Raw genomic sequence first — 144,179 nt, forward strand, 5'->3', positions numbered from 1 at the left:
TTTTTAAAAGGTTCATGCAGTAGAATATATGATTGAATAATATAAGAAAAGTTTTGCATAAACAGGTTTCTTGCTGCCCTATTTCATTAGGCCAGCCAGTAAATGTGAATTTAAAGCCATCATTTATCAGTTTTGTTTTGTTTTATGTTCATTATAAATGTAGCTGTTTTAGAATAATTTGAAATCTGCACCCCATTAAGCACGGTGGTGGTTTTCACGTGTCATACTGTCCTTCACATTTCAGTGCTCTGCTAAGAAGTCATTAATACATTCCCTCCATATGGTTTAATTGCTAATATTCCATTACAGCAGACTGTCACTGCTGAAGGAGAAACACAGCAGACTGTAAACTTCAGGGAAATTACATTACTGAATCTATTTCTTCAACATGAAGGTTGTGAAGATGGCAAATTATAATGAGTCAATTTATGTCAAACCATGTCAGTGTTGTAAAAGTCTAAAGACATGAAACTATTACAGGCTGTCTTCAGCCAGAATCATGCACTCAGAAAGTTACTTAAAGAAGAAAAACTCTGAAGCACTTCGTTTTAAATGAATGAATGTTAAAACACTGGCTCATTTCATAGCAGTAAACATGTTAAAGAATATTATGAGAACATCTATAAAATCACAGCTTCATTGAGATTTATTACAACAGCGAAGTATTTTTTCCAGGCTCTGTAATCTACTGTCTTTAATTTTGAATATTATACCAGTGTTCTAAAGGCTTTGTATGATTATTGTAATATATCATATTGAAAACACTCTCTAAACAGGAAGTTGCTACTTAGAAGTAATAGATACATAATCAGATTTAGTTAATGTAAACTTAGGGAACTCTTTTTTATGTCTAAATTGTTCATTCATTATGTGCCATGTTCTACCATAGAAGACATAGAAAATAGGTGCAGGAGTAGGCCATTCGGCTCTTCGAGCCTGCACCGCCATTCAGTATGATCATGGCTGATCATCCAACTCAGAACCCTGTACCTGCTTTCTCTCCATACCCCCCGATCCCTTTAGCCACAAGGGCCATATCTAACCTCCCCTTAAATATAGCCAATGAACCGGCCTCAACTGTTTCCTGTGGCAGAGAATTCCACAGATTCACCACTCTCTGTGTGAAGAAGTTTTTCCTCATTTCAGTCCTAAAAGGCTTCCCCTTTATCCTTAAACTGTGACCCCTTGTTCTGGACTTCCCCAACATCGAAAACAATCTTCCTGCTTCTATCCTGTCCAATTCCTTTAGAATTTTATACAATTCACTAAGATCCCCCCTCAAACTTCTAAATGATCCCCCCCCTCAATCTTCTAAATAGGCAATCTTCTACCACATAGGCAATCGTGGTATTACCATGACTATTACTGTTCCTGGCAAATTTTTCTGCAGTAGTGGTTTGCCATTGCCTTTACAAGATAGGCAATCCCAACTGTTATCAATACTCTTCAGAGATTGTCTGCCTGGCATCAGTGGTCACATAACCAGAAATTGTGATATGCACCATCTGCACATATGACCATCCACCACCTGTTCCCACAGCTTCACCTGACCCTGACCGAGAGGGGCTAAGCTGGTGCTACACCTTGTCCAAGGGTGACCTGCGGGCTAGTGGGGGGAAGGAGCCACCTGAAATGTCTGAATAATGAAAGCTGTTTTTTCCTTCACTGGTATTTGAAAAAGTACTGTCTAAACTGCAATGCATTTAAATCGCTCAGATTCCATAAATAATTCCATCTGGGCTATTAGTCACAGACACAGGTGCAACCAGAAACAGATGACAGTCCCATATGAATGATCAAAGAGCAAAATAGTGAATAAGTGAAATTTAAATGGATGGAGATAATTAAAGTGCAAAGAGAAAATCTTCTTTGCTGGTGATTATGCAGTTAATACAAGCTCAGAAGCCGATGTGCAGAAATGTTTGGGCAAACATGTCAATACCTCATAGTGTTAACCTCACATTAGCACAATTAAACAGAAGCCATGCATCACCCTTCTTCCCTTCCACCATCGGATTTCTGAACGACTCATAAACCATGAACACTACCTTGCTATTCCTATTCTTTTGCACTAAAGAGTTATTTTGTAGCTTACACTAACATTATACTTCTGTAACGTGCAGGTGGTGCAAAGCAACAAATTTCAGTCGGTGATAATAAACGTGCTTCTGATTCTGAACCTGCGTCAAACATATCATGCACAGAACTCTACATTGGTGTGAATGATCAGAGGCTTTCAGAGGTGGACAAGTTCACGTACCTTGCTCCAGATCAGCCAACACTGATAATGGTCAATAACAGGATGCTTTTGGGAGACTGAGAAATAAAGTGTGGGAACAAAGAGGAATCTAGCTAATGACCAAGTTAAAGATGTATTGTACCGTTGCCATACCCAATGTACATTGGGCCTGTGACATATGGACAGTAGACATGCCAGACCGTTTAACCAATGGCTGCACAGAATACTTTGCATCAGCCAGGAAGTCAAGATTTCAAATGCACAGATTACATCCCTAACAAATTTGCCCAGCATTTATACATTGTTGAAACGTCATAGATCAGGTGCGCAGCTCATATCAGAAGAATAGCAGAAAACCAGAAAACCAAAACAGCTACTTTTTGGAGAGATGACTAACAGCAAAAAAAAACACACATGGTAGAAAAAGAGATTCAAAGATCCTCTTAGAATATCCCTGAAGAGTTTCAACAACGGCGTACTCCCCTAGGTAAAACAAGCATTGGATCATCCTGTTTGCAAACCCACATGAATTAGCGGGAAGCTTTTAAAATCCAACAGAAAGCATTGAAAAAATCATGAGAGAAAAGACAAAACATGAAGGTAGCTAGCCACAAATATTAGAGAGTATACCAAATGTTTTTTTTCTGATATGTTGTATAAACAGTAAAAGAGAGTGGAGCAAAGATATAATAATGCTAGAAAGTGACACTGGAGAGGTAGTAATGGTGGACAAAGAAATGGCAGATAAACATAATAAGCATTTAGGTCAGCCTTCACTGTGGATGACACTAGCAGTATGCCAGAAATTTGAGAGCATCAGGGGGCAGATGTGACTGTAGTTGTGATTACTAAGGAGAAGGTGCTTGGGAAGTTGAAAGGTCTGAAGGTAGGTAAGTCACCTGAACCAAATGGACTACACACACAAGGGTTATGAAAAAGGTAGCTGAAGAGATTGTGAAGGCATTAGTAATGATCTTTCAAGAATCATTAGCTTCTGGCAGGACTGGTTCTGGAGGACTAGAAAATTGCAAGTATCACTTCACTCTTTAGGAAGACAGGGAGGCAGAAGAAAGGAAATTATAGGCCAGTTAGCCTGACCTCTGTGGTTAGGAAGAGTCCATTATTAAAGATGAGGTTTTGGAGCACTTAGAGGCACATGATAGAATATTCCTTAAAAAGAAATCTTGCCTGACAAATCTGCTGGAATTCTTTGAGGTAATAACAGGCAGGATAGACTAAAGAGAGTCAGTGGATATTGTTAACTCGAATTTTCCAAATAGCCTTTGGCAAGATGCTGCACATGAGGGGCTGTTTAACAAAACAAGAGCCCATGATATTACATGAAATATGTTAGCACAGATAGAAGACTGGCTGATTGGTTCATAGGCAGTAGACAGTGACTGGAAATAAAGGAGGCCTTTGATAGTTATTGCTGGTGACAAATGCTGTTTCGCCAGGGTCATTCATGTTGTATGTCAATTACTTAGATGAAGGAATTGATGGTATTGTGGCCAAGTTTACAGATGATACAAAGATACATGGAAGGGTAGGTAGTGTTTAGAAAACAGAGAGTCTGCAGAAGGACTTCAACAGATTAGGAGAATAGACAAAGGTATGACATCTGTTATGTAGTGTCAGGAAGTAAATGGTCATGCACTTTGGTAGAAAGAATAAAGACATAGACCATTTTCTAAGCGGGGAGAAAATTCAAGAATCAGACTTGCAAAGAGACTTGGGCATGCACGTGCAGGCCTCCCTTAAGGGTAACTTGCAGGTGGAGTCAGTGGCAAGGAGGGCAAGTGCAATATTAGCATTCACTTCAGAAGGACTACAATGTAAGAGCTAAAATGTCAGTTAGAGACTTTATAAGGCACTGGTCAGGGCTCACTTGGAGTATTGTGAGCAGTTTTGGGTCTCTTATCTAAGAAAAGATATGTTGGCATTGAAGAGGATCCAGAGGAGGTTCACAAGGATTATTTCAGAAATGAGGAGTGTTTGATGGCCGTGGGCCTGTGCTTGCTGGAGTTTAGAAGAATGAGGGGGAATCTCATTGAAACCTATCGAATAATTGAAAGGTCTAAATAGAGCGAACATAGAGAGATTGTTTCCTACCAAGGGTACAGCCTCTTAATAGAGGAACATCCATTTAGAATAGAGATAGGAGGAATTTATTTAGCCAGAGGGTGGTGAATTCTTGGAATTCATTACCACAGACTGCTATGGAGACCAAGTGAGTATGTTTAAAGCAGAGGTTGATAGGTTACAGGAAGAAGGCAGGAGAATGGGGTTCAGAGAGATAATAAATCAGCCATGATGGAATGGCGGGGCAAACTCAATGGGCCAAGTGGCCTAATTCTGCTTCTATATCTTATGGTCTTATTGACTTTTCAAATGCAATGCTCACTTATAGGGGAAACTAGAATGTTGGAAGCAAAGAGAAAAAGAGCATCTCTAATGTCAATAATTGCAAATGTTGGAAATCTGAAAGAAAAGTTCAAGCATGCTGGAAACACTCAGAGGCTCGGGCAGCATCCGTGGAGAGGAAAACAACTAAGACTTCTGGTCTGCAATCCTTTGTCAGAAACAATTCCTGGATCGGAAATGAGAACTGTTTCTGTTACTGCAGAAGCTGCCTGACCTGCTGAGTGCTTCAAGCAAATTCTGGCTTGTCCATCTCTCTAAGCACAGTGAAGAACACTGTTAATGTCTCAGGCAGAAGGTATTATAGCATTGACCATCAATAAATCCTCCTCATGATTGATAATCAACCAAGCGCTGAGAGAACGGAAACACATTTTGTTGATAGAAATGTCCAGATTATTAATGAATGCCCTTGAGGGCACACAAGAGAATTAATAACTGCTTGCACTGATGGATAGCTAGCAGTGCTAGGACATGCCAATACCCATCAATGAAACTGAAGAGGGCCTGGGTGTAGAGATCCTCAGTGACCTCTCTAATGCTCCAGTGAACAGAAATTTAAGAGGAAAGTTACGGCCAGGAAACTGATAGTCACTGTCTCTTTGATCTCTACTGCAAGAGCAGTGCAGGCCTGAGAGCCTGTCTAAATGAGTTATTGCAGAATATCACATGGAGTACCTGTACCTGAAAGTACATTGCTTGATTATGAGCTCAGAATAGGACGATGTGATGTTTCTGAGTACTGTGTGAGTCGTATCTTCACTCCCAGGGTCCCTTTCTTTAATCACTCCTTTTCTTAAAGTTCTAGCATAGAAATGCCATTTCATTGTCCTGCAGCTGAACGCAAAGTAAAAACTTACCAGTATTCGTGCCATACCCTGCAGTCATCGGAAGTTGTCTAAGCACCTGCAGTCTTTTCTGACGCTACCTGGTCAGGTCTTCTGAGGTCAGTAGAGTTGTCTGATATTGAGAAGAAACTTAGAAAATTATCTCAATAGAGCTTCTGGGACTTCTTGTGATGGGCTCCAAGCTCATAGTCTTCTACTGCTGTAGCCCACACATTACAAGTTTCAACGTGTTATGCACTCCAAGATGCTTCTCTGAACACCACTGTCAACTATGTCGCCTTCCTTTTCTTTCTTTCTTTTTCAATCTTTTTATTAAATTTCATATATAAAAAAAAAACAACACATAATAATGAATAGATTACAAATTCAATAAACTTGAGATTACATTAGTAATAGGATAATAATATCCTATTAAAACATCCATCAACAAAAGGTACATAAATCAATCAAGTCTATATAAATATATATGAAAAAAAAAACAAAAATAATCATCGAAAAAAGAAAAAAAAAATTGAAATTATATATGAGAAAAAATATATATTGAAAAAAAATACTAAACTAAACTAACATGGGCAATAATAGCACTTTATAAATATATGAAGGTGTCAAGAAAAGAACTCCGGAACTCCATACCTGAACAAGGATAAGTAGAGAAAAGGATCTGAAATAGGCCAAATTAATTCATATGAAAGTGTCGAATAAATGGTCCCCAGGTTTCTTCAAATTTAATTGAAGAATCAAAGATAGTGCTTCTGATTTTTTCCAAACTCAAATAAGAAATAGTTTGGGAGAACCACTGAAATGTAGTAGGAGGATTTACTTCTTTCCAGTTTTGTAATATAGACCTTCTGGCAATTAATGTTACAAAGGCAATCATTCGTCTGATTGAAGGGGAAAGCTGATTGCCATCTTCATTTGGTATACCGAAAATTGCAGTAATAAAATGGGGTTGTAAATCGATATTCCATACTGAGGAAATGACATCAAAAATGTCCTTCCAATAGTTATGTAAAGTGGGACATGTCCAAAACATGTGAGTCAATGAAGCCACTTCTAAGTGACATCTGTCACATTGAGGATTAATATGCGAGTAAAATCGGGCAAGCTTATCTTTAGACATATAAGCTCTATGTACAATTTTAAATTGTATTAAAGCAAGTTTAGCACAAATAGAGAAGGAATTAACCATTTGTAAAATTTTTTCCCATTTATCTGTTGATATATTACATCGAAGTTCTTTTTCCCATTCTTGTCTAATTCTATCCGATATTTCTGGCTGTATCTTCATAATCATGTTATAAATAAAAGCTACTAATCCCTTCTGACAAGGATTAAAAGTAAAAATCAAATCTGAAAAATCCGATGGAGTTGAATTAGGAAAAGATGGAAGAATTTTATGTAAGAAATTTCTAATTTGTAAGTATCTAAAAAAATTAGATTTAGGTAATTCAAATTTGTTGGATAGTTGATCAAAAGACATCAAAGTACCTTCAAAAAAAAGATCACGAAAACATTTTATACCTTTCCTTTTCCATATACTAAAAGCTTGATCTGTCAATGAAGGTTTGAAAAAAAAATTACATAAAATAGGGCTGTCCAGAGCAAAGTTTTTCAGATTAAAGAATTTGCGAAATTGAAACCAAATTCGTAGTGTATGTTTATCAACAGGGTTAGATATCTGTTTATTGAATTTGGCTAAATCAATAGGAAGAAAAGAACCAAGAACGGAAAATATAGAATATCCCTTAACCACACTACATTCCAAATTTACCCACTGTGGGCACACAGGTGAATCCAAATCTAGTTTCCAGTACATTAGGTTACGAATATTATTTACCCAATAATAAAATCTAAAGTTAGGTAAAGCTAGACCACCATCTTTTTTAGACTTTTGTAATTGCCTTTTGCTTAACCTAGGATTTTTATTTTGCCACACAAATGAGGAAATTTTTGAATCAATATTATCAAAAAAAGATTTAGGAATAAAAATTGGTAAAGCTTGGAATAAATATAAAAATTTCGGTAAAATCATCATTTTAATAGCATTAATCCGACCAACTAATGATAAAAATAAGGGAGACCATCTTGTAGTAAGTTGCTGAATTTGATGAAGCATAGGTAAAAAATTCAGTCCAAATAAATCTTTATATTTCTTGGTGATTTTTATACCTAAATAGATAAAGTTATCAGTAACAACTTTAAATGGCATCCTATCACTCAATAAGGTTTGCGCGTTTAAAGGGAATAACTCACTCTTATCTAAGTTTAACTTATAACCAGAAAAGCTACCAAATTGAGCCAACAAGGATAAAATAGCAGGAATAGACCTACTAGGATTAGAAATATATAACAACAAATCATCAGCATAAAGCGATAATTTGTATAACTTCTCATTACGGGTAATACCAAAAATATTAGGAGACTCACGAATAGCAATAGCTAAAGGTTCTAATGCAATATTAAATAATAAAGGACTTAAAGGACAACCTTGTCTCGTACCACGAGATAATTGAAAAAAAGAGGATCTATAATTATTTGTAAGAACAGAAGCAACAGGTTTATAATATATTAATTTAATCCATGATATAAAATTAGGACTAAAATTAAAGTTTCTCAATGCATTAAATAAATATATCCATTCAACTCTATCAAAGGCTTTTTCAGCATCTAATGAGATAACACATTCTGGGGTTGTAGGTGATGAAGTATAAATTATGTTAATCAATTTTCTAATATTAAAAAAGGAATACCGATTCCTAATAAAACCAGTTTGATCTTCTGAAATAATCTGTGGTAATACCTTTTCTAATCTAATGGCTAAAATTTTTGTAAGAATCTTAGAGTCTACATTTAATAATGATATAGGGCGATAAGATGCACATAAAGTAGGATCTTTATCTTTTTTAAGAATTAGAGAGATAGTAGCTTCATAAAACGATTGAGGTAGTCTCTTCTTAACAAACGCATCATTAAAGATTTCACATAGCCAAGGAGAAAGCAATAAAGAAAAAGTTTTAAAAAATTCTACAATAAAACCATCAGGACCAGGAGCTTTCCCTGAATTCATTGATGAGATAGCCTCTCTTATTTCATCCATAGAAATAGGAGCATCAAGCAAGCTACAATTTTCATCTATCAGTTTAGGAATATTCAAGTTATTAAAAAAATTATCCATCGTAAACCGGTCACCGTCAAATTCTGATTGATATAAAGATTTATAAAAATCTTGAAAAGTGTTATTGATTTCTTTATAATCAGTAGTTAAATTACCGTCTTGTTTACGAATTTTAATAATTTGTCGCTTAGTCGAAATAGCTTTTAATTGATTAGCTAACAATTTACCAGTTCGATCACTATGAATATAAAATTGAGCCCTAGTCTTAATTAATTGATTCTCAATTGAAGAAGATAATAATAAACTATGTTCCATTTGAAGCTCAACTCTCTTCTTATAAAGTTCTTTGGTAGGAGTAACGGAATAAATCTTATCAATTTCTTTAATTTTATCCACCAATAAAGCTATATCTGAATATCTTTGTTTTCTTTTACCAGCGGAATATGAAATAATTTGTCCACGAATAAAAGCCTTGAAAGAGTCCCAAAGTATTCCTTTATCAATCTCTTCATTATAGTTTGTTGAAAAAAATAAGTCAATTTGTTGTTTTATGAAGGTAATAAATTCTGGATCTTGAAGCAAAGTAGCATTAAGTCTCCAAGATCTAGTATTGATAGAAGAGTCCGGAATCTTGATAGATAACTTCAAAGGCGCATGATCCGAAATAGCAATAGAATCGTATTTACAATCAATAACATCTGTTAATAAACGATGATCAATAAGGAAATAATCAATTCTAGAATAACTATGATATACATGTGAAAAAAATGAAAATTCTTTATCTTTAGGGTTCAAAAACCGCCATATTTCAGTAATTCCAGAATCAACCATAAAAGAATTAATAAGTAAAGCTGATCTATTCGGAAGAGTTCGAATAGGTTTAGATCTATCCATCGAAGGATTCAAACAACAATTAAAGTCTCCACCCATAATCAACATATATTCATTCAAATTAGGAAGAGAAGTAAATAAACGTTTAAAAAATTCAGGACAATCAAAGTTTGGAGCATAAATATTAACTAAAACAACTTTCCGATTAAAAAGTGAACCAGTTATCAACAAAAATCTACCCTGTGGATCAGAAATAATTTCATAATGTGTAAACGAAATTGAGGCGTCTATAAAAATAGACACACCCCTAATTTTAGCGGTACAATTTGAGTGAAATTGTTGTCCTTTCCAGAACCTAAAAAAACGTTGATTATCCTCCCTCCTAATATGGGTCTCCTGTGCAAAAATAATATTAGCGTTCAATCTATGGAATACTTTAAATATTTTTTTACGTTTAATCGGATGATTTAAACCATTAGTATTCCACGAGATAAAGTTAATAGATTTATCCATCATACCAATATTAATTGTGTGTATCATAAAAGGTTAAAAAGACACATAACCCACAATTTAGGAAGAAGGAAAATTGATTCAGGAGCAACCGGAGATCCTGACACCTCAACAATATTAACAATTTAAAGTCAGCCCATAAACTAAAAGCAAAAAAATAAAAAGCAAAAGCGTGAAAAAAGATCCCTCCCCCCTCCCCCCACCCTTTGAAAGAAAGCCAAGCGGCAGGCGCATAAACTAATACTAATATTACCCCCATTTCAAGATGGCAGCTCCATAAGAAAATTTTTTTAAGAAAAAAACTATATAACACCCTAATTAAAATATAGAGTTGCAAAAAAAAAATATATATATATATATATACCTACATATATATATATATATATATATATATATATATACCTACATATATATATATATATATATATATATATATACATACACATACACACACACACATCAGTCAAGTCAAAAAAAAACTAAAATAGTAAAACCAGAAAAATCATTAATAAAAAAAATGAACATTGAAGTTTAAAAATGTAATACACCTTTAAAAAAGAAATTCCATATTCAGATACAAAGATGACGTTTCACAAGCCAAGACTTATGGGAAGAAGAAACGACATTTTGAGAAAGCCATATTACAAAATATGAATATAAATTCAGCAATCTAATAAGAAAATTTAGTAAAAAAAATTATCAAAATAGAATTTTTTTTTTAAAAAAGAAAAGATTTAATAGACACTACAACATATATAAAAAAAAGACTAAAAAAAAGAATTCAAAACCTTTGTTCCATTTCTAAATACAGGCAAGCAAATAAACGCTTATAAAAAGTAAAGACTTATGGGAAGAAGAAACGACATTTTGAAAAAATAATTCATTATTACAAAATACAAACGTGTATAAAAAAGGATATTATAAAAATTAAAACAGCATCTATAAGCAATAATAATAGTAGTAAAAAAAAACCCAGACCCATAGTTCAAAATAAAAAGTTATAACCCAACTTCCAGGGTTAAAACTTAAAATGAAATGGCATCCTCTCTCCAAAAAAAAAAATCTTCAATGTAACTCATAGTTCAAGTTGCACTAGAGGATCGATATTCTTCAACAAATTTCTTCGCTTCTTCCGGAGTGTTAAAAAAGTGTAGACTGTTGTCGTGCGGCACAATTCTAAGCTTCGCTGGATACATTAAAGCTTGTTTAAATCCAATCGAATGAATCTCTGCCATCACTGGTTTAAAAGCGATCCTGGCTTTCATTACTTCATACGAATAATCCTCAACAATTTGAAATGAGTAATTTTTGTAGGAGATCATACCTTTTTTACGAGCTAATCGAATTAGAAGCTCTTTCTCACGAGGATAATGAAGGCGAACAATCACCGCTCGTGGTTTATCAGACACAGACGAAAACCTCGCAACTCTATGAGCGCGGTCGATAACAGGTTCATTTTTCAAACCTTCACCACCGAAAATTTCCCACAGTAATTTAGAGAAAAATTCAGTTAAATCACCGGACTCAACTTTTTCGGGAATTCCGATGATGCGCAAATTCTGTCTGCGAGAACGATTTTCAAGATCAGTAATTTTAAACTTATACTGATCTAAAGTTTTAGCAGTCGACTCTATCTTCTTCTCTAACACTTCAATTGTACGTGCTTTTTCACAAATTGATTGTTCAAGAGTCGTGATCTTATTTCCATGCTGTTGAACCTCTAACGCCTGCGACTGAAACTTAGTTTCAAGCGATTTAACAACTCCTTCAAGATCGGATATTTTCGTAGTAATCCTCCTTTCCAAACTTAACAGTTTACTGTCCAATTTACCTTCTAGTCTGCCTTCCAGACCCGCAAATTTAGCATCCAGTTTACTGTCCAATTTACCTTCCATACCCGCAAATTTAACATCCAGTTTAATGTCCAAAAGACCAGAAATTGCGTCGATGGATACAGGATCCTTAGCCGATTTCTTACTTGTAGCCATTTTAGGTTTGACAAGATTAGATCAACTATTATTTTAGGAAAAAAGGGTCAATCAAAGGTAGCAACTCATATGATTAAGTTCGAAAAGATCTAATTAAAGGGTGATTATAGTTGAAAAAATAAAGAGCGCCTAAAAGGCAGATGCTTACGTCGCCATCTTGAAACTCCACCCCATGTCGCCTTCCTGTCAGCTTGAACCAGTCTGTGCATTCTCCTCTGACCTCTCCCATTAACAAGGCACTTTTACCCACAAGACTGATGCTCACTAGATGTGTTTTTTTAATTGTTGTTTCACACTATTCTCTATAAACGCTAGAGACCGATATGTTAGAAAGTCCCAGAAGATTAGCACTTTCTGAGATATTCAAACCACTCGGTCTGGCACAAACAATCACTCCACAATCACTTCTTCTGCATTCAATGTCTGGTCTGAGCAACAACAGAACATCTTGACCATGGCTGCATATTTTTGTGCATTCACTTGCTGCCACATGACTGGCTGATTAGATATTTGCATTAACAAGCAGGTGCACAGGTGTACCTAATAAAGTGACTACTGAGTATGTATTCTAAGGAACTTTTTCATGGGTTAGTTCACATTTGAATACATGTAAACAACAGAAAACATTGAAATAGATACTATATATAGAAGTTGGTAATGTTATTCTACAAAGTATTTTCAAAGTTCATGCTAAATATAAGTAATCATTGTAGCCATGAATAAGATGTGGTTTGGGTGAAAATTCTCCAGCTTCCACCTCATTACTGTTCACTGGAAGACGAAGTCTAAGTTAGAAAGTGTCATTAGAACATAAGCTGGTTTTGCAATTGCAAGTTTCTGGCCTAGATACTAACTTTGTCATTATCTGCAAATCCCCAGGGACAAACAAACTCCAACTACATCTCCCAGGAGGCCAGAATTATTCAGTGAGCAAAAATAATATGGTCAATTCTGTTAAAGTGATGAATATGTAATTGGAATGCATTTCAGTGAAGCACATATCAACAAAGTAGTTCTAAATAAGCCCTTTTAAACTCTACTGGTTTTTACACAAACGAATGTAACATGTTGCACCTCAATAGGACAGCGCACAGTTAAGGGCAAGACCCTTGCAGCAATGATGAGCAGAGGGATCATGGGGTCCAAGTTCATAGCTGCATGAAAGTGGCTACACAAGTTGATAGGGTGGTTAAGAAGGCATATTGTATTTATTAGCCTCAATGCCTTTATCAGTCAAGGCATTGAGTTCAAAAGTTAGGAAATTATGTTGCAGCCTTATAGAACTCTATTTAGGGTGCATCTGGAATATTGCATACAGTTCTGGTCACTCCATTATATGAAGGATGCTGAGGCTCCGGACTGGATGCAGAGATGGTTTACCAGGGTGTGCTGGATTAGAGGGCACGTGCTACAACGAGAGGTTCGACAAACCCGGTTCGAATTCCCTGGAGCGACAGAGGCTATCTGATGGAGGTTTATAAGATTGTGAGTAGACAGATGGTATCTTTTTTCCCAGGCTTGAAACGTCTAATACCAAAGGGCATGCATTTGAGGTAAGAGTGGGTATTTTTAACGGAGATGTGAGGGACAATTTTTTACACAGAGAGTGCTGGGTGCCTGGAATGTACATATATATACATATATAGTGGCAGATACATATTAAGGACTTTTAAGAGACAGGCACATGAATATGAGAAAAGTGGAAGGATATGGACATTGTGTAAGCAGAAGAGATTAATTTAGTTGGTCATTGATTGCTAATTTAACTAGTTTGGCAAAGCATTGTTGACTGAAGGGGTCATGCTATACAGATTTATGTTCTATAAGAATCTGGAAAGTCTATTAACCAAATAAACATATAAAAAAGAATTCAAACCAGTACTTCAAGTGTTAGCTAAATATCAAAAGAAAACACAATACATTTCATCTATAAGAAAATACTCTGAAAATTACAAGGTGGAAATTCCTTAAAATTTATTTATTTATTCAGTTATAGCACAAAGTAGATCATTCCAGCCCTTTGTGCCACACTGCCCAGCAGTCATCCAGTTTAATCCTAGCCCAATTACAGGACAATTTACAATGACCAATGAATCTACCAATCAGTACGTCTCTGGACTGTGGGAGGAAACCAGTGTACCTGGAGAAAACCCATGCAGTCAGGGGGGAAATGTACAAACACTTTCCATGCAGTGGTGGGAAATAAACCTGAGTCACCTGTAAGAACACCTAAGTGTGGAGAGAGATTCCTTTTTCTCCCAGTGCTAAGCTAGAAATCGCTTTCCAAATCTTGATAATGTGTGCATCTATTTCCAAATTATCAAATGACAGTTTAAGGTAACAAAGTAAAAAGAAGCAATAAAGTAAAAGCTGGAAAGTGGAAGCAACTAACAAGAGTCTAAATTACAGTATTGAATGTGCTGGACATTTTATATTAGTAATTAGTTATTTTAAGAAATGTAAGTCTATATTGGTCAGAACTTTATGTTCAGCAGTAAAATGTTGGCACTCATATCTGACCTTGAAGAAAGTTGCCATCAATCTTGCAACACTCTCTGTGGCAGTGATTTCCACGTATAGTGGAATCAGCTGCTCTTCATTTGAAGATATTTTTGCAATGGATTGTGCAGTGATAAAAGCTGAAGCTCTTGTCGACCCGGTGATTTTAAAAAGAGTTCCATCGGCGAGACACGCACAGGAGTGAAGAGTCACTAGGAACAGATTTTAGACATTAGTATACGCGCATGCACAGAAATTTGTAGCTACTCTCACTTTCACACTAATGATGCAGACACCGGCAGACTCACCATCATCAGGACTGAAAAACAAAACTGGACTATCATCTACAGATCCACTTTCAATTGCTAGGAAATTACAACTGCAAAGCTAATGTCACATTCCAATTAGCTATTTCTTGGAACAACATTGCAAGATGTAATTCCAGAATATAAATCTGCAGGAAAATTTTGTGAAGTAAATTGTTTTCCAATTTTTGATAGGGTTTATTTGCCTGAAATTAAATAAGATACCAGATGAAATTGAATGACAAAATGTTTCTTCTTTGTACAAATTGGTTACGCAGACTGAAATACTAAATTCCAATTCAGGAACTTTTCCTGCTTTTTTTTAAAAACATGGAACAAAGAACAACATTAACCATGCCAGCTTTGTCATCAAATGTGGACAAAGTTTTTTTAATGGGAACAAAGTACAGGAAATGCTAGTTTAGGTATAATATATTATTATAAAGCTCGAAGCTGGCGTAAATTCAATGGGCCAAATTGCAGCTTTCTATCTTAGAAGGAAATATGAAAAGACACCTCATCATACAGTTATGGTCATACACTTTGGTAGAAGAAACAAAGCATAGAATATTTTCTAAATGGTGATAAAATTCAAAAATCTATGTGCAAATGAACTTGGGAGTCATGCAGGATTCCCTTAAGGTTAATTTGCAGGTTGAATCACCAGTGAGGAAGGCAGACGCAGTGTTTGCCTTTATTTTGGGAAGGCTAGAATGTAAAAGCAAGGATGTAATATTGAGGCTTTATAAGACATTGGTAAGTCCTCACTTGGAGTGTTGTGAGCAGTTTTGGGCTCCTTATCAACAAAACGATGTATTGACATTGGAGAGGTTTCAAAGGAGGATCAGGTGGTAAACTATCTGGACACGCCCCTCTGCTGACTGCTCCTGTGGCTCCTCCCACAGACCCCTGTGGACACGCCCCTCTGCTGACTGCTCCTGTGGCTCCTCCCACAGACCCCTGTGGACACGCCCCTCTGCTGACTGCTCCTGTGGCTCCTCCCACAGACCCCTGTGGACACGCCCCTCTGCTGACTGCTCCTGTGGCTCCTCCCACAGACCCCTGTGGACACGCCCCTCTGCTGACTGCTCCTGTGGCTCCTCCCACAGACCCCTGTGGACACGCCCCTCTGCTGACTGTTTCTGTGGCTCCTCCCACAGACCCCTGTGGACACGCCCCTCTGCTGACTGCTTCTGTGGCTCCTCCCACAGACCCCTGTGGACACGCCCCTCTGCTGACTGCTCCTGTGGCTCCTCCCACAGACCCCTGTGGACACGCCCCTCTGCTGACTGCTTCTGTGGCTCCTCCCACAGACCCCTGTGGACACGCCCCTCTGCTGACTGCTTCTGTGGCTCCTCCCACAGACCCCTGTGGACACGCCCCTCTGCTGACTGCTTCTGTGGCTCCTCCCACAGACCCCTGTGGACACGCCCCTCTGCTGACTGCTTCTGTGGCTCCTCCCACAGACCCCTGTGGACACGCCCCTCTGCTGACTGCTCCTGTGGCTCCTCCCACAGACCCCTGTGGACACGCCCCTCTGCTGACTGCTCCTGTGGCTCCTCCCACAGACCCCTGTGGACACGCCCCTCTGCTGACTGCTCCTGTGGCTCCTCCCACAGACCCCTGTGGACACGCCCCTCTGCTGACTGCTCCTGTGGCTCCTCCCACAGACCCCTGTGGACACGCCCCTCTGCTGACTGTTTCTGTGGCTCCTCCCACAGACCCCTGTGGACACGCCCCTCTGCTGACTGCTTCTGTGGCTCCTCCCACAGACCCCTGTGGACACGCCCCTCTGCTGACTGCTCCTGTGGCTCCTCCCACAGACCCCTGTGGACACGCCCCTCTGCTGACTGCTTCTGTGGCTCCTCCCACAGACCCCTGTGGACACGCCCCTCTGCTGACTGCTTCTGTGGCTCCTCCCACAGACCCCTGTGGACACGCCCCTCTGCTGACTGCTTCTGTGGCTCCTCCCACAGACCCCTGTGGACACGCCCCTCTGCTGACTGCTTCTGTGGCTCCTCCCACAGACCCCTGTGGACACGCCCCTCTGCTGACTGCTCCTGTGGCTCCTCCCACAGACCCCTGTGGACACGCCCCTCTGCTGACTGCTTCTGTGGCTCCTCCCACAGACCCCTGTGGACTCGCCCCTCTGCTGACTGCTTCTGTGGCTCCTCCCACAGACCCCTGTGGACACGCCCCTCTGCTGACTGCTTCTGTGGCTCCTCCCACAGACCCCTGTGGACACGCCCCTCTGCTGACTGCTTCTGTGGCTCCTCCCACAGACCCCTGTGGACACGCCCCTCTGCTGACTGCTCCTGTGGCTCCTCCCACAGACCCCTGTGGACACGCCCCTCTGCTGACTGCTTCTGTGCCTCCTCCCACAGACCCCTGTGGACACGCCCCTCTGCTGACTGCTCCTGTGGCTCCTCCCACAGACCCCTGTGGACACGCCCCTCTGCTGACTGCTCCTGTGGCTCCTCCCACAGACCCCTGTGGACACGCCCCTCTGCTGACTGCTCCTGTGGCTCCTCCCACAGACCCCTGTGGACACGCCCCTCTGCTGACTGCTTCTGTGGCTCCTCCCACAGACCCCTGTGGACACGCCCCTCTGCTGACTGCTTCTGTGGCTCCTCCCACAGACCCCTGTATAAAGGCGTTTGGAGGCATTGCTCCTCCCTCAGTCTCCAGGATGTTGTGGTCTCGTTTGCTGCTAATCGTTCACCTCCCTTCTCCCAGAGTTCTTGATGGTGCAGCAATTTTAAAACATGGAGAGCATCTTACGACCCGACAGATTGGATCTTGACCCCCAATCCCAGGGAGCCGGCGACATCTTCGAACTCTGGCTAGCATGCTTCGAATCGTACCTGGAGGAGATTCATGTGACCGACCCTGCCACGATGCGCAGGGTTCTCCTCTCCAGAGTCAGTGCAAAGGTCTACTCAATGATCAAAGAACAAACGGACTACCAGGGTGCAATGGATGCCCTCAAAAGACAATACCGGCGGCCAGTGAACACCGTCTACGCAAGACATTGCTTAGCGACACGGCAGCAGCGGGCCGGAGAGTCGAGCGCTGAGTTTGTCCGGGCCCTACAGACACTCGTGCGGGCCTGCGACTGCAGGGGACTGACGGTGGAGCAGCATGCGGAGCCCCTGGTACGAGACGCCTTCGTTACGGGGATCAGGTCAGTTTACGTGCACCAGCAGCTGCTGGATCACGCCGATCTTACCTTACGTTCAGCGATTGAGCTGGCTGACATGGTGGAGGCTGCGCTGCACAACACTGACACTTTTCAGGCGCATTATCTCCCACCGGCCCTGTGGACACCGCAGACCCCGCAACCCGCCGACGAGTCAACCACGGCTGCTGCCAGTCACAAGTCCGTGCAATGTTACTTCTGTGGACTCGGAAAGCACCCCCGAAAATGCTGCCCGGCCCGAGAAGCTACCTGCTCCAGCTGCAGAAAGAAGGGCCATTTCGCCAAAGCCTGTATGTCCAAACCAAGAGCGGGGTCGAGCGGGGTGCAAGGCATGTGGGTCGCCATCTTGGTCGCCACAATCTTGCCTGCCCGCCTCATGTGAGGAATGGGGGCGGCCATCTTTGTCAGCGCCACCTCGCCCCGCCTCCAACCCATGGGTGCTTACCGGACACAAAGACGGTGGTTCAATTCTGGCCTCCGTGACCCTCGACCAAAGCGCCCCACACCAGCTTGCCAGGTCAATGATGGACATCCTGGTGAAGGGGCAGAGGGCTAGCTGCCTGTTTGACACGGGCAGCACTGAGAGTTTTATTCACCCGGACACAGTGCAGTGCTGCGGACTCGTGACACAGCCGGTAAGCCAGAGGGTCACCATGGCTTCTGGATCGCATTCCACAGACATCTGGAGGGGTTGTGTAGCCAAGCTGCCAAAGGTCTTAACTTTACCTATAATAGGGACAAGTGTGTGTTCGGAACCACCCGACTTGCTATCCTTGGATATGTCATGGAGAATAGAGTCATTGGCCCTGACCCCGACCGTATGCGCCCCCTGTTAGAACTCCCTCTTCCCACCACCCTCAGAGCCCTCAAACGGTAACTGGGCTTCTTTTCCTATTACATCCAATGGGTCCCTCACTACGCGGACAAGGCCCGCCCCCTGGTCAAGTCCACCGCATTTCCCCTCTCAGCTGAGACCCACGCAGCCTTCAGCCGCATTAAAGAGAACATTACCAAAGCAACGATGTATGCGGTGCACGAGACCATTCCCTTCCAAGTAGAGAGTGGCGCCTCCGACTTCGTGCTGGCTGCTACCCTCAATCAGGCAGGAAAGCTGGTAGCATTCTTCTCTCGTACCCTTCAAGGCCCTGAAATTCGGCACTCCGCGGTGGAGAAAGAAGCCCAGGCCATAGTGGAAGCTATTAGGCACTGGAGGCACTATCTCGCCGGCAAAAGGTTCACCATGTTGACCGACCAGCGCTCAGTTGAGTTATGTTTAGCAACCAACAGTGGGGCAAAATCAAAAATGATAAAATTTTGAGGTGGAGAATAGAACTCTCCACCTACAACTATGATATCCTGTACCAGCCTGGAAGGCTCAATGAGCCCCCTGATGCCCTATCCCGGGGAGCGTGTGCCAGCACGCAGCTCGACCAGCTATGCGCCCTCCATCAGCCCTTTGCCACCCGGGGGTCACCCGGCTTTACCATTTTGTGAAGGCCAGGAACCTGCCTTACTCCCTTGAGGACATCAGGATGATGACCAGGGACTGCCAAGTCTGCGCTGAGTGCAAACCGCACTTCTACCATCCTGAAAAGGCACAACTTATCAAGGCCACCTGTCCCTTTGAACAACTGACTGTCGACTTTAAGGGCCCCCTTCCCTCCACTGACCGCAATGTCTACTTTCTCAACGTCATCAATGAGTACTCGCGGTTTCCCTTTGCCATCCCCTGTCCCGATACCACTGCCATGTCCGTCATAAAAGCCCTGCACCAGTTCTTCACTCTGTTTGGATATTCCTGCTATATCCACAGTGATAGAGGGTCCTCGTTTATGAGTGACGAGCTGCGCCAGTACCTGCTGGCTAGGGGTATTGCTACTAGTAGGACTACCAGCTATAATCCCCGGGGGAATGGACAGGTGGGGAGGGAGAATGCCACCGTGTGGAAGGCCACACTCTTAGCTCTTAGGTCAAAGGGGTTGCCGGTCTCTCGCTGGCAGGAGGTCCTCCCCGAGGCACTCCACTCCAACCGCTCCCTGTTATGCACGTCCACCAATGCCATCTCTCATGAGCGACTCTTCTCTTTCCCCAGGAAGTCTGCCACTGGAACCACCCTACCAGTTTGGCTGACATCCCCAGGGCCAGTGCTGCTCCGGAAACGTGCGAGGAGCAATAAATACTCCCCGCTGGTCGAGAGGGTTCACCTACTTCATGCGAACCCCCAGTATGCTTACGTGGTCTTACCTGATGGGCGGGAGGACATAGTCTCCGTCCGCGACCTGGCGCCCGCAGGAGCACCAGACCCCCACCCCGAACACTCCACGGTGACTATGAACCCTGTACCCACCGATGTATATACCCACAAGACACCGTGCACACCAAGCACTACACAGCCTCCTCACGACAGTCCCATACCGGCTGCCTCGCACATGCATGAGGGATTACTGACGCCTAATGGGCTGACACCTCAAGTCAGGCCGGAGCCAGCACAACCACCAGCACTGGTGCAAGCACCACCAGTGCTACATAGATCGCAGCGACAGACTCGACCGCTGATAGACTTGACCTGTAAATATACTTGTCAGAAACTTCGCCCCTGTGGGGACTCTCTTTTAAAACAAAGTGGGGGTGAATGTGGTAAACTATGTATACCTGTCTGGACACGCCCCTCTGCTGACTGCTCCTGTGGCTTCTCCCACAGACCCCTGTATAAAGGCGATTGGAGGCACTGCTCCTCCCTCAGTCTCCAGGATGCTGTGGTCTCGTTTGCTGCTAATAAAAGCCTATCGTTCACCTCCTGTCTCCGAGAGTTATTGATGGTGCATCAGTTCACAAAAATGTTTATGAGATTGAAAGGCTCATCTTATGGCTCTGGGCCCTTACTCACCGGAATTCAGAAGAAAGAGAGAGGGACCTCATTAAAACCTCTCAAATGTTGAAGGACCTCGATAGAGTGGATGTAGAGAGGTTGTTTCTAAGACCCGTGGGCATAGCCTCAGAGTAGAGGAACATCCATTTAGAATGGAGATGAGGAGGAATTTCTTCAGCCACAGCGTGGTAAATCTGTGGAATTCATTGCCACAGACAGCTGTGAAGACCAAGCTATTGGGTATATTGAAGGCAGAGGTTGATAGATTCTTGATTAGTCGGGACATGAAGGGATACAGGGAGCAGGCAGGAGAATGGCACTAAGAGGGAAATGAATCAACCATGATGAAATGGCAGAGCAGACTCGATGGGCCAAATAGCCTAATTCTCCTCCTATATCTTACTGTCTTATGGACTTACGTAAGTGTGCTGCACAAACAAGGGATACTGTATGTAAAAAGATTACCTGTACCCAGGCTTCTCAGAGAATAAGAGATTTACAACATAGAAAGAGGCCTTTCAGTCTATTGTGGCTATGCCATGTGGACTAGAAGAAGTCCATCCAGAAGAATCAGGAAGTAGTCCATGCAAAACAAGTTTAAAGATTAAATAAAGCCAACCATTGATGTGAGGTTCCATATCACCCTGGAACAGGATGTAAAATTCAGGAGAGAATCAGACAAACAGAATGGAGAAAGACAGAAGTGGTGACAGAGAGAACACTTGGGACATTAAACTGATATCATGCCCATGAGTTAGTCAGCTGGCAAAGTTGTCAATGCACTATGAATATTCAACACCATTAATGCTGGAATAATTCATTAAAACATATCAACAATATGTAACGCTTAGGGCTATTGGCTTGTGCTTGTCTAGGGGAAAATCCATCCACCCGCCAAATCGAGTCTCCTGCTTGCATAGATGTTGTGTAATGCACACTGGTACAAACTCGCACATACAATATCAGACAACACACAATGTACGTTTTACAGATTACACTTTATAAATCTTACCGGTGATTAATAGCGATACAATATAAAAAGAAAGAAAAGGGCTCCAAAACTTATCAGAGTTCAATCAGTTCATGCACAACCATTGGAGCTCTAGTATCGAAACCTTCTGTCTGCCATTCGATCTTCTCCGACCTCCTCAACCCGCCGCCTGGGACCGACCTCGGTGGTCGACCAGAGCGTGTCCAGCACGTCCTTCCTCTTCGGTTCTCCTCCTAAAAAACCTGCGCACTCACTCCAGGTTCCCACACGTACAGAGAGAACAACATTGCTTCCTCCGTTATCAATAATTATAACCCAAACATATCAACTAAACAGAGCATTACCTCATCAGTTACTTTCAAAGAAGCCATTTCATTATAACGCTACAGAGGAGCCATTTTATATATGCAGTTAACAGTTAACATGACAGTGAATAATCTGAGAACCCTGCAATGTCAAAATGGAACAAAGCTAAAATACATTAAAACACACAAAACACTGAAATAAATTAATGAACTTAAATATTCTGAAATTCCAACAACTTGTTGGCAATGAAGTCTAGAGGAAAAGAACTCAGATTATTGCATTGTAGAAATCACAGTCAGGCAAGGATAGCCTGGGGCAGTTGTAATCAAGCAAGGCCTTTGAAGTGAGACTGCTGGAGGCACCTCGGCTGACTACAGATGAGATAATATGTTCTCAAGCCAAATAAGTGAGGCCTCTTCAGTGAGACTTTTCCAGAATGGTTTTCCTAAACCATAGCTTCCCTTCACACAATAGGAGGTGCCAGAGACAGACGGGATAACACTAGGATGTGAAACACAGCCAACAATGAATGCTTTTATTAATTCTAAAATATCATTGCTGTCTGCTTGAAGTTTTGATTGACTTTAGTATCTCTTGTGAATGCCATTTGATCTTGTGAGTAAGGTATCAAAGCATATACAATTTATATTAATCTATATCCAATTATACAGATTAAACCAAATCTGTATAAAAATAGCAATTTTTTATTCAGGCTTTGGAACCGTGTGGGTGATATATGAGCCATGCACAAGTAAAATAAAAGGAATGCTTGAGCCTTAAGAATGTGTGTGTTTTGCACCCAGTTATTTTAATGATTTGACTTTATCTTATTATTGGCAATGACAGTTACTTGGACAGTACCTACACTGGAGCCTGTGAATGGCTGGCTCCTAGCATGTACAGAAATCCCAAAACTGAAGAGAATTACAGAGAAAGAGCAGCATACACACAAGGAACAACTCTCATTTCCCTACTGACTACAGTGGATACAGAGAAGACTAATTGGGATGGAATACCTCAATTTTGATGAGCCACGTGATGGCTTGGAGCAGAGTGGCGGGGGGCGGGGGGGGGAGCTTGATACACAAAATTATAAGCAAAATGGAGAGTGCTCCCAAAGCAGAGGTGTCTTTAACCAGAAGCAATAGGTTTACGGTGAGGAGTAAGAGGAACAGAGTGGAATCTCAGGAGGAATTCTCCAGGAGGTTGGTTGCAATCAGTAACACACTCCTGAAAAGATCATGGAGGAAGGTGCTTGCACAGTATTTAAGGAGAATGCAGTATGGATGAACACTTGAACTGCCAGAGCGGGCAAAGTCCTGATAAATAGGATTGGTTTGAATAGGTCTTTGATGATGCTTGGACAGACTAAGCTAAAGTATTGTTTTTCAGGCTCTTCCCAGTCTCCATCCAGCTAATCGGAGTCACCTGTCACTCAGTTCCAACTCATCACCTGTAGCCTATTTGAAACCAGCTCTTATCCACAATCCTTGTTCAGACAGTGTCTTGTGGGTGGTGTGAGGGTGTCTGGGCATCTACAGTATTTTTCCTTTTTTGCCTATCTTTACAGAAATGTTTCTAAAGACCCAGTTAGAAATTGGGTGAGCTCTGAGATATTTATCTCTTGGTTTAACATTGAGGTGGGGAAAAGGCTGACAGATAGGTTGTCTGTCTATACAACCAAATTATCATTATCATTATCGTTTATCAAACTGTTATCATTAGTTTGCAATGGGTTGAACACGTTAAGCCAAATAGAGTAGTGATCTGCTCAGATTCTGCCTCAGTATTGCAGAGTTTGGAATCAACGCATTAAAGGAGACCTGAACTGTGTATTATAATCTTTATGTTCTGGAGAGTGTGGGAATAGTAGTACAGTTTTTTTTTTGGGTACCCACACATGTGAGTGTATTGGGAAATGAAAGGGCAGATGCTAAAACAGGTACTTACTAAGTTAGATGTAGATACTATAGCCAATAGGGGGAAGTATGAAGCCAAATCTTGTATTTGTTGGCTGGGATTAGAAAATGGCAGATTTGTGGGATAGGACTGAGACAAGGAGGCAGTATTACAATTTTTTTCCGTCAGTTCAGCTGGGAGGCGCCTTTTGGGAAGGAATAGGAGGGAAGATGTGAGGTTGGCGAGATGGATGCTAGGGCACATGGGTTTACACTCTACTTTGGCACTTGTTGGTAAACATGGGAATGGGAGGTGTGACTTTTGTAAGGTACCAGAGACAGTGGAACATGGTGTGCCACAGATATTTGTTGGAAAGTAGGAAGCTGTTTAGGCAATTATTGGGTAGATCTGCGGTGTCCAGGCTACAGGATATTCTGGCGCCTGAAGCAGAGATGATTAAGTCATGGAGGGTCCTAGTGAACTTTTTAATTAAAACCAGTTGGAGAGGCAGGATTTGATTCCTGCCATCTTTCCTGTCCTACTCCATTGCAGCAGGTGGCAGTAAAGCATCTCCCTGATAGGTGCAAGTCCCCATTAGCACAAAAGAAAACAGTCCTTGTTTACCTGTCGATCCAGCCACTCTCAACCAATTGCTCCTTGTCTTCAGTATGTTTCCTCTTGTTTGGTGGCCCCAACATGACTAGTTATTTTGCAGTTTTTTATTCAAGTTATCGCTCACTGCTAAATCGTGTCTACTTCTTTGCTTTTGGGTCAAGCTTCCCCTGCATTTCCTGACAGAGTGCTCTTGCCTTTTTACTGGCCTGGAGTAGCAGAGCACTTTTGAGGCCTGGCGGTTTCTGATGTCCTGTAAGGTGGAGTTGATCCAGCCAAGGACAGAGTCTTAGCATGTGTCGCCACAAGGTATTTCCTAGTTTGGGTCTCCTGTATTATGACTCTGTAAAGGCAGAAAAATATTATTTTGATATTTGTTCATCTCATTTTATTTTTTAATTCCTGTTCATTCCCCATTCATTACTGTTCTCTCTTAATGTAGTCAGTTCTGTGCACTCTTTCTTGTTTTATGTATAACCTATTTCATTTTCTACTTCTAACCTAAATCTATTCTCTCACTCGTTTAAAATCTTCGTCTCTCAATTAATGCTTTCAATAACACTGGCCTCATTCAATTGGAGTCTTTTCCACTGGGACTGTTCGTTACTGTCCCAAGTCTGCTTGTGGTGTCCCACATAAAAGATCTTATCATTCTTAAACTAACCTGAAGTCATGTACTAAACTCTCGTAATCCGCCTGCCTTTATGTCAAGTTTCACACAGTCTCGATAATAATGCAGTCAATTGCCCTTGTAGGCTCAATTCTTGACTTGCTAACTCTAAATACTTTTCTGAGCTATTTTGTTTAATTTAACTCAGTTGACAAAAATTGAAACTAACTCCTCATTTTCTAAATGTCTCCTTCCATTTAAAGATATTTCTCATTCAAAGCAGAATAATGATTTTTTCAGAAAGCTCTGGAGAAGCAAGATGAGGACTTGCCTAATCAAAGCTGTAGGAAAACAGTCCCCATACTACTATGTTACCCCACATGGGACAATTTTAGATCCAAGGTATAAAGTCCTAACCAAAGTTATAGATGTAGTTATGCTTTAGAGTTAAGCTGTTATCTGTATTATTTATTTATTAATTACTTGCACAGTTTGGTTTATTTTGGATGTTAGTTGCTTGTCAGTCTTTGTGTGTAGTGTTTCATCAGCTCTATCGTATATCTGTCCTAATATGAATGCCTGAAAGATAATGAATCTCAAGGTAATATATGGTGATACATACGCACTCTGATGATAAATTTACTTTGCACTTTATTTCGAACATTAATTTAATTAATCTCTCATTTTCCAAACTTTTATCTAAATACCACATGGTCATCATTAAAATGTTTTACAAATAAAATCATGCATATCCTGTGTGTTTATGAAAACCTAAACTAAGTTCCCAAGATTGCAGCTGTCAAATTCAGACTTCAGGGCGAAAATTAATTGCATGAAATGATTCATCGGATTTCTTTTATTGAAAGTTGAAACGAAAATACAACTGCTTGAAATCTGGAAACATTTATCAAGTTGGACAGCATATGTGGAAAGAGAATCAGTCAACATTTCAGGTCCAGGAACTTGACCAGATCTGAGAAAGCGAGAAAGTCAAATAGTTTACAATAGAAGAAGGCGGTGGGAGATGTGCAGAATAAAGGAAATATCTTAACTAGATAAAACAAAATGGGGCATTAGAAGAGTAATCAGAAGCATATTATGTTGAAAACATGAATGTGTTCCTAATTGTTTCACAAGTAGACATTCTATTGCATTTAACCTCTTATGTAGTTCGAAGGGTTGAGGATGATATGCTTTTACACCAGTTTTGTGGCTTCTAAAGTGGCTACTAAGGACAATATATGACCCAAAGACTCAAGTTGGACTGAGATTTTTGACAATTGGTTTTTGAGGTAGTGCATTTCTTCTACTGCTTTAACAGTAGTGTAGCGGTTAGCATAACTCTTTACTGTACCAGCGACTTGTGTTCAATTCCCACTGCACTCTGTAAGGAGTTTGAACGTTCTCCCTGTAAATGTGTGGGATTCCTCCTGATATTCCAGCTTCCTCCCACAGTCCAAAGATGAGGGGGTCAGTAGGTTAATTGGTCATTGTAAGTTGTCCGATGATTAAATCGGGAGTTGCAGGGTGGTACGGCTCAAAAGGCCAGAAGGACCTATTCTGTGCTGTATCTCATAAAATAAGTTATACAGAGCAGCACAAGGGACAAAATGTCTTAATAATGCTTCTGTTTCTTATTTTCTTACTCTCAGCTTGCATAAAGGAAGATAGTTAAAAGAGTTGGACATGAATCACCAAGACTGCAGGAGTTCCTCAAGGCAATATCCCAGGCCCTATCATCCCCGGCTGTTTCATTAATGATCTTCGTTCTATCATAAGATCATAGATGAAGATGTTCACTGTTGCGTGTGTAATGTTTAATTCCATTTGTAATGTCTCAGAAAATGAAATAACCCACACCTACATGAGCAACATTCAAGCTCAGGCTGATAAGTGACAATAAAATTCCTGCTACTATAGTGCAGACAATGTGCTTCATCACAAGAAAGGGTTTAACCACCTGTATTGGACATTCAGTGGCATTACCAGTGCTAAATACTCAGGTATCAGCATTCACTAGAAACTCACCTGGACTAACAACCTACTCTGCCTACAAATGCCGTCAGAGGCTTGGTATTTCGTGGAAATGAACTCACTTCATCACTGCTCTAAGCCTTTCTATGAAGGCCAAGGTGCAAGTCAGGAATGTGAGAGAATCCTCTACATGTTCCTGGATGAATGCAGTTCCAACTGTTCACAAAATTGGATACCATCTTGGGCCAGTCAGCACACCCAGTCCTCTCAACATTCACTCCGTCACTGGTGAATAGCCGGCTGGTGTACGTGCCATCTACAAAGATGTGCCGCAGTTTCACCGACAGCGTTTCTGAACCTGCAGCCTCCACCAGCACAGAGCAGAATGGCAACAGGTGTATAACACACTACAACTTCTCCTTCGCTATCCCATTCTGGCTTTTGTTGTACAGAATATACATAAAATTCCCTAACTCCCTGGATCATCATCAAAGATGGCCATGACCTTAATGATGCCCAAGGTAATGAAAAGTACCTTCCCCTGTCTGTCCCCTCTCTGTTTTAAGTGATCATATGCCAGGGCTTCTAATCAATCAGTACAAAGATTCAAGATCCAAGTACATTTATTATCAAAGAGTGCATAAATTATACAACCTTGAGATTTGCTTGCTCACAGGTAGCCACAGAGCAAAGAACATGAAAGAATCCTACTAAAGAAAAAAAAGAACAAAAATAAAAGACCAACACTTGATGCATAAGAGAAGGAAAAGAATACAAATCATGCAAACAATTGAAGCAGATACAGCATTCAAACCAAAAATGAGTCCTCAGATCTGATCTCCAGAGCAGCCCAGAATAGGCCCAAGGCCTCACTTATCAGTTCCTCATAATACCTCTTTTTCAGGAATTCCTTGAGAAAGACCTTGAAACACAGGCTGCCCTTTTGGAAGTCTCTTGTGGTGATAGAGCATGAAGTAGAGTATTCATTTGTTGAGTCTGTTGCAGATACACAGATACTGTGTCCTGCTCAACAGTTATCTGTCTGATCTACATAACCGGAGCCTCAATGCTGAGAGTACTGGCTGGAAAAGAGGGTGACACTGATCCTCTTTTCTGACCAATTGGAAAATTGGTAATAATGAATGACACTGTGATACTTCTTCAGTGTATTGAGTTGCCTATTGCATTTAAGTCCACAAGAAAATTGAATCTCGTGCAAAGTAGTGCACGCCAGAATTAAAAAGAATTTCTAGAAGTCTTGGCATTTTACACTTTTTCCTAATGCACACAAATGTCTATTCACTCAGAGAATAAAGATTGAAAGTTCCCTTTGTTTGTCACATGTTAATTGAAACAGGCAGTGAAATAGGTCATTTGCATCAAATCAAATCAGCGAGGATTGCCAAGTGCTTCCAGCACCAACATAGCATTCCCAGAACGTACAAACCCTAGTCTTACATTTCAGGGATGTGGGAGGAAATTGAACCCCAATCTTCCAGCTGAGCTGACGCTGTAAAACAATGTGTTAACCATTATGCATATTCTTACAGCTTATACTTTTAGATCCAGGATGAAGCCGGATCTCACAAACCTTGGACCAGGCTTTATCCGTCACCACCTTATACCATGGTAAGTTTCTTATGGCTGTATGTCTCCTAATGCATTGTGGGCATCGCTACCCCAGCTGTCCACAAGTAGTAGTTGTTCCTTTTCCATACCTTGTGCTGCATCGGGCAGCAATCTTGCCATTTCTTCAGCATGTTGTCTGTTTTTCACAAGGCCAAGTTGCTTGCTCAGTGATCAACCCAGTAGGAAGGGAAGCGTGAAAGGAGCCGGCTGGATTCAACACTGGGACCACTCGCCTCAAAGACCCATGCGGAAGCCGCCACACCACTGGCTGGCAGGAGGCACAAACAGCAGCAATGTTCCAGCTTGTGAAATCGAAGGATTACCCACATATTGCCTTGATACTGTGCTGCAAATTTCATCTGTTGAAAGGTCATCGATGTTAAACGCGAACTTTGTTTCTCGCCCCATGGGTACTGCCTGACCTGCTAAGTACCATCAGCATTTTCTGTTTTTGATTGAGATTTAAGTTGCTGCTTTCATATGTGATTTGCTCTCCTTAATACTGACATCCTGTTTTCAGTGAGCTAGAAATATTGGATGATTAAACTGTTGATTCCATTTTTTAAACGGAGATGCATATTTAAGAGGTATTTTCTATCTTTCCATTAAAATGAGAAGAATAAATAACTGTTGCTCTCTGTAGCTATGCTTCTAGAAGTCAAACAAGTTTAAGTTATTCTTTGTTTTAAGTCAAATTAGAATTAAAAATAAGGATCAGGAAGGTGAAACAAATATTAGCAGAAATTGATGGGAAGGAATTGTCAATAAAATAAACTGATCAATACACTGACATCAAATGTTAGCAGCTTTGAGATTTTGTTACAATTAATAATTCCTAATCATGTCAATCACGGGGCTAAAAATCTGAGGAGGAACAGTAATAAAACTATGCATATCTACAAAAACTCTAGAGTAGCATTTCCAAAAAGAATTTGTGCAGCCATTTGTGCAAAGAACTGTAAAATTGTGAGTGTTGAAAGATTCTTGCTGATTAAGTACATGTTAAGCATATTGATAAGGTGCATATAATTGATAATTTTTCACATTAATCAGTCATAAATCAAGATAATTACAATGCAACTCAGTGATAATTCAGTTCTTATTCCATATTAGTTCATCTGCATCTGTGCATTTGCTTGTAACGTTCTTTTGTTCCCCTATTCCTCTCACATAAAACAATTAGCTTGTTAGTCAGTCTCTACTGCTTGCCAGAACACATCTCCCATTCCATTAATGGACTATTACCTGGTGGAATACAGCATCTGAATAATTATATTGGTGAGACATGTTTGCCTTCCCAGTGTAGTGAATTTAAATAGGCAAGTGCCAGTGTGGATTCAGCCCTCATTAATCAAACCAGGAGTAAGGAATATTTCACTTTGTTTCTGTAGACTTTATAGTTTAAAGGCTTCATAAAGCACAATGTATGCTGTTCCTCATTCATTTTAATTAAATGTGATTTATAGATTCATTATGGATCCTATTTACAATACAATATTTATTTCAAATTCAGCTCAGACAACAGTTGGTATACAGAGTCTATATGGAGCAGAATCTCAATGTGTAGGTTTCAAATTGCAAATGTGATACTGAGTCAAAATTCAATTATAACAGGGTTTGCAAGAAAATGTTTATAAACAAGATTTACTAATTTGGATGGAATGAAAGAAATGCAAATTAAAATTCAAGATGAAATTAAAATATGGTGAGGAATGTGTTATAAAGTCAAGTCACATAATAAGGAATCAAACCTGCTATATATAGACCTCAAAGTTTTTGAATCTTTAAATAATTAATTCTTATTTTATGTTCATTCAATGCTAGTAAGTCAACAATTTTGGCATTACCTCAGGAAATCTATAAACATTACTCTCTAAACATACTCTATTCTACAGAGTATTCACTTTTTTCCTTGCCACACCATATCAGTTTATCTGTCCTGGATTTGTCTCACCATTCATGCATATAACAAAAGCTCTCCTGAAACAATGATCATCATCATTTCAGGACAGCTCAGCCTACTTACAGATGTGCTACCACATAGCAATAAGGATTAATTAACGTGTGCAGCATACAGTATATAAAGTATCTTAAACTCTACTCCTGATTCTTCCATTTTCATTCTGATTTCCTCCAATTCCCTTCCTCGAATCTCCTCAGTTGCAACTGCCCTCCTGTCTGCCACTTTTGATTCTACCTCTTCAATTCAACGTTTTTTTCCTGCCACTTCACATGAATTGCTGCCTGTAGCAAAACAAGGCTCTCTAAGCCTTCCAGTGGTGAGCTAGCTTCCCCTTTTCCCTCAGCGACAGAGCCAGAGACAACGAACAGGCAAGCACTCCTCTGTCTTCAATCTAAAACATAGGTGTCAAACGCATCCGGCCCAGCGTACAATTATAATCCGGCCCGCGAGATCATTTTAGATAGATCTATTATTTTAATTATTAATGTCCCAGCGATATGAAGCCTATGATTGTAAGTTAATACCAATCATAAAAATAATGCTTGCTCAGCAGTCTTCTTCATAAGAAACAGAATTTGTGAAGTGAAACACTTTGTAGTTAAAGCAGAGGCTGAGACACATGAGAACAGGCTGAAAAAATGGAGGCAATGAAAGCTGTGTTCGCACGCGCCCGACTGATCCGGCCCGCATGAAGCTGCATTTTGCCCAATCCGGCCAGTGACCTAAAATGAGTTTGACACCCCTGATCTAAAATATATTTTTATGAGAATATAAAGAACTTTAATCTACAAGGCCACAGTCTGGCAGCTGAAAATGGATGCCAACTTAATTTTTGGACAACAAATGTCAATGAGCTAATGGGCTTCTCCTATTTAATTAATTCCTTTGGTTTTTCAAGGGAGTTGAACCACTAAACTTTTAGGTTATTACTTGGGAATTGTGATAATGTTTTCCATAGAATACCATTTTCAGCATTCTGATGTCATTTTTAAAAATATGTTGCTATAGCACTGTAGTATTGTACTGGCAATGGGCTTACTGTCTGCAAAGCCCTAAACTCAAAAAGGAGATCTTAAACCCTACATGATATAGGTATTTAGGAGTACCCTTTCTATAGGGAGGCTATACTGTATCCAGCTACTTTTCAAAGACTAGATTATTTCCCTGTCTAGACTGCAGCAAGGTTGAGCCATCCATAGCCAGTATTTGAGTGGTGGGTGTTAGAGAGTGTTCTGGAGTTACATGAATATAGCAAATATTCATTCAAACAAGAACCAGGCTTCAGTTCTTATTGTAAATGGAAATAAGTTCAGGAAGCTTGCAAATAGGTTTCAGTTTTTCTTTTGTAAGTTGCAAGCAGTTAATTGAAGTTAAAAGTCACCTCGCTACAGGAAGGACATGGAAGCCATAGAAAGGGTGCAGAGGAGATTTATAAGGATGTTGCCCGGATTGGGGAGCACGCCTTATGAAAGCAGGTTAAGTGAACTTAGCCTTGTCTCCTTGGAGTGATGGAGGGGGAGAGGTGACCTGATAGAGGTGTATAAGATGATGTATAAGAAGATGATGTGCATTGATCGTGTGGATAGTCTGAGGATTTTTCCCAGGGCTAAAATGGTTGCCACAAGAGGACACAGGTTTAAGGTGCTGGGAGTAGGTACAGAGGAGATGTCAGGGTAAGTTTTTTACTCAGAGAGCGGTGAGTACATGGAATGGGATGCCAGCAACGGTGGTGGAGGTGGATACGATAAGGTCTTTTAAGAGACTTTTGGATGGGTACATGGAACTTAGAAAAATAGAAGGCTATGGGTAAGCCTAGTAATTTCTAAGGTAGGGACATGTTCGGCACAACTCTGTGAGCCGAAGGGCCTGTATTGTGCTGTAGGTTTTCCATGTTTCTATGTTTTTAAGCACAGACTGCTCCACAGACTGAGAGATTGCATATGCAAGAGCCAAATGCTAGGACAGTGGGTTTGTGTTACATGGCTTGTAAGCAACATGGTTACATAATTTGCACTGTTGTGACTTGAGTTCAAACTGGTAGACCATACAAATGTTGTTACTTAGCTTATCAAACATGGTCACGGTATAGGCAATCAATAGTTTTTGTGTACTCACAGATAGCCTGACAACATTAATTTTGTCTGGCTGTCTGTTGTCAAAGGTTTTGGGATATTTATGATAATGTTTTTCCCCAAAATTGTTAGGACCTTCAGAGGTGCCTTATCAATTACAATGTGCTCCCAGTATGTATCTCCAAGGAAGCATTTGGCACCCAGAGTATTGAAGTAAACAATGTCATTGTAACTACTGAAACTGAATTGAATCACTTACAGTTACCTTTGATTTTATAAAACTGTGATGTACCTTTGTGATGCACCATCAATAACTCACACTGAGACGTAAGGCGAGATATCGGCTTTTATTGACTGGAAGAAGGAACCAGGAGTGAGTGTCTATCATACAATGTCGTGGAGACTGAGGCCGAGCGTCAGGCCGCAGATCTCCTTTATACAGGGGCCTGTGGGAGGAGCCACAGGAGCAGTCAGCAGGGGCGTGTCCCGACAGGCACATAGTTCACCACACTTTGGGTTTGTGAGTCTCTACCGAGATTGTCTCCAGAAGAATGTCTGCTTGTTGTGCGAATCAATCACACGCTTCAGTGTCTCTCCGGTGACTTTGATCGCAGTAACAAAACTGGGTCCCTCTCCCTTCCACGGCGAAGATAGTTCCAGCTAACAAAGAGTTTAAACACAGTTAATTTTATTTTTAATGATACATAGTTCAATTTAGACAATAGTTCTTAACGGTCACAAAGAACTTCTGCTTTGTGAAAGATTTATGAATTACGAAGGATTTCCAAACATAGGTACAATTGTTACAAACTAAAAGAACAGACCAACAATTTGCAGATGAATATGTCGTCCATTGCAGAAAGCTGAGGAATGGATTCTCGTTCTTCTTTCTGTCACCCATCTTTCTGCCATTCCCCATATCATTCCTAACAATTGCCAGAGCTTTCAAATAGGTTTACTGTTTTGATACTAGTTGACGTTATCTGTAGGTGATGTTTTTCAGATACCTTTGCTGAGACAAAGTAATTCATACAGATGGTCTGGAAGCATCTGGGGACAGAGATCACAGGCACCAAAAATTAATGCTGTGAGGGCTGAGTGTGAGCACACAGATATCACAATTATTAATTGATCAGCTATACCTCTGACCAGATTTGATGTGCTCAGTGACAAAATCAGTCTGTTCTGCAAGCTTCCTTGAACTCAGTCACAACGGTGTAAGTAGCTACAGAGGAGACATCAGGGGTAGGTTTTTTACACAGAGTGGTGAGTGCGTGGAATGGGCTGCTGGCAACGGCGGTGAAGGCGGAAATGATAGGGTCTTCTAAGAGACTCCTGGATAGGTACATTGTGCTTAGAAGAATAGAGGGCTATGGGTAACCCTAATTAATTTCTAAGGTAAGGACATATTCCGCACAGCTTTGTGGGCCAAAGGGCCTGTATTGTGCTGTAGGTTTTCTATGTTTCTATGTTTCTAATTAGCCAGTGTTGCCCAGCTTGATATAGGCCAATTAACATAATCCTATTGTCTTTGGTTGATTAAATATGGGCCTACAAGACCTCATTGTGCAATTGTTTAGAACAGGAAGCTGAGCAGGGAAAATTGGCTAAAAGTTTAACTTGGTCACAAGCAGCTCTAACCCTTTGGGAAAGTCCTGCTGTGTGATGGAATGCTGAGATTAACAATAAGCCCCCTGGGCCATAGGAAGTGAATATCTATCACAGTATAATCTTTGTAATTGAGACTATCGTCACACCACATATACTTAGCTGAAGTTTCTGTAGATAATGGTTCCCTTTTAGATAAAAACTTTGGAAAGTACAGAAGTATTTTTAAAAAATGCTCTAAAAGAAACTTTTTGAGGGCAGTCATATAATATTGATTGCATACTAAAATGTTTTGTGGTAGTGTGAAAGATCAATAAAGTATTGATGGGACCCTTCATCCTTCCAATCATTATATTAATAATAATCAGCTACAGTTAAAATCATTGCATAGGCAATAACAAGATATGGCTATACAATTCCCCAGCCAATATCCTCTTTAATTGTACAATATATCCAAAATATTAGAAAGAAAGGAGAAAACACAATTCATGCCCCAGAATTACATACACATAATCATGTCTGAAAGTATCTTCTTGAATGATAGCCACCTGAACCATATTTTATCAAAACCCTTCCTTTCAAACACTCCCTCCAGCCAGAGTGCAGTGAGCCTCCAAAGCCCAATTTAATTCCACATAATCCACCAGATAAAACAAAACAATTTGTTCCGCGTTGTCATCAATTTTTCTTTGCTTAAATTTTATTTTCACTAACCAGCTCTCGTGTTAACAAGAACTCATATGTTTATAAACACTTCCATAAATATTCATCAATCTAATGTTATGTAGAAATCCTGAAGCTATTGTAACTCAGTACTCCTCTACAGGAAATGCAGTTCCAAACTTTCATAATCAATCAAGGGAAGTTGATTGAAGGGATATAAACTTTGAGTATTCATAAACTAGTTTTTTTCAGTAAAATGCTCTGTAAATGTTTCATGAGTTGCCATAAATAATTATGTTTACCTGTGGGACATGGGCGTTGTTGCCATTGCCAGTATTTGCTCATTGCTAATTTCCCCTGAATGGATGCTGAAATGGACTGGTACACAAAGGGCATCCTTTAGGTGTATGGAGGTATTGACCATTAATGCAAACAAGAACCAGTCTTCATGAACTACTCAAAATGAAAATCACAAAAAGTAATCAGTTTTGAAGTTAAACGGAAGCAGCATAATGAAACAACACAACCAGCAGAGTGCAGACCACTGGCTCACACCAGCAAGGACTATTAATAGATATGGTTGCAATATCTATTCATCAGTATACAAGGTTTCTCATTATGTTACAATTACATGATCTTGAGAAATCTTGTATACTGTGGCCAAACATACAGAAAATGGATCATTGTTAATTGACCTGTAATAAACCAGATTTTGGACATCCCCAGTTAATAATTAGAGCTTTTTGGAAGCAAGAGAGTCAACTCATTAATTCTGAACTTTCGCAGTGTTGTCCTTAGAAGTTTATGACCATCAGCTAGTTACGTTTTCCCAACAGATGAGCTTGAATATTCAGAAGTGTCATGCCATTTGAAGTGTGTTTCCATCATAATTCAATGGAACCATTTGTCAAAACCCAAAACTATGAACTAAGTTATGTAAATGTAATGATTTTAAGACCCTTCATTGGTCGAGGTTAACCACAGATACTGTGTCCTTGCTGCCTACTTCATACGCAAGCCATTACGACAGCCAAGGTAGTAGAATATGGAGAGCAAGATTCTGGCACCAGCAGCATTACAGGAATGGCCAGTCAGTGTTGAACTCAACATAGGACTGCCTTAGGGGCTCCAGCTCTGGATTTTCCCTCAGGTTTTACTCCAAGGCAGTGGAGGTTTGAGGTCAGAGTTTTCCTTCTCCTAAAGGAGCTGCCAACCATGGCTGATAAGCCCAATCTGCCCATGGGGCTAATGACCTGTCTTTCCCCGCTTCTCCTGTCTGTAGAAATGCTTCTGCCAGACTTAGAAGCTAAGCCACACATGAAGCCCAGGGGCTGGACTTGGTTGTCAGAGGCTAATGGAGATGCACACCATTGGGATCAATTAATAATAGGTGGTGCTGGTTCATGCTCACTACCTCCCCCAGCTATCACTTGCTAAAATAGTTGTTCATTAAGATGTAAGACCTCAGTGAACTTTAAGGTCAGAAAGATTCCACCAAGGGATTCTCTCAGGAGATTCTCCCTCAGGTCTCCTCCTGAATGTTTAACTAATGTTTAACCAATCTATTAGAGTTTTTCGAGGAAGTTACAAGGTAAGTGGATGAAGGGAAGGCAGTGGATGTTGTAAACATGGACTTCAGTAAGGCCTTTGACAAGGTCCCGCATGGGAGGTTAGTTAGGAAGATTCATTCGCTAGGTATACATGGTGAGGTAGTAAATTGAATTAGACATTGGCTCAATGGAAGAAGCCAGAGAGTGGTAGTGGAGGATTGCTACTCTGAGTGGAGGCCTGTGACTAGTGGTGTGCCACAGGGATCAGTGCTGGGTCCATTGTTATTTGTCATCTATATCAATGATCTGGATGATAATGTGGCAAATTGGATCAGCAAATTTGCTGATGATACAAAGATTGGAGGTGTAGTGGACAGTGAGGAAGGTTTTCAAAGCTTGCAGAGGGATTTGAACCAGTTGGAGGATTGGGTAGAAAAATGGCAGATGGAGTTTAATGCGGACAAGTGTGAGGTATTGCACTTCGGAAGTTCAAACCAAGGTAGAACATACAAGGTCACTGCAGGACACTGCAGAGTGCAGTAGAACAGAGGGATCTGGGAGTACAGATACATAATTCCCTAAAATTGGTGTCACAAGTACAAACGTAGATAGGGTTGTAAAGAGACCTTTGGTACATTGGTCTTTATAAATCAAAGTATTAAGTATAAGAGTTGGAATGTAATGGTGAGGCTGTATAAGACATTGGTGAGACCGAATTTGGAGTATTGTGTGCAGTTTTGGTCGCCTAATTACAGGAAGGATATTAATAAGGTTGAAAGAGAGCAGAGAAGGTTTACGAGGATGTTGCCGGGACTTGAGAAACTGAGTTACAGAGAAAGGTTGAATAGGTTAGGACTTTATTCCCTGGAGCGTAGAAGAATGAGGGGTGATTTGATGGGTATAGAGTGAATGCAAACAGGCTTTTTCCACTGAGGCTAGGGGAGAAAAAAACCAGAGGTCGTGGGTTAAAGGTGAAGGGGAAAATGTTTAAAGGGAACATTGGGGGTGGCTTCTTCACGCAGAGAGTGGTGGGAGTGTGGAATGAGCTGCCAGATGAAGTGGTGAATGCTGGCTCACTTTTAACATTTAAGAAAAACTTGGACAGGTACATGGATGAGAGGGGTTTGGAGGGATATGGCCCAGGTGCAGGTCAGTGAGACTAAGCAGAAAAATGGTTCGGCACAGCCAAGAAGGGCCAAAGGGCCTGTTTCTGTGCTGTAATGTTCTATGGTTCTGTGGAATGTTTGCTTATGTTAGATAACGAGCGTTTGTATCTACAGCTGCAGATCCCATGTGACTCTTTCAAAGTCACAACAACAGGCAGTGAACTTCCTTCTCGAACCAATACGTTCTTCTGGTGAAGATTCTGCAGCCATTTAGGGGTCTCCACAAAGAAGAAGCATGAGTATGCCAATCATCTCCTCACAGTGGCCCACACTCCATAACACTATGGATGACCCATGCTGGTCTCAACTCAAATCCTGCGCCAGTTCAGCACAACACTCAATTTCTCAATTTTTCAATTGCTTTATCTTCTACTTAAATATCTCCACCTGGCCTCCATCACCCCTGGGGGCAGAGAATTCTTGAGATTCGCCCTCTGTGCACTTCAACTTAATTTACTGGACCTTTATTTTACAGCTGTATCTCCTTACTAGTGTCTCTCCTAAATCCTATTCTGTCAAGCCCTATTCATTTTTATAGTCGAATAAGGTCACCTTTCATTTTTCTGAACTCCAAAGAATTCAAGTGGCAACTGTCTAACTCTGTTGATAGGACAACCCCCCCCCCCCCCACTCAGGAATTAGCCTAGAGAATTTGCCTTTGGAGTGCCTCCAAGATGACTACAGTACTATGCGAAAGTCTTAGGCATATATGTATAGCTATGGTGCCTAAGACCTTTGCACAATACTGGAGTAATTTTACGTATTGCACAGTACTGCAGCTGCAAAAGAAAAGCTCGAATTTCATGATATATGTGAGTGATGATAAATCTGATTCAGATATGTATTGAGAGTGGGAAGAGTGCAAGAAGAGAGGAATCATAGTTTGGAAAAGGACAAGGAGTGGGAAGCGCCAAGGAGACAGTCTGTAATGAACAATAAACCGATTGTTTGGAATCAAATGACCTTAGCTGGTGTTTCCGGGCTGAGTGAGCCTGCACCATGCCACCCCGCCCTTGCTCTCCTTTTCTGCCACATGTCCCACACCTTTACCACAGTGCTCCATCCTCGCCATTCCCAACATCCTTTGCTCCCACCAAATTTACAAGCTCCATGTTGATAAATATAGTACAGTGCTAAAGTCTTAGGCGCCCTAGCTCTAAATATATAATATTTAAGACTTATGTACAGTATTGCACATCCTTTCATAGACAAATGGCCAAAACTGTGCACATGATTCCAGTTGACATTTCACTAACACCCTATACAAATGTAATCAGACTCCCTTTTTTTAAACTCCAATCCCTTTGCAATGAAGGCCAACATACCAATTGTCTTCTTACCTCCTCATTCGACATGCCTGCAAACTTTTTGTCATTCGTGTATGAGAACGCCTGGTTCCCTCTGAATTTCACTCATCGGCATGCTCTCTCTGTTTTAATAATAAACCACCTTTTGAAATCAAGCTTTAATTCCAACAATGATGAAGAAATAATAATAAATTTCTAAGGCAGGATGGCAGGGGATTTGGGGAAGAACTTGCAGCTGGTGACATTCATATAAAGGAACAGATGGAGTTTAATTTAACATTGCATCTGCAAGACAACTATTTTTTTGAACAGAATACTAAGCCTGTACTGAATCATTTGCTTTGCAATTACCCTGCTTTATTTAACTAAGCGAGGTCTGCAACTTCCACTCACCTTAGAACTGATAATGTTGCACACATACCTAATCTGCATCCTGAAATGTAATCTAGCTGTGCGAGACTATTTTGTCACAGAGCTTTCCCTGATGTATGGGTATATGGGAACACTACCTCAATGTGGAATCCTACGAAGGAAAGGAACTTCAAAAAAATATCAGGAAAGGCGCTATTTATGTAATTGTCACAATATGTTTAGAATGAATGGAACTTAGAGTCACTTGTGGAATTTACAAATCAACTGGTCAAATCTTCCTAATTCTAAATTCCAGCTATGAGATTATAATTGTTATACTGGAAAAGAATGCAGAATTATAATATTTTGTTTTGGTCTCCTAGGTATTTGTGATATATTGGTTCAACAGACAACAGTTAATGTGATTTGAGTTCCATTGATGCAGAAGAACAAGAATTACTTGCTGTGGTAATGATTATGTATGATAATTAAGCACACAACTTGTGCCAACAGTTCTACAAAATGTTTGTAACATGTAGCTTTACATTTTTTTAGCTAAGAATAGGTAATTTCTTCTTAGTTAAAAATTCCAGCATCTGTGCATTTAACTGGCAAACTGAAGCAAGAGAGATGAGATGAAATGAGATAAGAGAGATGAAAATATAGTATTCTTTGGGCAACTGTCATAAAAGAAGAAGAATATTTGATGGAGCAAGGATGTAAATAAACTGTGCTCTATTAAGCTATTGATACACATAGGCACTTTTCTGACTTCCCTTAAAATACATCATTAAGAAAATTCAAGAAGAGATACCGAACAGACATGGCAGATCCGAAGGCTGTTTCTACTACCTCTCTCTTAGCAGGTACTCCAGTTCATCAGTAGAAACTTCAAACCAAACACAAGTTCCTTTCCCTGTGCTTTCTGCTTTCCTCAGTGAACACTCCCTATGCCACTCCCTTGTCCATTTGGCCCTCCCCATTGATCTCCCTCCTGGCACTTATCCTTGCAAGTGTAACAAGTGCTACGCCTGCCCATACACCTCCTCCCTCCCTACCATTCAGGGCCCCAAACAGGCCTTCCAGATGAAGTGACACTTCACCTCTGAGTCTGCCGGGGTCATGTACTGCATCTGGTGCTCCTGGTGTAACCTCCCGTGTATCGGTGAGACCCAACATAGATTGGGAGACCGCTTAGCCAAGTACCTGCGCTCCATCCGTCTGTAAAAGCGGGATCACCCAGTGGCCACCCATTTAAATTCCACTTCCCATTCCTGTTCCAATATATCAATCCATGGCCTCCTCTACTGTCGAGATGAGGCCACACTTGGGCTGGAAGAACAACACATTATATTCTATCTGGGTAACCTCCAACCCGATGGCATATACACTGATTTCTCAACCTTCTAGTAATGCCCTCCATACACTATTCCCCAATCCCATTTTCCTCTCTCGTCTTATCTCCTGACCTGCCCTTTACCTCTCTCTGATGCTTCTCCCCCTTTTCTTTCTTCCATATCAGATTCCCCCTTCTCCAGCCCTGTATCTCTTCCATTAATCAACTTCCCAGCTCTTTACATCACCCCTTCCCCTCCCCGTTTCACCTATCACTTTGTGTTTCTTCCTCCCCACGCCCCACCTTCTAACTCTGGCACCTCAGCTGTTTTTCTCCAGTCCTGCTGAAGGGTCTCAGCTCGAAACATTGACTGTACTCTTTTCCACAGAAGCTGTCTGGCCTACTGAGTTCCTGCAGCCTTTTGTATATGGTGCTTGGCTCTGTAGATTTTGCCTTGTTTGTGTTGAGAAACCCATCCTCTGGCTTTTTCAACATCACTTTATTTTACAGCAGAAATGAATAATACACAATTTTGTGCAATCCAATTAGATCCATTGAATGTAAGATTAAGAATGGGCGATCATTTCAACTAGATGCCAAAAAGAGGACTTTGTCGTTAACCACAGGATGAAAATGTTGCTGCCAAAAGCAGCTCTTATATACATACGTGAGGTAGCATGGAGCTGCCTTATTGCTATCTATCTGTTGAAAGTACTAAACAACAGTAAGTTTGAGATGGATATTCACTTGCAGTGGCCCTAGAAGCTTATTGCCAACCTCAGCTTTCTAGCACAGAAGCATGACCTTTCCAAAGGGTCAGAGTTGCTTGTGGCAAAGGTAAACTAACAAATATTCCTTGCTTGACTTCTTGTTATAAGCAAAACATAGTTGTCAGTACTTAACATAAATTGCAAGCAGTAATCAGTTTGAAGCTAAAATCGCAGCATGGCAAACAGAATTTTTTTTTCACAGGCTCCTGACCCACAGCAGGGGCTGGCAGTTCAAGAGATATGGTTTGCAAAGTTAATTGATCATGAGTCATGATTGCATTGGTCAAATGCAGGACAATGGAGTTATGCACTTAGCACATCAAACATGGCCTTTTGTCCTCTCCTACTAGATTCCCCCTTCTCCAGCCCTGTATTTCTTTCAACAACCAACTTTCCAGCTCCTTACTTCACCACTCACCCATCACAATTTTACCAATCACCCTTGTGTTTCTTCACTCCTCACGCCACCTCCTAATTCTGACTCCTCATATTTTTCTCCTCCAGTCTTGCTCAAGATTCTCAACCTGAAACGTCAACCGTACTTTTTTCCATCGATGCTGCCTGGCCTGCTGAGTTCCTCCAGAATTTTGTAAGTGTTGCTTTGGATTTCCAGCATCTGAAAATTTTCTCTTGTTCGTGATGATCACAGACATAACTAATCTATTAATAGTTGGGGTATTTGTGTTCTCAGAGAGCAGGGCTTCACAGCATTAATTTTGGGTGTTTGGGATCTCTGTCCTCTGACCATCTGTGTGAATTACTTCATCACAGCAAAGGTACCCGGAAAACATCAGATACAAATAATGGCAACTTATAGCAAAACAGTATAAATATTAGAAAACATGGATGAATCAGACTGTGCTAAACAACTCTATGACAATCAAACCATATTTGAAATATATTGAAGGGAATATTAAGGACGTGCTTCTCATGTCTTTTTAAGTTGCGGAGAATATAAGAATATGAGATGCTCTTAGCTAGGTGTATCTTTTCCAGTTGCTTTGCTGCTATGAACATTTCCTTCAAGTGCTATTTTAGCAACAAGTCATCATTTCAAAGGATAGTAGCAGGGGATAAGTAGCATGAGATCCTCTTTAGTGTTCCACCTAATGCCACCAGACTTCACAGGATCTGGGAGTTAATGTGCTACTTCTTTCCAACTGTACCATCATATCTAGCCTCACAGTCATGCCAGCAGGCAAGACATATCAGAAATTGTGATGCAGTTTGAGACTTTAGCTGAAAGAACTGTTCCACTGAAAACAACTAATGTTAAACTTTAAGGGGATTATTGGAATGGGCAACTTAAATCTAACACAGTGAAGAGCAAAATAATTTTATTTGGAAAAATGGGATTGTCAATATTACCAAAAGACTAAAAAGGCATACAGAGACTTTTGAAGATGCCAAAGCTCTTGTAAAGCTGATTATCAAAGCATACTGAATGCTGGGATTTATAAAGGGGGATCAATCTACACACACACACACACACGAGAGTTAAAGAGAACTTCTATAATCCATGATTTGTCCAGAAAGATCTTTAGTCTGATTTTGGATGCCACACTTTAAAATGGCCTTAAAGAGAGCACAGAAAAAAATCTGTGATTTAACGGAATGCTTCCAGAAATTAAAGAGAAGTTTTTCAGAAAATGAAGAATTACTGATTGACTGGTCATGAAATCAACAAAAAATAGCAAAGGAGAAATGATAAAAATGTTTCTCGTGAAGTGTGCAGATCTGACATGGCGTTGATTTGCTAAAAATGGAGATAGCTTTCAAAAAGGAGTGGTAAAGGTTGTAGAAGGATAAAAATGGAGAACTTCAGAGCAAAAGCAAGGAAATAGGACTGATTAAAGCACTCTTGGAAAAAAAAGTGTTCAATTGGACAGTTTCTGACCTACACAATCCCACAACACTATTGTTCAATAATTCATATCAAGCTGGTGTTAGACAAATTGATGGGAGAGCTATTCCAATTTTATTATTTCCAGTTATTACTAGAAGGGCTTTGTTCTGTCAGCGTTTTCCCTTTGGCTTTATTTTTACTCCATTTTGAAGCAACCTTATCTTCATCTCATTTGCAGAGTTTGTCTATGAACCTAGATTCTAAAGGCCCAAGAATGGCATTTTGCGATGATACGCTGTCCCAACAAATTACCTCTTATTTGTTCCAGATTATATTTTAGTTTTGTTGTTACTAAGGTAAATGAAACTCATATTTTCCAGTGGTATTCTCTGGGAATAATAGAACTATTTGTGAAACAAAGACAGAATTATCCAAAAAGGACCCATTTGACTATGTCTCGGGAGGTTATTGGACAAAAGACAGAAAGAGAGACAAAGCATTGGAGAAATCTGAAAATTTTGAGAGCTTCATAGATCAAGGATCAATGCACGACAACAAATATAGTGATAATGAATTAACAAGATTGAATGCAATTAAAGATAAGGCCACAGAGCTTAGATGTATGTATAATAATCCAACATTAAAGATGTTTGAAGCACACTTGAGTCAAGCATTAGTATTCTTACTAGTGTATTGAATATACTATATACAATATTTTTTAAATCTGAAGAATTTTATAAAGTGTTCAACTTTGACCAGACATTATTTTTTCACAAACTTGTACCGAACAAATTTGATATTGGTGGTATTCTGTATTTGGGCAATATATACAGCCTAAGATGTAGGATATGGTACATAAAAAAGAATGATTATGGTCACATGGCAAGAGATGCTGCGTGTAGGCACATACACTCAGTGGTCACTTCATTTAGCACAATCATATGGCAGCAACTCAAAGCATAAAAGCATAGAGACATGGTGAAGAGGTTCAGTTGTTGTTCAAGCCTGACATCAGAATGGGGAAGAAATGCAATCTCAGTGACGTTGAGCATGGAATGATCATTGGTGCAAAATGGGATGGTTTGAGTACCTCAGAAATTACTGATATCCTGGGATTTTCAGGCACAACAGTCTCTCGAGTTCACAGAGAACTCTGCGGAAAAAAAACTGAAAAAACATCCAGTGAGTGGTGATTCTGTGTGCAAAAACACCTTGTTAATGAAAGAGGTTAGAGGAAAATGGCTAGACTGGTCTGGTTGAAGCTGACAGGAAGGAGACAGTAATTCAAATAAACACGCTTAACAATAGTGGTGTGCAAAGCACATCCCTGAATGCACAACACGTCGGACCTTGAGATGGATGGGCTACAGCAGCAGAATACCATGAACATTCAGTCAGTGGCCACTTTATTATGTATAGGAGGTACTTAATAAATTGCATACAGTCTGTAAAGGAATAATTCCCAATGAACGAATGATATAGTGAACCCTCTGTTAATTTACATTTTTAAAAGCAATAGGAGGATCATCTTCAAAAAGTTTTTTTTTAATCTATCATGTTCAAAACTTTACATTTAGATGCAATTTCAAAAAAGACAGCTAATTGAGGTCCCATTTCAATATACAGTCGATCATTATATTGTTTACACAACTATGGCACAACATTTGAGTCATTGAAATTCACATCATTTTCTGCATCTTAATCTCGGAACCGATTTTTAGATAGACTTCTGGAAAGGAAGGATCGGTCTTTGATTTGAAACTAATTTCTTGACTTGTATCTAACAGAAACACATTAAAATGTGGGACATACTGCTAATCAGGGACTGAGTTTTAATGAAAAAGCCTATTATACTATACATTGCAAAACATAAAGTGTGGGGCTTCTTTCTCTGTGAAACTGTGTTGCAGTTATAACAAATCAGCTTTCCCTTTCCACTTTTGACTGTTTCTTTCTCTTTATTCTCCTGAATATGTTTTCTCTTCTTTTTTTCCTCTCCCACTCTTTCTTTATATTCAAAAAGGTACAGCCTACATTTTGGGCAGAAGTTCTGAATAGCACTTTTCTCCGCTCATCCCTTCCACACTCATCACTTATGCATTCCTCCCCCATTAGTGTGTAACATGACAGGTAATCAATACGGATCAATGCTGTCATTTAAGAATGGAGATGCCATTAATGTGCTGGATGTTGGCTGGCAGCATAATTGTTTCAGGTCAGTTAAATCATGTAACCTTGGAATTTTTAACAGAATGTCATGGAGAGTGTGACAAGAAGGTTACAGATGCATGTTAGAGGTAAAGGTTGACATTGCAACAACTGTGCACCCACAAGGGGGGTTTGCATGGCAGATTCTTGAGGTGAACTTATGCAAGGATTGCAATATAGCGTTAGTAATTGCCTTGTAATTTAGTCACAATTAGTTAAAGGAAATGTTATCCCACTGATTTATCCTTTTTTGTAACAGTTTCTCAGAAGATCCATCAAGAGAATCATAACCTTGCTGTAGCTTGGAGGCTTGCAGGCCTCAGTATTGGCTGGAGTCAGGGCTTTATGTTTTGGTTCTTGGTAGGGCTACCCATGTCAAATAGGTCAAAGGGTAGAGGCCTGACTAGGAGTGGTCCAACGGTCCTCCGGGTTTGGGAGTCCAGCTCAGGGCTAACAACCCTGACTGGTCAAATAAAACTGTTACAGAAACAGCAATGAAAAATCCTTCTACATCTGAATGCGACGGTATTCCTGAGTCTCCAACTAGGATTTGTATGAATGACAGTGGTGAAAACCGAGAGGAAACTACTGACATGATGAAGAAAACAGTGAAGATTGTCAGAGATGGAGGACCTTCAATGCTGTCCCAAATGCCAGCTGTGTAACCAGCAATAAGTAAGCTGACAGAAGATGGTGTGCCACCTCTGGATAGATTAAATATGGTTCTAAGTAAATTTATTATCGAAGTACATATATGCCACCATATTCTACTTGGAGATAGACTTTGTTTCAGAAGTTCACAGTAGAACAATAAAACAATAGAATCAATGAAAACCTACACACAAAGACAGAAAATCAATTAATGTGCAAAAGAAGACAAAAACTGCAGATACTAAATAAATAAATAATACCTAGAACATCAGTTGTAGCGTCCTTGAAAGTGAATGCTTAGGTTGTGAAATCAGTTCGGTGTTGAGCTAAGTGAAGTTATCCATGGTCATTAATTTCAGTATCAACATGGCTATTTTAGCAACTCATTAACATAATATTAATGTATGTAATCTGCATAAACATATAATCATTGATTAACTGCAGCAATGCTTGTAGTGAGCAATAAAAATAGGGCAGTATGCTGAAGAGCTTTACAAGCATTTGTTGATTCAGGAAGGGGTTGGACTTTTGGGGAAAAAATATTCAAATTGCTGAATATGAAATTGAGAAGACTGGCCAAATTTCATCATTGGTATCGTGGTCCTGTATCTTCTTATGCATGGAGAAAAGTGTGCTATACACACTACTGCAACTCAGTAGCATTGTGACAAAACATCACAAATCACATGTTTGCTATTTGAGGAATTACTTCACATGAGAATACATGGGTGGTAACACTGGATTGCTGCGTGATGGTGAGGATAGGGGCAGGATACAACCTGTGAAATTATGACATGAACAGGAACTACAGAGACAGAAAAAGAAGAGACTACATGTTGGTAGAGCATGAGATGAAGAAGATGGTTGTTGAAATATACAGGAGGTCATATATCAGCAAGAAATTTGGGTGGAAAGGTTGCAGATGGAAGGTTATCCAGACAAATGTGAGGTAATAGACTTTGGGAGGCCATATTCCATTGAAAAAGATGGATTAGATGTCAGCGACCTTGGGAGCATGATGAACAGAGAGAACCTGAAGTGCAAGTCTACAGGTTCCTGGAAGCAGAAACAGAGGTTGATTGTAAAAATGGCATTTGGTATGGTTGCCTTCACAGGCTAAAGCATAGAGTTACAAGGATTCACAACATGTATCAGGTTTACTATCACTGACGTACGTGACATGAAATTTGTTGTTTTGAGGCAGCAGTGCTGTGCAAAGACAAAAGCAACTATATCAAAAATAATTACAAAGTGCAAAAAATTATGAAATAAATAAATAGTGCAAGAAAAAAGAAAAACGGGGTGTACATGGATCATAGACTGTTCAGAAATCTAATGGCAGAGGGTAAGAATCTGCTCCTAAATCATTGATTGTGGGTCTACAGGCTCCTGTACCTCATCTGCAAGGATACTAATGAGAAGAGGGTATGTCCTGGATGATAAGGGCCCTTAGTGATGGACACTGCTTTCCTGAGGCACCACCTCTTGAAGATGTCCTTGATAGTAGGGGAGAGTTGTGCCTCTGATGGAACTAGGTGAATCTGCGTCTACAATACCCTGCAGGCTCATACCAAGCTGTAATGTAACCAGCCAGAATGCTGTGCCCTGTTCATCTCTAAACATTTGAAAGATTCTTCAGTGACATACCAAATCTTCTCAAACTCCTAATGAAATTGAACCGTTGGGGTATCTGCTTCATGATTACATCAATGCATCACAATGTCATTTTGCAGTTTAATAAAATATTGGTTAAGCTGCATTTTAATTAATATGCAGGGTTCTTGTTGCCACGCAACAAAAGGTAGCATTAAAGAGGGTGCTGAAGAGAATCACCTGGATATTTTCTGTGTTAGAGAGCTGCAGTTATATGGAGAGATAACATAATCTAGGTTTGTTAAAGTTTAAGTTTAATTGGCACTCAACCATAAATGAATATCTATGAAAACAGCATTATCTGGGGCCAAGGTACAAAACATAGTACCAATAGTCACACACAGCACAGGGCACATATAGCACGTAGAAGTTTGCAAGCACTTATAAGATATCAGTAAAATAGTCACACAAAATAAATATAGTCCAAGACTCTGAATCCATGGATGTTGCAGCAGTATAGTTGAACACAATACAACCTGTCTCCTGCTGAGCAAACCCTGGGAAGCTGATGAGTGACCTTGTCGGGGCTTACAAAATGTTGAGGGGCGTTGTTGTTCTTTTATTCTCAGGGTATTGAAGTCTAGAGCTAAAGGACACAGGTTTAACATGAGAGGGGGGAGATTTAAATAGGAACTAAAGAGTATGCTTTTCACACAAAGAATGGGAAATATTTGAAATGAGCTGCCCGATGAGTTGGAGGAGGCAGATACTATTTTTTATATTTAAAAGGCATTTGAACAAGTTTTTGTATCAAAAAGAAGTAGAGGGATATGGGCCTAACATGGGTACATGGGGTAAGTGTAGAAAGACATCACAATTGCTATGCATGAAATGGGCCATTAGAGCCCCTTTCTTTGTAGTACTTTTCTTATGGCTCCATCATAAAACTAGCCTTGCTTGTTTGTTTGCCTCAACCCTAGTAATTATTTTTTTTTGTGTTCCAAGTCAACAGAACAATGAGATTAATCCTGAAAGCTTTTAGAGCACTGATGATCTCTTATGATCAGAAGAACTCCATTTTGGTTTATGCTGTACTGACGCAATCTGAAAATCACCTATATTTCTTTGGCACATGCACAAGTTTATTTAGGCTTGAAACTCATGTGTTACAAGGGGGCTTTGGGAACAGACCCAAGTGCAGGACACAGACACAGAGTTAGTATAAACAGAACAGTGTTTATTGATAGTTACTAGGAAGGGCAGGGACAGAGGACAAAACGTCAACATGGATGTAAACGTTGGATGACATACCGGTAAGACCTGGACTTGACCTGTACTAGAACTTGGACTTGACCTGGACTCAGACTCGGACTTGGAACTTGGGTCTCGTCTTGGACTTGGAACTTGACATGGAGCCTGGAACTGGAATATGGCTTGGAGCCTGAATCTGGACACGATTTGGAGCGTGGACCTGGACACGATTTGGAGCCTGGATTTGGACTAGGATCATGAGGAGACAGATTACCCAAGTCAGAGTAGCAGAAAATGGCTGGAAAGACTTGGACAATGAAGAGACCGAATACCCAACTCAGCATAGCGGCAAATGGCTGCACCTACTCAGCTGGAAGGACTCGGACAGTGAAGAGACGGAACCACACAATGACAGTCCAGTCGTATCTAGGCTCTGCAACACTCAGCTGGATGGCAAGCTCAGGACTTGTGGTGAACTATGTGCCTGTCTGGACACGCCCCCTGCTGACTGCTCCTGTGGCTCCTCCCACAGGCCCCTGTATAAAGGAGATCTGAGGCCTGACGCTCGGCCTCAGTCTCCAGGACATTGTATGATAGACACTCACTCCTGGTTCCTTCTTCCAGTCAATAAAAGCCGATATCTCACCTTACGTCTCAGTGTGAGTTATTGATGGTGCATCAGGACTCGATCCCGGAACTTGACTCCGGCTCAAAACTTGACTTGACTCGGGCTCGGAAGACGGTCCCTTATTCCCAGCGGCTCGGAACATGCATACCGCACAGGCTACGGTGAGCAATTCTCAGCCGGACATGAGGACAACAGGATTCGCATCCAGACTCAGAGTTGCAGCTGGACTCAGCTGGATACGAAAACGACTGAATTCACTAAGCAGCCACCGGCACTGCAGCAACTTAGAGTCTACGATTCTCGACAGCTCCGGTTATGGTACAGACTTCTCGGCAGCACTGAACGTGAATCGCTAGACTGACTTCCAGTGACTAGCTTCTGGTGACGGACCGTGACATCATGACTTGAACCTATTGCTTCTGTTCAGCTTTCGTTCATCTCTGGAACCTGCTCCACTTCAGCTGACTCCCACTCAAAAATCCAAAGCAACACACACAAAATGCTGGAGGAACTCAGAAGGCCAGGCAACATCTATGGAAAAGAATAAACAATCAACGTTATGGGCCTTTCATCAGGACATCATTTCTTTTCTTCCACTGGTATCACTGGTTCTGCCCTCTTTTATTCTCTCTGTGCATTATGAACTATCCTCGCTATATTCACAGCTGTTCTTGCAACTTAGCCTTTCCATATACTGGAGCTCTTAACTCCCACTGTGTTGATTACAGGTTCACTGACAGTGTCCTTGTATTTCTCTCCATGTACTGTACAGTACATTCTGGCATTCCGACCTACAGTATACTCTCATCCATTTCATATGGAAGCTTGGAACTTAAGAAATAGTTGTTGGCCATTCAGCCCATGACTTGATTTACTAATAGATAAGACATTTTAACTCAGCACCAATTTCCTGTATCAATCACAAGTACCCCAATTCTTACTTTATTGAAAAACTAAGTAATCTTTGCCTTGAATATATTCACAGCCTGCTTGGGTAGAAAATACAAAATAAATTACTTTTTGGCAACCAAACTTCATTTCATCTCATTTCCTTATTTTGAGACTGCGACAGCTGGTTCCAGACTTCCAGCCAGGCTTAAATTCATTGCCTCTTTATGCTGATGCCCTATTATAATACCTTCTTCGAAATCAAATCTTTAATACCAGACCTGACAGTGATTTGTGTTTGATTCCCCTTCTGTGATAGCGCTCAGGATATTTTTCCAGGGAATAATATTATTGTGTACTATTGATTGGAATGTCGGGTTATAGCATGGATCCATTTCTGTAACCCATTTGTAACCCGTTAGGCCAAAATGTGGCCTCGGACTGAGTTCCTGGGCAGTAGAAGGTGCCTGCAGCCCAAAAGTAGTTGGCAAATCAAACCTTGGGGTCTAACATATGCTTATATGTGTTGTAAAAAAGCTAGGTGTTCATAACTTGAGGAGACCCTTTGTGGTTATCAGTTAAATAAACATTGAAGTAAAACTAGAGGAAAATAACTTTAACAAAGATGAAAGTCTTGTTCTAAGTAAGAACTGGAATTTGACTGTAAACAAGATGGGCAGCAGAAACCATAATGGATGAGTACTAATCAATCAAGAGGGATGGACAATGGGGGGACTCGACATGCCCAGGCATCATCCCTGATGAAGATGACAGAGTTTGTCATCAAAAACTTGGTTAAAATCAATGCCTGTGCCCAGTAGGAAGCCTGAGAAGAGTTTATAAGTAAACAAACTCCATTTATGTCAAAGCTTTACGAACAGAGCAAGGACTTCTCAGTCTATCTGGGGTTGTATTACAATTTTAATCACAAAACTTCCTGGGTTGTAACCAAGTACACTTGATTTGTTTGACAAACTTATACAATGATGGAGTCATACAATATGAACCAGGTCATTCAGTCCATGAAGATCATGTCAATACAATGCTTCCATCTACATAAAACTTTAATTAAACCCCAATTTTCTCCACGTACACTCATCATCTTTCCTCAGATTCCAACGCTCACCGACCTGAATTTTTCTGGAGCAATATATGGTGGCTAATTAACCCTCCAACATGGAAGTCTTTAGGATGGGGAAGGAAAACAGTGCACCCAAAAGAGTACAACCCAGCGACAGGGAGAACCCACAAACTCCATGTACTTTGCACTCAAGGCCATTAATGAATCTAAGTCATTGGAGTTGCAGGAGAGAATTATCTTCCTAATTCAAATAAATGGTAATTTATGGATACAACTCACTGGAAAAAATTTAGAATCAGAGTCATTGAACACCAGGACATAGGAGCAGACCCTTTGACCCATCCAGTCTGTGCTGAACCATTAATCTGCCTACTTCCACCAATGTACACACAGATCATAGCCCTCCATACCCCTCCCATCCATGTATCTATCCAAAGTTCTGTCAAATATTGAAATTAACCCTGCATTCACTCACTTGTGGTGGCAGGTTGTTCCACATTCTCATCAGCCTCTGAAGAAGTTCACCCTCATGTGCCCCTTAAACATTTCACCTTTCACTCTTAACCCATGACCTCCGGTTGTAGTCTTACCCAACATCAGTGGAAAAATCCTGCTTGCATTTATCCTATCTACTCTTGGCATAATTTCGTATCCCTGTAACAAATCTCCTCTCAAACTTCTATAGTCTAGGGAATAAAATCCTAATCTATTCAGCCATTCCCTATACTATAACTCAGCTCCTTAAGTCCTAGCAAAATCCTTCTAAATTTTCTCTGCACTTTTTCAATCTTGTTTACATCTTCCCTCGAGTTAAGTGACCAAACCTGGTCACAATACTCCAAATTAGGCCTCATCAATATCTCATACACTTTCAATGTAATATCCCAACCTATATTCAGTACATTGTTTTATAAATGATAATGAGTCAAAAGATTTTATGACAACCCTTTACTAGCTGTGATGCCATTTTCAAGGAATTATGGATCTGTATTCCAAGATCCCTCTGTTCTACCTCACTCCTCAGTGCCCTACCACTCAGCATGTAAAACCTACCTTGGTTGGTCCTCACAAAGTGCAACACCTCACACTTGCTGCATTAAATTCCATCTGCCATTTCTCAGTCCAATTTTCCAACTGGTCCAGATCCTACTACAGGCTTTGATGGTCTTTCTCACTGTCCATTACATCCCCAATCTTGGTGTCATCTACAAGACTGCCAATCCAGTTCACAACATTATCATATAGATTGTTGATAGAGATGACAAACAACAATGGCAGCACAGATCCCCGCTGTACCTCACTACTCACAGGCCTTCTATAAGAGAGGCAATCATCTACTTGTCACCTGCCCTGTCTCATTCCCTAATAGGACATCTAGTATCACACACTCTCTAGTTGAGAGTTCTACGTACTGATTAAGAAAACTTCCTTGAAAACATTTGACAGACCCTTTCCCACCCAGTCCTTTTATATTATGGGACACCCAGTCAATATTGGAAAGTTGAAATCACCTACTATCACAACCTTAAATTTCTTGCAACAGTCTGAGATCTCTCTACAAAATTGCTCTTCTACTTCCCATTTGGTGGTATATAATATAATCCCGTTAACTTGGTCGTACCTTTCTTATTCCTCACTTCTACCAATGAGGTCTCATTAGACAAGCTCTCCAGGCTGTCCTAAATGAGCAGTGCATGGCATTTTCCCTTACTAGTAATGCCACCACTTCCACTTTAACCCATCCCACTCTATCACACCTAAAACAATGGAATCACAGAACACTGAGCTGTCGGTTTTGCCCCCCTGCAATCAAGTCTCACGAATGGCTACAATGTCATACTTTGAGGTGCTGATCCATGTCCTAAGCTCATCCACCCTCCCTACAATGTTCCCTACACTGAAATATATGCAGCTCAGATGAGTAGTCCCACCACGCCCAACGTTCTGATTCCTGGCCTTGTATGTAGGTTAAAAACATCTTCCTCCACAATCACTGCCACTCTGGTTCCCAATCCTCTGCACCTTCAGTTTAAATCACATCCGTCCCCTCCCCCACTTCCACTCAACACTGGCAAACCTTCCTGCTAGGATATTAGTCGCCTTCCATTTCAGGTACATACTGTCCCTTCTGTACAGGTCCTACCTTCCCTGGAAGAGAGGCCAAAGATTGAAAAATCTGAAGCCCCTCCCCCACTTCCTGCACCAACTCCCTAGCTACATGATAAACTGTATGATCTTCCTAGTTCAGGCCTCACTAGCACGTGGCATGGTTAGCAAGCCTGAGATCACAATCCTGGAAGTCCTGCCCTTTAACTCCCTGAACTCAATTTGCAGGGCCCCATCACCCATCCGACCTATGTGATTTGTACTTAAGTGGAACACAACTTCTGGCTGATCACCTTCCCACATAAGAATGCTGTGGACTCGATCTGAAATGCTCCTAATCCTAGCACCCAGGAGGCAACAAACCATCTGGCAATCTTGTTCTCATCCACAGAACCTCCTTTCTGTTCCCCAAACCAATGAATCCCCTATCACTACAGTTCACCTCTTCTCCCCACTTCCTTTCTGAGCCACAATGCCAAAATCGGTGCCAGAGATCTGAGTGCTCTGACTTTGCTCTGCTAGGTCACCCTCCCTAACAGTATCCAAAGCAGTATGCCTGCTGTTGAGGAGAATGGCCACAGCAGTATTCTGCTCTGGCTGCCGATGCCCTTTCCCACTTCTGATAGTGGCCATGTGTCCAGCATCTTAGGTGTAACTACCTCCCTGTATGTCCTGTCTATCAACCACTCAGCCTCCCGAATGATCTGGAGTTCATTCAGTTCCAGCTTCAGCTCCTTAACACACCTTATCAGAAGTTGTAACTGGAGGCTCTTCCTGTAGGATTAGTCATCAGGGACACAATGGAGGTCTCCCTGCATTCCCACATCCCACAAGAGGAGCAATCCAGTATCCTATCCAGCATCTCCACTGCTCTAAGTGTGCAGTAAGAAAGAAATAAAGAATAAATAATGAAAAAAATCTTCCTACAGCCTTTGCCTCTCCTCACCAAAGCCTCGATGAGCCAAAGCTTCAACTCCCCATTCTAACACTCATACAATGGCCACTCCTAATTTCTTTTTATTGGATCTTGCCAAGTGCCTAATTATGCACAATCCAATGTCTCCTTGGCAACTGTGGTGCACAAAATATGCTGACTGCCCCCGCTCATTTCTTTTAAACTCTTTCTCCCAGTACGCAATCCATTTACTCCTTGGTCCTATGACATTTTCCCTTACTAGTAATGCCACCACTTCCACTTTAACCCCTCCCACTCTATCACCTCTAAACCAATGGAACCCCAGAACACTGAGCTGTCAGTTTTGCCCCCCTGCAATCAAGTCTCATGAATGGCTATAATGTCATACTTTAATGTCATACTACTATGTCCTTTTGAAAGCATCTATTAAAGAAACAAAACTGCCTGCACCCCAACTAATTGCTACTGGATGCCAAGTGTGTGCCAATTTTTAAATGTTCATCTGGTTATTTTATGTAACCACTTGGTTAAAGCATTTTGTATCAATGAACCATCAACAATGTTAAAGACATTTAAATATAATTCTGAAATTCCATGACATCAGGAAGATTTCATCTCTTGTTAATATGGATTAATGCCATTTAGTGCTATCTAGTATTCATTTGGCCAGGAACCATCTACCAATAAACTGTTCAACATTTTGGCGCAACTCATGTCCCTTCTTTGTAAGAATTAGAAATTTTGTTCTCTTGTAATCTTCTTTACCAGAACTCATGGACAAACACATTCTAAAAATTCCTTCATCTAGGACTAAACTGTCCACTTGCCATAAATATGGATGAAATACTTTTGTTTTACATCCTTCCCTGCATTTCTTAATTTAACTTACATTAACTGTAGACCTGCCAACAAAAGAAGAATTTTGGCCACGTTTAATTGTGCATCTGAGACATGGTGACTATACCTCTCTAGAGTAAAGTGTAAAAGTCTTAGGCACACATATATAGCTCAGGTGCCTAAGGCCTTTGCAGAGTACAGTACTTGTCAATGTGGAGTAGAGAGCAAGATTGTAAATCTGGTGGGAGCAAAAGATGCTGGAAATGGTGAGGATGGAGTGCTGCAGGAGGGGTGTGGGTCTAATGGCAGAGAAGGAGTGCCAGGGACCCAGCACTGAGACATCAGGCAAGATAATTGAATTCCAAACAATTGGTTTATTAATCATTACATAACGTCTCTCTGGTGCTTCCTGCTCTCTCCCTCTCTCTTTTTCCCAACCATGACTCCCCTCTCCTTGCCCCCTTCTGCAGTAGAGACCCATATTAGAATCCAGTTTATCATCACTCACATAAGTCATAAAATTTGTTTCTTTTGTGACAGTAGTACAGTGCAATGCATAAAATTAGTACAGTACTGTGCAAAAGTCTTAGGCACCTGAGCTAAATATACAGTGAAGGCAGTAAATGCAGGCAAGACCTTGGCAATTTACTGTAGGGAGATATATTCTCCATCTCTCAGATACACAAATAAACTTGGTCAAAAATTCTTCTTTTGTGCCTAAGACTTTTGAGTACTGTATATGAATACAAAATTGTCCAATTTCAGCAGTTTATTTTTATTTAGAAATTTATCTTACAGTAATGAAACCATTGAAAAATACAGCCTGTATGTATTGAATTAATGAAGTTTCCAACATGTAAGCTGTGAGAGGTTACTTTCTTTATTGAACTATGATGCAGGACATAATCAGAATCCAAAATATAACCAGAAATATGACTGAGCAAATATGTGCTTCCTAGCAGAAAGGGATTTCATTTTATTTCAACTTTGCAGCAAAGTTTCAATCATTCCCTTAAACCACAGAAGCACGGAAAAATGACAGGACCCATCTGTTCGTCAGGTGACAATCAACTAGTTATTCATCCAGTATGGCCAATGGACCACACATGAGTACAAAATAAATTAATACAAGGCAGGTTTCCTCCACACTTGTGGAACATTTCAGGAATTTTGACAACAATGCAAGAAAGGTGTCCATGCCTTAGCATGAGATTAGTATTGATTCAATTACACTCATAGGAAGCTATGTCTCGGTTTAGCTTAGTGGTTCACAAAATGGCCAGTATTGCCCCCCCCCCCACACCCTGTGTTCAATGGGAATTTCTAAGGGGGCAATAAAGATAAAGGGGGTAGTGGGGGATGACACTCATTAGCAAGGGGGCAACTCAGTGACTACAGGCTTAATTGAAGAAATGGATTACTTATTATAAGCATTTGATGCTCTGTGCCTCATAATTGATTACAATAAAAAGCACATAATCACCTCATCTCTTGCTAACCCACCATTCTCTTAGACTTTACTCAAAGTGTGTTCTAGTTGTTGAAAAGCAACAAGACAATTCTGTATATGGAATATCATGAGAAATCTGGACAGAAGTAATTGTGCTCTTTCCAGGTCCAGCCCACGCATTATTGCCATTCTCTACTGTAGTACAGTGTTTCTTAGTACGATTCCCATACTCTAATCACGCAGTGATGTAATTCCTATGAACTGGCATATGGCATTCAATGGGGTAAAGTTCAAAATTTGCCATTTTGAATGATTTTGACCAAATTTCTCAGGCAAAGGTTTTGCCCATGTCACAACCATGGATTCAGCAGTGCAGCAGATTTGGCATTTACGCTTGTGAATATGCACGTGTCAGCTAATCATTATTACATTGTGATGGTATTTAACTACATTCATTCCATCATAGTATTTGATGAGATTTGGACCCATGACTGTATTCCATCTTGACTGAGAAACTGGACTGTCGAGTCAACTGACTCCGGAGACTAAGGTTATTCATTGTATTCTTAGTTGTTCTTTTCAGTCACAGTGTTGGCTTCATTTTCTATTTGAGTGTTTTGGTTAACAGCCCTGTTAGGCCTAGGGTTTATAGTTTTCTTTTTCCCTCTAACATTGTTCGCATCAAAGTCTATGAACTATCGAGTGTCTCTCACTCTGCACTTGGGTCATATACAAACCTGGTGACAGCCTGAGATATGATGATGTCATAACTTTCCCCTTTATTGATTGCAGTGCTTGAGGTTGGACTCAAACAACAGGCTACTGATCGTGGTCGTTCATCCACAACAAAAATAGCAGAAGCAAACCAAACAAAGGAGAAGTGTCTAGTGTAGAGTATCTGAAATATGGATTTATACCAGCACCAAGCAACCAACAGTGTCCCTTTTGTGTAAAGTTTCTCTTCAAATCATGCCATGAAACCATCTAGGCTCCTTTGACACCTGAAGGGAATACACTCTGATAACGCAAACTAGAACATGGCTTATTATCACTTTGTTAAAATTTTCAGAAATGTAAAACACTTCAAAATATGTCTGCCAGCATTTCAAAAGAAAACAGATATGGCTCGCTTGCTTCATACGACTTTTCATTGCTTATTCATGAAACTGGAAAGCCCTCTACAATTGGAGAAGAACTGTTTCGCCAGATGTATGTTTCCAGTAAGATGGCAGTGCCTTCAGTCACAGCAATTTCTACAGGGTCAACAAAAGGTACTGCTGTCCTATTTAAATACATTTCTAATAATCACAAGATCCTGCTGCGCGTTAAGAACTTAAAGTACTGCAGATCCACACCACCGACAAGCTGCTCTCTGGCCAAGAAATCGAAGGAGTTGCTCAGTATGCTGCTGCCTGAGGCGATAGAGGCTTATAGTCTAATAGAGAGTGGCCATCTTTGTTGTTTTTCTTGTCATAGTAGGACACTTTTGGACATTGTTAATGTAGTATTCTGCAAGTGCGATTCACTGATTTGTTGGCGGGGAGCAGGGGTGATGGTGGAGGAGCTGTGTGGCCTTGGTCGTAGCGGGAATAGGCCTCATGCCACAGTGTTGCCTGTTTACAGACGCCTGGAGAGAGGTATTGGAGGTGGCGTGCTCGGTCAGGGGTGGCGTGGCATAGCATCCGCCCTGGAGTCGGTGTCAACCACACCCTGCCCCCTAGTGTTCACTTGGCAGAAGACAAGATCTACTGTGGTTAACTGAAAATTTCAAGGGACTGAAGGGTCTGGACTATATATATATATATATATTTTCTGTGGTTGTATTCTACTGATATTCTATATGTGCTTGTTATCTTGTATATGCGAGGACTAGGCCTCAAATTTTTGCTGTTTACAGCTGCCTAGAGAGAAACTTCAGAGCCATTGTGCTCCACCAGGGATGATGTGGTACGAGACCCAGGCTAGAGCCAGTGCTGCCCCCTAGAGTTCACTTGGCAGAGAACAAGCTCTACTGTGCTCAACTGTAGATCGATGGCTCGAGTTTGGACTTTTATTATGTGACTGTGATACCAATATGTGCTTACTATCTTGTACATGCTGTGTGTGCTTTGTGCTGCCAGTGCCTGTTGGTACCATGTTTTGCACGTTGGCCCCAGAGTAACGCTGACTCATTTGGTTGTATTCATGAGTAATCATGTATGGTAGAAAGACAGTTAAACTTGGATTGAATTGAAGAGAGCTTCTGAGTACGGTTTTGCAAATAATTAAAGCAAATCTGCTCAGCAACAACGCTGTTCAAAGACGAATAAATAAAATATCTGAGAACGTGGAAAACACGTATAAGTCAACAATGTCAGGCAACAAATCTTTGCCTCTTGGTTATTTTCACGTAATAGATGAAAACATGATTCAAGAGTTGTTATTTGCAAAGGGATGAGAAATAGATATGAAGGGGCAGTCAATATTTTGGGTTGTTGAGCAATTTTTTAAAGAGGAGGACATTCCGCTCACCAATAAGCTTGTTTGCGTAACAGATGAGGCACCATCAATTGCAGAATAAAACATCTTGTTGCTAAAAATCTAAGTGATCAGCTGCACAAATCATAGATCATTATCACAGCAGTAAATAAAATCAAATCCCATGCTTTCAATTCTTGACTATTTCAAGAGCTTTGAATTGAAAAATGAAGTAATGAATACTTGGACTCCTAATGTACACTCTAAAATTGTTGATGAAAATTGTTTTACTGTAATTAAATAAAGAAATAATTTTATTTTTTAGCTTTAAATAGATTTGTAGCTTGCTGTTGCACACAAAAGTCTAATGACTCTCAAAAGGAAACTGCCTGAGGTGCTTTTATGTGCTTTTTGAAACTGTAAAAAAATTATTTGAAGCCTCGAATACTTCAATCAGTAATCAGCTCAAGAGTTGACATTGATTGTTTGACAGAAGTATTCACAAAATTTAATTAAATCAGTCTTTATTTGCAAGGAAATGATGTGAATCTTATCAAAGTAAAATCAGTTGTCTCCACATTTCTGTCCAAATTAGCAATAGCCATCACAAACTTTTTCAACTTCCCAGCCTCTCCGAATTGGAAGAGAGAGAAAAGAATACCAGATGATGATGTTCAAGTATACTGCATCCACCTGGGTGAGCTGCTTGAAGACTTCTTGGAGAGGATTCAGGATCTTCTCCTGATCCAAATTCCAGATTGGATAATAGATCAATTTCCGAATACTTGTGATGAGGAACAGAAAGGATGGAAGAAAAACTTTGCTCACACAAAATGACTTTGAGCTGAAGCCAAGGTTCAAAAACTTCAGAAAGACTTTTGGTTCTGGAAAGAAATCTCTGAACACTGTCCTGCACTGTGAAAAAAGGTCAAGATGTTCTTTATTGCCTTGCCAACATCATAACGGAGCATGGTCAGTGCAATTGCCCAACCTCTTTCAAAGCAATGAAACAGACTGTAATTCCTGAATATGGGGATCTGAGACTCCTTCTGGCATGAGTCCTGTGGCTTGCCGTAGAACATTTTGGTTTCAGGGTTTCTAGAGCACCTTTATTTATTAACTGTTATAACCGTTATGCCCAGTTGCTTTTGGTTTATTCTTGTCCAGTTAATTGTGATCAGTGCGTGTTTCCAGATTCTACTTAAAGGGGGCCCTCATTGTGCTCTGTTAGCAGAGTCCTACTGTTTGTTGGGGAAGGATTTGTCTTGAGGTGTCATTAGATCATGCCTCTTATCCTCTGTTGGTATACCTATGTCTAACTTCTTGTTTGCGTCTCTTCATGGGGAGGTTGCCATTTCCCCCGACCCTGGGCTGAGTCAGTGACAGTGACCACCATGACAGAAAGAGTCAGCCTTTCCGCTGTACCTCGATCCAGTCCTGCCACCGCTTGCCGTGACAGAGGCTGCTGTCGCTGCACCTGGATTGAGTCGGAGACAGTGACCACCATGACAGAGAGAGTCTGCCATTCTTCGGCTCATGAATCCACCCCTGTGGCTACACACCAGGAAAGAAGGACTCTGCCTGTTCCCTTTGAATCCAGCAGAAGTACTACAGCAGCTTGGACGTTGATCAGCTGGAGGCGAGGATGCCTTCTCTACTCAGTCCATGTCCTGCAGGCTTCATTCTAAGTGGTTCCAGAACGAGGCTTCATTCCAGGGTTTTGTTCCAGAGGGGATTCTCAAAGGCTTCATTCAGAGGGTTTCTGAATGCCTCCTTCTGAGCTTCTCCAGTCTACATTCAAGATCATTTCTGAGGTTCTCGGATTATCAAAACAAGGTCACCCACATTATGCTGTGTTTTCAGTTTATATGACATGTCTCCAAGTTGTACACAGTAAAAAGTTTCCAAACTATATATATTACAAAGTTCCTGAACTGTACACAGACTGTTCCAGGTTTTCCCAGATCTGTCTCGAGAGCGTCAGGTCTGCTGCAGGATTTTCCAGCCCTGTCTCAAGTATCAGATCTGTTCCAGGTTTTCCAGCCCTGTCTCAAGGGCATCAGGTCTGTTCCAGGTTTTCCAGCCCTGTCTCAAGTATCAGATCTGTTCCAGGATTTTCCAGCCCTGTCTCGAGAGCATCGGGTCTGTTCCAGGATTTTCCAGCCCTGTCTCCAGAGCATCGGGTCTGTTCCAGGATTTTCCAGCCCTGTCTCGAGAGCATCGGGTCTGTTCCAGGATTTTCCAGCCCTGTCTCGAGAGCATCGGGTCTGTTCCAGGATTTTCCAGCCCTGTCTCGAGAGCATCGGGTCTGTTCCAGGATTTTCCAGCCCTGTCTCGAGAGCATCAGGTCTGTTCCAGGATTTTCCAGCCCTGTCTCGAGAGCATCGGGTCTGTTCCAGGATTTTCCAGCCCTGTCTCGAGAGCATCGGGTCTGCTGCAGGATTTTCCAGCCCTGTCTCGAGAGCATCGGGTCTGCTGCAGGATTTTCCAGCCCTGTCTCGAGAGCATCGGGTCTGCTGCAGGATTTTCCAGCCCTGTCTCGAGAGCATCAGGTCTGTTCCAGGATTTTCCAGCCCTGTCTCGAGAGCATCAGGTCTGTTCCAGGATTTTCCAGCCCTGTCTCGAGAGCATCAGGTCTGTTCCAGGATTTTCCAGCCCTGTCTCGAGAGCATCGGGTCTGTTCCAGGATTTTCCAGCCCTGTCTCGAGAGCATCGGGTCTGCTGCAGGATTTTCCAGCCCTGTCTCGAGAGCATCGGGTCTGCTGCAGGATTTTCCAGCCCTGTCTCGAGAGCATCGGGTCTGCTGCAGGATTTTCCAGCCCTGTCTCGAGAGCATCAGGTCTGTTCCAGGATTTTCCAGCCCTGTCTCGAGAGCATCAGGTCTGTTCCAGGATTTTCCAGCCCTGTCTCGAGAGCATCAGGTCTGTTCCAGGATTTTCCAGCCCTGTCTCGAGAGCATCAGGTCTGCTGCAGGATTTTCCAGCCCTGTCTCGAGAGCATCGGGTCTGCTGCAGGATTTTCCAGCCCTGTCTCAAGAGCATCGGGTCTGCTGCAGGATTTTCCAGCCCTGTCTCGAGAGCATCAGGTCTGTACCAGGATTTTCCAGCCCTGTCTCGAGAGCATCGGGTCTGCTGCAGGATTTTCCAGCCCTGTCTCGAGAGCATCGGGTCTGCTGCAGGATTTTCCAGCCCTGTCTCGAGAGCATCGGGTCTGTTCCAGGATTTTCCAGCCCTGTCTCAAGAGCATCGGGTCTGCTGCAGGATTTTCCAGCCCTGTCTCGAAAGCATCAGGTCTGTTCCAGGATTTTCCAGCCCTGTCTCGAGAGCATCGGGTCTGTTCCAGGATTTTCCAGCCCTGTCTCGAGAGCAACGGGTCTGCTGCAGGATTTTCCAGCCCTGTCTCAAGAGCATCAGGTCTGTTCCAGGATTTTCCAGCCCTGTCTCGAGAGCATCGGGTCTGTTCCAGGATTTTCCAGCCCTGTCTCGAGAGCATCGGTTCTGCTGCAGGATTTTCCAGCCCTGTCTCGAGAGCATCAGGTCTGTTCCAGGATTTTCCAGCCCTGTCTTGAGAGCATCGGGTCTGCTGCAGGATTTTCCAGCCCTGTCTCGAGAGCATCGTGTCTGCTGCAGGATTTTCCAGCCCTGTCTCGAGAGCATCGGGTCTGCTGCAGGATTTTCCAGCCCTGTCTCGAGAGCATCGGGTCTGCTGCAGGATTTTCCAGCCCTGTCTCGAGAGCATCGGGTCTGCTGCAGGATTTTCCAGCCCTGTCTCGAGAGCATCAGGTCTGTTCCAGGATTTTCCAGCCCTGTCTCAAGAGCATCGGGTCTGCTGCAGGATTTTCCAGCCCTGTCTCAAGAGCATCGGGTCTGCTGCAGGATTTTCCAGCCCTGTCTCAAGAGCATCGGGTCTGCTGCAGGATTTTCCAGCCCTGTCTCGAGAGCATCAGGTCTGTTCCAGGATTTTCCAGCCCTGTCTCGAGAGCATCGGGTCTGCTGCAGGATTTTCCAGCCCTGTCTCGAGAGCATCGGGTCTGCTGCAGGATTTTCCAGCCCTGTCTCGAGAGCATCGGGTCTGTTCCAGGATTTTCCAGCCCTGTCTCAAGAGCATCGGGTCTGCTGCAGGATTTTCCAGCCCTGTCTCGAAAGCATCAGGTCTGTTCCAGGATTTTCCAGCCCTGTCTCGAGAGCATCAGGTCTGTTCCAGGATTTTCCAGCCCTGTCTCGAGAGCAACGGGTCTGCTGCAGGATTTTCCAGCCCTGTCTCGAGAGCATCAGGTCTGTTCCAGGATTTTCCAGCCCTGTCTCGAGAGCATCGGGTCTGTTCCAGGATTTTCCAGCCCTGTCTCAAGAGCATCGGTTCTGCTGCAGGATTTTCCAGCCCTGTCTCGAGAGCATCGTGTCTGCTGCAGGATTTTCCAGCCCTGTCTCGAGAGCATCGGGTCTGCTGCAGGATTTTCCAGCCCTGTCTCGAGAGCATCGGGTCTGCTGCAGGATTTTCCAGCCCTGTCTCGAGAGCATCGGGTCTGCTGCAGGATTTTCCAGCCCTGTCTCGAGAGCATCAGGTCTGTTCCAGGATTTTCCAGCCCTGTCTCAAGAGCATCGGGTCTGCTGCAGGATTTTCCAGCCCTGTCTCGAGAGCATCGGGTCTGCTGCAGGATTTTCCAGCCCTGTCTCGAGAGCATCAGGTCTGTTCCAGGATTTTCCAGCCCTGTCTCAAGAGCATCAGGTCTGTTCCAGGATTTTCCAGCCCTGTCTCGAGAGCATCAGGTCTGCTGTAGGATTTTCCAGCCCTGTCTCGAGAGCACCAGGTCTGCTGCAGGATTTTCCAGCCCTGTCTCAAGAGCATCGGGTCTGCTGCAGGATTTTCCAGCCCTGTCTCAGGAGAATCAGATCTGTTCTGGGTTATTCTAGCCCTGTGTCTAGTCCCCCAGGGCTCTCTGGGCTGCAATGTGCTGGCCTTAGGGAGGGAGGTACTGTGATGAGCCCTGGGGACCTCAACTAATTGTTAGAGCCATGTACTTTTGGTTTAATCTTGTCCAGTTAACTGTGATTGGCATGTCTTTTCCAGGTTCCATGATTATTTGTGATCTGTCAGTGGAGTCCTACGGTTTATTGAAGAGTGGTCTTGCCTCTAATGTTCTGTTAGTACGTAGAAGATAGAAATCTACAGCACAATACAGGCCCTTCAGCCCACAATGTTGTGCTCACCATGTAACCTACTTCAGAAATTGCCTAGAATTTCCCTACCGCATAGCCCTCTATTTTTTTATGTTCAATGTACCTACTTCTAAGAGTCTCTTGAAAGACCATATTGTGTTCGCCTTCTTCACCGTTGCTGGCAGTATTCCCGTGTCTAACCTCTTATTTCCATCTCTTCATGGGGATTCTGCCATTCCTCCGAACCTGGGCTGAGTCAGTGACAGTGACCAGCATGACAGAAAGAGTCAGCCATTCCTCCACACTTGGGTTGGGTCAGCGCCAGTGAAAACTGTAACAGAGAGGGTCTGCCGTTCCTCCACACTTACCATGACAAAGACTGTCGTCATCCACACCTGGGCAGAGACACTGTTAGCGCTTATTGCTCTTATTGCCGCCCACCGCACGAGTTGAGTTGGTGCCAGCGAGCACCGTGACAGACGGAGTCGGCCATTCCTTTGCACTTGAGTCTAGGCCTGAGAGAGCGAACCATGACACCTTCTGAGGGACATTCACCCAGAAGCTGATCTCACTGCCCATCCATCTCACTGAAAAGTGAAAAATCAAATTAGTGGATAGTTGGACTGCTTAGGTACACTCTAAAACATCGTTGATGAAAATTCTTTCTAATGTAATTAATTAAACAAATAATGTTTTATTTGTAGGATTTGAATACATTTTTACAATTATTTGCTACTGGTTTGAACTTGCTCTTCCTATTTGCTTTCACTGTGCATTGTAAATCAAAATGTTTTATAGTTTTTAAGCAATGGCTGGGAAGGGAGTAGGAGCACTGATAATGTGATCTTGGAGCCAAGGGGATGGACACCCCTCAAACCCCCCCCCCCCCAGTTTGGGAACCACTGGTTTCAATTGATTCAAAACTTACTTATTTAGTCACCCAAGGTGAAAAAATCATTTTCATATCTCACTTGATCTGCCCTTTCTCCCAGCCTGTACCGACCCGACCCCTTTCTCTGTAATCACCTGTCATGTCAAAATCCATATTCCTCACTTCTCCATCAGTATGTAGCTCTCCCGTCGGTCATGCCAATGATGACCATCCTTCATCCACTCTGAAACTGGTTCCTTTTGTCCCACTATTCTCTCCTCCTTTGAGATGTTTCCAGAAATTTGAACCTCCTCTTCTCCTTCTGTCTAATGAGCTGAGTATTGTCATCAATTTCACTTACATTTCTGCCAGCTGTCAGCAGTTGGGTTTGGTTAAAAAAAAGAATTCACTTTTGATTTTAGCTGAATTTATGAATAACCTTATCCCTGCAGATGTGGTGTAGGTGGCTTGAGTTTGGGAGAGGGGCTTGATGGGAGTCTGAAATAATACACGAAAAAATCCTGAGTAACATCTGCACAGCAGCAAATAACAAAAGAAAATGTGAACTATTACAGGGTTTCTTTCTTTCTCAACTGGAAGATTCACTTTGATTTATAGCCTTCATCCTTGCACTTACTGAAAACCCAAGACAATCACAGACTTGAAATAGGAATGAAGGTGGACACGGGCTAAGGAAGCTATGCTGCATATATTTTGATGGGTTTAAAAATAACTATCTTTGACAGGAGTAAATGTGACATCATTCTACTGTGTCATATACAATCAATCTAAATTTAATGATACTAACTGACCCTGTCTCGAATGTCATGAGGATAGCACTTAGAATTATTCACTTCCTATAAAACATTGTCAGTGAATCAAAACATTTTGCTCAGTCTTGGGGTTTGGGAGCTTATACACATACCCTTTATGATTCTAAATTCATGAACAGTTTTAAACACCAGGGTCTTTAAAGAACCTACAGAAGAAAGATGAGAAACAGTAGCACAATAAGTACAAGAGCATCAAAGAATTTCATCAAATTATGAATTGCTTCTGTAATGAAAAATTGTAACTATTAGGTCATGGATTTAATCTTTGCAGATTAAGATTCCTCAGTTGACATCAGACTTTTTTAAAGATTTATGGATAATTCCCAAGCTTCATGTAATGCTTATATTAGATATCCATTGAGGAACAGTGAGCTGAACCAGGACACATCGATTACATTTTATACATGTCATTTTAAGTTCTTTCAATTTGCTTTCATCCCACGACTTCAAGAATGTAAAACGTATTCAGAACTAATTGAATATCTTTTAATTGAAAGATAATGATGTATATTTATGGAACTCATCTTTTCCCCACATAACATGTCAGTTTAAAAGGTGACATGCATCCAGTTCACCCACAACCACTTCAACCACAGACACTCATCTGAAGATTTCAATTGTGCCCAGAACTTCCTTGCAGAGTGTGCAAAGGAAAGCCTGTGTCTGAATCTCTAAGCTGGTGATCCTTGGGCTATGGCCAAAGAGGTCATTCATTTCAGCACGAAAACTCCTGGGTCTACCAAGCAGTTATCCACTGGAATATTTAAGGAAGGTCACAAGTTGAGTTATTATAAGTTAACGTTAATGCTTTTGTTCAATTTTCACTGAAGATCTGTTATTGGAGTCATGTTTTCAGCCAGAGACCCAAGCTTATCGGCCGGTACCTTACCTAAACAAACAACTCACTGGAGAATAAAAACACTTCAATCTTATACAGAAAATGGTACTTTAAGAATCAAAATCAACAAATTAATAAAAAGCATATTGTATTAAGAAAAATAATAGAAAGAGCAGGCGTTAAGTATATTTTCCTAAATGTTACAAAATGGAAGTAAGCCTTTCAGCTCAATTAGCATTTACTGAAATAATCCAAACTTTCTTTACCCACTCTGCTCAAGTACTTAGTGTATAAACCCATGTTGTTGATTATTTTTTGTTTTTATTATATTACTAAGTTATATCATTGTAAGCTTTGAATAAAAATATAAATTGAATTTCAATCATCCCTTTAGGTTATTTTCTTGAACCTGATACTGATGTTAAAACAAGCTCAAAATGTAGCCTTATAAGGACTCACAGCAAGTATGACTCACTTGTGATATAATTCCAATTTAATCAGAATATCTAATTTTTTGTTGATGTAAAACACTAAAAGTGAAGCTAGAATTATTTTGGCTCTGGTTTGTTGCTCAGGCAGAACATTTCAAATCTGGCAGTCATCTGACCCAGTTACTATAATTATTGTAAATTTGCAGATATTTTATTAAATTAAATGATGGTGCAATCGATTGCCATATAATGATCATATGTTCAATTATTTACTGAACAGTGGGCCAGCCAGACAAAATTAGCCAAGATGGCAAAGGTTGCTCTCAGACATAAATTTGCCCCCTCAATTGTATTTTGCTCTGTGAAAGCATAATTAGAATGTTTATAGGGATTCAGTGTATATTGTTGATTGCACACTCTATTAAACAAGGGAATATACTGTAGAAATGGATCAAGCTATTCAAAATATTGAAGCTCTCAACTCCATCTGAAGAATGTTTGAAATTAAAAGCAATGGCTATCAAGAGCATAAACAATAAGTGTGCCAGATATAAGGTGCTGTCAATGTAGTGGTGTAGCACAGGGACTTCTCTGTTATCAATATGCAAATACAACAGCAACTTCACATAAGGCCAAATTCAAAAGTTTCAGAAGCTATGGAACAACACCTGTACGGTTTAGATTTGACTGTGCAACAAACGTTCCACTATAATTTTAGAGCTTGGTTAATTTGCGCTTCTTACATTATGGCAATGACAGCCAATTTAGAACTACTTCATTGGAATTCTTGAGGTGATGAAAAGCATTGATAGAAGTGGAAATAACATCTTTACAAAGATTGATTGAAAGATAGGGAGGGGAATAAGCAAAGAAGCAAAACCAAATTCAAATGTTAAAATGTGTGCTAAAACTTAGAAACTAGAAAGAGACTCTCACAATATCTTCTAATCACTGGTATATTGTACAGTTTAACTTGCCTCCTGTCAAGACTATTAAACCAGTATTAATTATTATGGAAGGGAGATGAAACTACTTAAGATATCAATTCTGCCTTAATTGAGCTAGATTTATTGGCCTTGAAAATCCATGGAGCAGATTCATTACTTTAATTTCAATGTAATGAGTATTATTCTTTAACAAAATAATTTATTTTGCACCATTTAGCTTTCAAAATTGAATTGCAAATGACTGTTTCTTTAATTTTTTGCCACACTGCACTATAATTTTGAGTCACACAAGTCATTGGATGAGCATTGTGAAATATCAAATATCTGACCTCGGAACCAAGGCATCAGGAATAACATCAGCTTTTTTTTTTAACACCTTTGCTCTTCTTATTAATTTCATCCATTCATTCTGGCTCTCATTAGCCCACATTTTAAATAGTTGTAAAGAATCATTAATTCCAGCAATTTAGCTGAAGAAAATCAGCAGGGATCATCTCTGATTGTTGGTGCCCTCCTTATCCCAAACCCAAAGCTATCTGCTTTGGGTCAATAATACTTTGAGCTTCACCAACTGTTGGGCCAAGGATAGGTCTTCAAAGACAGGTGTCAACATCTGTCCTGGAACCAACATATTGATGCAATTACAAAGAGGGCATGCCAGTTACTGTATTTCATTAAGAGTCTGAAGAGTTTTGGTATGTGTCCAAAGACTCCAGCAAATTGCTACAGGCGTACCATAGACAGCATTCTGACTGGTTCCATCACTGTTTGGTATGGAGGGGGCACTGCAGAGTTTCCGAAAAAGCAGCAGGAAGTTGTAAACTCAGCCAGATCCATCATGAGCACAAGCCTCCCACCTTTGAAAACATCTTCAAACGATGGTGCCTCAATAAGGTGGCCTCCGTCACCCAGGGTACGCCTTTTCCCATTGCTACCGTCAGAAAGAAGTTACAGGAGCCAGAAGACACACACTCAACAGTTCAGGAACAGCGTCTTCCCCTCTGCCATCAGATTTCCGAATAGACAATGAATCTATGAAAACTAACTCACTATTTTTGCCCTCTTTTTATTATTATTATGTTTATTTTGTATTATAATTAATATCATATTTTATGTATTGCATTGTACTGGTGCCACAAAACAACAGCTTTCAGAACATGCGTCAGTGATATTACACCTGATTCTTTCCCTTCTTTATTGATTGCAACAGTACAATTGGTCACAAGAGTTTAACAAAACAGGGCACACAACAGCCAACAACTGGAATAGCAGTACAGCCTTGAATTTAAAAGCAGTCTGATTTTACTCCCCAGAAGAATACTACTGATAGTAACTTCTGAAAAGCTTTGATAAGCCTAGTGTCCATTATCTAAATCTTCTGAGTTTCATGAAGCCAGAAATTTCAAGATGTGCAGGGCATATTTTCCCACAAACAATAACCCTAAATTAAAATTGCTTTGTTCGGAAACCATGTATGGGTCTCATAAAGTTATGAAAAAAGATGGAAGTGATGTTCTGAATATTTCAGAAATATCCTAAAAAAATCTTTTTGCAAAACATTTAGAGCAAGGACCAACATTGGCCAGTTCAACACACTCCAGTATTCATCTCTTGCAAACATCTATTATTCCTCATGTAGCACTGTATCGCTCTATTCTTTTTATCCCTGAGTATTAAGCTCACCACAACCATTCTACATGACATAATTATAATTTTTAATGGGCTCTGTGGGTAGAGGTGTGTCTTCTGAATTTTTTATTGTATTTATTACATGATCTCTCAAAGTTGAGGTTTCAACTATTGCTCTCACTTTGTAACCTCTTCTCCACACCAATCTTTGAAACCATTTCATAATCTTAAACACTTGAAATAGTTCCCACTCCAGATTCATCTATCTTCCCAGAGATCATTCTGGTATTTTTTAATTGCTTTCCAATCCCATAATAGTGACTGTATTTTCTTTCATTTCTTTGTTCATGAAGCACCAACTTTGTTGGTAACACTGTTATTAATACTTCAAGGAGATGCATAGCAGGTATAGGCAATGAGGCACTGGAGGAGTATAAGAAATGTGAGAGAACACTTAAGAAATCGGAGGAGAGGGGTAAAAGAAGGCATGAGAATGCTCTAGCAGATAGGGTGAAGGAAAATCCCAAGTGTTTCTACAGGTAATTGAGCACAAAAGGATAGCAAGAAACAAAATTGGTCCTCTTGAAGATCAGCATGGTCATCAGTGCATGGAGCCAAAAGAGAGGGGGGAGATCTTATATGTGTTTTTTTGCAGCTGTACTTACTCGAGAGATGGACGCAGAGTCCATAGAACTGAGGCAAAACAACAGTGATGTCATGGATTATGGAGGAGGTGGTGTTTGCTGTCTCGAAGCAAATTAGGATAGACTGAGAAAGCCCTGGAAATTCAGAGACTGGCAGACCCTGGTGACGTGAAAGTCTTTTTCAGTGCCATCAAAGCAGTCTGCTTGAACAGATTTCCTCCAATTGCATCTATTGACTATAGTGTCTTCCCAGTTTTTAGATGTAATGTTGAACTTCTTCAGGCTGATTGTCATGCTTTCTTTGAAGTGTTTCTTTTGCCCACCAGGAAGTTACTTTGGATTATACCCCTGAGCTCGAAGAATGAAGAACTCACTAACAGATCAGACGAAGATCAATGGTTAATGGAGGGAGCACTTTCAAGAACCCCTTAGCCACCATAGCACTGCTGAACCAAGGTTACTAACCAAATCTTCCTGTGACCTGTGAGAGGAGACATGGGGGAACCTCTCATTATGAAAGAAGTCCTTATGCAATCAGGAGCCTAAAAAGCAATAAAGATCCTTAAGCTCTCGGAAAAGGAAAAACTGGCCTTAGAGTACAGGGATTCTCCAATAGTGACCATATTCTAGAAGGGAGACAGGCAGATGGTGGCAATTACATAGGTGTCTCCCTCCTGTCAACAACAGGCAAAGAGTGCTAGCACATATCCTTGTTAAACAACTCCTTCCTCTATCTGAACTACTCCCTGATTCACAGTGTGGTTTCCACCCATCTAGAGGCACCACAGACATGATCTTCACAGCATGCCAATTACAGGAACAAAGGCAACCCTTGTACTTGGCTTTCATGGATTTGAAAAAGACATTTAATACAGTAGACTGCCAAACTATCTGGCATATACAATCCAGATATGGCTCTCCTGACAAATACTGAGGCTGCTGCATGTTGGCACATCAGCAACAGCGCTCAGCAATTGTGGCACTGGATCAGAACCCTTCACTGTCAAGGCGGGGATCAAACAGGTCTGTAACATTGTGCCCTCCAAATTTTGCTTTTTATTGCTGCCATTTTTCACCTCATTGGCCAAGACCTGCCACAAGGAATCTCAGCTGTGTATAGAATGGACAACCAGCTTTTCGACCTCAATCCATTTAAGGCACCACGGTCAGCACCACCACCATCGTGGAGCTTCAGTACCTGGATGACAATGCCATCACAGCACAGTCTGAAGAAGCCCTCCAGTGCATCCTGAATGTCTTTACCAATGCATTTAGAGACCTGGGTCTTGCTTTGAATATATATAAAAAATACAGGTCCTAAACCAGCCACTGCAAAATCAGCCATTTATCCAGCCCTCTGTAAAAGTTGATGATATCACCCTTGAAAGAGTAGACCACTCTTCCTGCCTTGGCAGCATTCTCTTCTCAAAAGCGACATCATCTCAAAAGTCAGCTACCACCAGAGTGGAACTAGTAGAGCCTAAACAAAATTAAGGAAAAGAGTCTTAGAAGACGGTGACCTACAGGTCCAGACAAATCTTTTGGTCTATAAAGCAGTCATCCTTCCTTCATTACTGTATGGACATGAATCACGGACCACCTACAGTAGACACTCGTAAGCCCTACAACAATACCACCAAAGAACCTTACGAAGGATTTTGGGTATCATTTGGAAGGACAGGTGCACTAACACCCATGTACTGAAGGAGGCCAACGTGAACAGTATTTCTACCATGATAAAATAACACCAACTCCAATGGATAAGTCATATCATTCAGGTGCCTAACTCATGCCTCCCCAAACAGATCCATTACTCCCAGTTGAAGAAAGGCCAGCGAGTTCCTGGTGGGCAAAGGAAACACTTCAAAGATAACATGACAATCAGCCTGAAGAAGTTCAACATTACATCTAAAAACTGGGAAGACACTGTAGTCAATAGATGCAACTGGATGAAATCTGTTCAAAAGAGAGCTGATAGACATGAGAGTCACCTCCACAGTGCCACAGAGAACAAGCAGCAACCACAGAAGGGGAGAATGAACAACCAAGAAACTCAGCCACCTACCACAGCCACCACTTACTGCTGTCCACACTGCAGCAGAATACATGGATCCTGTATGAACCTCTACCAGAGGACCCACCAACAGACAACCACTGATGAGAACATCTTACTCAACTTGAGTGATCACAGTAACATGGTGGATAGAACCCCAAGGCCAGACAAGGTGTTCTTTTGGACCTTGTGTGAGGCTAGTGCAGAAATTGAGTCATAAAGTCATCGAGCATTACTGCTCAGAAACTGGCCCATCAGCTCACCTGGTCTATCCCATCAACCTGCACCAGAACCATAGCCCTCCACACTCCTCCCATCCATATACTTACCCAAACTTGTGTTGAAATTGAACCCGCATCCACCACTTCTGCTAGCAGCTCATTCCACACTCTCACTACCATCTAAGTGAAGAAGATTTCCCTTACATTCCCCTTAAACATTTCACCCTTCACACTAATCCATGACCTTTAGTTCTAATCTCACCCAACCTCAGTAGAAAAAGCATGCTTGCATTTACCCTATCTATAACCCTCATAATTTTGTATGCTGCTATCAAATCTACCTTCATTTCCCTATACCTTAGGGAATAAGTTCCTATCCTATTCACCTTTCCCCAATAACCCAGGTCCTCAGGTCCCAGGAACATCCTTGCAAATTTTCTCTGTACTCTTTCAGTCTTATTGATATCTGTCCTGTAGGTAGAAAACCAGAACAGCACAACACTCCAATTTAGGTCTCACCAATGCTTCTTACAACTTCAACAAAACATCCCAAATCCTGTACTCAATACCTTGATTTATGAAGGTCAATATCTCCAAAGCTCTCTTTATGATCCTATCTACCTGTGATGTCATTCTCAAGGAATTATGGATCTGTATTCTCAGATCCCACTGATCTACCCCACTCCTCAGTGCCCTACCATTCACAGTGTAGGACCCCCCCAGGTTTGTCCTTCGGAAGTGCAATAACTCACACATATCTGCACTGAATTCCATCTGCCATTTTTCAGCCCATTTTTCCATCAGGTCTAGATCCCGCTGCAAACTTTGATAGTCTTCCTCATGACCTACTATGCTACCAATCTTGTCATCTGCAGATTTGTTTACCACATTATCATTGAGATCGTTGATATAGATGATAAAACAACAACTGACCCAGTACTGTTCTCTGCAGCACATCGCTGGTCACAGCACTCCAGCCTGAGATCACTCTATGCCTTCTCCTGCTAGGCTAATGTCAATTCCAATTTATTCTGAATTCTAATCGACTGAATCTTCTTGACCAACCTTCCATGACAGAACTCTTCAAAGAGCACACTAAAATCCACTTAAGCAGCATCTGCTGCCTTTCCTTCATTAATTTTCCTGATACCTCCCAAAAACTCGATAGGATTTGTTAGATATGACCTACCATGCCAAAAGCCACGTTGACCATCCCTAATCGGTCCCTGTCTATCTAAATACTTACATGTCCAGTCCTTTAGAATACCTTCTAATAATTTACACACTGTTAAGTTCAGCCTAGACTTTCACAACTCTTTCTTAGAACCTTTCTAAACAATCGTACATTAGCAACCCTCCAAACCTCTAGCACTTTACTTGTGACAAAGTACATTTTGAATACATCTCCTAGGGCCTAGGGATGTTCCTGGGACTTGAGGACCTGGGTTATTGGGGAAAGATGAATAGGTTAGAAATTTATTCCCCAAGGTATGGGGAAATGGAGGTAGATTTGTTAGCAGCATACAAAATTATGAGGGTTCTGCGCAAGTTCTGCGCCTCATTTCTGTGTAGTGATATTCATATCCACTGTACCATAACTCAGTATTACAGAGTGACAGAGCTGATCCCACCAGTAATGTACCTTGGGGTGATACAGTAATAGACCAAAATCACCCTTACTGCTCATCAGTGTCATACAATGACAGATTTGTTCCCATCGGTTCTGCACTTCACTGTAATAGCATGACAATCTGGATCTCATTCATTGTACCTCATTTTTATACTGTTAAAGACCAGTTTTCCCCCCAATACTGCACTGTGATATGTATGTGTATTTCATTTACCAGTATCACATCTCAAATTTATTCTGACAGACCTGTTCCTGTCAGTGCTACTCCTCGGCATTGCACACTGACAGACTGTTACCACCAGTGCAGCACTCCGTTGTCAAGCAGTGACAAGCTGCTCCCACCAGTACTGCTTCAGAGAATCGCACATTGATGCTTATATGCCATCAGAATTGCAGTGCATTGTCAGTGACTGCCCTATTCCGTTCAGAACTGCACCTTGGTGACAAACCTATTCTCACCAGTACCATGACCTGTTGTTGAACAGTGACTGACTTTTTCTCACCATTTCTGCACGTTAGTATCAAACGGTGTCAGATTTGTTCCTTCAAGTATTGTTCTCCGGTGTCATAAAGTGACAGACCTGGTACCTCTGGAAATATACCTTAGTCATACAGAGACCTCTTCACATCAGAGCATCCAGAAAAATGCTACGGCTTCAAGACTAAATAAATTACAAGATCAAATCCTTTGAATTAACATATCCATTTGTCAGTCCAGAAATCACTTAGTTCAAAGTTCACAGTAAATTTATTAACAAAGTTCATATATGTCACCGTATACAATCCTGAGATCCAATTTCTTGCAGGTATTTGCAGTAGAGCAAAGAAATATGAAAGAATCAATGAAAAGTACACACAAACTCTGACGAATAACTGATGTGCAGAAGAAGACAAACTGTGCAAATACAAAACAACAAATAATCAAATAATACTGAGAATATGAGTAGTAGAGTCCTTGAAAGTGATTCCACAGGTTGCGGAATCAGTTTAGTGTTGAGGTGAGTGAAGTTATTCACACTGATTGAGGAGCTCAATAATTGAGGGGTAATAACTGTACCTGAGTCTAGAGTTGTGGGACCCAAGTCATTTGTGCCTCCTTTCTGATGTCATTTTTGTCTATTTCCTCATGCATGAGCTGTGGATTCTAATCTCCTGATCAGTCTTACTTAGCTTGTGCAGAGTCACTAGACCTCATTTCCCCATACTTTTGGTTTATCTAGCAAAACTTATAGTTCAATACTTGGATCTTTGTATTCCTCTTTGCCTTGAGCCAACTACGCATTACTGCTCCAGCACAGCTGAAAAGGCAACGTCCCAACATGACACCTTCAGACAAGACAGAATATTCTTTTCAGACTTTGCTGCATGAATGTTGCCAAAACTAAAACAAATTTAGTCTGCGGTTCTTCGTCCAAAACAATGAAGAATTTGAAACTGAGCCTTCTATTAAGGCTTGGGGTTTCTGGCGAAGTTTACTTTTCTCCATTTAATCTTAAACGCGTTGATATACAGGACAAAGCCTGAATTTTTGAAACAACTCTCCCTCACTGGAGGTCTTGTAGGAAGTAAAAGAAAATAACAACATCACATCAATTTGAATTCAAAGCTGCACATACATTACATATATGCTAAAGGCCATAAACTGATGGCAAGATAGACTATGATTAGAAAAAAATGTTACAAAGAAGCCAATGCAAAAGGCACTGTCTGAGTGGCGTTGAGTTTTGCAACTCCAAACCATAAAACTAATTGAAAGAAAAACATGAAAGTCAGCAATAACTTGTGTACTTTTCGTTTTACTTTAGTGAGGCGCACAAGTATAATGTGGTGATGATATGACACATGACATTTGCATACTTTTATACATAACCTGAATTGAATTATGTAAATGACAAAGAATGCTTAATCACACAATATATTTACAACATTACTCAAATATTACTGAAATATTAAATACACAAGTAGGAGTGCTTCCAGCTGATCTAGAAAGTGCTTGACACTAACATTTGGAGGAATGCAAGCTGACCAAGAGGAAAGAACATTCTGGCAGAAAGAGAGGGCACAGACAAAGAGAGAGCATTGCACACCATTTGTGTGAGAGAGTGAGACATACAATAGCAAACCTTATGAAAGCTGCTAAAAGCTAAACATTGAAATAACTTCACTAGTGAAATTGTAGAGCAAGATCCACTGAAAACTGCTTACTCTGGGGCTCCTTTTGAAAGAGTGTGATTCTCATCTAAAGACTGCTAAAAAGTTGATTAGAGTTTGCAGTTCCATTCACGTACTGTGTACAACATGTTTCTGATTCATCTGATACAAGAAAACTGAAGAGGGAAAATCCTGTGCTCACAAGTCAGACAAGCCTTTTAGTCTCCAAATTAACTATTGTTAATTACATTAATTTGTTACTGAAAATTTGCATATTTAAATTCAAAGAAGCACAAAACACACCAAGCACAACGAGGACAAAATGCCATTCCAGTATTAGGTACATTACATCAACTAGCGATTTCTTATCATGAAAACATTGCTGTAGTCATGCTTCAGCTGTTGGAATTCCATACCACTGTGGCACCAAAATTAATTTACACTGTCTCTTGGAAATTCAGACTGATTTCCACCACCTCCCCCCCTCGCAACATACATAAAATGCTGAATAAACTCAGCAGGGCAGACAGAATCCATGGAAATAAACCAACAGTCAATCTCTCGGGCTGAGACCTTTCTTCAGGGCTGGAAAGGAAGGGGGAAGACAACAAACTAAGAAGGTGAGGGAGCGGAAAAAGGACAGTTAGAAGGTGATAGGTGAAGCCTGCTGCAAGGGGTAGGTAAAGGGCTGGAGATGAGCAATCTGTAAGGACATGGGATTAGACCACAGGAGAATGGGGTGAAGGAGGGGCATCAGGGGGAGATAATAGGCAGGTTAGAAGAGGTAAGAGGCCAGATTAGTGAACAGAAGAAGGGAAGAGGGAGGAGGGGAAGGAGAAATCAATGTTCATGCCACCAGGTTGGAGTCTACCCAGTCGGAATATGAGGTGTTGCTCCTCTACAACCCTAGCAGGTTTGCAGGTGAAGTGTTTCCTCACCTGCAAGGACGGTTTGAGGCTCTGCATGGAGGTTAGGGAGGAAGTGTATGGGCAGGGGTAAGTGCTGGGAGGGAGATTAGTGGGAAGGGATGAATGGACAAGGGAATCACATAGGGAACAATCCCTACTGAAAGTGGAGAGTGGGGAGGGGGAGGTAAAGATGTGTTTGGTGGTAGGATCCTTTTGGAGTTGGTGGAAGGTATGGAGAATCAAGGTAAGGACCACAGAAGCTCTATCACTGTTAAGGCGGTGGGAAAATGGAATGCAAGGATGTCAAGGAAATGGAGGAGATGTGTCTGAGGGTAGCATCAATTGTGGAGGAAGAGAAACATCGTTCTTTGAAGAAGGAGGATATCTTTGATGTCCTGGATAGGAAAGCCTCATCCTGGAAACAGATACGGCAGAGATGAAAGACCTGAGAGAAAGGAATAGCATTTTTTACAGGAGACAGGGTGGAAAGAGGTATAGTCAAGATAGCCATGGAAATCGGTAGGTTTATAAAAGATGTCAGTCAACAGTTTGACTCCAGCGATGGAGTCAGAGAGATCAAGAATGGGGAGGGAGGTGTTGAAAATAGACCAAGTGAAATTAAGGACAGAGTTGAAGATGGAGGCAAAGTTGATGAACTTAGCACAGGTGTTTTTTTTATTTTTTGTAAGTTTCAAAATGGTCCAGTTTCACAAAAATTTCCAAGCAGACATTTTGATTTAAGTAGAATATTCTTTTTTTATTTTCCAGAAATTGAATTTTGAATGACTTGCTACCTAGTTTTTGAAGGGAACTATCAATAGTTTAGTGTGTGAGCTAAATCAATCACATGAATGTTTAAATTTGAACTGTTCCTTTGTTTTTGACCTATAGTAGATTAAATCTGCAATGTTGTGTTTGGATTTCTGCAACAGGATATATTTGGTTTAAAAATCCCTGTGCTGTCAGGATATTAAACTGTCTGTTTACTGCATTTGTATTTTAAGGAACAGCAATTACTGAACTCAAAATTTAAAATGAATCCCTCATTTGTGTCGCAGAGCAATAGAAGGTTAAAAGATCAGTAGGATAGTGTTGGGTTTGTCGCTGTAACTCAAGGACAAATGATGTGAAGACTAGTCCATGAGAATACTTATCTTACAATCCTTCTGATGTCATTCCCAACATAATTTGCTAAGATCAATAATCGGAACATTTTAAGTGCATAATACTTGGTAATCCACTGTACATTATACCTAGGACCTTGTTCAAAATAAAATCTTACAGGTCATGGGTATACCATGGCAAATCATGAACATAACATCTCAATGTGTTGTGCTAGACTGGGGTGCCATTTTGTCTGAGTGTCCCTATTGAGTGCATCAACAACCTAAAGCAATTTCATAGTCTTTATGGACTGGGATGCTTCCAGTTGCTCTTGGCACTTGCCTTTCTTAGGAAATTCTGTTAGAAATGTTGTAGTGCACAATTGAGTTCCAAGACCAAGATAATTTCAATCATCCCTTTCTCTTGCAATTTTCTCAAAAAAATGTTAAGCTCCCAGCAATTAAATAGATGCTCGATAGCTGTTCTCATGGTTTGGGCATTTACAACAGGTACGAGTGGCAGCTATTGCAGGCCATGTGAGTTCCTGGGATCAATTCTGAATCAAAGTTGTCGACAGGTTGTTGCTGAAGTAATTTTAATATGTATCTGATGTCCCTGTTGTGAGGCCAAAACCATTAGCATTCTGAGTGATTCACATTTTACCAGCAAACATTACGTTCAAACTGACTGAAAACATGAAAACATGACCAGTGAAAGACTGAGTAAGGTTGGGAAAGAGGACAGTGTATCAAACAAATTAATTATGTTTCCTTTGGAGGACAATCACATGATGAATAGGGGAGTATCTGTCTTTATGGCCTACATGGACTTCCAGATTTTATCTGTTATGGCTCTTCACAATTGATATTGGGGAAAAAAACATGTGTAAATCTAGTTTGGTAAATAGTTAGCAGGGAGACACACACGCACACACACATACACACACACACACACACACACACACACACACACACACACACACACACACACACACACACACACACACACACACATACACACACACAAAATCAAAAGTGGCTGAACTCAGCAGGTCAGGCAGTATCCATGGAAATAAATAGACAGTCGATGTTTTGGGCCGAGACCCTTCTTCAGGATGAGAGAAGAAGAGGGAAAATGCCAGAATTAAAAGGTGGGGGCAAGGAAGAGAGGGTAGTATTAAGGTGATAGGTGAATCCAGGTGGGTGGAAAAGATAAAGGGCTAGAGAGGAAGGGAGAGGAGATCCAGAGGGAGGTGGTAGGCAGGTGAGAGGCCAGAATGAGGAATGGAGGAAGAGGGGTCAGAGAGGTTTTTTTTTAATATATACTGGAAGGAGAAATCAATATTCATGTATTCATGCCATTAGGTTGGAGCTAAAGATTTAGGTATGTTTTAGGGTATGGATGAAGGAATGTATATCCACACCAGCTAAAAGCACTACATTAAGAAGCTTGAAAGGTTTGTTATAGAGAGCAATAAAGTTATAGGCAAACAGACCTATTAATTACTTTCAAAATTTGCTGCTTTTAATTTGGACTAAGTTAGTTCCAGGAAAGACAATTCAGAATATTTTCTGATTAGCAATTACTGTGTGCACTTTGGGTGCCCATTCCAATGTACAAACGGAAAGCGTAATCAAAAAGGCAAATGGAATTTTGCCAAACATGAAAAGTGTAAATTATGTGTCAGCTACACAGATTTCCAGAAGATAATGATGGCCTGGAATTCACTGGCTGTAAAAGTGGCTGAAGTAAAAAGGCCTCACCATATTTTAAAATTACACAGATGCGTGCTTGAAGAAATGGTCACTTCAAATCTATTTTTTTTCTTGGAGGGCTAAGAATATCATTCTGTGCCGCAATATTTCTATAATTCTTTGATCAATTTAAAAACTTGGAGTTAAGTATGTCCATCACCAATGGGCAGAATATATTACCAAAATTCCATCAGGTATTTTCATCATAGCTTCTTAATTGTTAGATTATAAAAATTTGCTCCATGTGCAATTGGCAATTGCATAACCTACTCCTGCAGAGACTCCACACATAAATGGGAGTGAGCATCATTACCTTACCTTACAACTTTCAATGGGAATTATTGCTTCCAATACACCAGAAAGGATTAAAATTCATCTTCTAACATGAGAAGAAAGTAGGCTGGGAGAGAAATTTAACTTAATGAATGATAATTGAACTTTTGCACTACTAAAGGAGCATCAGTTATATTGCATTTAATACTATTTTCACATATAACTTACTCAATAATTCTGTTTAGTTCCCTTGCAAAAATATTTCGATGGCGCTTGTTTTTTAATTGAGTGTAGATCATTGCTTCTTCAATATACGAAAAATTATAAGAAATAAGTTTGATACCACAATTATCCATATGAGGAAGAAAGAAGTACAGTTTGCTAAATGGTTCACTGAACACGTTTAAGACTTTTACTTCATTTCCCTTTTAAATTGTTATTCCTCACAATGTGCCGCCGAAATAGTTGCCTTTTTCTTTTGATTACATCTGGTCTTTAATATTCCACATTTATCATTTTTTAATAATAATCTGAAGGCTATTCAGTTCCATGGTGTTCCTCATAAGATCTAAGCATATTAAAATTTGCTACTCACATCGTGGTCCTCACTGGGAAGCTTACCGCATGTAGACATGGAAATGTGCTCTGAGGAATCCTTATTAAAATATAAATACAATCATCAAAGAACCTTTCCTGAACCAAAAAGTGACCATGCCAGATAGTTTAGCAATAATGTGGTGCAGCTATTCTGAATCCTTGATGGCAATTCATAAAGGAACACACAGGCTGTGATATTTATGTGTTCCATCCATCACTGTAATATTCTGTGTGGCATCGCCGTATTATATCTTGACTAAGAAGAATTTTATTGCATGTATAAAGTTCAACAAAATCTGCAGGTACTGGAAATCGGAAACAAAATCAGAAAATGCTGAAGATCTTTCGATCAGGCAGCACCAGTGAAGAACCAGTAACTTCACAAAGTTTGGATAAATGGAACTCAGACATGATTTAAGTCATAGGGAAGGTTCATTAAATGATGGAAAGGGCAAAGGGAATGCCTGAAACAGAGTGCAGACCAAAAGTATCGGAATAGGACAAGTGGCTAAGTGATATCGGCTCATGACAGGTGGTGAAGGTTTATTGACTGAACTTGATCTGTCTCAAGATGGAAATAGAAGGAATTAAATGGGTTCAAACAAGGGAAAATTATGCTGAAACAGAGATAAAATATTTCAGTGCTGGGAAATATGTCTTCAAAAGAAAATTAAAAACATTCAGAAGAAGATCACGTCCCATTTATGGAGAAGTACTGTAAAAGAAAGTTAATGTTTCTGGTTGATGGCTATTTTTCAGAACGGGCAAGCTGCCAAAGTCGGAGTGAAGTGTATTGCCAGATGCAATGAAAATCTTGCAACTGCATCATGGGCATATAGCATCATATAAACAGATTCACAAGAAAAATGCAAGTTAAACATAAACTATCCACTAATTCTGCAAGAGAAAAACACAATTAGAACAAAAATAGTCCATTTTAGTTTGACGTGATTAAAATGACAATAGTGTCACTTATACTGAGGTGGTGATTAGGGAAGTGATGTTTGAATCAGGAAATGAATGGTTGAAGGAAAGTTGTTCTTCTTGAACTTGATGGTGCTGGATTTCAAACTTTTGTACCTCCCATTTATAATTGTGGTCCAAACTGGGAAGCCTGACAATCTAAAACTGCTAAATGTCTTCATGTAGCTTTTCAGCAGTTTCCTCAGTTCAGCCAGAAACACTATTTATAGACTATAGAGCTGTTTAAACAATATTAAGGATTGCCATGGCCGTCCTCCTGAGTTGGTAAAAACAAAGCTTGATTGCAGTAAGACTAAAAAGCTCTGCACTATTTTATATACAGATTATTTAATCAGTAAATTAACAGTTTCTTTCTTCACCTTCTCAAAAAACTAATTTAACTGCATTTTAAACAGGATAGATTAACATTATAATTCACCACTAGCCTACAGCCAAAGCCTTATCACATTTCTACATTTAATGAGTTTAACAAACACTAAATGGATTTTAATTTGTTTCTGTATTATTATTTCTTACAGATTATATTTGTTATAATATTAACTGTTATAGAGTCATAGAGTACTATAATACAAAGACAGAGCTTTTGGTCCATCTAATCAATGCCGAACTTTTATTCTGCCTAGTCCCATCAACCCGCAACTGGACTAGATGTATCATCAGAATTATTCAATTGCAGACAATGTGCTATATTCTCTGCCGTACCGCTGCACAATTCTTTATGCAGTATGCCAACAACTTGGAGACTTATAGTGGGTCAAGTTTCATAAACTGACATGCTCATGGACGGATTTAAAAGCATACTGATCTACTAACATTCGGATCATTGAGAATGGTTTTCTATCTTCAGAAACATGAGATACTTCAATTTGTTTCCTTTCCTTTATCCATTTTAAGCTCTCAGCAAAGGTACATTTGTTGCTCCATTCCTTAAGAAGGATGAACTGGAAGAGCATCAGTAACAACAGCTTAGTGCCCTGTACCTAAGACAAAATGTGCTGGCATTGGAGAGGGTCCAGTAGAGGTTTACGAGAATTATCTCAGGAATGAAAGGGTTAATGTAAGTGTAGTCTTTGATGGCCCTGGGTCTGTAATCTCATGAGTTTAGAATGAGGGGGGGAACTCCAAATATTAAGAGGCCTAGATAGAGTGGACACAGAGACGATATGGTTTAAATGGAGATGGTTTGTGTAATGTTTGGATCACGTTCTTTTAGAACAATGACCATCCCCCTTCACACTACGCATTGATCTGTTCTCTGTGCAAGCGCAATGTTCTCGCTCTCTCTCTCGCTGCAGTGTGAATACACCAGTTAAAACCATCTCCTGCACGTGTGCTTTTATTTAATTGATATGTAGTTGTGCACAAACACAACAGATTAAGAGTGACATTGACATCCAAATGAGCACAGGATTTAATGATTAGAACTCTGCAGCTGAGGCTGAGGGACTGAATTGTCATATGGCTCTTAGCTCACTGATTCCATTGGAAAGGTTCTGGATATTTCTGAAAGTGAATGCATTTAAATCCAATGATTCACGAGCAAAGAGTTTCTAATACACTTAATCTTCAACAGCATGACCTTGCTGAACGCATGTTAATTCTTTGCCATTGTCTAGATCGTACAGACTCCTTGGATAATGGTGAAAGGTCCATGGGATAAAAAAGGTTAGGAATCCCTGGATCACCAACACGTACAATTTTTCCATAGCAGATCTCTTCTGTGTGATGTTCTCCATATCTCCCTGCCTTCAGTGCACAAGTGCATCATACAGCTTACCAATCTCCTCTTTGACACAATAACCAGCACACATCTTGCCCAATGGACGTCAGCTGCTAGACTGAGAGGTCGTAAGGATATGCAGACCGGATTGACTTTTCTTGTCTCCAGCAGATAATCTTCTCCTCATTCCTTTGAGACAGTCTCCTGGGATGAAGGGTGAGTATTGTGGGTCCTGAGGTGTTTGACTGAGGCCAATGTGGGAAAAACAAACTTTTCCACAGAAAAGAGAGCTGCTACCCTTTAAAGCAGATGGAAGCTGGTTTGTGAGGTCCTGATGAAGGGTCTCGGCCCGAAACATCGACAATGCTGTCTGGCCTGCTGTGTTCCAGCAGCATTTTGTGTGTGTCTTTGTGAGGTCATCTGTTCCTTTTGCTACTGTGAGTCAATGTCTGTTCTCAGTGAATGGCTTAAAGTTCTCAAAATCTTCCAGAGTGCTCTCCATATTCATCGTTCGTATTTGCCTTTGACTGAGGAGGCCACTCGGCCCACCATGTCTACACTGGCTCAGATCAGTCCAGTTATTCCTATCCACCTGTAACCGACTGCTTCAGACCCCCTAATTCACTCACAAGGTGCCTACAACAGGGTCAATTACAATAGCTAGTCAACCTAACAACAAGCATGTAGTTGAGATGTGGAAAGAAAATGGAGCACTCAGGAAGAACTCCCGGTGTACACAGGAGGAATTGCACCCGCATGTTCGTAGCTCCAGAGATCACAGCTGTCCCTGCACCAAGCTTTATTTATTTTTGTCCTGGCTCAGGTTAAGACAGGCTTAGGCGAACTGCTCTCTGCGCAGTACCTAAATACTGACCTACAAAACATGGTGTTCAACTGATCTTCTCTCAGTAAAAATACAAGCAGGCAGTTGGAACTACAACTGTCATCGCATAACTTAGCTGAGATCCCAAAGCAAAACAAAAAATTGAGAAACTTGGCAAAGGAAATCAATTCTAAACCATACTCTAATGAAGATGTAGAGAGTACCTAAGGAGTTAAAACAGTGCAATTTCACCGGCATTATCCACATGCTTTCAATAGAGGTTTTACAGATAAAATGTGGGGAAATCTCTTTCCCCATTTCTACTAGTAATGGGTCAGAGCTTTTGCAGTGTCAGTGGGAATATTGCACATTTTTCCTTAAAGAGGCTTTGAGAACAGCTTGAATCTTTTTCTCTGTCCAGTTATAGGTGACCTCCAGAGCCCAGGCAGCATAAATAGGGCCTCAATACACTGAGGCTAGTTCACAAAACCTTAAGGTGAATTGGACGCTCTTGCAGAGGTACTATTGGTGGCATCGTGACGTGGTCCCAGTGTCGAATCAGTTTCAATGCTGCCTGGTAGGCCAAGAGTCTGCGTCAGGCCTGAGGTCTTGATTTTCAAGTATCCTTTCCCTTAAACAACCAAAATCTTTTCCAGTTCCTTGAAGTTGATGTTGAATGACTGCCCTCACTGAATGGAAACTCCCAAGGCTTTGAATCAGATGCCAGTGTTTTGCTGCAGGGACAGGCTGATGGAGAGGTCTTGCATTGTGAATGTTAGGTGTAATTCTATCCTCCGGAATAAGCCAACAAGGCCTTAAAATGCAGATTTTGCATGGCAGTAAATCCAAGCTTTCTCTACCTATTGCAACCCTCTAATTGACTTTTGGGTAAGCTTGATTCGGGTCATACTGACTCTCAGTCAATTGGTTCCATTACTAGCTCCACTCCTACAGGAGGTTGGTTAGTTGTGCAGTAAAACACTGTGAGGAGAAGGATTGTGAGGACTGCTTCATTCTTTCAAAGCTTTGCAGGCAACAAGCTATCAGGTCGATGGAAAGGAAGCCAAGACCAGACGTCCACAGGAAAGTTTACACATTATCAACATACGTTGATCGTATGTTACAAGAACATGAAGTCATAAGGAAAGTAAGAGTATGTCACTTAGCAACTTATGTTCGTTCTGTCAATCAATATGGCTGATCTGCCCCAGGCCTATATCCACCTTTGTTGCACTTCTATTTATCTCACTATGAACTCCAAAATTAAAACTGCTTCCTATTTCCTGAGAGTTAATTTGATTCAGGCTACCCACCCCTCCCCCAACAAAGAAAATGTATATTGTATTTCTTTGAAATACATTTTGTCTGCACTCAGAGAAAAGATCTACTAATACATTTGTCACTATTACGATTTCTATCTGCAAATAGATTTACACTATGTTATGAGAAGCTACTAATGAGGGAAGATGCAATATCACCTGTCCAAATAGCATCACAAAACATACATCCCAAATCTGAAAGTGAAGTAAAAAATGCATTCAGAACATAAAACACTATTAGACAAAAACTATTAAGATGAGCCCCTATTACATACCGTAAGATAAGGAGAATGTGAGGAAAAGTCTCAGATGATGAGAGACCCATGGAGGATGGATGACTCTGTATTACGCAAAGAAAATTGTGAAGTGGGGAAATGTGCTTACACCAGGGATCCACATATATCAAAGCTGGATGCAAATTGATTTCACTGCCTATCAAAGCACAGCAAGCCAACAAAACAATTGCAAACAGACTCATATTGGCAGAAAAAACGCACATCAAGCCAGGTGTATAGAGGAAAAGATTAGCTGACAGAAACATAGCTTAATTCAGCATTTAACTAAAACTCTGTCGCTAATTGCAACAGAATCACTGTTATGCATTCTACATAAATGCAGACATAGATACAGAAAGTATCAACTACTTCGGTCAGGTTTTTTTAAAATATCAGCTAAGTAATTGTTGTGCTTACTTTTAACCAACTCCATAAGGACCGGTTATTTCTCTGTTCAGGGACTGTCCCTCATTCATAACCCTGGAAATCTTTATAAAGCATCTAATGAAGAACATAGGGATAACGGTTAGACAAACAGGTCACTTGGCTATTGTGGGCCAGCAATAACACTGAGGATAATGGTCAGAAATAGCAGATTTGGTATCATTCCACCCACCCCCTTCTTTCCTCCTCTCTTATCTTCCCATTAAATGTAGACATATTCATGATATAGGATGGTAACAATTGTCCTGGCTGAGTTTTGCTAATTCAGCACAGATGACAGATTGAACCCATAAACCAGGTCTATATGACTTATTTCCATACCGGCTAGTCTAATTACTCATAGAGCTATCTCAGAACTCAATGCAAATACTCATTACTGATGTGATTGTTACTCAATATTTTTGGTCCATAATTCAAAGGGTGGTTTCTGTGATCATTCAAGATACAACTTACAGTATTAATAATCGCATGAAGCCACGCAAAACATTTAAATTCTGTTAAATCCATGGAACATAATGAAAAGATGTCAAAATTCTGTGTGACTAACAAATTACCGAATGAAATCAAGCACTTATTAATAACTTATTCACTCTTACGTATCTTCCAGTACTTCATTACAGGGCCCACTGGCAGAAGTCAGGAAATTGCTTAAATGCCGGGAATTGCTGTGAGCAGCGTTGGAAGCAAAGAGAAAGGAAAGAAACAATAAATGAGAACAAAGGAAGTACCACTACTCATGTCAATAAAATATTCAATTATGATCTGTCCATGATCTCATAATTCCCAGCAGGATACTGGCTGGAGGCACGAAACGTAGGATCTTGGCTACAATGTTGTAGATATGCTTGCAGACCCGTCTCCCAGTGAGTGTGACCTCCTTCCGGGAGTGCATGTCTGCACAAATGTCCCTTAAATCTTTCAGCAGCGTGTGACAAGATTATTGATGCAGAGCTCAGTGTCTGGAAGTCAGAGAGTATGATGGGAGGTGTTGCTGTGACTATTATATGCCAATTATCTGGTAGATAGTAAGCAAAAATGAGGCTCTCACTGTCATCCAGCTGAACCCAATGTTCCATGAGCATTTAACTATCTCCAATGATAACCTGTTGCCTGGATTGGGGAGTATGCCGTACAAGAATAGGTTGTGAACTCAGCCTTTTCTCCTTGGAGTGACGGAGGATGAGAGGTGACCTGATAGAGGTGTGTAAGATGATGAGAGACATTGATCGTGTGGATAGTCAGAGGCTTTTTCCCAGGGCTGAAATGGTTGCCACAGGAGGACACAGGTTTAAGGTGCTGAGGAGTAGGTACATAGGATATTTCAGGGGTAAGTTTTTTTACGCAGAGAGTGGTGAGTGCGTGGAATTGGCTGCTGGCAATGGTGGTGGAGGAGAATATGATAGGGTCTTTTAAGAGGCTACATGGAGTACATGGAGCTTAGTAAAATAGAGGGCTGTAGGTAAGCCTAGTAATTTCTAAGGTAGGGACATGTTCAGCACAACTTTGTGGGCTGAAGGGCCTGTATTGTGCTGTAGGTTTTCTATGTTTCTATAACAGCTGGGGTCTGTTAACAACTTCACCTGTCTATCTAACCTATGAAATGAATATCAGCTTGAGTTTCCAGTCATGATCCTTGTCAAATGTTAATATTGTATATTTATCAGTCAGGTTCAGTTAAACTCATTGGGTTTAAATAAAATTTTCCAAATATAAAATCTTTCTTGAATGGAAAAATAGCAAAATAGAGTATTAAAAATAATTATATCCATATTCCCCATAGAGTCATAGAACACTACAGTACAGAAACAGCCCCTTCAGCCCATCTAGTCTTTGGCAAACCATTAATCTGCCAAATCCCAGCGAACTAGACACAGGCCAACAGCCATTCATACCCCTCCCATCCATGTACCTATCAAAAGAAATTTTAATGCTGAAATTGACCCCGCATTCACAACTTGTTCCACACTTCCACCGTCCTCTAGGTGAAAAAGTTTCCCCTCATGTTCCCCTTAAACATTTCATCTTTCACCCTTAACCTATTACCTCTAGTTGCAAACTTACCCAACCCCAATGGAAAAACTTACCCGATCTACACCTCTCATAATTTTGTATACCTCTATCAAATCTCCGCTCAACTTTTTACATTCTAAGGAATAACATCCTATTCAACCTTTCCCTATAATTCAGGGCCTCAAGTCCTGGCAAAATCCTTGCAAATTTCCACTGTACTCTGTCAATCTTATTTCCGTCTTTCCTCTAGGTAGGTGACCAAAACTGCACACAATACTCCAAAGTAAGCCTCACCAACATCTTACACAATATCAACATAACATTCCAACTCCATTACTCAAAACGTTGATTGAGACTATCTCAATCTCTCTATCACTATGTATCTATATATTTTTTTCTTGCAGATTCAAATGCACCAGTAGTAAACTGTTCCTTGCTGTCAGTCTATACCATGGTAATTCATATGTAATATTCAGTGAAAATTTTAAATATGAAATGCTGTCACAAAACAAGCACAGCAGAATCTAAAAGCAATGCAATTTATGCTTGCTAAAGCCATATGTTTATCAGCCTTGCATGGTCACCTCAGGTTGATCTAACTATACACAGAATGTTCCTAGATCCAGATCTAGCTTGTCAGTGGGAGCTTGGTGTGAGTACTAGTCAGGAAATTGTACACAGCTGCAGCTTCTCAAGGTGCACGTATTTGTTGATGACAGAGAGTAAATTACTGACCAAAAATTATCCTCTGCTCAGAAGTGCGAGCAAATCTCTTTTCAGAATGGTCCATTGACTTTCATTCTCAGTATGTGGCTGCTGGTGGTAAAGCCACTTTTTATGCTTGGGAGGGCAATGAGCCATCTACCTGCATTCAAGCATTTATGAAGATGATGCTTCCAGTGTTAATAGTAGATATTTAACATCTCAGTGCATTGGAAGTACATCCCGAGTAATGGAAATGGATTGTGCGATCAATGTCAGTACAGATGTCTATTCCTTTTCCTGAAGGAAATCTATGAACCAGCTGGGCTTTCACATTGATTTTTGTATTATTATTCATTCATAAGATGAGCATATTGATCGTGTGACCTATAGTTATTGTTCAGATCAGACAAAGATGACAAATCTCTTAGCCAAAAGGTATCCAAAACAAAAACAGAAGAGTTTTTATTACAGTCCGGAAAATGAAGGGTTACCTTTACCAATACAAGTTTTCACTTTGACCTAATAGAAAGTCCTGGAACTCACAAAGGCTTTTGAGCTGTGCTGTGAATCCCATGAAGGCAACCGAGTCTGGAGTCCACTTGGAAGGACACCTTGATCTACTGTCTGTTCTAGATTAGGAAAGAGCATTGTGCACTGAGTCTCAACCAGCTGCTTTATGTACCAGGCAGCAGAGCATTGAATAAACCTTCCCACTGCTTCTCAAAGGCAGGAAATGCTATTGAAAGCCTTTGGATTCAAATATATAAACAAATTCCCCATGGTGAAAGTTGAAAGTAGCTTGGGCTTCCCATGTAACTTTATCTCAGCATGCAGCTTCATGTACAATGTACTTCTCAGGCCTTTGGTCCATTATCAAAATGCCAGTGTTTATGACTGTATAAAATAGTAACAAATCTAGGCACTACCATATGATTGTCCTTGCCTTCTGCTGCGTGGAAGCTGTAATTTAATTCTGCACAGTTTCCATCTTCAATGTTCACTTGCTTGTTCCATCTAAATGACCATGCACACTTAAAAGTAGGAACATTTTCTGCAGTGAGCCAAGGAGGACTGGAGCTGATGCCATGGCCTCAGCAGCAGCAGAATCTGGAGCTTGGGCTCAATTATTATATCAAGGTTGCAAGCTGGCCAGTTTAGACCAAGTAAATCATTGGAGAATAATTTTGCCTTGCAGAGGAGAAACTTGTGCTCGAAACAAAGAAAACTTTGGCAAGAACAGTTATTCAATTAAGCAAATACATACCTTGACAAAATCTGAACTAAAATTGACTTATGATCCTATTGAATTTCTGTGTGTACATCAAAAAATACAGGTGCATCAAATAAATAATCCTTCATTACCCAAATTAAAACTATGTAATATGACAAGGTGCAAGCTGTATCATAACATGAACAAAAGATGAATAAATAAAACATATTTAATACTGTAAAACATCGCAGGCCCTTCACAAGAGTTATCAAATAAAATCTGACACTGAGCCAGCCAAACAAGGAACTATCAAGGCAAGGGAATCAATCTCTTAGTTGCAGACTCAGTTTCGTAAGAAGTGTCTTAAAGAGGGAAAACTGGGGAGAGGACACAAGGGCTTAGAGTGGACAATTAAAAGATGAAATGATCCAGAGATCAGAATTAGAAGTTTATACAGCTAGAAGGTGGAAATTAGGAGGGTTAATGGCACCTAATGGCGACTCCTTTGCTTGTCCCTTCAGAAACAGCTCTATTTCCATCTTTAATATCTCTATTTTTCCCTTTCAGGGTTCTTTTGAAGGCGCTAATCTGGAGTTACACACTGACTGTGGTTCTTTGCGGGAATGGGACACGCTCTCAGAGTTTCATAACTTGCTGTTGTCCAGCAGGCCAACCGCTCGGCCTAAGAGTTCCACTCGCCTTCAGAGAACCGAGTTTTCATGGCTCTGGAGACGGGGGTGGGGGGGGGGTGATTGGAGGTCGGTGTCCAAGCAGCAGACTGGTGTGTCATGGGAGATGGAAGATCTAAGGCTGTGTGCCCAGAGACATGAGATCTTAGGGCACAGAGCTCGGAAAAAGCGACACAACAGACTTGTAACATCATAAACAGCCGGTTGTTTGTTATGTCTCCCCTCTTGCTGTGAAACGGAGACGTCTCTTTCTCCTTTATTAGGGGGGAGAGAGAGAGAGCCTGTGGTATGTCGAATGCTGGGTGAACGTTGTAGTCTTTGGAGTACTGTAAGTCTGTGTCTTTGCTGTTGCTTCGCTCATGCTTGAGAGCTGAGTGGTGGGTACCGATGCTTTTTTTGCTGGTGGTGGGGGGGACTGTTGCTTGCTGCCACTTACGCACGGGAGGGAGGGGAGCTGGGGGGGGTACTTTGGGGGTTTAACATTTAACTGTCGTCCATTCTTTGGGGGCACTCCTCTGTTTTCATGGCTGGTTGTGAAGGAAAAGCATTTCAGGATGTATATTGTATACATTTCGCTGACATTAAATATACCTTTAAAACCTTTAAATAGATGATAGAATTGAAAGAGAGAAGAAGCCTTTGATTGACTGGAAGGCAAGAAAGAAAATTTTGAAATCACCAAGGTATCAAACTGATATCTGTGTAGCAGTAAGGACCTACCATGAAACATCATTTGCAGTGTTGCCTGGTTTTGGGCACAAAGCTTTGAATTATCTAAAGGTTATGGGGAGAATGCTAAACGCTAGCCGGTTGTCCAGTATAGGGGCACTGTTGAAGGTTTCAGCTACAGAGAAATCAAGGCATAGCTGGAATCAGCTGATAACATGGTGGGAACAGGCAGCTTTAATGATGAAGTTGATATGTGATCTGTAGCTTGGGGGTCAAATATGATGCCAATGCTGTAACAGGTGATTAACCTCAGGCACCTGCCAGGCAGTGAGAGAGTCTGTGGCAATGGGTTCAGTTTCATTATTTTTTAAAGGTTTAGAAATTAATTTTAATTAGGTCGCCATGGTAGTGTTGCAGCTAATGCGACCCAATTACAGCTCTGGGCGTTCCAGAGTTTGGAGTTCAATCCAGGTGCCATTCCGTTAAAAAGGCCCTGTAGGTCCTCCCCGTAGAATGTGTGAGTTTTCTCCGGGTCCTCTGGTTTCCTCCCACAGTCCGACAACGTACTGGGTAGGTTAACTGGTCATTGCAAGTTGTCCCATGATTAGGTTAGGGTTAATCAGGTTTGTCAGGAGTTTCTGAGGCAGCATGACTCAAAGGGTCACGAGGGCCTCTTCCATGCTGTATCACTAAAATAAATTCATCAATTGATTTAAAAACAAAGGATTCCTATTGAACCAACAAACAATTTGACAAAATCATATTCCTAATACAGTAAGTTGTCAATATTACATAGAGAATGCAACTAGAAAAATGGCACATTTTAGCAGATCAGACTGCACTGTTTGATTTTACTGCATATAACTTTATATATTTAAAATGCGCAAGGTTAAAATTCAAAATTTCTGTATCAAACGCAGAGTAAAATATTTCATTCAATGCAATATCCAGCCTGTTATAAATTAATGAGGTGAAGTTCAACTTCAGCTCTGGGCGTGGGGGATGCGAAGTGGTCCATGCAGTCATAAAGCGACCCAAAGTGCATGCAAATTAAAATAGATACCGTTTGCTAGGCAAAGAGCATTAAATTGGCTTCATGCTGAATCCTTTCCATCAAAAGGAAATGCCAAAGGATAACTAGGAAAAACTAACACAATGCAAGCTGTGAAGTTAATAACCCTTGTTATACTGTCCATCTGTCAAAGGCAAAATGTCACTCGTCATTAGCAAAGTTTAAACATTACAAGCACATGGTGTCAATCACATTATCCATTTTAGCAATCATCATCTCTTGCACGTAACACATTCCCATTGATATTCAAAATCCAAATCAATCTAAATTAAAAATACTGAATATAAAGGTACTCTGAAAGCTTAAGTCTGAGACCATTTACTTTTCAACTAGATGGTTCTAGATTTTGATCCCCTGATTTGATCCAAATCACTTGGATTTGCTCAGATTAGACTATACATTCACCGACAGCAGCCGCACTTTGAGTCATCTTGTCATCCCTTCACAGAATCACTAATGGTGGCCCTCCATCTGATTTTGATGTAGAATGCTCTGGTAAGAAGCGTGAACAAGTGCGAGAAGATTTTACTGTCTTGGGATACCAAGGTGGCAGAGCAGTTGGCATAGTGCAATTACAGCTCGGGACATCAGAGTTCGGAGGTCAAGTTTGGCATCCTAAGTGAGAAGTTTCTATGTTCTTCTTGTGTGCTCATGGGGTTCTTTCATTTGCTCTGCTCCCCCCCCCCCCACAGTCCAAAGACATATTGGTTAGTAGATAAATTGGTCTTTATAAATTGTCCTGTCATTAGGCTAGGAGTGAAATCAATGAGTTGTTGAGCAGCATGGCACTGTCCTGCACTGTATCTCTAAATAAAATAAATAAGATTTGCTGACTTTTTAATATTTCCATGGATATTAGTTTCAGTAGCCTAGAAAAATCAGTTCCAGTTTACAGATGAAGAAGCAGACACTAAGCAATTCACAGACCATGCTTATTCTGCACCAAAATAAACAAACTACTGTTCTAGATTGGCCTTCATTAATCGCCTCAGAATATGTTGCCCCGGCCAAAATACGATTAGTCAACTTCATGATGTATGGATTTTTATTGTCTCTTCTCAGATTGGTTGCAGTCTGATGCACCATCAATAACTCACACTGAGACGTAGGCGAGATATCGGCTTTTATTGACTGGAAGAAGGAACCAGGAGTGAGTGTCTATCATACAAGGTCCTGGAGACTGAGGCCGATCTTCAGGCCGCAGGTCTCCTTTATACAGGGGCCTGTGGGAGGAGCCACAGGAGCAGTCAGCAGGGACGTGTCCCGACAGGCACATAGTTCACCACATTCACCCCCCCTTCGTTTGAAAAAGTCCTCATGTAGCGAAGGTTCTTACAAGTCAAGCCGATCAGGCGGTCGAATCTGTCGCTGCGATCTACGTAGCACCGGCTGTGACCGCATAGGTGCCGGCAACATTGGCGATTGCACAGGGGACGGGGGTTGCGCGTGTTCTTGCCCACTAGGCGCCGGTGATCCCTCATGCATGTGCGAGGCGCCTGGTATAAATGCGTACGAAACGCCCGGTATACAAGTGTCGTGAGGAGTCTGTGTAGGGCCTGGTGAGTACGGTGTCACCTCTGGTGCAGGGTTCATAGTTACCGGAGAGCCTTCAGGGTAGTGGTCTGCTGCACCTGCGGGTGCCAGGTCGCGGATGGAGACCGTGTCCTCCCGCCCATCAGGTAAGACCACGTAAGCATACTGGGGGTTCGCATGGAGAAGGTGAACCCTCTCCACCAGCGGAGAGTATTTATTGCTCCTCACATGTTTCCGGAGCAGCACTGGCCCCGGGGACGTCAGCCAAACTGGTAGGGTGGTCCCAGTGACAGACTTCCTGGGAAAAGAGAATAGGCGTTCGTGAGGGGTGGCATTGGTGGACGTACATAACAGAGAGCGGATAGAGTGCAGTGCCTCAGGGAGGACCTCCTGCCATCGAGAGACCGGCAACCCTTTGGACTTGAGGGCTAAAAGTGTGGCCTTCCACACTGTGGCATTCTCCCGCTCTACCTGGCCATTACCCCGGGGATTATAACTCGTGGTCCGACTGGTAGCAATGCCCCTAGCTAGCAAGTACTGGCGCAGCTCCTCACTCATAAAGGAGGACCCTCTATCACTGTGGATATAGCAGGGATACCCGAACAGAGTGAAGAGCTGGCGCAGGGCTTTTATGACGGACGTGGCAGTGGTGTCGGGGCAGGGGATGGCAAAGGGGAACCGTGAGATCTCGTCAATAACACTGAGAAAATAGACATTGCGGTCAGTGGAGGGAAGGGGGCCCTTAAAGTCAACACTCAGGCGTTCAAAAGGGCGGGTGGCCTTGACAAGTTGTGCCGTGTCAGGACAGTAGAAGTGCGGTTTGCACTCGGCACAAATTTGGCAGTCCCTGGTCATCGTCCTGATGTCCTCCAGGGAGTACGGCAGGTTCCGAGCTTTCACAAAATGGTAAAATCGGGTGACCCCCGGATGGCAAAGTTGTGCATGAAGGGCATACAGCTGGTCGAGCTGTGTGCTAGCACATGTTCCCCGGGATAGGGCATCAGGGGGCTCATTGAGTCTGCCAGGCCGGTACAGGATATCATAGGTGTAGGTGGAGAGTTCTATCCTCCACCGCAAAATCTTATCATTTTGATCTTGCCCCGCTGTTGGTTGCTGAACAGGAACGCAACCGAGCGCTGGTCGGTCAGCACAGTGAATCTTTTGCCAGCAAGATAGTGCCTCCAGTGCCTAACAGCCTCCACTATGGCCTGGGCTTCTTTCTCCACCGCGGAGTGCCGAATTTCAGAGCCTTGGAGGGTGCGAGAAAAGAATGCTACTGGTCTGCCTTCCTGATTAAGGGTAGCAGCCAGAGCGAAATCGGAGGCATCACACTCCACTTGGAAGGGAGCGGTCTCGTCCACTGCATGCATCGTAGCTTTGGCAATGTCCGCTTTAATGCAGTTGAAGGCCGCGCAGGCCTCAGCAGAGAGGGGAAACGAGGTAGACTTGACCAGGGGGCGAGCCTTGTCTGCGTAATGGGGGACCCATTGGGCGTAATAGGAAAAAAACCCCAGGCACCGTCTGAGGGCCTTGAGAGTGGTGGGAAGAGGGAGCTCTAACAGGGGGCGCATACGTTCGGGATCAGGCCCAATAACCCCGTTTTCCATGACATACCCAAGTATAGCAAGGCGGGTGGTACCAAAAACACACTTGTCCCTGTTATAAGTAAGGTTCAGAGCTGCGGCCACTTGGAGAAACCGTTGGAGGTTGGCGTCGTGATCTGGCCTGTCATGACCACAGATGGTGATGTTATCCAGATAGGGAAATGTGGCCTGCAGTTGGTACTGGTCCACCATCCGGTCCATTTCCCTCTGGAAGACAGAGACACCATTCGTGACACCGAAAGGGACGCGCAGGAAGTGATAGAGCCGGCCGCCCGCCTCGAAGGCGGTGTAGGGGCGGTCCTCTGGGCAGATGGGGAGCTGGTGATAAGCGGATTTCAGATCTATTGTCGAGTACACCTTATACTGAGCAATCTGGTTGACCATATCCGCGATGCGGGGTAGGGGGTATGCGTCAAGCTGCGTAAACCTATTGATGGTTTGACTATAGTCCACCACCATCCTATTTTTCTGCCCAGTCCGAACAACAACCACCTGGGCCCTCCAAGGGCTTGTGCTCGGCTCAATGATCCCCTCCCTGAGCAGCCGCTGCACCTCCGACCGAATGAAGGCCCGGTCCCCCGCGCTGTACCTCCTGCTTTTGGTTGCCACAGGTTTACAGTCGGGGGTCAGGTTGGCGAACAGCGGTGGGGGAGGGATCTTGAGAGTGGAGAGGCTGCAAGTGTCGGTAGCGCAGCTGTTGGCCTGGTTCTGGATGGGATGTGTGTGTCCGTGTGTGTGTGTGGTCAGTAGCGGGGTATGTGAAGAAGTCCCACAAAACTGAGGATTCTTGACAGTGAGTGGTGGGAGGGGCCCGTCGTATACCATAGTCACACTTTCGAGATGGCTCTGGAAGTCCAGCCCCAATAGCACAGGTGCACACAGATTAGGCATGACCAGCAGTTCAAAGTCCCGATATACTGTGCCTTGCACCACCAAAGTCGCTACACAACCCGCCCGGATGTCTGCGGACTGCGACCCAGAGGCCAAATGGAACCTCCGACTGACCGGCCGCGTTGCAAGTCCGCAGCGTTGCACTGTGTCCGGGTGAATAAAACTCCCAGTGCTGCCCGTGTCAAACAGGCATCCAGTCCAATGCCCCTCCACCTGGATGTCCATCATGGATCTTGCAAGCTGGTGTGGGGCGCTTTGGTCGAGAGTCACAGTGGCCAGAGTTGGATCGCCGTCGGGGTACCCGGTCAGCATCGGAGGGTCGGGGGCGGGGCATGCTGACGCCGACAAAGATGGCCGCTCACATCCGGGGTACCCGGTCAGCATCCGAGGATCGGGGGCGGGGCGTGCTGACGTCGACAAAGATGGCCGCCCACATCCCGGCATGCAAGATGGCGGCCCCCACGTTTCACCCGCAGCGCTGCACTCCGCTCAAGGTTGAGACTTACAGACCTTGGCGAAGTGGCCCCGCTTTCCGCAGCTGGAGCAGGTCGCTTCTCGCGCTGGACAGCGTTGTCGAGGATGTTTCTTTTGGCCACAGAAATAACAAGGCACGAGTTTCTTACGGGCCACAGCCGTGGTCTGGGTCGGGGAGCTCGTGGAATCGCGACTGGCGGCGGCGTTGGCGAATTCGCTCCCGGGAGCCGGCGGTGGCGGGGTCTGAGGCGTCCACGAAACCGGCGGGGAATCGCGCGACTGGACAGCGTCAGCGTTATGCCGCGCAGCTTCTAGAGCGTTGGCCTTCTCTATCGCCGAGCTTAAGGTAAGATCCGAGTTCTCCAGCAGCCGCTGGCGCATGTACACTGACCTCAGTCCCGTCACAAAGGCGTCTCGCACCAGCAGCTCCGCATGCTGTTCTGCCGTGAGCGTCTTGCAGTCACAAGCTCGGACGAGTGTCTGTAGTGCTCGGAGAAACTCAGCGCACGATTCGCCAGGCCGCTGTTGCCGGGTAGCTAAGCGATGTCTTGCGTAGACGGTGTTCACCGGCCGCAGGTACTGTCGTTTGAGGGCGTCCAGTGCCCCTTCGTAGGTCGGCAGGTCCCGGATAAAGGAGTAAACTTTGGTGGAGACCCTCGAGAGTAGGATTCTGTGCATAACGGCGGGTTCAGTCGCACGAAGCTCCGCCAAGTACGATTGGAAGCATGCAAGCCAGTGTTCAAAAGCGAGAGCTGCGTCAGGGTCTTGAGGGTCCAAATCCAACCGGTCCGGACGCAAAACGGGTTCCATGTTTTAAAACTTCCAGTCAATAAAATTGATGCACCATCAATAACTCACACTGAGACGTAGGCGAGATATCGGCTTTTATTGACTGGAAGAAGGAACCAGGAGTGAGTGTCTATCATACAAGGTCCTGGAGACTGAGGCCGATCTTCAGGCCGCAGGTCTCCTTTATACAGGGGCCTGTGGGAGGAGCCACAGGAGCAGTCAGCAGGGGCGTGTCCCGACAGGCACATAGTTCACCACACAGTCATTGTTCCTCAGATCGTGTCCCAATCCCAATCGTCTTCAGCTGGTTTTCGTTGTTCTTTGAAGCACCAAAAAAAAATTTCTGAGTCATAATGTTCCAGCAGTGAGACATCAAATTGTTACTGGTCAGAACCAGAAAGTTGTGTATTTCTTCAAAATTCTGATTTTATTATAATGTTGAAGCTTCCTTTTTAATGTAGGGCCAGTGTACAGGTTGTGGCCTGTGGTGCATTATGAAAAGAAGATTGCTGCTGGTTTAATGCTTTGGTGTTCATTCATCCTTTCTGGGGCGTGAAAAAGGCCACTTGCAAGCAGAAAATCGCTGCTGAAGTACGCTGATTTTTAAATAACGATCCACAACTCACATCAATGCTCATCCCCAACAAGCAGTTAATGCTGGCAGAATATGAACTGGTCTTAGATCTTCCATGACATTTTTTTTTAATTAACAAAGACTTGGACTAAAACTAGTCATGGTTTCCTCAGTGGCTCAGTTAATAGTAGGAAGATCTGTCAAACAAAAGAGGAAGGCCCCAATTAATGTAGAGACTGAACTCTGCAGGGACTCCCATCTCACCAAAGCCATCAATAACAACGCTCGATGCAGCTTTGCTATCCCTGTGTTCTAGAGAGGCTTAAAACTGAGCAGGTAGCCTGGATTTCATTGTTATCCATTGATCCATTTGAAGAAGTTCTGCATGAACATTCAGTAGAATTTGATGCTGGTGTGTTCTGTCCCTTGCTGAAGAGCCAGCCAATATTCACTATGCATACATGTCACTTTAATGACTATGACTTACCATGAATAGCTCAGCAAAATCGATGAGTTCAGAAGCATGAGTAGAATGGAAAAAATTAAGTACAAAATTTTGGTCATTATTCAGTTTGTTCCTTCTAATTAAATTTACATTTTCACTTTCACAAATTATGTTTTGAATTTGTAATGCGATGATTTATTAAAATATGTATGCACACGGAATAATATTAGACGTTCAAATACTTTAGCTAAAAGGGATTTTTTTTTTAAATTCAGGATCGGCATACAATGCATTAACTGGAACCATGAATGAAGCCACTTGTTGCCACTTGCCCAGTGCCATTCAATGCTGAAGGTTTAAGTAACCAAGTAAAGAATATTGTTGTATATGCCCATTGAAACAGGAGCCGTTAAGTGATTGATATTATAGATGTAACTTACCTACTTGGAAAATAAAAGAACTTAGCATCTCAACAGGTTCTCTGAAGCCAAACAACTTCATCAGTTTTTGTTTTCCAGAGTCTCCTGGATCTCCTATGTGCAAATAATTCTAAAACTGTAATAATACTGTATGATGAAAATCTAGGCTAAATTCGTTCATGGTTAAAGACTTGTGCTGCTGATATATGAACTATAAGGGCATAAGGCCATCAGATGTAGGAGTAGAATCAGGCCATTCAGCCCATCGAGTCTGCTCCACCATTCCATCATAACTGATTTATTATCCTTCTCAATTCCAATCTCATGCCTTCTCCCCTCAGCCTTTGACATCCATACTAATCAGGATCCAATCAACCTCCACTTTAAATATACACAATGCCTTGGCTTCCACAGCCGTCTGTGACAATAAATTCCACAGATTCACCACCTGCTGGCTGAAGAAATTCCTCCTCTTCTCGGTTCTAAATGGACTTCCCTCTATTCTGAGGCTGAGCCCTCTGGTCCTAGACTTACCCACAATAGGAAACATCCTCTCCGCATCCATTCTGTCTCGGCTTTTCAATATTCAATAGGTTTCAATGAGATCCCCCCTCGTTCTCCTAAACTCAAGTAGGTGCAGGCCCAAGGTCACCAAACGTCTTCATTAACCCTTTCATTCCCAGATTAATGCTTGTGAACTTCCTCCTGGACTTTTTTCAATACCAGCATGACCTTTCTTAGATAATGGGCCCAAAACTGCTCACAATTCCAAATCCAGCTTAACCAATAAAGCCACTGCATTACATCCTTGCTTTTTATTCTGTTCTTCCTGAAATGAATGCTAACATTACTAACCTTCCTCATGCTGTTGTCTTTGATTTTGTAATTACCCAAGGAGTACATAGAACATAGAACAGTACAGGTTCAGCCCCTAATGTTATGCAAACCTTTTAACTTATTCAATCTAATCCACATATTTTCATTTTTTTCTTTCATCCATGTGCCTATCTAAGAATCTTTTAAGTGTCCCAGATGTATCCACCTCAACCACCAACCCTGGTAGCACGTTCCACACACCTTCTACTATCTGTGGAAAAAAAACCTGGCTCTGACATCCCCCAGTCCATATATTCCTCCCAACTCTTTAAATAAGAAATGAGACAATGTGTAAACAGCTCCATGGTGAAGGTAAGTGCCTTTCTTTTCAAAAGCTATTATGGCAAGCTTCAAGTCAGAGAGCACTACAGCAAAGAAACAGGCCCTTCAACCCATTTAGTCCATGGTCCTCTACTTGGTCCCATCTACCTGCACTTGGAACCTAGTCCTCCATACATCTATCATCCATGTATATATCCAAACTTCTCTTAGATGTTACAATTGACCTCATATCTACCACTTCCGCTGCCATCACGTTCCACACCTGCTCCACCCTTTGACTAAAGATCCCCCTCAGATTCCTCTTAACTATTTCACCTTCATTCTAAACCTATACCTTCTCGCTCTATTCTCAACAAAACCCAAGTGGAAAAAGCTAGCAAGCATTCACTCTATTTATACCCCTCTATGTTGTTTACCTTTGTCACATCTCTCCTCATACTATTCTGCTTACTTCAATGAATAAAGTACTAATCTATTCATCTTTTCCCTACAACTCGGGTCCTCAAGTCCAAGAAACATCATTTTAAATTTTCTCTGCACTTTCAAACTTACTGATATTTTTCCTATAGGTAGGTGTCCAGAACCACACACAATACTCCAAATTTGGTTTCACCAACATCTTATTCAACTTCAACATACCTTCCCAACTCAATGTCCTGAAAACCAATGTAACAAAATCTTTCTTTACAACCCTATCCACGATGTCACTTCTGGGAATTATGGATCTGTATTCCCGTGTTCCTTTGTTCCACTGAATATCTCAGTGCCCAAACATTCCTGGTATATGTCTTACCCTGGTTTGTATTCCAAAAGTACAACACATCACACTTGTCTGCATTAAATTCCAATTGCCATTTTCCTAGCTGGCCCAGATCACTTTGCAAGCTTTGATTACTTTCCTCACTGTCTACTACAACCTCAATCTCAGTGTCATATTGCCTTGATATCATCAGTTTCCAATTTCTTGTTTAGAAGGTTTATGAAAAAGGCTAGCAAGATTTTTATTAAGATAAGGGAAGGGACTTTGAGCAATCACTTACAGGATTAAATGTTTTCAGGAAGAATGAGGTAGAATGGTGTGAATGATCTGTGTAAGGGAGAAAAATGGTAAACCAAGGCTAACTTATAAAGATCAAAGATTAGACCTATTTGGCACATGCACATCAAAACAAAAAGCGAAGTGCGAGGATTGTGCTGGGCAGTCCACAGTGTTGTCCGCTTCCAGCATCAACATTGGGTGCCCACAACTCACTAACCCTACCTGGACGTCTTTGAAATGTGAGGTAGGAAACGGGAGCACCTGGAGGAAACCCATGCAGTCGCGGGGACCATGCACAATCTCCTTTCAGTCAGCGGCCGGAATCGAACCCAATCCTGCAGCTCAATTAGAACTGATCTAAGTGGAGTTACATATTAAAATATTCAGATGGGGCAGTGACATTTATGATGACTGAAGCCAATGAAATTGTGAATTCTGTTAAAGGTGATGTGAGAATATTGATTTCTCATCTGATGATGGAAGGAAGAACTATAGAGTCTCTCCAAAGCAGAGTATGCCTCTTGATCAACTCTTCTTGGTTCACAAGTATATCAGTGCTGTCCCAATTCTGCTCACCAGACCTGGAATATCAAGCAGTAAAGTGTCATCCTTTTTACCTACCATAGGAGTTCTCTGGGGTCATTCCAGTCGCTGTTTACATTGTACCTGAGGCCAATGTCAGGTAGGCTTTAGACGATCTGAACAATGGAACCAAGATGCACAAAATAGCACACCCTAATGCCTTCACCATTGTTTTTGGAGATTTTAACCAGGCTACTCTGAAAAATTCACTAAGCAACTACCATCAACAGATCACTTGCGATACCAGAGGAAACAGCACACTGGACCATTGCTACACCACCATCAAGAATGCCTACCTTGCTATTCCATGCCCTCAGTTCAGGAAGTCTGATCACCTGGCTGTACTTCTACTCCCTGAGTATAGGCAGAGACTGAAGACCACAGCACCAGCAGTGAGGACCAAGAAGGTATGGACAAGGGAAGCACAGGGGTGCCTACAGGACTGCTTTGAATCGGTGGACTGGACTGTATTCAGGGATTCATCTTAGAACCTGGATGAGTATACTGCAGTAGTTACCCACTTCATTGAAACCTGTGTAGATGAGTGTGCGTTCACAAAGACTTACTGTACATTCCCAAACCAAAGCCATGGATTAACCAGGAGGAATGCCGTCTGCTGAAGGCTAGATCTGTGGCATTCAAGTCTGGCAACCCAGGCCTGTACCAGAAAACCAGGTATGATTTGTGGAGGGCTATTTCAAGGGCAAAGAGACAATTTTGTATGAGGTTTCAGGTGACATCGGATGCACAGCATCCGTGACAGGGTCTGCAAGTCATTACTTCCTACAAAGCGAAACCCAATAGCATGAATGGCAGTGATGATTCACTACCAGATGAACTCAATGCCTTCTATGCCACTTTGAAAGAGAGAACACAACGACAGCTGTGAAGATCCCTGCTGCACCTGATGACCCTGTGATCTCCGTCTCAGAGACTAACGTTAGGCTGTCTTTAAAGAGAGTGAATCCTCGCAAGATGGAAAGTCCCAATGGAGTACCTGGTAAGGCTCTGAAAACCTGTGCCAACCAACTAGCTGGAGTACTCAAGGAAATTTTCAACCTCTCACTGCTACAGGTGGAAGTTCCCACTTGCTTCAAAAAGACAACAATTATACCAGTGCCTAAGAAGAATAACATGGGTTGCCTTAATGACTATGGCCTGGTAGCACTCACATCGATAGTGATGAAATGCTTTGAGAGATTGGTCATGACTAGACTGAACTCCTGCCTCAGCAAGGTCCTGGACCCTTTACTATTTGCCTATTGCCACAATAGGTCAACAGCAGGTGCAATCACAATGTCTCTCTACACGGCTTTAGACTAACTAGATAACACAAACACCCATGTCAGGATGCTGTTTATTGATTATAGCTCAGCATTTAATCCACCATTCCCAGAATCCTGATTGAAAGGATGCAAAACCTGGGCCTCTGTACCCCTCTCTGCAATTGGATCCTCAACTTCCAAACCAGAAGACCACAATCTGTGAGGATTAGTGATAACATATCCTCCTCGCTGATGATCAACACTGGCGCACCTCAGGGTTGTGTACATATGACTATGTGGCTAGGCATAGCTCAAGCACCATCAATAAACTTGCTGATGATATAACCATTGTTGGTAGAATCTCAGGTGGTGACAAAAGGGCGTACAGGAATGAGATACGCCAACTAGTGGAATGGTGCCACAGTAACAAACTGGTACTCAACATCAGTAAGGTGAAAGAGCTGATTGTGGACTTCAGGAAGGGTAAGATGAAGGAACACATACCAATCCTCATAGAGGGATCAGAAGTGGAGAGAGTGAGCAGTTCCAAGTTCCTGGGTGTCAAAAAATCTGAGGATCTAACCTGGTCCCAACATACTGATGTAGTCATAAAGAAGGCAAGACAGCGGCTATACTTTATTAGGAGTTTGAAGAGATTTGGCATGTCAACAAATACACTCAAAATTTCTATGGTTGTACTGTGGAGAGCGTTTTGACAAGCTGCATTATTGTCTGGTATGGAGGGGCTATTGCACTGGACTGAAAAAAGCTATAGAAGATTGTAAATCTAGTCAGCTCCATCTTGGGTACAAGCCTACAAAGAACCCTGGACATCTTCAGGGAGCAGTGTCTCAGAAAGGCAGTGTCCATTATTAAGAACCTCCAGCACCCAGGGCATGCCCTTTTCTCACTGTTACCTTCAAGTAGGAAGTACAGAAGCCTGAAGGCACACTCTCAGTGATTCAGAAATAGCTTCTACCCCTCTGCCATCCGATTCCTAAATGAACATTGAATCCTTGGACACTACCTCACTTTTTTTTTAATATACACTATTTCTGCTTTTGTTTTTTTAAAAATTTATTCAATATACATATAATGTAATTGATTTACTTGTTTATTTATTATTATTACTATTTTTATTTTTTTTTCTCTCTCTCTGTTAGATTATGTATTGCGTTGAACTGCTGTTGCTAAGTCAACAAATTTCACGTCACATGCCGGTGATAATGAACTTGATTCAGATTCTGAATCAGAATCAGGTTTATTATCACTGCATGTGTCATGAAATTTGTTAACTTAGCAGCAGTAGCTGTTCAAAGCAATACATAATATAGAAGAAAATAATAATTAAAAATAATAATACATAAGTAAATCAATTACAGTATACATATTGAATAGATTAAAAACAGAAATAATATATATTTTAAAAGTGAGATAGTGTTCAAGGGTTCAATTAGATTGCCATACTTAATAAATCTTCTACATTTTGCATAGATTATCTGTTGTTGTTTCTTTTATCTTAACCGAGAACATTCCAGTATTATAATTTTCTGAAGAAAAAGTCAACTAAATAAACACATATGTTACCGTTAGCCAAGCAGCTTATGATTTGGCAGTCCAATTTACTAACTGGATGTCTTATTCATCTTTTGTTCACATAGTACACAGCACTGAACCCAAATAAAAGCAGGATCCTCACACTTCTGTGTATGAGCAATTCTGACTTACACATTTCAGCTTAATTAGCTTCCAATGAACATTCAGTTCTTGCACCTCAGAAATGTAACAGGAGGTTTGCCAAGTAAATTACAAAGAAACATTGCAGTAAATTCAATTCAATCGATTAAGGTCTTTCTGTAATTCCTGATTAACTACCTTCACTGTCGATGACGCCACCTACATTTGCAAAACTACTAACTGTGTCTTGTATATTCTCATCCAAATCATTGATATAGATGTCAAGTAGCAATGGACCTAGCACTGACCCCTGAGGCATGTCACTAGTCATGGGCCTCCAGTCCAAAATAAAGTCACCTTCTGTTTCCTACCATCATGCTAAATGTGTATCCAATAAACTTGCTGTTCTTGGATCCAATATAATCTAACTTAATGTAGTGGCCTACCATGCAGAACCTTATCAAAGTTACTGGAATTAAGCGTGTAGATAATATGAGAAATAAATAGATAGGTGCTTTATTGATCTCAAAGGAAATTACAGTGTCACAGTAGCATTACAAATGTGCAGATGTAAGTATTAGAGGAGAACTAGAAAGAGTAGAAAATAAAAAGTTACTTCAAAGAGTCTAACAGGAGGTGATCATCACTTCCATGGCTATAGGTTGACTCATTATAGAGGTGCGTGGCCAAGTGGTTAAGGTATTAGACTAGCGATCTGAAGGTCGTGAATTCGAGCCCCAGCTGAGGCAGCACATTGTATCCTTGAGCAAGGCACTTAATCACACATTGCTCCAGTCCACCCAGCTGAAAATGGATATACTACCAGCAAAATGCTGGGGGTTAACCTCACGATAGACTGGTGTCCTATCTGGGGGGTGGGGGGGTGGGAAGAAGTCTCGTACTCTGTCACTTCACACCACGGAGACCAGCATAAGCACCAGCCTGATGAGCCTATAAGGCTCGGGACAGACTTTAACTTTTAATTATAGAGTCTCATGTACAACAAGTTGGAGGAACTCAGCAAGTCGGGCTGCATCCGCGGAAACAGTCAATGTTTCAGGCCAAGACCCTTTGTCAGGACTGGAGAGGGAAGGGGCAGAGGCCCTATAAAAAAGGTGGGGGGAGGGTGGGAAGGAGAAGGCTGGTAGGTGCCAGGTGAAAAACCAGTAAGGGGAATGATCAAGGGGTGGGGCAGGGGAAGCAGGGAGGGGATAGGCAGGAAAGGTGAAGAAGGAATGTAAGGGGAAAGCACTATGGGTAGTAGAGGAAGGTGGAATCATGAGAGAGGTGATAGGCAGCTGGAGGAAGAGGCAGAGTGAAACTGGGATGGGGGGAGGGAATTACCAAAAGTTGGAGAATTCAATAGAGCCTAATGGCAGAGGAGAAGAGTGACCTTTTGGAGCAGCACAGTTGTCTTAGTTTACTACTAAATAGACCACATGGACTCTTGAGATTGTTCTGCCATTTACTAAAATGACAACTGATTTCCTGCATTAAATCCACTTTCTTGTCAGGGTGCCGTATTATCTTTTTCCCTTAGTGCCCAAAAGCTCAGCCTTAAATACAACAAGAAAAATACACCCTTAATTCCTCAATCAAATCAACTTGTTTTGATCCTGTGGCATTCAACCTGTCTACAGTAATATACAAGATCAGATGCATTTTCAGCTGTAGGCCTTAAATTAAGGAAAGGACAGGAATCTTATAACATTTGTGTCCCATTTGTGTTCATCTGCTTGTTAACAGTCTTTGCATAACAGTCTTCAATGTGCCTTCGCTTGGATGCCTCTCTTTACCTTCCCTGCCACTGTACTTCATTTTTCCTTTTGTTTCTTCTCAAGACCAATTACTGCAGCTTTGCAGCATCCATCTAGCAAAAGGCTGTTTTCTGCTTTCACCATTAGATGATAAAGTAGGATCGTTAAGGATAATCAAGCAGCTGTTACTGCTACTGGAGAAAATTGTTGCTGGTGTTAGCAGGACTAATTGAATACAAGGAAGATGGAGAATATGTCGTTGTGAAACAGATCATTACTCAATGATTATATGGAAATTTTAAGATATTTTCATCTTCCATATTGAGAATAGGAGTGAGGTTTGTTGATCTCAATATGCCTTAACAGAAAATAGTAATTAACATCGCCAAGAAATTGGTTTATATCCTCCCAGAATTGCTGCACTGCAAGCTTTCAACTCAACTGCTCACCTATTGTCTTAATTTTTTCCTCATGAATGCAGAAGCCCTGAACCTGGTGGCTGAGCTTATCTGGAGATTTGCTGCAACATTACAAGAAGAGCACAATCTTGCTCCTATTCCCAAAAGTTCCAATGAGAATTTAAACCATAGACCATAAGACCCAGATGCAGAATTAGGCCATTCAGCCCATTGAGAATACTCCACCATTCAATCATGGCTTATGCCTCTCAACCCCATTCACCTGTCTTCTCCCCATCACCTTTGAAACCCTTACTAATCAAAAGTCTATCAACTTCTGCTTTAAATATACCCAATGGATTACCCTCCACAGCTGTCTGTGGTAATTAATTCCACTGATTTGCCTATTGTCACAATTTGTATGCTTAATCTATGCTAGTTGGTGCAGAGTGAATGAATGGAAGGAAGAGCAGAAGGTTATGATAATTCACATATTTGAATTTGTTTCAATATTTTAATTAATTGACTGTGCTTAATTTATTCAGTATTATTAGTAATTTTATTGTTTGAAAGGAAACTGTGATGAATTAAAGTACTAGATAATGTACATTTTCCATTAAGTATTTAGTTAAGTGTATTTAATTACTTGAAGTATTAGTTTACTTTTTTAATATTTTATAATTTTTTGATTCTTATTAAGTTTTAATCTTTTTGAATGACACTCAATTACTAGACAGGATTAACAGCTAGCTAAACTAAAGCTGTTTCACAGGCTCGTTCTGACATTTCCATCATACGACAGTGTCTTCCCATTCTAGCCTAGGCTCTGTCAATGCCTATTTTGCAAGAAGATGACACCAGCAGATCCATGAAAGGTAAATTTGGACTCGCAGCTTGAGTTAATGGTGAGCAAAGGTGACTGAAAGCAGCTAGTTTAATTTATTAATCAAATTCCCAGCAGCCGCTGTATTTTGCTACTGGGATGTTTGAAACAGATCTTTCTTTCAGTCAAAGAAAAGTGAGATTTTACCCAAGGAAAGTAGTTGATCTCCTACCAAATTGATCACACAACTGGATTTCTAATTGGCTTTTCATCTCTGCCAATATGGCTGATAAATACGTTCCGCAGAGCCTATGGGCTTCCAATAAGTCTTAAAGGAATTTGCTTAATACTGCCTGTTTTATTTTGCTTTCATAATAGACCATACAAAAGACCTTTAATAAATTGAATTAACATGTACTAGAGATTTCTATGAAGGTAGAATTATTTTAAATTTTGTTTCAAAAGTTAGAGTTGAATGCAGAGCGTAATTATTTTTGCATTGGCCACAACCTTCACTAAGGTTAGGTGGGACTACAACTAGGGGTCATGGGTTAAGGCAAAATGTTTAAGGGGAAATTTCTTCACCCAGAGGGCTGTGAGAGTGTGGAATGAGCTACCAGCACAAATGATGCATGCAAGCTCAATTTCAACATTTCAAGAGAAGTTTGGAAAGATACCTGGATGATCAGAATATGGAGGGTGATGGTTCCAGTGCAGGTTGATAGAAGTAGGCAGTTTAAATGGTTTGGCACAGATTATATTAGCCAAAGGGCCTGTTTCTGTGCTGTACATTTCTACAGCTATGAATTTTGTGATGGTTTACTTTATTCCATAATAGCAGTCCTCATTTCATCAAAGGTTCTCTTTTAAATATTGTTTTAGAATGACTTTTATTTTCAACTTTCCACACCAAATGCTTGGGTTTAGAAATTGTACCTGGAAGCTAAAAAGTGGCCTGGCACTAGTTTGCCCATTAGCACCATTTAAAAACTGGGGCACTGGGTTTGTGAAGTGAATCTAATCCTATGAGGCACTGACTGTAGGAAATGCACAGAACAGGGAGAGACTCTGGGGAGAAAACGATCTCAACTCTGAGGATTCTTGGAATCTGAAACTAAATGCACCAGAGGAAAAAAAATAATGTAGAAAGAGGAGGATTGGGGAAGTGTAAGCTTCCATTTAACACATTGCCATTTCTTTTTTAATAGACATTGCATTGCAGCAGATTGACGGCCTCGATCCTCCCTGAAGTATTAAGGTATTGAGTAACATATAGTACTATGACAAAGACTTAGGCACACCATATATAGCTAGGGTGCCTGAGACTTTTTGCACAGTACTGTAGTAACTTTATGTATTGCACTGTACTGCTGCCACAAAAAAAACTAATTTAATGACATATGTGAGTAATGATAAGCTTGATTCTCATATGGGTCTCTGTTATGGATTGAGTGTTGGCGCGTGGCCTAGTGCCTAGTGGATAAGGCATCGGTCTAGTGATCTGAAGGTCACTGGTTCGAGCCTCAGCTGAGGCGGCGTGTTTGTGTCCTTGAGCAAGGCAGTTAACAACATGTTGCTCTGCGACAACACCGGTGCCAAGCTGCTTGGGTCCTAGTGCCCTTCCCTTGGACAATATCAGTGGTGTGGAGAGGAGAAGGCTTGCAGCTTGGGCAACTGCCGGTCTCCCACACAACCCTGCCCAGGCCTGCACCCTGGAAACCTTCCAAGGCACAAATCCATGGTCTCACAAGACTAACGGATGCCTTTATTCTATGGATTGAGGAGGGAAAGGGGCAGGGGGAAAGGGAATCATGGTTGTGAAAAGAGGAAGGGAGAATGGAGGGAGTGGGAAGCATCAGAGAGATATTCTGTAATGATTAATATACCAATTGCTTGGAATCAAATTACTCCGCCTGGTGCATCACCCCTAGCCCTGGCACTCCTTCTCTGCCACCTCTCCCACAGTCCTCCACCCATGCCATTCCCACCCACCTTTGCTCCTGCCAGATTTACAAACTCACTTTCTGCTCCACTTTGACAAATACAGGACTGCTTTTGTATAGGTTTTTCCAAATTTTCCAAGCCTATAATATTTTCTTGCCTGTGGGTAGGGGGTATTTCTATAAACAACCGCCTTTGTAAGCTTTTGTAGACAGGCACAATTCACCCAGAATCCGGGGTTTACTTTCAGAATAAGCTCTTTTTATTGCAAGAAATGTTAACAGGGAAGTCACTCATCCTACAACAAATGCTCCTAATCCAAAGTTTTCATTACTCTTGTACAATTTCTTACCTACTTTTTCCCTCACCGTCCCTACCCCACATAGAACGAGGTAAGCCCTTCACAGTGTGAAGTTTCAGCACCTATGTTCCCTGTGAACTGTGTGCAGTTCCTCTTTTACCTTGCATGCAGATTGACAAGCTTCCTTCCTGGAGTTTTATGAAGCCGTTGCTAGGCTCGTATCCAAGCATGAGTTTCCTGTCGTTCACCTTGGACTACAGTTTGTTGCTCTGGCTGGTTGAGCCTGTTACAGATATCCATTTCCTGCCACCAACCCTGTCAGGGCCCCGTTTATCTCACAAGTACATGTACATCCCCTGCATCTCTTTCTGTTATGCCACAGAACTAAAAATTCACTATTCCCTACTGTGAATTTTCAGTCCTCAATTACACCACAGATATTATGCTAGATATGTCAAAATTAAGTACACTTGTGCCATCTTAGATTTAGTAATATTTCTGTACAGCACTATTCAAAAAAAAAGGTATTAACCCAGGATCCATCAATCCAGCATAAAGTACTGCAAGTAACTAATTACACTGAGTCGTTACTCGTGACTTTGTAAAAAATCGGTGATTAAAAATAACTTTGTCATTGTGAGGTCCTATTATTTATTTTTGCAGCATCAAGAATTAAGTCCATTGATTGAAAGGAATAATTATCATAAAAAGAGAACTTGACATTGAAAATAATAAATAGGATGACCTTCTCAGAGCCTGCTCACTTTTCTCATTTTACCTTCCCGTTTGCTTCACTTAGGTTGAGTTCAACCCATGTAATGAATTAAAGCAAAATTGTACTGTACTTAGTTCATAAAAATGACAACTAGTAAGAAGCATTAAAATTAAAAAACTTTCAGTTTGGGTAGTTGGCTTAATAGTTATTGTTTCAAATAACCAATTCATTTATATCATTTTAAAGAAATGTGACTAAGTAAACACTACACATTCTTTTGTTTGAGGCATATGGATCTCAATTACCTTGGAATGTCCTAGCAATTGACCACAAATCATTTAAGAAACTTGATGTGATAAAACAGGCCATAAATCTTACAACATAATAAATCCATAATACAACTCAGACTGTTAGCTATTGACTTTGTTAAAATCAGGAATGAACTCGTAAAGTAAATAATTAAACTCCTGGCTGTTATTTTCCTCCTAGCCTGCTACCTCCAAATATAACACATGAGAACTATTTGCAAAAGCAACGAGGGAAAAATAATGAGGAGAAATCAAATAGAATAGGGTTAACATTGCATCATCAGCAATCGCAAGCAAGTCACAGACAGAGGCTTATTTTTAGTTTGTACTTGTTTTCCAGCGGACATTTGTAACTATAGGATTACAATATGCATTATACACAAGATCAGCACACAAGAAAAGCTGGAGAAACTCAGCATGTCAGGAAGCATCTATGCAGGGAAATAAACAGGCTGAGACCCTTCAGGGCTTCACCGGCATCAAGGTGATAAGATAATCTCATCTTTTCCCCTGAAATTTAGATAAAGACATACATTTGCTTTCTGCATATAGTCTGACAAACTACAAATGTACTTTAATTTAGTCATTTATTGGGTGTATACACTTGAACTATTTTTTTTTAAATTTTAAATTTCTGATTTATTTTTATTTGCTTTTCAATTTAGGGCATTCAGAATAACACAATTCAAATAACACAGCAGAGAACAACAGGTCTGGCCAGAACTCAAACACAAAATTACCTTTTCTTTCTTGCAAAATGCTCCTTACTCAGTGTTTTAACTTTGGTTGTAAGGAAACAAAAGGGTGCCTGTGCACATTGCTTCTCAGCCAAGTCTGTACTCAGATGGGTTCTTCAAGCGCAGTTCTGGACTTGCCACATTGACGGATTCTGGATTAAAATCAGAGGATAAAAGACCAAGAACAGGAAATGGATTTGACTGGCAAGAGGAGAAAAATGGTGTTCCCTAGGTCTTGCCCTGGATCCTCAACTTTTTATCATATTAATGAACAGCTTGGGTAAAGGAAAAGTATATGCTGTCTGCAAGTCCCAAATTACTCTAAATCCTTTTGTGAGTGTAGTGGGAAGTTGAAAGAGAATATGTAGAATAATTGAGTGGCATGATAATGACAAATGAAGTTTTTTTGTGGAATTGTTCACTTTGGCCTCAAGGAAGAAGTATTCTAATACCTCACAGAATGTGGAAAAACTGTGAATGGTTGAGGTGCAAAGGTGCCTGTGAATACATGCAAATGCACAGCAAATAGAGACTTGCAGAAATAAACTATAAGCTTTGAATATAAAGTGAAATTTGATAAAGATCAATGAAAAGACTCCCTATAAATGGAACACCACACTTCAAGAAGAATTGTATAGTCCAAGAGAAGTTGCCAAGGATTAAATAGATATGAGAAGAGGCTGCATAAATTTGGCTTATAGAGTTTTGATCGCAGAAATTTGCAGATGAGAGAATCACTTCATTCATTTGAGTTAATACTGTATAAATACTCTGCATCTGGGGCAATCAAACTAAAGAAATTGTCTAGATGTTCACCCACAATCAATAACCTTAAACACACAATAAAGTTAAGTAGTCTGTGTGAATGATTTGTTTGCTTCCATTCCTGACCAAATCTCAGAAAGAGATAAAAATGTAAAATCACTCCTACATAGCTCATTTAAATTAAGCAAATTAGATGAATTGCTAGACATAAAGTTAAAATTAGAGCAGGCGGTTCAAAAGTCTAACAGGAAGCAACCTTACCTGCCAAATGATATAGAAATAAGAACTTATTTATCTGCCACCTCCTCTACTCCATCTCCAACACACAGACAGGAAAATTCAGACTTATTTATCACATGTGCAATGAAGCATACACTGAAGTTTATAATTTCTACTAACAATCAACACACCCAAGGATGTGGTAGGGGTAGCCCACAAGTGACCAGTGCCAACATGGCATGCCCACAATGTTCTGCTCAGCAACACAAGCAGCAACAGCAACAACAAAACAACAGCAGCAAAATAAGCCCCATTCCCAACCTCCCAACCCACCCATTCTTACACACACACAGAGACAGGTCTTCAACCACAGGGCAGGCTACCTCTGGGCCTCCAGTCCTTGGCCCCGAACTCAGGCTCACAGGTATCAGGCCTCCAACTTCAGGCTTCTCCAGGACTGGAATTAACACGTATTACCCTGGATGTTTTTTTTTAATGCTGGCACATTTCAAGTATATAGAGCTGAGATACATTTTGATTAAGAATAGGTATCAAGAGACATGGAGCCAAACAGAGCTAAGGTATAGATCAGTCTTGTTATAATCAATTGATAGATTCAAGTAGCTAAAGTATCAAAATTTATGTGGAGTGTAGACCCCAGTTTATATCCAATAGTCATCTCATAACAATCCTAATGCCCCTCTAATACCAGTGATATCCAGCTGCCAATCACTCCAATAAGCATACTTTTATATTGTTGATCCAACTCCAACACAAATAGGAAAGGACATCAATTCAACATCAAAGTGGATCAATCTGTCAACAGATTGGACTAATCAGTTCCATTATGCACAACATTATAAAAATCAGTGCTTAAAAATAACATTGCTACTTTGATGTCCCTTTTCCTGTTCTTGCATATTATTATTACTGGTCTAGCCTTCACCTAGTGCTCACTCCATTTTCTTCAACTACCTTCCAATGTTAGAGATATTAGGGTCACCAGCAACAGACCTCAGTCACAACCGTATAAGTACATAAAAAAGCCAGAAATGCTTTGAGAGTTTGGTCATGACTAGACTGAACTCCTGCCTGTGCAAGGACCTGGACCCATTGCAATTTGCCTATGCCACAATAGGTCAACAGCAGATGCAATTTCAATGGCTCTTCACATGGCTTTAAACCACCTGGACAACACAAACACCTACGTCAGGATGTTGTTCATCGACTACAGCTCAGCATTTAATACCATCATTCCCACAATCCTGTTTCATGTTACAGAATCTGGGTGTCTGTACCTCTCTTTGCAATTGGATCCTTGACTTACTAACTGGAAGACCACAATCTGTGTGGATTGGTGACATCTCCTCCTCATTGACGATCAATGCTGGTGCACCTCTGGGGTGTGTGCTTAGTCCACTGCTTTACTTTCTATATGCACATGACTGTGTGGCTAGGCACAACTCAAATGCCATCTATAAATTTGCTGCTGATACAACCATTGTTGGTAGAATCTCAGATGGTGACGAGAGGGCGTACAGGAGCCAAATATACCAACTAGTGGAGTATATTTGCAGAAACAACCTGGCACTCAATGTCAGTAAGACGAAAGAGCTGACTGTGGACTTCAGGAAAGGTAAGACAGAGGAACACATACCAATCCTCATAGAGGGATCAGAAGTGGAGAGAGTGAGCAGTTTCAAGTTCCTGGGTGTCAAGATCTCTCAGGACCTAACCTGGTCCAAACCTATCGATGCAGTTACAAAGAAAAAGAAGACAGGGACTATACTTTATTAGAAGTTTGAAGAGATTTGGTATATCAACAAATACACTCAAAAACTTTTGTAGATGTACCGTGGAGGACTTTCTTTCATGCTGCATCACTGTCTTGTATGGGGTGGGGGTGGGGGCTACGGCACAGGACTGAAAGAAGCTGCAGAGGGTTGTAAATTTAGTTGGCTCCATCTTGGAGTAACCTGGTCATCTTCGAGGAGCGGTGTCTCAGAAAGGCAGCGTCCATTATTAAGGACCTCCAGCACCCAGGGCATGTCCTTTACTCACTGTTACCATCAGGTAGGAGGTACAGAAGCCTGAAGGCACACACTCAGTGATTCAGGAACAGCTTCTTCCTCTCTACCATCTGATTCCTAAATGGACATTGAACCCTTGAATACTACCTCACTTTTTAAATATATATTATTTGTGTTTTTACATGGTTTTAATCTATTCAATACATGTATACGGTAATCGATTTATTTATTTATTTATTTATTTATATTTCCTCTTCTATATTATGCATTGCATTGCACCGCTGCTGCTAAGTTAACATGTTTCATGACACATGCCGGTGATAATAAACCTGATTCTGATTCTAAAATTAATTTTCTTCAATTACTGAAGCTCTATCAGGTAAATATGACTCCTTAATTCTGTAATTCAAAAATGTATCAGAATATTCACCCTTGAATGGTGATTCTTTTTTAAATCCTTTCTGGCCAAAGACTTCATACTGAAATAATGCAGAACTCTGCTTGTATTCCTCCTTGACTGCTTTATGCAATTTACTCACTAACATATAAAGGAGACATTTAAGCAATTACAAGTTTTATTCCTTGCAATGTGCAACTAAATTATGAGAAAACACAAAGGTCAAAGTATAAAATGACTCAAGTGATCAATGTCTTGAAGATTCATCTCCTAAGATATGTGCATTTTCATTATAATATCAATGCTAAAGGACAGATCAGTGTTGTATAATTTTACTCCCTGTTAAAATACTCTTTTTTTATTCGAATGACTGCATAATCTACTGTGCTATATTTGGTAAACCAGATAACCAGTGGCTAGTTGACCCTAAAAGAGACCAACACTCTTTTTATTTCTGTGATTCACAATCAGTCAAAGTTCAAGCAATCCAAATTTCCAGACATGAGCAAATGATCCATTTTTTATTAGTATTGACTTAATTTAAAATTCACCATTGAAAAACACCAATGCTATACAAAATCATGACTGGGAATGAATTTGCAGATTCTAATGTATATCAGCAGAGTAATAGTCACACCAGCTTTTATTTTTGCATGTACAGCAATTATCATCAGAAATGGAAATCAATTTAGTTAAGGGCTAGGGGAAGAACTCAAACATACAGTAAATAAAAAAAATTTGTTCTGTGTGTTTTTGTATCTTGGGCTCAGATGTTTAACCCTCACTTCTTTACAATAAGGATATTGAATTCTTAACAGCTGCCACAGAATTTACTCAGCAAAGTTGATATTCTCATGGTTGAATGATTGATAGTTCTGGGTAATTTTTCAACAAGGTTCAATACAAAGCAATCCTCGGCCTCTGGCCGTTCCTTTCGTTTTAGACAAGATGAAATGAAGATCTTAAGCTACCAGTGTTGATAATGCTTAGTGGGGAAGTTTGCTTTAAGACCTGTAATTCTGTCATCACCAACTCCCTGTCATCATTAGATGGCAAGAATAAAACTGGATGTACACTGAGAACACGGGATGAAAATGCTACATTGCAAGTATGTTTATATTTCATGTTTGTACACAATGTTCAGGTCAATATTGCAACAGTGCAGGTGTAGAAAAAGATATTTGCTCTAATTATATAGGATTTGGAAGCTTACGTCTTGCCTTAAGCATAAAAGTCTGGTCTCCTTACCTAAAAAGTGGATAGATTGTGACTGAGAGGCGAAAGTAAAGATTTGACATTTGCCAGATTTGTCAGGTGCAATGTAATAAGAATGGGTTCATTGTCTCCTTAGTATAAAAAAAGATTAGAAGTGATCTTAATAAAATGTATAAAAATTCTATGAGCTGACAGATTGATGCTGCAATAATGTTTCTACTGCCTCGGTTGTCTGGATGCTGTCAAACTTTGAGATACTGTCTGGGGTTTAGCCATTGGCAAATATCTCCTGTTAGGGTCATCCAAGGCGGTAAGGTCAAGCAGGAGATTCCAGACAAAGAGCAATCCAAACAAGACCTCAGCAGTGGAACTGCCAGAAGATGATGATGACACATAACAACAGCAATGAAGATGGAGGAAGGGTGCAGCAGTGAAGGGTCTCTAGGCATTATGGTTTTGTAACTCTAGAAACTAATTGAAAGAAAACATGGGAGAAAGGATGATGTATATCTACTCTGTTTCACTTTTAGTGAGGCTTGCACATATGTAGTGGCATAATGACATACTTTTGTAAGTATTGTGCATCAATGGTGGGACTACAGCATGTGATGCTTGGTTTAAAGAATTCACACTTGTTACATCATGCGATGAACCCATAACCTTCTAATCTTTTAACACTGTCCTGAGATTCTGGAGATGACTCTTCTTATCCTTACCAGTAACAATTCTTTCAAACAGATAACACTGAGTACCTGGGGCAGCTTTACAGGACAGAGTCCATGGCTTTTTGCCAGAGTGCAGGTGCGGATGCTACTCCAAAAATAAGCCTATTATAGTGACAAAACCCTTTGTCAGTGTTTACAGTGAGAAACACATTGGACTCTTCTATATTGTGTATTGCGTACTATACATAATATATTGAAGTATTTCAAACCTGAAAGGTTTGCAAAGATATCTTCTATCCTGGGCAGAGGGTATTGATCTACTTTGAGTACTGGTTTGGTGATGACCTTAAAATCACCACAGATCCTGATAGATGCATTCTTCCTGGCTACTGGGACTACTGGCTTTGCCTATGGATTCCACTCAAACTTGGAAAGAGCTCTTGCATCCTCTTGCGATCTAGCTTACTGGCCGCTTTAGGAACCGGAGGGGCTTTGCAAGACTTGGCTGTGGCATTTTCATGTAACACTATCTTACCCTTGATATGTTTGAGTTTTCCAGTGTCATCCTTGAACACTGCTGTGGCATCATCCAGTACTTTTCTTCATTTGCTTTCAGTTGACTCTGTCACAGGTGGTGCAATATGTAAATAGTGGATGGATCGCCAATCAAGTTGTAGTTTTCTCAGCCAATCATGGCCCCACAAAGCTGACCCTCCTCTTTTTACCACATTCAAGCCCAATGTGGCTTGTTGGTCGTTATCCGAGGGGGAAGGAGATGCGTTATACAGCTCTCGTTACATGCACGTGCAGTTCAGCTCTTTGAGTGATTGTGCAGTAAGTTTGAAGTTAAGTACTTACCTCCTTCTACCTTAGCTCACAAACTTATCAATCACCCCTGCTGTGGGCCACTTCTGGAGATCCAAGACTCCAACTTCTACAAAGAAGGGATTCATACGCTCCGTGACTGCTGGACTAAGTGTGTAAATGTAGGAGGGGACTATGTTGAAAAATAAATGTGCTAGGTTTTTTAAAATTAACTCCTTCTACCTTAGGCCACAAACTTATCAATCACCCCTCCTATTTCACTGTTACACATATCATTCCCACAGGAGTTATCTATTCTCCCATATAGTGTAAGCTCTTAGTTGGATATCTATAGGTTTCAGTTCAATATCTTTGAAATGTTGTTCAAACTCATTTTGTGGAATAGCTGAAATAGACAATCCAGTGACCAATTCCCTTTTAATTAATTTGCTGTTTATTTCTGGTGTAGGCCATATTGATTGTCTCTTAACCACAAAGTACACTGCAGATGCTGGGGTCAAAGCAACACGTACAACAAGCTGGAGGAACTCAGCAGGTCCGGCAGCATCTGTGGAAATGAGCAATCAACGTTTCAGGCTGAGACCCTTCGTCGGGACTGAAGAGGGAGGGGGCAGGGGCCCTATAAAGAAGCTGGGGGGAGGGTGGGAAGGAGAAGGCTGGTAGATCTCTAACTTCCGGTAATTCCCTTCCTCTCCCTTCCCCCATTCCAGTTTCACTCTGCCTCCTCCTCTAGCCAGCTTCTTCTACTACACACAGTGCTTTCCCCTTACATTCCTTCTCCACCTTTCCTGCGTATCCCTTCCCTGCTTCCCCTCCCCCGCTCCTTGATCTTTCCTCTTATTGGTTTTTCACCTGGCACCTACCAGCCTTCTCCTTCCCACCTTCCCTCCACCCTCCCACCTTCTTTATAGGGCCCCTGCCCCCACCCTCTTCAGTCCTGACGAAGGGTCTCGGCCTGAAATGTTGATTTCCACGGATGCTGCCTGACCTGCTGAGTTCCTCCAGCTTGTTTTATGTGTTGATTGTCTCTTGTTAGTTTACACATGGTAAACCTCAAAGCTATCAAGTCCTGTGCCACTGTCATTATTATCAAAATTTTCATCAACAGCATGCAGACTAGTGCTCTTTCTGAAACTGCAACTTAACATTTTATCTTTTTCTCCTCCTAGTGCAGGACATTTATTTTTGACTACCCAACATGCTGTTTGTAAGTGTTCGACTTTGTTGCATTTTCTGTAAACTTTTAAACCTGCATTGGGCTGGTGCATGTGAGTTGTTCCCACAATGGTAACACAACTTGTTCAGCCAGGCAAGTGTCTGCTTAGATGCTGCAATTTTGTTCACCCTCACTTTCATTACTGGCTGCAACTCCATTGTGTCTCTGGCTAATGTTCCCACGGATACAGTTATTTCAGCTGCTCTTTTAAATGAGTTGTGTTTCAGTTAAGAGCTGCTTTTGAATGCTTCCTTGTAAGCTTCCACAAACTAAATGATCTCTCAGTACATCATTAAGCCAATGTCAAACATTTTCTTCAATCCAGCCACAAATGCTGAAGTGGACTCCCCTTCCTTTTGATTCTGCTTATGAAACCTAAAGTATTCTGCCGTCAACAGTGTGTTTGGTTCTAAATGTTCCTGCATTACGTTCACAATATCAGCAAAGCTCATTTTGGCTGATTTGGTTGGAGCAGTTAAACTTCTAAAGAAACTCTATGCTCTTCCACCTATTGCACTCAGTAATACTTTCTTTTCATTAGCTATTTCATTTGCTTTAAAATATTGCTGAATTCATTCCGTGTACATCAACCAGTTATCCGTTGTTCAATCAAATGCATGTATCTTTCTGATGTAGACAGCTATTTTTGCTGTTTTATTATCATTGTCATCATCACCCGATACTCATTGTTTATGAACCCATGAATTCTGTCTGTTTTCTGTCTTTATTGTAAACCCAAATGTCTCTCTCCTCCTTCCGAAAAAAATAACATGTTGCGCCTAGCAGGTAAGTAGCCGTCTTGGGTTCATTTTAAAACTTGCTCATTGCTACTGTTCAGTTTTGTAACTCTCTAAACTAATAAAAAGCAAAGCATGGGAACCTGGATGATGTGCATCTACTGTTTTTATATCAATGAGGCCTGCATATATGACCTAGTGGCATAATGACATATGCCATTCACATCCATCTTACACATAACCCGTAATGAATTATGTAAACAAAGTATATAACCAAACAATATATTTCTCAAATATTACTAAAATATTAAATACACCACAATCTCCATTAAGGGAATAATAGAAGAGCATCACACTCCACTTGAGTGATTGCACTACTTGAACTGCTGCCTTGAATGTATGGATCCAGGGGTCATAATCTCAAAATAAGAGGCTGGTCAGGACAGTGATAAGAGGAAGTGCATCAACTAAGAGGGTGGTAAATACTGAAATTCTCTTCCCAAGAGTGCTGTGAAAGATCAGTCCCTAGGTATACCTATCATGGAGGTTGATAGATATTTAGATATAAAGACAATCGCATACGATGGGAGTAATGCAGAAAAGTTGTGCTGGGTAAAAGATTAGACACAACCTTTTAGAATGGTGAGCATGCACAAGGAGTCAGATGGCCTTCTCCTGCCTCTACTTCTCATATTCTTGTGCTTTTAAAACATGATGAAATCACAGAATTCCAGCACAAAGTGAGAAAGACAGTTGCTGACATCAAGACAACATTCAACTGAGTAAGATTGAACTGATAGTGAAAGTAATAGCAACGGTGGCAAAAACATTTCTGCCACGCCCCCATAAGTAATTCTCAGACATTATACAGACCCAACAGGCAACTGTTACCTTTGCTCCATGCTGAAGATTTTGGTTCACTGAGTACGTAAAGCTTTGGATAATGTTTGTTATGAAATGAGGATCTTGGAGTCAATTTGCAAGGGATCAGGGAAGCTATGGTCGTGATTTTTTTTTATTTATAGAGGGTTTGATTTTACAGTTCTGAGTTAGTTCAAGTCTGAGGAAGATGGAGCAGATTGGGGAAGTATTTGAGAAATTGATCCTCTGCAGTTAAGACGTGGATACAGATCTCAACAGTGCAAAAGATAAGGAAGGATTGCGAGCGATAAATAGAGATAGAAGAAGATGGGCTTAGCAGCAAGTCAAACGCAGGCTGGAAAACTCATCAATAAGCGGACTTTGTTAAAGACTATCTAGCTCAGTCTTAACAGACTCAGAGTTTGATGGAATTTACTCTGGAGATTTCCAGTCAGAAACAAACAGAAACCAACAATTTTGCTGCCATTGAGCTATAGAGAATTTCAATTGTTTGGAAATATGACAGGACTCCTGAATTTAGCGGTAGTGGTAGATAAGGGAAGTTGGATGTTATCAGTGAAAGCGTAATAAGACTGGGCTGCTTCTTGACAAATAATATAATCAGTATTAAGAAACTAAAAGCAAAAAATAAGTCACCATCCTGACTTCAATGATCATAGTTCAACATAAATTACAAAGATGATAACCATAGTTATAATTCAATAATAGCTTGTTTATATATAAAGCAATTACTTTATTATGCAGCACAAGTAAGAGGAGCGCTATAGATGTCAGAAACAGAAAAATTCAAAAGGAAATGTATTAGAAACAAACACTAATGTAATTGATAATTATTTTCTGAAAGCTACTCAACCTGTAAAATTGCTGACATTTCTCAAACAATGTTGAGCATTTATGAATTTTTGTTTACTTTCTATCGCATCTTATTTTTCTTAACAACATTTTCCTGATGTTAACTGCAATGTGAGATTGATGGCAAAGAAATTGCAGGCTAAAAATTACCAGGTGACTATATCAAAGAGCTTTTAATAGACAAGCACAATCTGATCTAGGTACTGTCAGTATGCGAATTTAAGTGCATATGGATGTTTTATATTTATTGAAAAAGGGTTTTCAATAGATCCTGATGGTATCAGATCTGTTGATCTATGTTAATATTGTAAAACAGTAAAAAAAATTAACATTGCAGATTTTCTGGTAAACGTACGACATCCTAGTATACCTTTGGCTAGGCGCTGTGGATCATAACTCACTCTTGGATAATTTATTCAAATGTTGACAATGAAACAACATCTTGGATTTGCACATATGGGATATTACACATTTCCTATCCATATGCCTCTCCAAATGGTTTTTTAAATTTTAATTGTACCTGCCTCTACCACCTCCCCTGGCACCTTATTCTATATATCTATCTCCATCTGTGCCAGTCCGTCAGATCCGCCTTAACCCTTTGCACTCTCACCTTAAACCTAAACCCCCTAGCTTTAGACTCTCTACCCTATCTCCTTTGACCTCAAGCCCTGTTGTGAAGGGAGGAGGTTTGGGCATGAGGCTAGCAATCCCATGCCATAAAAACCCAGAGCAACAGAAACACAAACAGAAGCTCCAAGGACCTAACCTCTGGGAGAGGAAGGATATTAAGAAGATGGGTGACAGCTTAAAAGACTGGCCCAGAGGCAAACTGCTTTCAGTGGCCTCTGCCCCAGCAGGGGTGATGTCTTAGGAAGTAAGTATGTCACCGTTCTATCTCCTTTGCTGTAAGGAAAGCAGTCCCATTCTATCCAATTTCTCCTTATAACTCATTCCTGGGAACATCTTTGTGACCCTTATCTGCAGATTGTCTTGATTAATCACATCAAAATTATAGTGTGGCAACCAGAACTGGACACAACACACCATGTGTAGTCTAATCAAAGTTTTGTACAACTATAACATGATGTCTCAATTCTTGTACTCATTGACACAGGCAATAAAAGGCTTCTTCACCATCCTGTCTTTGTTTTCTAGAGTGCCAGCGCTGAAAAGCAGGACTCTTGTAACAGGTTTGATTGGACCACAGAGGATAGAGCAAACTTGAGGTTTCCATGGGCATGAATACACCGAAGAGGTTCTTAAACAAATTTACAAAGTTTAACCCAGAAAAGGAAGTTTATAACTTATGTTTTATACCTCCAAAACATAAAGCTAACTGAAGAGTCCATATTGCATGTGCTTAGTATCGTTTCTACTTTTAGCGAGGTGCACGCATGTGACGTGGTGGCATAATGACGTATGCCATTCACATACTTTTACATATAAATCATAATGAATTATGTAAAGAACAAAGAATGCTTAATCAAACAAAGTATTTATATTATTACTTAAATATTAGTTGATTGCTATTTGTACATTGTGAAGGACAATGGGTGATGATTAACATCACGAGCCTGGGCAGAAGATATGGAGATCCTGAGATGCCCAGTCATCAAGATCCCCCTCTCGGCCTCACCAGTGTAGTCCAAAGGAAATCTTATGAAGCAATACATTTGGCACCAGCTTGGCTACAGGAGCTGCTGGAAGGATATTCAATGACGTCAAGACACCTTAAGGGCTCCATTCTAGATTTGCTGTCTGGGTTTACTCCCATAGCCTTTGTCTGTCCTGAGGCTGCCCCCAAGGCAGTGGGGCTATTTACCCATAGCTGGGGATCTGGTTCAGGAGCACCAAGGCATGTCCTCACACTAGTGGGTCTGTGTGCTACATGTGTAGGGGCCAGACCTCCTCCCAGTCTTCTGTCATTCAGTCTGAGGCCGAAAGGAGTTCAGCTTCCTTGCCAGTGAGGAAGCATTATATGAGTCTTGCTGTTGGAGAGGCAATGTACTGGCAGGGAGAGAACTACACATTCAGCTCTCCTTTTTGTAAGACTGCGAACCAGCGGTGGAAGCTGAAAGGGAGAGCAAAAAGCACTACCCACTATATTACCACATAAGACACAATACAACAACAATTTTCACACCACTACTCAAATTTTAGTAAAATACCAAATACACCAAAAACAACCATCAGGGAACATTGAACAAAATGGTTTTCTTATTGCAGGACAATGTTGAGTTGGTGTTGATTTTTCAGGTTGTGAAATTGTTTCCTTTAGAGATCTTTACTCCACACATTTCCACTTTAGCCACAGCTGCATGCAGTCTATTTCTACTAGCACCCCAATATCCACAAGCAGTGCTGTCCTGGTAATCCCACCATATTGTTCTTGCCACCCAGACACTTACCTCAGTCATATTTCCTTCTTCCCTTGTTTGGTCTCTTCCAATTTTGAACCATAATATTCTGATAATCTCTGCCACTGATATATTTTCTGTTTACCACAATAGGTACCCTATCCTTCCACACCAGAGTGTCCTGAAGCCCCTTCACTTCTTTCTTGAATATGGTCCTATTGCCACAACCTTCTGTTAATCAGCTAAACATATCCTCGCATTGAAGAACTTCTTCTATGACATTGTCCATCTCCGATTACTCCTTTCCCCTTTTCCAACCTCCATTTCAGGGGATAGATTAACAAATAATCTCCATGACATGACTGTAGACATCCATGCTCTTTAATTTCCACTCTCACCCACCCTATAATTTGTGAAAATGCTGAGAATTCCCAACATCTTCTATCTCTGCCCTGAGAGAACACAGAACATTGAAATCTACTGCACATTACAGAACCTTCAGCCCACAATGTAGTGCTGACTATGTAACCTACTCTAGAAACTGCCTAGAATTTTCCTAGTACATAGCCCTCTATTTTTCTAAGCCCCATGTTCTTATCTAAGTGGCTCTTAAAAGACTCTATTGTATGCGCTTCCACCGCTGCCACTGGCAGTGCATTCCACACACCCACCACTCTGTGTGAAACCCTTACCCCTGACATCCCCTCAGTATCTATTTCCAAGGACCTTAAAACTATGCCCCCTCGTGCCAGCCATTTCAGCCTTGGGAAAAAGCCTCTGGCTATCCACATGATCAATGCCCTTCATCATCTTATACACCTCTATCAGGTCACCTCTCATCCTCCACTGCTCCAAGGAGAAAAGGCCAAGTTCACTCAACCTATTCTCGTAAGGCATGCTCCCCAATCCAGGCAACATCCTTGTAAATCTCCTCTGCACTCTCTCTATAGTATCCATATCCTGTCTGCAGTGAGGTGACCAGAACTGAGCACAGTACTCCAAGTGGGGTCTGACCAGGATCTTGTATAGATGTAATTCTATACAAAAGAGCGCTTGCAATGTGGAATGAATTACCTCATAGGAGAGTGAAGGCAAATTGAATGTTTGCACTAAAGGGAAAGTTAGATTAACTAACGTGGCGAATGGAGTGGATGGTCATCGCAATAGGTTCTATAAGAGGCAGGAGTACATAAACACCAGTAGATTGACCAAATAACCTTCAGTAAGTGTTGTACATTTAAAGTTACTTCATTGTTGATTACTGGACAGTGAATACATAATGTGATCATATTATATTCCTGTTTACCTATTTACTTTAGTTATTTTGATAGCCATAACAATATAACAGATATGTAATACAAGAATGTCACTATTTTCAGCAACTGATTACCAAAGGAACATATCAAACAGGTTTTAGCCCTGTATTGTGGTTTTAAAAAAAATAAGTCATTTAAACTAAATTGGCTGCAATGTTTAGGAATGTTTAAATGTACAACCATCTGGAACCCCCAGATATGCCACCATACAACATCCTCCACAACAAATAAAGATCATGGCCATTCTGACTGTAAAGCACCATATAATTATGGACTAAGTTTTATACAGAGAAGTCCAAAGAGTTTAGCTAAGCAAAAAACTTTGTCAATTTATTCAAAAAACTAAATAATTCAGCTAAGGTTGATTAAATTTTAATTTATAATTAAAGGGCTCAAAATGTTGACCAATATGGTCTGCAACATCATTGCCCAACATAACCCCTCATACCAAGAGATCAACTGTGGTTCAGCAACAAGTTCATTACAGCTGTCTAGGAGAAGCATCAGTCAGTTGAAAGCATGCTGCCAAACTGTGAAACTGCAGCCCATTACGATATTCATTCCATGTACAATGCAACTCTGATATTTGTCTGTCCCAGATAGCCATTTGCTTGCATCTTTGGAAACAACTCTCCTTCTATCTTTAATATCTCTATTTTTCTCTTTCAGGGTTCTTTTGAAAACCTTGACCTGGAGTTACACTCTGACTTTGGTTCTTTGCAGGAATGGGACCCACTCTCAGGGTTTCACGACTGGCCGTTATTCAACATGCCAAGGGCACGGCCTAAGAGCTTCGGTAACCTATAGAGGTCTGAGATTTCGTAGCTCTGGAGAAGGGTGGATTGAAGGTCGATGTCACGGCAGGAGATCGGTGTGTCATCGTGGGAGCTGGAAGATCTACGACTGTATGTCCAGAGACCCAAGATCTGTGGGCACAGAGCTCGGAAAAAGTGACACAACGGATCTTTAAAATTGCAAACCAGAGAGTTGTTTGTTATGTCTCCCTCTCGTTATGAAATGGAGACACCTCTTTCTCTCTTATTAGGGAGAGAGAGCCTGTGGTATGTTGAATATTGGGTGAACGAGTAGTCTTTGGAGTACTGCAAGACTGTGTCTTTGTTGTTGCTACACGCTTGAGTGCTCAGTGGTGGTACCAATGCTGGTGCAGGCAGGGGGATCGTTGCTTGCTGCCGCTTATGTGCGGGAGGAGGACTTTGTAGTTCTAACATTTAACTGTCAATTCATTCTTTAGGGGCACTCCTCTATTTTTGTGGATGGTCATGAGGAAAAAGCATTTCAGGATGTATATTGTACGCATTTCTCTGACATTGAAACCTTTGGATATTAAGTGCAAGCACGACCACAACTGTCGAGCATCCAGTATAGTCTGAAATTGCTTTGTTCTGTTTGTAATGGCCATCCAGAGGTTACACCTGAGCTTCTTATATGATTCCTGGTTGCAGGCCCTAAATACCACAGAACTAGCCACTGGCAGGTTATGAATTTCAAATTTTTTCGGGGGATTCAGCTTGGGCAAGACTCAAAATGTTTTTATGGGTACACATTCATCCACACATGCCCTTATGAAGTCTGTGACAAGCGTGGAATGGTTATTTAAAGCCACTATTGATTCTATAGCCTACCAAATTGAAGCAATCCTCAGTTCACTCCTCCAGTTTAGTACCATGTTACTGTCTACTTCCAACATCCCCGAATCATTTAGCATTAAGGCAGAACTATCTATTTCCTGAATAAATTTATTCTCCATTGCTTTCTGTGGTGTAAAATTCCACAGAGAGAAACATTTTCTCCAGTTCTTGGTTGTAAATGGCATGCTTTTATCCTAGCCAGGGACCCCTGGTTATGGCTCTTCAGTGATAGAAACATCTTCTCTTCATTGTCCTGTTAATTTGTTGTCAGTTTGTAGGAGATTCTCCCTCATTCTTCTATACTCTCGGGAACACTAACCTAATCTAATCATTCCTGCTACATCAGTCCTTCTACTCCTGAAAACAGTTCTATGAACCCTTGCTGCACTCCCTTCATGACAAGAACACTTTTCTCAGTTAAGGAGACCAAAACTGCACAAAAGCCCAACTGTGATCTCTGTACAACTGCAGCAAAATAAATCCTTGCTCCTATACTCAAAACTTCTAGCAGATACCACCAGTCAATCATATGCTTTCCTTATTGTTTGTTACAATGTCTGCTTTAAGTGATTCATAACAAGGACAGTTGGGTCCCAGTTCATCTGCTGTGCTATAATAGCTTAGCAATTGGCATAACATTATCACAGTGTCAGCTGTAAGACCAGGGTTTGGTTACCATCACTGTCTGTAAGGAGTTTGTAAGTTCAAAGTACATTTATTATCGCTGTATAGTTATATAACCTTGAAATTCATCTCTTTACAGACAGCTACAAAACAAAGAAACTTCAGAAGAATCCATTTAAAAAAAATTAGTAACCCAATGCACAGAGAAAGGGAACTATAGAACAAATTGTCCAAACAAAAAAGTAAGCAAATAGCTTCAGGATTAAAGTTTTAGGAAAGACACGAAACCAGGCACCCCTGCAGCTGGGGCAGGCCAGAGGCTCAGTTCATTGCAGAGCTGAGTAAGCACTGTGACACCACAGACATGAAGGCAGGAACCCCTGCAGCTGGGGCAGGCCACACCCTCAGTCAGCGTAGAACTGAGTAAAAGTCACAGAGCAGTGAGCAGAACCTATTCTAGCCTCGCCTCTGGTCCCGACAGCTTGCCCTTTTCAATCTGGCCCGGTGCTTACCTCGTCCAAACTCCACTCTCAGACTACTGCTCTGGGTCCTGAGCCCTGCTGCCAAGATTTGGCCCGTACCCAACCTTTCATACAGCCTGGCATTTAAACCAATCAGACATTGGGACTTTCCTAACTCTCAGAAGTACCATGACTCTGCCTTGAACCCACCTCCGTCTTCACTTGCTTTGACCATGCCTCACGTGCACCGCTACCTGCTCATCTCTGCTTTCCTTGACCATGCCTCGCCTCTGTCTCCCCCACCGCTCACCTCTCCATTGTGAGCACTGATCATTATTAATAAAGTGTTAATAAATGGTTCTCCCCGTGACCACATGTGTTTCCTCTGGGTACTCTAGTTCCCACCCCCATATTCCAAAGACATACAAGTTAGGATTAATGATCTGTGGGCTTGCTATTTTGGCACCAGGAGAGTGCCAACACTTGTGGGTTACCCAGCGCAGTTTGATTTTATGCAAACAACGCCATTTCACTTCATGTTTCGATGTACATGTGGTAAATACTGTAAAGCTAATCTTTAATCTTCTACATTTTGCCAAACCATCACCATTTTAATCTGAAATGTCTTTGTTTTTGAAACCACATTGGATAACCTCACATTTATCCATGTTAAACTGCTTCTGTCTGGGTCAATAAATGTGCCTAAAGTACACTGGAGCTCTTCAAACAGCAGGCTCACCACTCTCCTGCCAGCTTTCTGTTGACTTAAAACTTAAAGATACTGCATTTAAAATATATATAATGATTGGCAGGAGTTCAGGCAGTGATCCCTCTGGCATTTCATTGGTCACTGCCTGCTAGCCAGAAAAGACCCCTTTATTCTTACTTCCTGTAGAATCAGAATCAGGTTTATTATCCCTGACTGGTATGGCATGAAACTTGGTGTTTTGCAGCAGCAGTACAGAATTACTTAAATTACAACAGTAAATAAATTGTACAAGAAAATAATAACGAAGTAATTTTCATGGGTTTTCTGTGATCACTCAGATGGCAGGGGGAAGAAGCTGTTTCTGGATTGTTAAATGTGGATCTTCAGGCTCTTGTACCTCCTCCCTGATTCTAGTCATTGCAAGAGGTAATGCCCTGGATGATGAGGGTCCTTAATGATGAATGTGGCCCTCTTGAGACAAAAGCACCTCTTGAAGATGTCCTTAATGGTGGGGAGAGGGTTGTGTCTGTGACAGAATTGGCTGAATCTATAACCGTCTGCAGCTTCCTCTGTTTCTGTCAGCTGGAGGCTCCATACAATGCTGTGATGCAACCAGTCGGAATGTTACAACCATAGTCAGAACTACATCTATCGAACATTGTAAGAGAATTTAGTGATATGCCAAATATTCTCAAACTCTTAATGAAGTAGAGCCACTGGCATGCTTTCTTTGTGATTGCATCAATGTGGTGGCGTGTGGCCAAGTGGATAAGGCGTCGGTCTAGTGAGCTGAAGGTCGCTAGTTCGAGCCCTAGCTGAGGCTGCATGTGTGTCCTTGAGCAAGGCACTTAACCACACATTGCTCTGCGACGACACCAGTGCCAAGCTGTATGGGTCCTAATGCCCTTCCCTTGGACAACATCGGTGGCATGGAGAGGGGAGATGCAGCATGGGCAACTGCCGGTCTTCAATACAACCTTGCCCAGGCCTCAGTCATCATCGGATCTTCGCGGATGTTGACACCCAGGAACATAAATTGTTCACCCTTTCCACAACTGACCCCTCAATGAATATTGTTGTGTGTTCTTTAAACTTCCCCTTCCTAAAGTCTACAATTAAATCCTTGGTTTGTTAATGCCGAATTGTGAGGTTATTGTTGTAACACCACCACTCAAACGGCTGGTCTATCTTACTCCTGTACTCTTCCTCACCACCATCCAAGATTCTACCAACAACAGTGGTGTCATCAGCAAATTTATAGATGGTGTTTGATCTCTGCATAGTTACCAACAATACGAAACCGTAAATTACTGGGCTAAGCATCCATCCTTGAGGTGTGTTTCTGCGGACTGATAACAAGATGTTACTACCGATCCACACTGACTGTGGTCTCCCAGTAAGGAAGCTGAGGATCTGGATGCAGAGGTAGGTAGAGGGACCAAAATTTTTAAGCTTGGAGATTAGTAATGAGGAAATTATGGCATTGAACACTGACCTTCAATTGATAAACAGCCAGAGGCTGGTATAGGTTTTGTAGTTTTGTCTAAGAGCTCCAAAGCTGAGTGGAGAGCCAGTGAGATTGCATCTGCTGTAGAGCTGTTGTGGCAGTAAAGATTTGCTGCAAGTCCAGATCTTTGCTCAAGCAGAAGTTCATTCTAGCCATAACCAGCTTCTTAAAGCATGTCATTGTGGTAGAAGTGAGTGCTACTATGAGATTGTCATTGGGCACAAGTATGATTGCTGCCCTTTTGAAGCAAATGGGAACCCTAACAATGAAAGATTGAAACTGTCCTTGAACAATCCAGCCAGTTAGTTGGCAGTTTTGTTCCTATCTGCCAATTAGTTCTCAGTCTATGCCAACAATTTAATTTTGCACACTAACCTCTTATATGGGACCTTACTAAGAACCTTCTGAAAATCCAAATACCCTCTCCAATCTTTAGGAACTACTCCAGAGCCTAAAGAACTTTTGAGAATGACAATCAGTTAATCAGATCTTTCCAATGCCAATTGTTTCCAAAACTTTGTTTTCTATTCTAGTAGATTATCAAGCTTGGAGGATTCATGAATCTCTAATCCCATAAATAACTAAATCACTATCTCTTTCTTTCTCCACCTCTAACCCCCCCCCCCCACCTCCTTTCGCCCTCTCTCCCTGCAGTGAAAAGTGCGCCCATGATTTATTGAACTGATTATAGGCATCGCAGAACAAACATTTGAGAGATTGGATCAGCTAGATTTACTAAATTGCTTTTTCTACAAATTTTGTATGATTCATCTTTATTTTGATCCCTAGTTTCCTACATAAAGCAAAACTGATCTCTCCACTTTGGTGCCACTCAGGAATGAGTAACAGTTACAGTTCGTATACATATTATTCAAATATTATCTATGCTTACCCACCATTATATCCATTTAGTAAAATTGCTCAATTTGTCACAGCCAATTCATGCCTCATACGTTTTTAGGACTGATTCAGATTTAAATAAAACTACTAATTTACTTTTCACCTTAAAGGAGAATTTTATCATGCTGAAATCACTCTCCTTGGTGATGCATCTTCTTGAACTGGAAATATCACCATGCTCTTATCATCAATGATTCTAAGTCTCAGAGTTCCCTTCCCAACAGCAATTATCACAGCACATTACAAGAACCAGTCTTCCCCCATGGACACTCTCTGTTCTTCTTGCATCTCAGCAAAACACCCAGCATAATCAAAGACCCAGACACCACAGCATTCTCTCTTATCCATCTCCCACTGGGCAGAAGATACAAAAACCTGAAAATAGACAGACAGACATACTTTATTGATCCTGAGGGAAATTGGGTTTCGTTACAGTTGCACCAACCAAGAATAGAGTAGAAATATAGCAATATAAAACCAAAAATAATTAAATGATAATAAGTAAATTATGCCAAGTGGAAATAAGTCCAGGCCCAGCCTATTGGCTCAGAGTGTCTGACACTCTGAGGGAGGAGTTGTAACGTTTGATGGCCACAGGTAGGAATGACTTCCTATGATGCTCAATGTTACATCTCAGTGGAATGAGTCTCTGGATGAATGTACTCCTGTGCCTAACCAGTACATTATGGAGTGGATGGGAGACATTGTCCAAGATGGCATGCAAATTGGACAGCATCCTCTTTTCAGATATCACCATCAGAGAGTCCAGTTCCACCCCCACAACATCACTGGCCTTGCAAATGACTTTGTTGATTCTGTTGGTTTCTGCTTTCCCAGCACACAACAGCAAACATGATAGCACTAGCCACCACAGCCTTGTAGAACATCCTCATCATCGCCCAGCAGATGTTAAAGGACCTCAGTCTCCTCAGGAAATAGAGACGGCTCTGACACTTCTTGTAGACAGCCTCAATGTTCTTTGACCAGTCCAGTTTTTTGTCAATTCATATCCCCAGGTATTTGTAATCCTCCACCATGTCCACACTGATCCTTTGGATGGAAACAGGGGTCACTGGTGCCTTAGCCCTCCTCAGGTCACGAAATGTACCAAACATGTACCAAAGACAACTTCTGGCCAACTGTTATCAGACTCTTAAACAGGCCATGGTACTTTTATAATCAAATGTACTCTTGGCTTCACTATCTACACTTTTTCAGTAGCTTTTATACTTTGTTCTGCCTTTTTTTAACCTTATACTAGTTCAGTTCATTACGTATAAACAATATGCAAGACAAGCTTTCGATTGCATCTTGGTACATGTGGCCATAATAAACCAATACCAATAGAATAATTTCCCTCAAGGACCCACAGTGGTTCAAGAAAGTGTTTCAGTCCTGCATTCTCAAATAAATTTACGTCTTGACAATCATGCCTAAAATCCTGAAATATAAATAAACAAATAATATCATCACATCATTTTCTACTAGAGAAAAAAGAAAAACTCCTCTCCAGCATTCTTCTTCCCCCCCCCCCACAACTTTGTTACATACAGAAACATATGTAGATTTGGTTTTTATTTTGTACATAGGATTACATCTCCAAACAAATCTTTGTTGCTATTTCAGTGCATAAATTGCTTTTTTATTCTACTTTAGATTGTTTAAAATGTTGCAAGACAATTGTGCGTTTTTATTAGTTTTAAAATAAGACATTAGTCAAGGTGACCTTAGTTCGTTCTTAAAAAAAATTAACAATATATATATAGCATCTTCCATCACTTTGCTATCATTAACTGCAATTTGCTTGTTATTGTAGGAGGCTGGCTTTAGTTCAAATGCTAACTAAACACATAATTTTGATTGATAAATGAGAGAATTCTCAGCAATACATCCTCACATTTTGAGCAAGTAAAATTGACATTTCAAACAGCTGGCATGGTATAATTTTGCATTTACAAAATTGTGGTGTTAAATCCTGTGAGTTAAATTATAGCTCATCATCAAGTACACTACACCTGTTGATTTGGCTCCTAATTCAAGAACATATTATAATGCCGATTTGTTTCTCTTTGCACTTCTGGATGTCTTATGGATGCAGACATGTCATAGTGCTCATTTAAGTTATGCAAATTTAATTGAAATATCATAAGGACTAGCAAAAGGAACAGTGTGCCTTAATGGTTCTTGTGATTTTACTGTCAGGAACACATCTCTGGAGAGATAAAGCTGATCAATCAATTTCACTTGCAGATCTCTTTTTTTCTCGACAAGACAAGATAACAGAGCAAAGAAGTAGACATAATTCTCCGGTCATATTAAACCTGCAATACTGTAGCTAAAATGGCTGAGATCAAGGTCACTAGAGATGGGGAGAAAGGGGTTTGGAGCTGCCGGGCAAAGGATTCAATATCACCCAGCCATTTGACATACAACCCCCTCATGTGGTTTTGATTCGGAATTCACCTCCTGTAAGGCTGGTGGTTACAAAATCAGTCAAGGTTATCAAATTAGGAGGCATTTCCTGTTCTGGTTCCCATCTCACACCTTCTCTTCTCCTCACCTGCTCACCACCTCCCTCTGGTGCCCCTCCTCCTTCTGTTTCTTCCATAGCCTACTGTCCTGTCCTATCAGATTCTTCCTTCTTCAGACCATTACCTATTGCACCCATCACCTCTCAGCTTCTGACTTCAACACCAACCCCCCCCCCCCCACTCCCGTCCGCCTGCAAACCCAACTTCCCCCTCACCTGGTCTCACCTACCACCTGCCAGCTTGTGCTTCTTCACTTTCCCCCACCTTCTCATTCTGGCCTCCGCGACCTTCCATTCCAGCCCCAATTAAGGGTCTCAACCCGAAACGTCAACTGTTTATTCCCCTGCATGACTCTGATTTCCTCCAGCATCTTGTGTACTTTGCTTAAAGTTTTCAAAAGACAAATGGTCATGCAATAGAAGACCCTGATCTGCAGGGACATAAGGAGAACAATGCAGAAAACTTAGGTAGATTCAACAAACAGGCTTGAAATGGCAAGATTCTCCTTCTGTACCATAAGAAATCTATGCTTCTTTCTCCTCTCAATCCTTTTGCGGAATTAGGAAAAGCAGTATTAATTAAATGTCTCCTATTTTCTGCTGCTTCCCCATAAGAAATCTTTTGATGCACTTCCCTGCCTGACCTAATCAGTATTCACTGCTGTGGGAGTCCTATAAAGACACGACATTTTTCTTTGACCCTCCAGCACGCAGTACCACCCCTTTGCTAGGTGTTTGCTAGTGGTTATTTAGGGTGAACATACCTGGGACTTAAATTAAAATAGGAATTTCACATCGTTAACTTCTCATTGACCATTAGCCCCTTAAGCAATGCACACAATGTGCTGGAGGAGCTCAGCAGGTCAGGCAGCATCTATAGATGGGAGTAAACAGTCAAAGTTACGGGTCAGGCCTGTCTTAGGCCAATTTTAAGAAAGATAAATTTTTAAGTCGAAACTTCAGATTCAGGGTTTCTTTTCTTGGAAATTCAAACACAGAGTTTTGTTTAATAGGCTGTCAAATGGGATACTGCTCTTATCTTTGGGTAGATTTTATCTTAAAGAAACACCGAAAGAAAGAACAGATATTCTGAGAAGACTGCTGGCTGCACATCATTAGTGAAGAGAGCCGATGTTTCACATCCCTGACCAGCTGTTTCTACTTTTATTCAGATTTTCACCAGATTTTGCATTTTAGAGTATTAAGTACTCATTTGATCTCGTGGCATATAACAGCAAAGAAAGATACCATGAAGTAAAAGTCACAGGGATACTCATCAGGTCAGGCAGTTACTGCAGAGAGTGAAGTGGCGTTACGTGAGCTGAGCCAAAATATTAACTCTGTATCTCTGCCCGACCTGGTAAGTACCCCCAGTATTTTCTGTTTTTGTTTACCATGACCGCCAGTTGCTGTGGTGGACCAGACATTTTCAGATTTCCTTTGCACTTGTGCTGGGAAATCTACATGAACATGCGCTGGTCTGACGGAAGTTCCACCAATTACAATTGAAGGCAATGGCTGTTGGGGGAGGTGAGGCTCCTACCTGGAAGCCCAGTTGCAGAACAGGTATTTTCAGTACTAAAGTTTGACTATTAATGAATGAAATATAGTACAACAAAACTCTGCTCTGATAATCTGCTACATAACCATTCAGAAATCCTGATAATTCAGCACCTGGCTTATTAAGAGAGGTCTTCAACTCTCTCTTTCCCTCTCACCCAGGCCTGCTTCCCTCTGACTAAAGTCTGATTTATACTTCTGCATCGCATCGACGCCGTAGGTACCACGAACCCTACGCAATACCTATGCCGTACCCTATGCCGTAGGGTGATGTGCACCTCCCGAATAAAGTAATTCACATGTCGCGATGACCGCAGCAACTGTGATTGGTCCGCTTGGTAGCATCGCATTTCCGGTTGCTTCATCTCCGCCATGTCTGTACGCCGATGAGAAATAGATGAACCAAGTCGTCAAATCTACCTGCCAACATGCGGAAATGTTTGAAATGCATTTCCTCGTCCATGTCTCTCACGAAGAAACTCAACGCAGTGGCATAGAAACCCCGCCACCAACTAGTGTTTTTGCGCACACCAACACATGCTCACTACGTATGCAGAAGTATAAATCAGGCCTACGGCACAGGCTATGGCATAGCCCATACGCACAAGTACAAATCAGACTTAAGTCCAATTGCAATCCCTATAAAATCTTAGCTGGTTTGTTGGAAATTTTTAAGATAATACTGCGTAACATTTTTTAAAAAGTAAATTGACAGTGTGTTAAGTAACATCCAATTTTAATAGCTTGAAATTTTCAGTAATCGTGTATTTGAATATTTGAAAATATCAAAAAGCATTCAGAAAAAAATCTGCCCTGCTGCATCCCTATCTTCACGTGACGTCTTAATGACGTAGAAGGCCATTCCATTACACAGGGTGTTAAGTATGTTATGATCCCAGCCCCCTCCTTTGTGAGAATCGCAAGAGCACCCGTCGAAAGGTCAGTAGACCCAGTAGGAGAGAGAGAGAGAGAGAAAAACGTGCCAAATTGCAGGTCCCACCAGGGATACAGAATAGAGACAACAACGACTATTGTCTCATGGAGACCACGTGAAAAGCCCTCGGGCAAGGTGGGCTGGTTGAGAGAGAGATTGCATCATCCCAACCTGATTGACACCTGCGACCCCGTGAGGAAGTATAAAGGAGAGTCTCAGGGGGACAGCCCCTCAGATGCACCAAGAAGACACGAGAGAGTGATCCCGCAGCAGCGGGAAGCCATTCTGAAGGAAGCCACGTGCGTCAGATTCTGGGATTGGAATCTGTGGCTGGAATCACAGAAAACCGCTTTTAACTAACATCGGGGAGAGGAAACCAATGTTCCCCCGATTTCACGGAAGATTCATCGAGACTCGGCAAGTTTTTTTTCTCTTCTTCCACCCAATCACTCTCTCTCGGTCGCCCCAAGGAAAACCCAGCGATTTTCAAAGGGCTGAGACCTGCAGACTTTGAGTGACTTTTATATTTCCAACGGACAATCTATTAACCCCTAGACACCAGCAGAGCTCACTTCTTAATGATGATTATTACTATACCCGCGCTTTAGATTGAGTGTTGACGATGTGCACTATCTGAATGTTTGTATTAACCCTACTTTTGTGTCCCTTTATCAATAAAAACGTTTGAAGATAGTGACATCAGACTTCAACGGACCTCTCTATCTTTGCTGGTAAGTTCTCCAGTTACGGGATACGTAACAGTTGGGTTTCTCGTCCGGAATTTGACACCAAATTGGGAGGCCAGTGAATCGGGCTTGTAAATCAAAAAACGTGAATCTGGTTACGCGGGTAGCCAGACGGAAAACCAGCAAAGATGGACGTGGGTGAATTTACGGAAAACCCGACGGTGGGGGTGCTAGAGGCGGCCACAAAATCAGACTTGTTAAATTTAGCGAAGGGGTTGAACCTCACATAAGTGAGGTCGTCCATGAAAAAGCGGGAGGTACGAAGGGCCATAACTCAGTATTACATTGGGACGAAGGTGTTTGAAGCTGAGGTATTGGGAGATATCCCTGAAGAGGTACCATCAAGTGGGACGGTTCAGTTAGAGGTGGAGAAATTGAAGCTGGAACGTGAAATTAAGTTAAAAGAGCTGGAAGCGGCTGAGAGAGAGAGAGAGGGAAAGGCAAAGGCAGCATGAAATTAACCTAAAGAAGCTAGAAGCAGAAGAGAAAGAGAAGGAACGGGCCGAGAAAGAGAAACAGAGGCAACATAACCGGGAAATTGAGAAGATGAAGAACGAATTAAGAGATCAAGAGTTAGACCAAGCAGAGCGGTTTAATGTTAGTAGGGAGTTGAGATTGGTGCCCCCGTTCGAGGAGACAGATGTCAATAGCTATTTCTTGCTTTTTGAAAAGGTGGCAGTAAATCAGAAGTGGCCAAAAGAGCAATGGGTGGCGTTGTTACAAAGTGTGTTAAAGGGGAAAGCCCAACGAGCATATGTGGCTTTGTCCCTGGGGGAGGGAGAAGCTGAGAATTGTGATGAGGTAAAAAAGGTAATGACTTAAGAATTGGTACCTGAGGCCCATAGACAAAAGTTTAGAAATTTAAGGAAAGGGTGGAATCAAACATATACCGAGCTAGCCCATGAGAAGGGGGTGCTCTTGGACCGTTGGTGCACCGCGGAAAGAGTGGGCGAGGATTATGGGCGTCTCAGGGAGTTATTTTTGATTGAGGTATTCAAACGTTGTGTTCCGGAGGAGATTCGGGTGTATTTGAATGAAAAGCCGGATAAGTCCATTTCAGAATTTGCCAGGTTGGCGGACGAATATGCCCTAACCCACAAGACAAAAACTCCCTCGAATAAAGGTCCCCAGAGAGACCATGGGAACGATCGAGAAAGTCCGACGAGTGAGGCAGAGGTCCCACCGGGAGCTAGCGGTAAGGTTGAGGGGGAAAGGCAAGACAGCCAGAGGGCTCCGGGTTTGACCTGTTTTAATTGTGGAAAGGAGGGGCACATTGCATCTCGATGCTTTGCTCTGAGGAAGGAGATAGGAAGAGGGAAAGCCGCAGTCCCTATCGGGTATGCCGTGGTAATCAGCAAATCGACCAGAGAGCCGAGGGTAGACAGAGTACGAGAGGGCTCTGGGAGTTGTCTGTCACACGGAACCGTCTCTGTGACGGAGGGAGACACACCAGTTTCCGTACAAATCTGGAGGGATACGGGCGCTGAATTATCCCTGGTTAGCCGTAAGGTACTAGAATTTGGTTGGGAAACGGGCATGGTAAAGGTGGAAGGAATAAATAAACGGATAGAAATGGTGCCCTTATATAAGGTCATTCTGGATTGTGAGCTGGTGTATGGATCAGTTGAAATAGGGGTACCCTCAGCATTCCCGAGAGCTGACGTGGACATGCTGCTGGGAAACGACTTAGCAGGGGGTAAGGTTTGGTCAGCCATGCTGCCGACCTGCCGACCGGAGAGTGTGGTGGCCCCGTCCCTAGCGCCCAAGGACCATCTCGCCGGCGCGGTCACTCGCAGCCTGTCGAGAGAGAGAGCTGTGAACGAGAGCAGTTTAAATCTGGCCAGTTTTGATTTGGCCAAGACGTCTTTGCCGACCCTGTGCCATGAGGGTTTCGAGGGTGGTAAGACAAAGAGTAGTAAAGTGAAAGGGGGTAAGGGAGAGGAGATAGATCTGCCCTTAGCGAAGAGAAAGGTCCTAAAGGTAGGAGATAAAGATGAGAAACAGATAAAGCTGTTGAAAGGTCCAGAGTTGGACATGGATGATCTATCTGGTTTGGCAGAATTGTTTGAAGAACTTGAGAGTTCTAAAGGTGTTCCCGATAATGAGAGGAGGGCAGTCCTAGATGGAAAGTATACCCTTGCCTCGAAGGGGTCCGCTGAAAGGGCCGAGGAGGTTGTTTCAGCTCGCAGGATTGCGCCTTCCCCGGGTGGGAGCTGCCCAGAGAGTAACTGGGAGGATCGGGGGAAGTTAGAATTTGAAGAAGTTACAGGTGTTGAAAGCCTGGAAGAGGCCAATGTCCCGTTTGAGTGTGTCCGAGATGGGGATGCCCGAGGTGCTGAACCTAGTAACGGAGCTCAGGAGAAGTCTGAGGTATCTGACCCAGTGGAACGGGGCGGCCGTCCTTGTGGGTCAGATGGACTCGGTTCAGTGGGAAAAGGGTTAACCTTGGTAACCGGGGAAAGTGTGAGTTCCCCGGCGTCTGTACTCAAAGGAGTGTTCAAAGTTAATGCAGAATTTAAGAATGGGGGGGTGAGGATTGTTGGCGAAGGAAACGAAAAGCCTGTAGTTTCCAAATCGAAGGAAGAAATCTTAAACCTGGCAGATCGCTCACAGAGTGAGCCGGGGAATAGCGGGGCCCCCCACTCTATTGTTATGCCAGGATGGGGTGTGAAAAGGCTGCCTTCGACAGGCTACTTGAGCGAAGAGTTCGAATCAAACACCAATAGCCTGAAGGGGACTGATAAAAGGGCCAGCCACCTGGGTAAAATCGAAGAATTGGGTGAAAAGGGTCTAAGTTTGGGGCATGGTGTTGCAAAAATAACCCCGATGAACGAGGCTGGCGGGAGTTCAACACGAAAAATTACTCAAATTCCCCACCGGGGGGGGGGTGGGGGGGCTCGCCAAAAAAGAGGCAATGGTTAATGGAGATGCCATTGTTAGACAGCCAGGCAGGTTGAACGGGTTTGCACCAAAGCCTGTGAATACTAAAGACAGCCCTTTGGAGACCTGCTGGTTAAGTTAAACGACTGAAACGATTAGTATTCGCATAAACTTTTGTAAATGCACCTAAGCTAAGGTCACACCTCCTTAGTTTAGGAAAAAAAAATAGGTGGTTATTGAATTGAAGTCTGATGTACAGTTCGCCATGTTAAGATCTTAAAGAAAGGGACACTGTAATCGTTAACTATTTAGATACTGACTTGAATGTATAACGGTAGTATTTTGTGAAAAGAAAAACTTGTGTATTGTGTTAGATTCAAAACTCCTGTGGGCTGGTTGAGAGAGAGATTGCATCATCCCAACCTGATTGTCACCTGCGACCCCGTGAGGAAGTATAAAGGAGAGTCTCAGGGGGACAGTCCCCTCAGACGCACCCAGAAGACACGAGAGAGTGTTCCTGCAGTAGTGGGAAGCCATTCTGAAGGAAGCCACGTGCGTCAGATTCTGGGATTGGAATCTGTGGCTGGAATCACAGAAAACCGCTTTTAACTAACATCGGGGAGAGGAAACCAACGCTCCCCCGATTTCACGGAAGATTCATCGAGACTCGGCAAGTTTTTTATCTCTTCTCCCCCAATCTCTCTCTCTCGGTCGCCCCAAGGAAAACCCAGCGATTTTCAACGGGCTGAGGCCTGCAGGCTTTGAGTGACTTTTATATTTCCAATGGACAATCTATTAACCCCTAGACACCAGCAGAGCTCACTTCTTAATGATGATTATTACTATACCCGCGCTTTAGATTGAGTGTTGACAATGTGCACTATCTGAATGTTTGTATTAACCCTACTTTTGTGTCCCTTTATCAATAAAAACGTTTGAAAATAGTGACATCAGACTTCAGCGGACCTCTCCATCTTTGCTGGTAAGTTCTCCAGTTACGGGATACGTAACAAGTATCAGGCAGCCTAGATTACTAAAACACGAGGCGATTATAGATCCTTTTGAAGATAACCAGTGGGGTAGGTGACTTGCCATTAATGACAAGATTCAGCCCATTGTATTGCTGAAATATGGAGGCATTGTTACAGAAAATGTCAGAGCTTGAGATGAGGGGTAAGCCTGCAATTTCCGGCCTTAAGAAACGTGAATGTTTGGGGCTGAGATCAATAGATTTTTTTTGAGTGAAGCAGGGTTATGGGGATCGGGAGGAGATAATGAACAAGGCAGAAATCCGTTGTGATCTTACTGAACTAAAGGGGTTCTATTCACTACTTCTGCCCCTTAACTTCTTCTGCTTCACATATTACTTTATTCTCATAACAGGATGAAACTTCAATTTTTTCTGTTCCAGCTGAGAATAGCATCATTGCAATTTTCTTTCTGAAAACTGATGTTCACTTTAATGAACGTGAAGTTGACATCAGGATAATAATGCCATCTAATCTGTTATTCCAATGGATGACAGATTAGATGGAATTTTTGAGGTTGCATTTTATTATTGTGACAACATTGGTTCCAGTCACATTGAATTAGCCACTGGGGATCAGACAGGAATAATCATGCCTGGAAATTCAATTGCAGAACACTATTTTCTGTAGTAAAAATTGACTTTATAAATGACATATAATAAGCATGCTGCACTTGTCTCAACGTCAAATCCAACAGTGATTTTTCATGGTACTGGGACCTTGCATCTGGTCCCTCAGCTTGATGCCAACCACAGCAATTCCACCAACTACAAGCCACAAGCCAGGAACAAGACAGAATGTTCTCCGTTATCCTGGATGAGTGCAGCACCAACAATTCTCAATAAACTTGTTGCCATCCAAGAAAAAAGAGGCTCACCTGTTCAGCACCCTGTCAGCAACCTAACCGTTCATTCCCTCCACCGCTGGAGCACAGCGGCAACAGTGTGCGCTATCTACAAAACCTGTTGCAGTTACCCACCCTGGTTATCCCAGTCACTGGCAAGCCCTGAACCTCTACACCAAGAACAAGGGCAGGAGATGGAAGTGATTCCCTCCAAATCGTACATCATCCCAACTTGGAATGTATTCTTCTTCACCAGTTGGAAACTGTGGAGCTCCTTACCCAATGACGTTGAGCTGTAGAGTAATCACCAGAGTCGAGTAACTCACTTTCATGTTCTCGATTCTTATTGCCAGTTTATGTATTGCTATTATTATTTATTTTTTTCTCTTTCTTTTTGTATTCAACAATTTGGGGGTTTTTTGCACGATGATTGTTGTCCAATGCAATCTTTCATAGATTTTATTCTGTTGCTTGTATGTACGGTGATTGCCCACAATAAAATAAATCTCGGGGCTGTATATGGTGACATGTGCTTTGATAATAAATTTACTTTGAACTTTGCGTGATCACCTTCACCAGAAGGACTATAGCAGTTCAAGAAGAAGACTCACTGTCACCCTGTGAAGGCCAATTCAGCAAGGTAGTAAGTACTGAGCTGACCTGCCCAGTGTAGCCCTAATTCTGAAAAATGAATGCAAAGCCAGCATTTCTAGTAGTGCAGCCAACAACCTTTATTAAAAAATTAAAATCCATGGTTTGGATTCCTTCCATTTCAGCTAATAAATACTAATGTTTTAAGTTAATCTTTTTCACAGTCTTCCTCACAGATCCTACCATCTCATGGAGGCATTAAAACAGCCTCCATGATATTGACAGATACGTGCCTGCAATAAAATTCTATAGGTAGAAGGATCCCATGAGAGGCTGAAACCAAGGTGTGAGACAGGTACAGTATATCCAACCATATGCCACAAAATTGAAATTTGTTTGGCTTGACCTAAGTATACACGTGCAGCAATATTCAGATTGTCCACATAAAAGCCTTAATTTTACTTACAAATCAAACAGCCAGCAGGTTTATTTAGGCTCACATCATCTGATTTGCAGTGTTAATTAGATGGACAAGTCAGTATTGATCTTGCTTATTTATGCAAGTTACCGAAACTGTGAACTCCAAGGATTAGTTAGCTGTCATTCATTGTCAAGGTCTTACAATATGAACAAAGATTGCTTTCATTCAATATTGATGAATAGCTGTTCCAAATTGAATTAAACCATGAGATATCCGTTCTCTAGCCACTTTTGTAAAATTAGCTAATACTCCTGCGCACTCTCATTGACCATCATAAATGGCAACATCTAAGGGGCACTGTTAAAGAATATTCTCCCTTACAT

General features: G+C 41.4%; 2 long non-coding RNA genes across 4 annotated transcripts; one reads left to right on the forward strand and one right to left on the reverse strand.

Annotated features, from left to right (window-relative positions):
- The first annotated feature begins 24,646 nt into the window (after positions 1-24,646).
- Positions 24,647-29,375, forward strand: LOC132381294 (uncharacterized). Its single transcript, XR_009507998.1, has 3 exons — positions 24,647-24,941; positions 28,767-28,845; positions 28,996-29,375. It is a non-coding gene; the product is annotated as an uncharacterized LOC132381294 (long non-coding RNA).
- A 3,843-nt stretch (positions 29,376-33,218) lies between these two features.
- On the reverse strand, positions 33,219-113,778 carry LOC132381147 (uncharacterized). Of its 3 annotated transcripts, none has more exons than XR_009507952.1 (6): positions 66,496-66,553; positions 65,068-65,286; positions 49,827-50,339; positions 39,208-39,296; positions 35,454-35,604; positions 33,219-33,540 (listed from the first exon to the last, which is right to left on the reverse strand). It is a non-coding gene; the product is annotated as an uncharacterized LOC132381147 (long non-coding RNA). The 3 variants fall into 3 exon arrangements; XR_009507953.1 differs by lacking the exon at positions 33,219-33,540 and adding an exon at positions 33,725-33,930; XR_009507954.1 differs by lacking the exons at positions 65,068-65,286; positions 66,496-66,553 and adding an exon at positions 112,937-113,778.
- Positions 113,779-144,179: the final 30,401 nt, after the last annotated feature.

The sequence above is a fragment of the Hypanus sabinus genome, chromosome 25 (genome assembly GCF_030144855.1).
Source record: "Hypanus sabinus isolate sHypSab1 chromosome 25, sHypSab1.hap1, whole genome shotgun sequence".
Classification (NCBI taxonomy): domain Eukaryota; kingdom Metazoa; phylum Chordata; class Chondrichthyes; order Myliobatiformes; family Dasyatidae; genus Hypanus; species Hypanus sabinus.